At 30.2% G+C, this 144179-nt stretch overlaps 1 protein-coding gene across 2 annotated transcripts; it reads right to left on the bottom strand.

The window, feature by feature from the left end:
• Nucleotides 1-20937: 20937 nt before the first annotated feature.
• LOC129912173 (rab GTPase-binding effector protein 1) lies at nucleotides 20938-92847 on the bottom strand. 2 transcript variants are annotated; one of them, XM_055990315.1, is made up of 9 exons: nucleotides 92247-92847; nucleotides 23519-23596; nucleotides 23192-23458; nucleotides 22997-23112; nucleotides 22839-22943; nucleotides 21836-22689; nucleotides 21640-21775; nucleotides 21460-21576; nucleotides 20938-21402 (listed from the first exon to the last, which is right to left on the bottom strand). In XM_055990315.1, exons 2-9 carry the CDS (start codon nucleotides 23568-23570, stop codon nucleotides 21127-21129), a joined length of 1923 nt encoding a protein of 640 aa, XP_055846290.1. In that variant the 5' UTR covers nucleotides 23571-23596; nucleotides 92247-92847; the 3' UTR covers nucleotides 20938-21126. The 2 variants fall into 2 exon arrangements, with proteins under 2 accessions (XP_055846290.1, XP_055846288.1); XM_055990313.1 differs by having other exon boundaries at nucleotides 22827-22943; nucleotides 92247-92846.
• Nucleotides 92848-144179: the final 51332 nt, after the last annotated feature.

Consider the following 144179-nt stretch of genomic DNA (forward strand, 5'->3'; position numbering starts at 1 on the left):
ATCCAATTATTGTAGAAAATTATAAAAAAAAGAAATAAATAAAATTCATTCATTCGTGGTTGTAGTGAACGAAAACATAAGATGATAAAATTTAAAATACACTGAACGAAAAAAAGTCCATATTTTATGAACTGGTTGCGATAGAACTGTTTTCTATTTGTTTTTAGAACAATCATAAGTGTAGCTATAAGCCGTTTTAGGGTTGTCCATTCTCTATTGCACACCCTGTATATTTTCAGACATATTCTAATCAAAAATTCCCAGGGAAATGGTTTCGGGAGAAGGGCCTCAATCGGAAAAATGGCGAAAATTTCCATTTTTTTTTGGTTTCCCCATATTCTTAACAGTTGAGGAACGAAATTCAAGCTAAAAAAATAATGAAATTTCAGGAACTTTTCAGTTAGGAGTTTTTTTTCAGGAATAGGATTATGACGATTACAACTAAACTTCAACTTTTTGAATCGTTATACCTAAGAAACGGTGGGTCTTAGGAAAAAAAGTGTCATGACACTTTTTATATATAATAATCTGGTCTACAATTCTTGCATTGAAAATTTTTTGATAAGACTTACCGTTTTGCTGAAAGTCGTGAAAAAATAGTTTTTGTGACCTTTTGACCCCTATAACTCTTAACGCGGACACGATATCAATGTCGATTTTTCACATCTTCATAACAAAGCCGTCATTAAGCTGTATACCAAAATTCAGCCCAGTAGGAATTTTTCCGCAGATTGGGCTTAAAAATGACTAAAATGACTGGGCTATAAGGCCTTTTTTGTAGAGCGTTCAATTTCCTACAAGAATATGCAAAGAAATTTGCTAAAAAGTCAATTAATAAAAAAATGATTTTTTTTTAGTAGAAGCTTGATGTAAAAATGGAAAATTGCGAAGCGGAGGACCTTCCCATTAATATAAAGAGTTCATATTTGGTGTGTATATTCTAGAGGTGTCTAGCAATCGATTTTTTGGAGTACCAAATCAAAAAAATGAATTTCGATTTTTTTGACCCACCCTAAGCTTGATGTTAGGGTGGTTTACAATCTGTGAAAAGTTTTGAAGTTTCCTCTGTCCGCTAGTCCCATTATGAGAGGTCAAAGGTCATACCATTTTTTATTTTTAAAACGGTAGATTTTAGAGAAAACTATGTTCTGCAAAATTGTAGCTGAGGTTATTTTACAAAAAATTGTCATTAGTACAGGTAAAATAGGCATTTATGAAAAAAAAAATGTTCCACTCATAAAACTTGGCAAAAAGTTTGCTTTTCGGATAAGAACCAAGTACAAAAAAAAGTCTATAAAAAAAAGTTTTGTGGAAGGGTGTTTTTTCGCGGACAAGAGGGAGGGGGTGAAGGTCAAAAATATATATATATATGACACATGTTTTCAAGGTATTTTTTAATGCTGAATCTAATGACATTAAAATAAAGTCAATACGATTGCTCTAAGAAAAGTTATTTACGATTAAAAACCAGGGTGCTTGTTTTTTGACCTCAACAGGTAAAATATAACCGAAACCCATGTGAAAAACATGCTACACTGACAAAATTTGGGATGAAGGTTTAAGATAAAACAGGGACAAAGGATTCATAAAGTTTTTAAAAATATTTTGGGTTAAAGGGTGTTTTTTGGATAGGTTAAGTTGTGTGTGAGAAAGGTATCATAACAGCTGACTTAAATTTTATTAATTTTTAAAACTTGGTGAAAAAGTTTTGGTTGGTATAAGAATTAAGAATCTATAAAATTTACGAAAATTTTTTGATGTGAAAGGGTGTTTTTTTTTTAAGAAATGATGAAATTCGGAATTAGTACCACAAAAACTGGTAAAAAATTGTTACACTAATGAAAATTGGCAAAAATGTTTCATTTACAACAGAAACCAAGAACCCAAAAAGTCTATACAAATATTTTAGGTAAAAGGGTTTTTTTTTTTGGAAAAAGGTAAAATCCGCGATAAGTCCGATAAAATCAATGATATAAAAGGTACCCTTACGAAATTCATTAAATATGTTCTCTTTCCCATAGGAATTACGAATAAAACAAACCTAGAAAATTTTTTTCATGTGAAATGGTGTTTTTTTTTTTTAGGTTCAGAGAAAATATGGGTATATTTGAAAAAGTGTATATAACTAGAGTAATATAAGTGATAGCCTATTGAAATACAGCAATTATGTTACTTTTAAGATAAGAAACAAGAATCTTAAGGGTCTATAAAAATATCATGGTTAAAAGGGTGTTTTTTTTTATTGGAAACAAAAATGATGGGTCACCCTAATGAAATTTGATGAAAACATTGAATTTGGGATAGAAAGCAAGAATAAAGAGTTTTCATAAAAAAAATTTAGGTGAAAGGGTGTTTTTTTTCGAAGAGACATTAAAATCTGTAACTGGTCCCAAAAAGCAAAGTAAAAAGTAAAAAACCTGTACTATTTGCAAAACGAATGAATTTAACTGGCAAAACGGTTAATGAAATTTCTATAAGAGTGTGAATTTAAAGTAAAAATTCTATAAAGAAGATCTAGGTAAGGCACTACAGAGGTAGGTATTTTGATCTTTCCCTTCAAATGCACTTTATAGAGTTTTATTTTTAGTCAAAAACAAAAACTCCCTTTTTTTAAACATTTAAATAAACAGGAAGCAGGTACACATTTTCAAATCTATTAATCAAATACCGGAACCTTAAATCATTATAATAGACATAAGATAACAAATCTTTCTAGCTAGTATCACCATTTTTCTTTCTAGATAAGTTTTGACGTTTTATTTTCCTTCAAAAAAAACCCCATTTCATTATGCTTTACTATATCACTACTTGACTTGAAAATAAATGTTGACATTAAATGCAAACGATGTGATCAGAGTCTTAATTAAATACAAATGCAAATTAAAGAGCCCAACTGTTGCTGAAGTTGTACAATACAGCACCTATATTTTTTTATAAATTCCATTAAAAGAAACTCCTTAATACTTACAGTTCATTAGTGGGGCTAATATCATAATTACACTGAAAAGTCATTAAACATAAAATTATTATTATTATTCTTGAAGCTACTTACATTTTTATTCCCACAGGCCAACTAAATAAAGGAGCCCACCACCTTCCTTCTTCGCTGGTGAAACGATCAACCTTTTGAGTATCTTCACCAGACTAATAGAAAGAAGGTATTGAAATAGCAAGGGAGACATCCACTTAAAAATTCGTCTTCCAGAAAAAAAAAAACAAAAAAAAAATTATTCCATGCTTACACTTTTATTTCACCCGTAAAACTTTCAAAACATTCTATAATATCCCACAAAAAGTGAGTGCGCGCCTCCCATACACTTAGAAGACTTTTGAATTTAAAGACTCAATGGTTTTTATTGAATGGAATTTCCATTCAAAGTTAATGACGCACGGAACGCATTTTACGAGCCAACTCAAATTGAAGATACAAAACAGCAAACGACAAAAAAAAAAACCTCATAAAAATAGTGTGTGTCTGCGCCTACTTGCCTGTTGCCTGCGACTTGCCTTTATAGTACGATACGACACAACCTCAAGCGCATAGTTTGGTGTACAAATGACGATGATGATTGGATATGAAACTTGAAAGACAATTAAAAAAAAAAAAAAACTTGGAATGTTCCACCCAACAAAAAGGGGTTTGAGGTGAGGGTTGAGAGGGTCGATATAGCTTTAGAGCTAGAAATCAATTATTTTATCTTTTATCTATCAACAAAAACAACGTGAATCATTTCATTTATCTTTTGTTGTAAGCTATAAATACGAGTACAAGTAGATACCTACAAACAATAAAGTCTTTTCGGAATTTATAACTTCAAAGGAGCTGGATCATCTTTATAGAGAGATATGTGTGACCGATTTGTACCCGGAAGCAATTGAAAAATTATAGAATTTAATTGCTAAAGTGAATTTTCTTTAACACAAAAGAGAATAATCTTAGGAATTCTTGGGGTTATTATTAACATTTTGTGGCAATATTCTAAAATTGTCTTTGATAGTGATAAAGACTTAAACCGTGTTCCTTTTAAACTTAAAAATTGACTGATTAAATAAGAAAACAAATTCAATGCAATTGACGTAAAAAGAGATTTCGCAATTTTTAGTCAATTTTAGTCAATAGCAAACATTTCAATACCTTCGTTTTGGCATTCTATAACAAACCACAAAAATCAAGAAATCTCTCTCGTTTTTGTGGTACTTTTGGCGTTGAATTTCATCAACGTTAAATTTTTTTTTCGCAAAACTACATATGCAATATTCAAAAGCCATTTTTGATCGTTTTAAATACGTTTATTTTTATTTTCGAAATTATTTTATTCTAAAAGATATTTGGTATAGAAAAATATGATATCTCAAAATCTTGGTGGTTAAGGTAACTTATGGTTTTTGAAGCAGATTTGAAGTAAATTTCAGTTTTCGACTCCTGATTTGGTTGAAAAAATAGAAAAATATTACGGAAAAATAATATATTTAGGTCAAATGTCAAAAAACATTTCATTTAAAATAAGTTTTTGGGACTTTATAGCTAAAATTGTGATGAGTAGAGCTCAACAACTAGACGTGATGGAAAAAATCTGTAAACTGTTTTGAATTCAGCACATTCAAGATTATTTAAATCACCTTACAGAGTTCTTGCTCACGACTTTTTTTATTTTTTTGCCGACCACTGTAATATGGGTTGACAGATGAAAAACAGGTAGAACTTTTTTCAGAGACGTCAGATTGCCTTGAAATCATGTATCATATGTGTATATATTACCATCGTCTATTTTTTTCTAATTTTGAAAATCTCCATTTCGCGCTTTGATATTCAAAATCGCAACATGCGGACATGAGATTTTTCTAGACTTTTGAGGTATGTTATAGTATACCAAAACGAAGGTATGAGCAAAATAAATTTCTATTAGCATTCATTCCGAGGTTAAACCCTTATTTGACTGGATTATGTCAATATGGAATGAGAATAATGCTAAATAAAAGTTTATATCACTGATTTAACTACCTATACAAGAACTTATAAAAGACATGTTTAAGTATATGAAATCTATCAAAGGATTTTCTCTCCAACAAAAAACGCTTACGGGGGAGTTAACAATTTGCCATTGCAGAAAATTGAAGAATTGAAATCTGTATCCACCCACAAAATACCTGCAACTCAGCAAGTCGGTTGATAGAGCAAAAATGTACCTACTTCAAGAATTCAGTATGACAACGATATTATACAACCCTCAATAAAAGAATCTTTCTATTTATGTCTTTCGTCAGCATACCACGATAACAGATTAGAATTTAAAAAAAAAGCAACCCAAATAAGAAGGAAAATAAATATTCAAACCAGGACCACGTGCCAGCTACCTGCATTGAAATTCTACGAAGCAAATAGACAAAAGGACTTTCCGGAACGAGAAGGGTTGATACTCTAAGAAAGGTGACCAATTTTTATTACTCTGTGGTATAATTAAAAAAAAATAAATACTTTTTAAAAATTATTTGAACAGAAAGGATCAGTAGGTTAGGTATACACATTATTTTTTTTTTTTTAAAGAAATAGTGCTTATACCTACCACATAACTAATTATCTGCTATAATCACGAAAATCCATGAAATTTTCGGATTTTTTCTTTCAGATTTTAACTTTCAAAATGTACATGGTGCATATTATGGGAAATATTTATAGGCACTTAGTTAAAGATGGTAAAATTTGGTATAATTAAGCGTAATCTCTGTAGGTCCAAAACTTCTTGAAATAAATTACTTCAAAAGTTGAATATCTTCCCAAAAAGTAGATAAGGCCAAAATATATGGGATAGGGACGCGTGCTCGTCCTCCTGTTATCGTATTTGTGTGTGAATGATTTACCTTTAATAAGTTTTTTGTCAAACTGCTAAAACATCAACTTTATCAAGATCATTTAAGACCCACCAAGTTTTAAGAAAAAAAGACTGATTTTTAAACTGGATAGCAAGCATCAAAATGTCCTTAAAGTTAAAATGAAATGGCCGAGAAGCTTTTTCTTAAAGAAGAAAATAGGTAGAAATGGCGGAATCTAAAACACCTGCTCAGAAAAACGCAATAGGCGCTGAATATACTGATAAAAAGTTATGTTTGCTACTTTAGACGTGTGACAAGTGTCTGATATCCACCAATGATTAAGAAAACATTTCCTTCCATCCAACAAAATGAGTATATCTACAACATTTTTTGTATATAAAAAACCAAAGCAGCAATATTTGTCTATAACTTGCAATTTCTTTCATAAAAATTTACAGAAAATTTACAATTTTTCACCACAATCCACACTTTCCCTGTCCTTTATAAATAAAACACCCTTTTACATTTTTTTTCTTAATTGAAATTTCATCAAAGGATTTTTTCGGTAATAGCTTACTTTTTGTAAAAAAAATCATAAATCCATAACAAAGGGAAATTCGGTTGCATTTCAACTCAGCAGGACATGCAAAATGCACCCTAATCTTTTTAATGAATTTTGTGCACATGTGAAATTTACTTCCATTCGATTTAAGGTCCTTTGTGTTTAGGTACTATAATTAATAAAAATGCTTAAAAAAAAATTATTTTTTCTTTCTTTTTTTTAATAAATTATATAATTTGGCATCATTTAACTTAAAAGTTATGATAATTTTTTTTTTTTTAATTAATTTTTTAACCACAATTTATACAGGTATACTTAGGTACCTAATTTTATAAACTTACACATTTCTTTAAAACATAATTAAATCTCAAATCTACACACACAAAATGTACTTAAACAAAAATAAATACAAAAAACAATATTAAAATACAAAAAAATACAGTACAACCGCGAAAATTTGAAAAAAAAAATATATAAAAATCGGAATAAAAGTTATGAAAAAGTATGAGGTAATCCAAATTGTTAGTGTCAGGATAGAGAAAATGCAGTTTATCTTCGAAAATTCGGTCAGTAGGATGATTCCTTTTGATTTCTCCACAACTCGTCTGTAAGCTGCTGTGTCTTCATCAGTAAATAGACGATCTTCCTTGAGAATAAACATACACTTGGGATCCTAGTCTGCTTCAATACCTTTGAGATCCTTAATCTTTCAGTATACGTCCTTCTATTTGTGGAAGAAATCACAATATTTTCAACTGTTGCTTGAAGAATCATTATGACCCACAGTTTCTCATACTCAACTGACACCTCTGTCAAATGAATCTTTCTTGGTGATTTAGTATGCGTCACTACATCACAATTAGTTACTATGGCACACGGTGTTTCCTATCATCGGCTAAAGTTGCCAACTCTCCTTGATACGTATCAACTCATTTTAACTCGAACTAGAAGACGAAGAATATCCTTCTTCGCATTTATCCAACACGGCAATATCACCCGGTCTCCCCGGCTCCCTCTGATGTTGCAGGAAAATCTTATCCTCTTCATTTTTGATCAACTGCATTGCATCAGCATGTGCAATATCAAATAAATTATCCATACTTTTAGAAAAGTCCTGTTCCCGTTTCTTAAAATGTTCTTGAGTCCTTTTTGAATTCTTTTGCAAATTCCTCCAAACTTGATATAAAGCTGTTAACTTTTTAACACAATTCGATGTGGATTTAGTTGGTATTCGGGCCTTTTTCCAAAATACTAAACACTCGCCCACAACTAAATTTGCACTTTGACTGATGTTGAAATTCTTTTTGCGAAGATAATAGAAAAAAACCGAAAGGACTTCACCGTTTGAAGGCAATTTGGATCCTGTTAATTTGTGTTTTATCTCTCCTATCAAAAATATAATGTTTTTTGATGATTGCGACGATTCCATTGCCATGTTGGTTGGTGATCTAAATTAAACTAATGCTTACTGGAATTTCAGATTATGTTGCATGCATACATATTCAGCATCCTTTTTTTTTCATTTGTGTAGTAATATTGTGTGTGTGAGGTTGTTAGTCTGCTTTGCTTATTGTTCTCTTTTTTTTTTACATGATTTCTTGCTGCCATGGTCATGTCACTGGTTTAGGATTTTTTAATAATGAATAAAAAAAAAAGGGTTAGCTCCTTCGCTTTCGATATTTACTTGAAAGCGCAGCTGGTTGTTGACAGAGATGCCACTTGGCTGCAATTGCAGTAGGATTACTGCACTTTAGTAAAAATCCATGTAAAAACTTTAGTTTTGACTCCAAATTAGTGGTATTAATTGATTGGAAGTGAAATTCTCGTCAGTTTCTATACAATCAACAAAAATTTTATTAAAAAAAAGTGGGGGAAATATTCTGTTTATCTGAAGAATCTAGTTTTTCTTTGGTTATGCTGGTTTTCTTGGAGAGTAACAATATATCTACAGGGTGTTACTGAATTGTGTCATTTGATTTCGAAAACGATTCTTGAACATAATTTTGGAAAAAAGATTTTTTTTTTTACAATAAGAGTAAATTTGGAAGGCTTACATTTTTTCGGGGGCTTAAGAAAAGCTTTACTTTGAGGTGCCCAAAACACTTAGACCCTTTAGTTGAAAAAAACGGCCCTGTCTCACAGTTATTGGTAAAAACACAAAATCCCAAATTATTAAAATTTGTACTAAGCCTTGAGGAAAACTTGAAAATTAACTTATTTAAAGCAAAATTTTATTTTTTGCTGTTTAAGCCTTTTCTCCCAAAAAAAAGTTATGGAATCAAATATTTCTTGATATCACGTGGAAAGAATTAATGTTCATCTAAAAATGCAGTTGAATTGATAGAAAAATAAAATGCACGACTGGGTCGCACGTACTTGCTCTTGTAGTTTACAGTATCTTTATCTTAAATATTTATTGGAAATTTAAGATTTTGTTGAAAAAAAAATCAAAAGTTTAAAAATTAAATTAAAAATTTTTTTTTTCAAAAATGTTTTTTAAAATATTTTTTTTTTAACATTTTATACTTAATGATCTCTGTAAATTTTAAATAAAATAACTAATGCTTTGATGAAATATATGAACTTAAAAAATATGTCAATTTTTGAAAAACGGCAACGCCATAATTCCGTTCTCCACATTTTTTGAGAAAAACTAAAAACGCAGTTTTGTTAGAATCAATAAGTCTATTACGTATACCAAATTTAATCAAAATCGTTAGAGCCGTTTTCGAGAAAATTGCAATACCTCGAAAACGTTATATGGGAGATATGCCTTAAAAAAGTGATATTAAAAAAATAAAAAAAACGGGTCTAGGGAATTACGTAAAAATCATCTGTACCAAGTTTCAAGCAAATCCATTCATCCGTTTAGGCCCTAGCTCGATGTACAGATGGACGCACAGACCGACGGACGGGATGACGAAAACCACTTTTTTGATCTTCTCCATGATCGTAATGTTGGTTTTGATTAAAACCTCAAATTTTTTTTTCTACACGAAACCAATACTTACCCTATAGAGCAAGTAAAAACACCTAAAATTTCACTTGTTGTCAGTGATTTAAAAAAATTTACTCCCATTGTATTTTTATTATAATATTATGTTCACGAAGTGACATATTCTTTAAAAAAAAAACTTTCTTTTCTTCAATTTTTTTTTTACTAATATTTTTTTTTTTTTAGGTATTGGTATCACAATATTCACAATATAAGTAAACGTTTTTCATATATTTTTTGACTTTTGTGAATAATTCAGTAATTTTTATTTTAGAAGTGTTCCCGGAATAATTTTTCGAGTAAGTTCATTCAAGTCATTATTTAATTCCGACAAAAACTGAATTATGTTAGATACAGTTTTATTTTTTTCGCGATAGTTACATTTTTTGCCTCTTTTTAAAAAAAAACATTTCCAAAGTACTGACACACAAGTCGGAATCACCCTGTAGGGTGGCTGTTTTCTCAGAGAAGAGTACAAATATTAGAAAGATTCAAAATTAAATTTTTTTTTCAGAAGATTAGTACTTTCAAGTGTAGGTATCTCGTTATGTAGAAAAAAAAAAACACCACAAAATACCCAAAAAATAAACGAGTTTTTGACCATTTAACTTTTTCCAATCTACTGCACTTTTTTTTAAATCTATTGTGATATCTAATTTTATTTGAGGGTGACAGTACTGGTTTTGGTTTTGTACCAATCACATCATGAATACTAAAGATTTATATGTACCTTCACCAATGAAATGGGTGGATCTAATTTGCTACCAGTTTTTATCATGTGTTATTTTTTTTACATTTATCTTCAAAAAAAAGAAAGAGGCGCAATTTTTTTGATTTTTTTTTTTTTTGCTACTTAATGAAACTTTTTTTTTACTAAAATCCAGTCCTTTAGAAACCAAAAAAAAAAAATTCAAAGGATTTTATGGTCTCTCTTTTTTTTTATTTTTTGAACTTATTTAAAAAAATGATTTAAATTATTTTGAAAACATTTGTTATACCATGCCATTTCTTATTTATATTTGATTTAAAAAAAAGTCAAAAAAATATTGTATGCAATTTAAAGCATGACACTATTGACAAATCTGGAAGTAAAAAATATCGCTAAATCCTAAATAGGAAATAAAGTTTCTAACAACTTAACTCCCTTAACTGGATAACACGCCCTTTTGACTTTAAATGAACCCATAAAGCGTGCCTGGGACAAATTTGTCCCATAGGTGGCAGCTCGAAATGGTCAAAAGTGCAAAGATCAAATATCCCATTAGAAGATCGAAAGGGCTTCTCAAAGTATCTCAAAATGGGTTACTTACAAATTTATGGCAACGGTATAGAACTCCAAGTACAAAACTAAAAACCAGTTAAAGAACATCATTATTCAACGTAAAATTTAACTCCTTTTTAGGGGTATGTGAATATTTTCTTCAGAAAACCTGTTTCCAGAGTTTGGTCTTTTTGACAAAGATTTGAATAAATTATATAACATCCCTTATTAAAAAAAAGAAAAAGACTACAAATTATCATATTTCTTTGCGAAATCCTCTAATTTTGTCCCAGAATATGTTAAGTCTTGAAAATCTGGTTTGTTCACAAATTTATTTTAAGGGTGTTATCGGGACATACCATTAGATGAATGTCCAAGAAATGTATATCTCTTTTGTTTACGTGGTTCTGTAAGGGTCATAGTCTTCGGCTCGTGAGAATTTGGAGATTTGGACTTACGATATGAAAGTTAAAGATAACTTAGAGAACGTAGAAAATAAAATGCAGGACTGTGCCTCCACGAACTAGCTGTTAAAGTTCAAGTTGCTTAAATTAAATTATAAATATATACAAATTTGGTAAATGTACTATATGAAAAAAAGTAATTAAGAAAAAAAAATAATTTATTCTTGGAAGAAAAAAAAAAACAAAAGCACAAAATAGTTTATTTCTTGGAAAAATAAAAATGTAGAATAAAGATTTAAAAAAATTAAAAAAAAATTTAATGGTCTGTTTTCGAAAATTTGATTTTTAATTAATTTATAAAAACTATATACACGTTTTCGTTGAAAATGAGTTATTAGTTTGGGAGAAAAACAGGTTTAAAAAAATGGATGTATGGCAGGTACCGTTAAAAATGCTGTTCAAAAAAAAAGTTTAAAACACAAAACTAAAAAAAAAAAACGTTTTCTTTAAAAAATTTACCTTGTCTTTAAACTAAGGATTGAAATTTAAAAAAAAAATCACATTCACCAAATTTGTATGTGAAAATTCTTAAAATTTTTAGCAACTTGAATTTTGAGAGCAAGACGTACCGTAGCCAAAATAGAAGCACTGAGAAGCTTAAAGTCTTTATTCTCACATCAATGTGCAGTACATCGTACATTTCAATTAATATTTGAAAAAATCAAAACTCTGTTGGTCCTATTTGATCTATTGACCTTATTTTTTTGGTCGAAAACCACAATCTTTAAAAAACAACAACTGTTTTTTTAAATTCGGTCAGATTTTGATAGCGGACATCCTTTCATTTCATTTTATTTTAATTTCAAGTTTATGTTTTTAAAAACTTAAACGCTTATATTTAACCCTTTCGAACCCAAACTATAAATAAGTATCAATAAAAAAAAAATCAGTATTATCGTGTCATAAACATCACAACTAAAAAATATGAATAGCAAAAAGTTATTTTCCAAAACTAAAAATAATACATTATGTTACTCTCATGTTACTTGCAAGTAACATACACTTTCTGATCACCAAAAAATACCGACAACTAAGAAAAATTTTTTTTTTATAATAATAATAAATTTTTAGCTAAAAAACATTTTCTTCAAAAACTTATCCGAGTTCTTCAAAAAAGTGGTCACATAAAAATCTTCAAAAAAATAAATTGAAGCTGAATAAATATGATATGTTATCCTTTCATTACTTATTAACTCAGAGGTGTAGATCCTTAGAGATCCATAAAAATTTCGATGTTTTTTGTATATAAAAATTGAATTCAGTCAACATTAAAAATGAGCTTAAAAATGATGAGTTTAAGGCAAAAAAATAAGGCAAAATCTTATAAAAATTATTTATGAGACCACCAAAACGACACGTTGGGAAAAATTCTACAAAGTTTGGTAACCATTTGATTAATTTTATGATCTATGGCACCAACCTATATTTTATTTTTCAAAAACTATTCTTTGAGAGGTGACATTACCAAAAATTGTCTCAAACAATTAATATGATTAAATATTTATTTTTGGAACAAGATCAATGACAGCATAATGTTGTTGGATTTAAGAGTTAAAAATCTTAAGCTTATGTTTCTGGAACACGGTCAACTTTGGACCCTTTAAATAATTAAATTGGCTAAAATACTAACTTTTCCTTGAACCTGGTCAACACCTAAAAAAAAAAAAATTAATTAATTAAACTCACCTCTATGTGCATTCCACTCATTTCGGCTGTTAGGTATTTTATAGATGTGTAGTTGCAGTCGTCAAAAAAAACTGGTCACGCTTACCTTTAAACTGAAATTACTCATAAAATTCCAAACACGATGTCAAAACTGCAATAAAAACCAAACAAAAAAAAACATCATGATTTCTAACTTTAATGATTTTCTTGTTTAATTCACTGCTCCAACTCCCCTTTTGATTTCCCGACCTCTTCAATTTAAAAAAAAAAAAAACAAAAATGTGTGAAGAACGCTAATAAAAAATACTTAACAAGACCCAAGTGAAACGCGGTTAAGTTACAAAAACCGCTCCAAAAACCATTGTTCCCTAATCACATTCTTAGCTCAGTGAGTTTGCTCACACAGGTGAAGATTTCATCAGAAAAAAACAAAAACAAAAAACATTAAAACAACAAAAAAAAAAAACAATAAAACTCTGTCTAAATCAAAACAACAACAACACCAAAGTGGTATGCATTTTTATGTTATGGCAATTAAACCCGTATAGAGGCACTTTTTCCTTAATCGTTGCAACCTTTTTTTCTTTTATTTTCATTTTTTTCGTCTACAGTCAGCGTCACTTTATTTAGATGCAACTATGCACATTCATGCAGGGAAGTGAATCCCCTAACACGTCTCCCTTATGAATACTAAATCCGCACTTAATTCTCCAAAACCGTCGACCGAAAGACGACAACGTCGACAACGACGTAGTACGTCGCAGACGTTAATACATTCAGCAAGTTAAGTCTTTTGGTGTCGCTCTTGACCCCAAGCTTGCATAAAAATTCCTTCGAATCAACCTTGCTTCCATATTTTAAAGTTCAAGTTGCATTTTGTTTTCGGCAATGGTGGCGCAGCAAATGGGACAGTCTTGTCGGTCCGATGGTGTGAAGGGGGCTTTATATTTTTTTTCCACACAAGAGCCCCCTTTCGCATGGTGAACCCTTAATATGTTAAACGATAAATGAACGCTTGGGTTGGTCTTGGTTCTTCGTTAGGTATTCCAGCATTATATTCCCTTGTAAGAACCATAAAATAGGCTTCCCCCGTTGAATGCTTAAACTCTGTTCGTGTACCACTTACGTTACGTGTTTGTTGTTGTTTTTAGTTTGGTCTTTGGTTTGAAAGATGATGGTGGCGAGCGTGTCATCAGCTAATAAATAAACTAGCTGCACAAGGCGCTGTATTATTAGTTGGGGCGCAAAATTAAATAAATAAAAAAAAACTGAAGAAAAACATAAAAGAGGGTCTTGAAAGTCGTGTGAGGCTTTTACGCTGAGAGCTCTTGAATTTTTATTCAAGAAGACTTTGCCTCCATCATCATCTCGTGTTGTTTTTAGGTACGAGTACATCGTATAAAATGCAGTCGAATTATTATATTGAAGAAGAGGTGTTCAACATCGATTCTAGCTTACATAAATTAATGAACGCTCTGCTGATTAGGATATGGATTTATGTTCAAAGTTTTTCTATATTAGGTACATAGATTCAAACACTCTGGATCACTTATTAAGAAATTATACAGCTTAAAGAAAATTAAAGGATCATCAAATAGATTGAAGGTTTTACTCTTTATGTTTTTCAAATTACATTTTTGTATTTATCTTTAAGCGTTTAATTTTAGTGAAATCAGGAGTGAAATTTATAATTTTACATTCCACATTTTATTCTCTTTATGAAATGAAAAATAAACGCATTTCACATCAGGATTATTTTTCAAGAAGGCTTATAGATTGTATAATGACAACTTTTTATTTGCTAACGCTTCGAATTGGAAGGTGTGGAATGTAAAGCTGAAAATTCTACATCAAATGAAAAATTGTTGTGGAACTTATTTAATTTTTCATAGAAACGTAGAGTAGTTCTTGTGTTTTTTTTTTTTGACAAAAGTTGGAAACTTTTATGTTAGTTAAGTATTTTCAGAAAATGTGGAACGTAAGGTGGAAGGTCAAAAACTTTATTTCAGTAAAAGTTTATACAAACGCATGTTAAAAATAATAAAATTATTGTGGGACTTAATAAACATTGTACTGTAATTTTAGAGATTTCTTGTTATTTTTGTTGAATAAAAGACAAAAAATTTTCATGTTAGTGAACTGTTGTCGGAAGATGTGGAACGTAAGTTCGTTAGTGAAAAAGTCTAATTCATTCAAAATGTATACAGACTCAAGTAAAATAAAATCATTAACTTAGTATTGAAAAGCATAACACTATGAATGTTTGGAGCCACAGAAAATGGGTTGTTTTAAATTTCACCTAAAATACATTCCACAATCGTTTCTTAAGAGTATTTTATTTTATTAAATGAAAATGGAGTTACAATCTTCATATTCAATCGAAGGCAGTTTCTGCTCGATAAAGAAAAAAAAAATTTTTAATGAAAATTGTGGAATGTAAAAATGAAAAGTTCAAGTCAGTGAAATTATCAAAACTTAATTTTTAACTTAAAATTATTTGCTAGGCTTCAATTATGTAAGAAACGAGTAGGTATACCAATATGCAAATTTTTTGTATAAAGTGAAAAATTTTGTGGAACTTATTCACTATTCATTCCACGAGTACCATAGCCTCATTTCAATTGTTTTCCTTTTTTTTATGAAACCTTATAATATTTTGCTGATGTTGATCGTAAGTTTCAGACCAAATAAATTTCAGTTTCAACCAAAGCTTTTGTGGAACGTATTCCAATTGCTTATCGGGATACCTGCTTTGAAATAAACTAAATGATGTGGAACGAAAAGCGCAAGTAATAATTCGTATTTTGAATTTTCGAGTGGAAACAAAATATTTATACAAAATCATTGTCTTGAAAATTTTTTCATTACATTCCACACCTTTAAATTTAAGTTTCAGGACTTTGTTGTAACCTTTTATATATGCCAAAGAAGCGGAAATTTTTGATTTTATTCAGTTGAAACTCACAATAGTATTAAAAATTTATTTATTTTATTTAACACTCATCTCCAAATATTTATAACACAAAATCGTTTGTTTTCTAATTTATTTTCATTTATGTCCCTAACTGATTTACACGGAGTGTATATGAACTACTCTTGTGTATGTTTTTAATTTTCCTTATAAGAAGCGTAGGGGTAATAAAATTTATTTCTCGACATCACCTCATATCCCCTCTTAAAATAAAACATCAAGACTCGCGTTGTTTTTAATTGTTCTTGATTTTCATTGACACAACAACGCAGCAGCACTATAGCAGAGAAAGAAAAATGCAATATAGCATCGTTTGCTTGCAGCCTAAACAAGTCGCGTTTACGTTACGCTAGGATTCTTTAGAAATTTATATCTTGATTATTTGACAAGTTGCGGATTTATAGAACCAAAAGTGCATATATATACGAGTATAAAGTGGTATAAAGGTAGGCTTATATTCTGCTGCATTTATATAAAATAAAAGAAAGTCGTTGAAGGCGGCGCAGCGGCATTGACTCTGACGGACGGCGATTTTTAGGGGAAGGAAATTAATTAGCCATTTGCACGAGGTACGCGAGTGTAATGGATGCGTTTTTAATTAGGTGCTATTGCATTGGAAAACGTCTGACTGACCCTTTTATATAAATCAAGCTTAGCGGTAGGTTTTTTTTTTTATTTTCATTCTGATGAATAAAACTCTGAGTCTTAAATACGAGCACTAACTTATAAAGTAGACGCATTTATTATGAAGAAAAGACCATATGGGTTCAGACTTTACGAGTAGTTGGCATTCTATTGTTTTCGTTAAATGAAGAATTTAATTAATTAAAAATTAAATGTAGAGGAGCATGTGTTTACCTATGGAAGAATGGAGGCTTAAGAACTGTTAAATGAGTTTAAATATTGTTTATGATAGAGGTCATTAGAGCATAGTGAAGTTACTACTTGAACTGAAATATTATTAAAAAATTATAACACCCTTTCATGAGGTCTCAATGATTTCTCTATTTTCAAAATTATAATACATCTATGACATTAGTTCAACTTAAAAGTTCAAAAATGAAAATAATTAGTTTCTTGAGACCTCAACATAAGGTCGATAAAAAGAAACAAGCCATCTTCAAACGCTTAAAAACACAACCGTGAGTGTTTTGATTTTTCTTGCCTATTTAAATAACCATTTTGAGACCTCAGCGATTTGTCGTTTTCCATCTCGAAGGAAAAATGATGAAAAAAGAAATCAGAACACAGAACAATGTTGGGTATCTAATTTTAATTTTAAAAAATTACTCTTTTGTCTAAAAAGCATTAAATTCGGTCTAAGACCTCTATACAACATTTTTTTTTTTTGAAATTTTTGGTAAAATATTTAAAGTTTATTTTGAAAAAAAGGATTAAGATTATCTAAGAAATTAATTGATCGACTATGAAATACTGATATTTAGTTTTCAAGCTTTAAGACCTCTAAAACAAATCAGAATTTCTCTTTTAAAATCAAAATTTATATTTGCGGTCCAACAAATATGAAAAGATAATCTGGAAAATATTTTTTTCAATATCAAAATATAAATCATACACCCTAAAAATATTAAAAAATTGTTTGAGATCTAGTTAGGGTCCAAAATTCGAGAGCCTCGTAGGACCTCGTAGCTGGATTAATGGCAGTGGATTACATTTATTAAAATATGTTTGTAAGAAATGTTGTAAACAAAAATTCAAAGAAGTCAAAGAAACAAAAAAACTTTTAAAAATTTTTAAGACCTTAGTAAAATTTATAGTGCCCAAATTTGTAGACCTCAAAAGTGGATAAAGGACAGTGGATTATATTTAATAAACCAAGTATGGAAAAAGTTTTGTAAACAAAAATCAGAAAGTCAAGGAGACAAAAATAACTAAGTTCTAAGGGTCCTAGCAATGTTTATATTTTTTTTTACATTTCTTAAAAAATTAATACTTAATTAAAATTAAAATTAATAATAAATAAAAATATAACAGTTAATTCAAATTGTGTATAGAAAATGACACATAAACATGGTTATCTACATTTGGCACGTGCCACAAATTCATATCTGCCACAGCTGCTACATTTCGTGTTTTTTTTTTTTGGCTCAATGCCAATTTTTCGTGAAATCGCCAAATTTTGTCTCGCGTAAGCTTTGCCACACGCATACCAAAGGGCATTAAAAATTACTGTCCACCTCTTTTTTAGTGACGTCAATGAGTTCTACAATTGACCATTACCCACCAAATTCTCAGAACCCTAACGAAATTGTCAAAAAAAATATTTAACTTTTCTTTAAGAGCTTGTAAATAAAACCTCAATTTTTAACAATAAAACCAAACAAGCATGACTGATAATAATCGTTTACATTCCGTTTCCAAAAATGTATGACACACGTCACGTAATGGACGTTAAAAAAAAAAATAACAACTGAGACCCACCGCACTGTTTGTTTGTAGGTACTTCCTGTGCGAATATCTGGCAGAAAAAAAAAAAAAAAACAAAAACAAACATAAACACAGACCATTTCAGATATTTTTATTTGTCCTCTATATGAATTTATGGGGTGGGAAAACCCCTTTTTTATTATTACGATACTAGAATTAAAAATAAGTTTTCAATTTTTGCATGTACACTATCTGGTAAATCTCAAGACCTATTGGGTGATTAATTACACTGGCTTGAAGTTTCGTTCTTTCGAGTACCTTCTGTAAGATACAAATTGAAATTGTCAGCTTGTTATTCTTTGGTTACACTTGTACAGGACTTAAATTGCAAACACGTGGAACTGTTGTAAGTATATCCGCGTTTGTGGTATAATTTATAGAGTGTTACCGGGGAATTGTCTTTTTTTAACTGAAAAAGTTACACCCACTCAAAAAAAATCCGAAAATAACTCTCTGTAGACAAGGCAAAGTTTGACACACATCATTCCGTCCGGGGTTTATATTTATACATTTTTTTGACGTAAAAAAGGGTTGCCATGTAACACGAGACATATGACTTAAGTCACCCCCATCGTTAATGTGTTCCTCAAACTTACAATTTTATTTCCATATCAAAAAGTGAATCTACTTTATTTTTTTGATTATTTCAACAAGGCAATTAATTGGGTTGTATAAGAGTGCTTCTAAGTTGTCCCTTATGCTTGTGCTTCTCTCATGTGCCTCATAATGTATAGTCAGGGCGAAAAATGGCTCAATATGTCCTAATGATTCACACACGGCGGAGCCAATGCGTCGCGATGTTAATTAGGTTTTGTGTCGCTTCTATTTAATTAAATCAACCGAAAATGAGGACTCTATGAGTATGAATTTCCAAGGGAAAAGTTTTATATGTGCCCCCAAAAAATAATACAAAAGAATACACAAAATAAAAACACATCAATGCCGCTCATATGTCTACTTTATATTTTTTTTGTATAAGTTCCTCTTGGTCGGATAGGTTAGGTTAGGGTTAATGACTTTGACATTCTCAAATGGCATACATTTTGACGTTTGATGTCGACAAAATAGCGTTTGATTTATAGTGTTTTTTTTTTTTTTTTAAAGAGGGCTTATAAAAAAGTTACAGAAGTTACGAAAAAGGGTTTTTTTGGTTGCCAAACAACAACACTTCTAAAGATGTACTTAAAAGGGTATTGAACTTGGAAATAAAGGTTAAACGATTCAAGGGAATCGGTTTTATTTTTATATAAATTAACCAATTCAGTTTGTTTCAATAGCATTTTCTGTGCTCAGACCAGATTAAATTAGTAGAGACATATCATAAATGTTTGCTTTTAAAGTCCAACTAAATTCTTAAATATTTGTTATTTTTTTCTAAAGATTCTCATCAACTTGGTAATATTAGCTCAAAATGTGTGATTTTTAATGCCGTTTTATATTAGCCGAAGTAGTTGCTCAAATTCCCAAAATTATTTTGACTGAATTGGTTCACTTGAATGCAAAATATTATCTAACATCTTGGATTAGTTGCTCAAAACTGCTCAATAATATTTTAGAATGTATTTTTTTGTATTTGATATATTAAGACAGTTGCGCAAAATTGCTCAAATACATAAATACATAAAAACGTTTGGATAATATTCAAACGTTAACTTATTACTGAGAACTTTATTAAGAAACAATTTCTTTTATTAATGTCTTTCAATCAAATAATGATGATCAAGATTTTCAGTCAAGTTGACTCAGTTGCTCAAATTGTTCGAGTGCATGCTCTGGGTATTTTTTGAATCAAAGTGAATATTTCAAAAGTAGATTGTCAAAAGCTATTTAAAGTATGTGAAAGTTGCTCAAAATTGCTCGAAAATATTTTAAGTATTTTTTGCTAAACAATTTTGGATAATAAGACTGCAAAATTGTGATCCAAATTGTAGAAATGAAATGTTTAAATTTTGATTTAGTTTGTTGAAATTAAAGCCGATTTATCAGTTGCGCAAATATTTAACTCAAATTCATGATTTATAACAATATTATTTTATTGAATGGAACTGTTAAAAATTAAAATCAACCATAAAATACTTGGTGGCCTTTTTAATCCTTTGTATGTTATGAGCTATTTTAAACAGATGGATATACATATTTATATGTATCTGTTGCTCAAAATAGCTCATATAAAAAAAAAACAAAATTCCCAACAAAACGATCTCACCTTGACTTTAATTGAAAAGACAAATGAATTAGCTCAAAGTTGCTCAAATTAAAAATAGCATGGGAGGTGCTCAAACTCCAACTGAATGTTTCTAAGGCTGATTTTCAGAATTCACTAACATCTAAAAGTAGTAGCTCAAAATTGCTCATTTATATTTTGAATATACTTTGCGCTAAAAAGTATTATAATGCTTCAAAATTGTTCAAATTGAAAAAATTTCACAATCTTTAACAAATATTTCAGTCAAGATTGAGCAGTTGCTCAAATTGCTCTGTTGCCAAAATTTGTAATGTAATATTTAACATAAGGGTGGATGAATTTACAGCACGCCATTCATTTCTTTCATTATCTTATCTTCGTGAGAACTAACTTACAAACAGTAGCTCAAAATTGCTCATTTAACAAATCTCTTTATAACAAGAATGTTGTCAGCACACATTTAATGCTTCAAATCAAACTCAATATTTGCAGAGCAGTAACTTAAAAAATTCAATAATATCCCATGTAGTTGGTCAAAATTCCTTATAAATAAAATACACAAAATTTTTTAACATGCATCAATCGAATATGGTTTTAAACCGTTTTATTAAATATTATATACTCGTAATATGATTTGAAACAAAAACATTATTATTATTATTAATTTTTTAAATCTTAAAAACACTAATATGGACACAGTCCGGGAAATTTTTAATTCTTCATTTATCTCAAAATCTCATAGTTCTATTACTTCTTCACACTTTTTAAGGTGATTGTGGTGGTTCCTGACTGAAATAAGGAGCAGCATTTGGTGCTAACAAAGTATGACAAAGCTCACAAACTCTAGCCAGTTTCTGCCTTGGACCGGATGGTACTGATTTATTCAAACATTTGTCACAATAAATAACACCACAATGACGGCAATGCTGTTTGCGTACAGTCACAGTGAAAAATGTATTGCAATTTGGACAATTGTCGATATCTTCATCGTCTTGCCAGCGTACTTCGGCATTGGGTTGTCGGAATTTTTCGATTGTTATCTGAAAAAAATTCAAATTAAGTTTTTCTGAAAAGAAAAGAAAGTTTCGTTAAGTTACCTGCAAGTTTTGTGACAACTTAACGAAATCCCTTTGCACATGTTCACTTGTAGCCAAATCGTCTTGAAGATTTTTGATCTTCGATTTATATTCAACATTAATTCTGCTAAGTTTCTCCTGAAAAATTACAAAAAAGATTTAAAAACTGTTAACAAACCAAGTCTTCAAAGTTTAAGTTACATTCATCTCCTGAAGTTCGATAACCTGAACTCGGAACTCCGAAATCTGTTTATTTAATTCTGATTCTTTTCGTTCAAATGTGTTCTTCATGGTTTCATATTTCTGCTGAGTTAGCAAATACTCTGTTAATCGATCTCTATTAAAGGAAAAACCTTTTAACGAAGAATTCCTAATAAATCTTCTCTAAAAAACTTACTGCAATGACTTCATCTCGGTCTGAACTTTCTTCTTGTAAGCCCTCTTCTCATTTATATTAGCATCCAATTGATCTCGCAAAATTTGCACCTCATCAGCATAACTAACGCATTTCTGTTTTTCAAATTCACACCCAACACGAGCTTGAATAAAGTCACTCTGCTGACGTAACAAGAGTTCATGTAGCTCTTCAACATTATTCGGCAAGTTTATGTACTGATTTTCGATTTCTTCAGCAGTAGCCAAGTATCTTCCAGACAAATAATCATTATCAGCTTGAAGTGTCTCCAGTTGTTTATTAACTCGCTCACGATCATCGGAAAGTCTCAAAAGCTGTGTTGTAATTTCATTCTTAGCTTCAAGGAATTGCTGCTGAAGATCCAATAGTTCTGTTTCACTTTTCTTCACATGATCTTTAAGGTATTGAACTTCATTTTTATGAGCTTCACGCTTTTCCTGCCATTGATCTTCAAGATCTTTACGAAGTGCAGCTTCTTTTTTGATATCTTCAGCAGATTCTTCAATAGTCTTTTTCAATGCTTCGATCTTCACTTGACTTTGGGTAAGCTGTTCCTTGGTTTTTTGAAGTTCTTCGTCAAAATTACGACAGGAGTCACATTGGAATTCCATAGAAGTTGACTTACTGACTGAGTTATTAACTGCGACGATCACATCAATCGGTTTTGGAACTCCTGCTTCAGGAATTGCTGAAACCATCGGGGCTTGAGGTGATACCTTCTGATTACGAAGACCTTGAAGTTCTTCGTCAGTTGAACGAAGTTTTTCCTTCAAAGCTTTGATTTCTTCTTCCAGTGGGACAACTAAAGACCTAAGGACTTCAGCATCTTCTTGAGCCTAAAAATAGTTAAAAATGGGAATGAAGATTTGAAGCTTTGATTTTTAGTTTTTTTTTGGTGAAAATATTTTATGATTAATAAATTTTGAAACTTAAAAAAAGACATTCACATCGAATTCCATTTTTGGTTACGTACATATTTGTTTACCTTCCGCATAGAATCATCTAGCGTATCATGACTTGCTGAATCTCCACCCAACTTACGTGCTAGAGTCTTCTTAACATGACTCAAGACTGCCATGCTTGTAGGTTCCTGAAAAATTAGATTTTCGTAAAAGAAGATATTTGGCGAATTAGGTTTGAGACCTGTTGTAATTGGATTATGCCCTCTTTGAGTTCTCGATTTTCCTGTCTCAAACGTTTGTTATCTTCCTGAAGACTCTCTAGATCGGCCTTGCAAATTGCAGATTCTTCAATTGTTTCTAAGAAGACGAAAGAAGAATCAGAATGGAAGATCAGACAAAGGTTCATGGAGGAAAAAATCGATAGCTGGTGACCTACCCTGAACTAAAAGCTGTAAGGAAGATATCTCTTCTTTAGTTCTTAGGTCACTCAATTCCCTTTCATTATCCGAACGGCACTCAGCTACCATTACCAAGCTCTTCAGTTCATCCAGTTCCCGTTGGATAGCGTTCTTTTCTGCCACAACGTTGGTGTACTCCGCTTCTTTTTGGATGAAGAGGTCCTTAAGCTTGGCCCGTTGAGTATTGAATTCGGTATGCATTTTCTTATTCTCAGCTTCAAGGCTTTGAATTTTCTTTTGAAGATCTGAGAGCACGCAAAATCGTTCAAAACCTTTCATTCTAAAAAAAAACTGGAAAAACTTACCTTCTTCTTGGGGAAGTGGCCCACTAAGTTCCTGCTTCACTTCGCCTTCCATAGTGCTTCAATTTTTTTTGCCTAAATCTGAAAAGTATAAAGGTTTGTTGAAACTTTACGAACCAGAACTGAAGGGAAGATTCTAAAAAACACGGTTAAGCAGCCGTAAAATTGTAAGGGACACTCTTCAATCTTCATACACAATCCTGCGCTTCTTCTTCATTCTTTCAATTTCAACACTAAAATATCAAAAAACATGAAAAACCATAAAAGTGCCGTAAAAATTTTATGGGGATCAAACATGTTTGACCTCAAATAGATTATTAGAAAAGGGAGGGCACCATTCCAAAAAAAAAAAAATGGAATGGGTGTCAAGACAAGCTAAAGATGATGATCGTAAATCTATTTGCTTTCCCTGGAAAGAAGGGTGTTGGTTATGGGGTCCTATAAAGTCCATAAATATATACGATCGTATTTTTATATATTATTTTGGTGTGTGGTGGACGACAAAAAAATACATTATACACCCGAGCGCCATCAATTAAAATTAAAGTGTAAACGTAACTTTTTTTATTTCCGTTCCGTTTTGTCCCGTTTTTCTTTTTTTGGTTTGTTTTTGTCTCACAGAGTATAATAATAATAATACGCTTTGTGTGCATTTTGAATTTCGAATTAATCGAGTCATAAAAAATTTTGGACTCTGTCTCGTTGGCCTAAAGAATGTATTGTGTTGTATTGTTGTTGTTGATAAAGGGGATTTAAGATATGTTTACACTGGGTTAATGGGTAATTGATAGCTTTGGATAAAGCAGATATTGGTTGATGATGTTGTATTTAGCAATAAAATTATCATAAAAATAACACAGAATGGGAAAAAATCTCAGGCATACGTGTGGGGTTTTTGTGTTGTTTTTGAGAGCTGTATTTAATGGAGAATTAAAATATAATTTTAAAAGGAACATTTGTTCCATTCCATAACAACAAAAATTAGGGTAACTATAGATTTGTGGAAGTGATGTTAAAGTAAAATGGCAAAGATTGAAGTGTAACAGCTGGCGGATTTTAAATCAATTAAATGTTAAAAATAAGTAGTAAGTTTAAAAGAGATGTAATTGTTAAATACTTTGTTTATTTTAATGTCACCTATAAAATTTTAAACAATTTGGGTTAAGCTATGAAAAAAAAAACGGTATAAGTTTATAATAGAAGATAGAACATGGGGTCTTTATAATTACGGCGAATAATAATGTTTTTTCGTTATTTTTGGTGCAGTCAAAAAGTCGAACTTTCACGGGACTCGAAAATCGGTTCGAGTTAGAGGGAAATCCGAGTTAGAGGGAGATTTATTTAATATTTTTTCTTCAAAATTGTTCATTAAAAATGGTGAAAAAGTTCGACTTAGAGGGAAATTCGACTTAGAGGGAGTCGACTGTATATTACTTTAATCAAAGTGGGTATAGAAGCAAATTAAGAAAATATTCACAGAAAATATTTTGAATGAAGAGTTTTTTTTTGAACAAAAGGAATTTCAGTAAAATGAATGAGCTTCCTTTTAAGGACATTGAAAATTTCAAAATCAATATCTTAAAAGCTCGAGAATATATTAGTTATTTTGACGTTTTAGAATTTTAGTTTTTATTTTTTTTCATTTGTCAGACACGGGGAGTAGTGATCAATAACTCCCAAAGTTTTTGATAGTGAAGTGAACGGTTTTGACAATAAAAATTAGGGTTGTTTTTACAAGTTTAGGTAAGCTTAGAAACATAGGTTTAAAAACATAGAGGAAAATTGAAATTATGTTCCCATAAAAATGATTGATTCCAGCCTGAATGATCAGGTTTACCTCTAATCTATCTACTAATAAATTTGCGCTTTAAAAGTTTGAAAAGGAAACGTTTTCTAAGGTAAAATATTTCTCTATGTAAATAATGTTTTTATTCTATAAAACAAAGGATTTTTGTAAATTCAATCAGAAAACATTTTGTATTAAAGTGCCTTACACTTCTTTTAACCCTTTCGGACCCAGCGTTACTCTCATGTAACATATTTTTAAAAATTCGTAAAAAATATTCCATTAAATATTTTTTTAGGTTCTAATGGCTTAATTGAAAGATAATAATGCCTAGTTACTGGATTATTACAAAAAGTTAGTCGAATATCATACCTTTAATTTTTGTTTATCGAAAAAGGGACTGAAATTCACATTTTTTTCTGTTTTTTTTTTTTTTTTTTGGCTTAGAAGAAGTAGCATACATTATTGTTCTATAAAAAATTATTTTCCCAGTTGTCCGACTTTTTTTGGTGGTGCTAGGCACTGCATGTTGCTAACATGCAACAAGAGAGTAACACATTAATTTTGTTATTTATTATTTTAGAAAATAGCTTTTTGCTATTCATATTTCTTAGTTGTGATGTTTTTGACACGATGATACTGAAAAAAACATTTTTAATATTCATACCTTGGGTTCGAAAGGGTTAAGATATTTGTTCACATAAAAATAAAAAGATTTTCTTATTAAATTAAATGATTTTTTTTTTTAATTAAAACATTTAAGAAAATAAGAAGATTTGTCTGCTTGAATTAAGATTAAAGTATTCTTGACAATTGGAATATACAGGGTGTCCCACAGTCACCGCCCCAAATGAAAACCATGGATTCCTGAAGTAATTTTAAGTCGAAAAACTTAAGTGGCAACTTTCTCGTTTTGGTCCCGTTTTCGAGTTATGGCGGTTTTTATGATTTTTGCTCTCTTGTCATTTAACTGGCCTTATCTTTGCCAAACTACATCTTATTCGAAAGAATTTTTTTACAACCAATCAAGAATTCATTAGAGCTTTAGTTTGTGTCAAAACTTTTTTTTCTGCGGACAACCGTTTCTCCGCAATTTTGCATCAAACACAATTTTCTTGGTTTGTAGGTTGTTTTTTACACTTTCATATCATTTAAGTCAAAAAAAAAAAATACGTAAATGGGTATTAATTTTTTGTGATTATTATTAAAGCCCAGTTTATTTTCTTAATTCTGCCTACCTGTAGAAATATTTTCTTGATAACTGACCTTTTCGTAAGCGAAGTAACCGATTTTTACGAAAATTTTTGAATAAAAAACTTTCAAAAATTTATTTTTATATTTTTTTTAATTGTAAATTAACATAGAAAAAAAAATTCAAAACTAATTTTTCAAAAAAAAAAAAAAATTATTTTTTTTGTAAAAATTAAATAAAAAAAATAATATTTCTGTTTATTTTTTTTTTAATATGAATATCCAGAGAGTAAAATCCTGCATTGAAAAATATTGTAAGATCTTCTATTTGATTTTTTTGATTCTTTTCAAATATTTTTCGAAGACAACTTCTGTAGTTTCTTAAATAAAATAACGTGTGATCTTATATCATCCAACTAAATAACAATCACCGTCTTTAAAAGGGCTTCAACAACAAGCTTATTAAGATATGGCGCTTTCGAAACATCGCTATTCGGTGCTCCCATAACTTTTTTTCTTCCAGCGTGGATCAATTCTTATTCAAAGAATGTAAGAATTGTGTTTTGTCTATGTTCAAATCGTATGAAATTTTCTAATTTAATTTTGAAATTCTTCTCAAGTTTGGATACCTACATGTATCTTTGTGCTTCTGGCAGGCGTGATGGAATGTCTTCCGTCAGGTTGAAGCTACATAGAATTCTTCCCATTTTTCATGAATATTTTTCTTCCTCGTTGTCTACAGAAACTTTTTTTTTTTTTTTTTTTGATACCAGTTGATCTTGGGGTCTAGCCACATTGGCCTTGAGAAAGTTTGCCACTGTTATTTGAATATAGTATAAGAAGACAAAAGCATACCTTTAAGTGAATGTACATAAACTTTCATTCGAATTGAGTTTCCCCTCAAAAAAACAAAAACAAAAGACTAATTAAATTTTAACTAGATCTTCAACTTACCAATTGACTTGTATCTCTCCCTGCTTTTCAGTTAGGAAATATAAATTCCAGACAACAAAAACAATAAACAAAAGGTATTTTTTTTTTGTCATGATTATGAAAATGGAAAATAAAAAATTGTTTTGATTGCTGACTTGTTGCATTGCGACGCCTTCATCATTAATTTTTTTTGCTACCAACATGCCACGGCACAAATCAGTTCGTGAGTTAACGATTCGCGCCAATTCTTGGAATTCACTGCTAATTCACAAATTATATGATCTAATAAAGTAATTAACAATGTAAACCACGCACACAACATCGTTACGATGATTAGAGGGTTTTAATATAACCTCAAGCAACCACTGCCGCCGCCGTTGTTATCGTCCCCTTTATAATATAAATAGATATAAATTAATTAAATGTACAACTTGGTTGTAAGAACTTGCCTTTATGATACTTTATACAAATAAAAACATAATACCTAACAAATTAAAACAAAATCCCTACTTCGAACAAATTGACAAACTTTAAACAGCTGTATCTTTTAAAGTCTTGAGACTAAAGACACGGTTTTCATTTCAAACCGTACGATATTTAATTCCTTTTCAAAGAAAGTGCAAATCATTTCTCCAAATAGTCCTTAAAAGTTAAAATTTCCAAAGAAATTAAAAAAGGTCTCGAATTTAATTTTTGTTTTTTAACTGTTGCATTCGACAATGGAAATACGTATGTGCTTAAGCTTCGAGTTTTTTTTTACGAATCCATAAATTGCACTGCACAAAGCACCTTTATCACAAGAACAATAAACAAGTTTAACCATAATTTGTTATTATTGTTTATAATTTTTTTTTTGTTTTAATTCAGCATTTCGATGTATTTGCAATTTAATAAGAAGAAAATAACAACATTGCACCGGACTCTGCAATTACTTTTGTTACTTGCCCCTTATTATCTTTGGCAATTTTTGTTGTTGTTATTATTGCACAGACTGGGTACACCTACCTTCCGTCTTGAGTTCCTTAAGAGAGACCCGTCCCGTTTATATTTATAGTAGAAGCTCATCTCGATGTAGACACAAAGATGGCGTGAACACGCCAAGGAATATAAGTCGGAAGCCTCTAACCAATTTAATGGCCAGTCAACCTACAGCTAGCGGGTTCGGTGGTTAGTGGCGTTCGGTTGTTGGGTTCATGTCTGTTGTATGTTCTAATGCCTACTCTTTGATTATAACTTAAGTTGATGATATATGCGGGGCAGAAAAACAGACAGGGGTAAGATAGAAGGTTAAGAAGACCAACGTGATGAGTGCTGCGGTGGTGGAGGTTCGATATATAAATTAATTAATTAAATATGATGTCGTGTCTGATTTATATCGTGGCCAAGAACATCAAACTCTACGAGAGGATGAGGAAACAACCAGCTGAGCTGAGTTGAACCTCACTGTCTGTCTGTCTATTTTGGATTTGTTTATGTGGTGAGGCTTTGTGCAGTTCAGTGCTCCTTTCTAAATGAACAAAGTCCATAATTTTTGTTTGGTTGGTAGTATTTTTCCTTCCTTTTTGATTAGGTAAATAAATTTGACGGAAGATAACATTATTTCACAGCAAATTTAATTGATACGTCAATTTACGTGTAGTCTCTCATATTTTTTTTTTTTTTAAAGAAAAATAGATTATTTCTATAAGATCTTGCCTCTTGCGTCTTAGTACGGGTAGGTACGAACAGCTTCTAATGTTCATCGATAAATTCTTTGCCGCCGGGTACAAAAGGGGTTAAGTCACAAAATTGCACTTTTCGGGTTTCGATAAAATGAGATTAACCTCTTTTTTCTCTTTTATTTGGTATCAAAAACATAAATTTAGAACAACTCTTTTCTATAAAAATAAGAGGATCAATGCTCAAAAATTCACCGATTAGCTTAACTTCGCATTTCCTGGCAAACTATCATTTATGACTTAACCCCTTTGTACCCGGCGGCAAAGAATTAAGACTTTCCTCAAATTATTAAACAAAAATAAAAGAGGTTGTCTGTAAAGCCGGTTTACGGACGATGATTTTACGTGATAACATCGTAAGAAAACAGGTTGTGTGCTTTTAAAATGAGTTAATGGAAGCGTTGATTTATTTCAAACAATCATAATTTACAAGAAAAAGCTAAAAAAAAATTACCTTTTTTCTTTTTTCATTATATTAATTTTTTTATTTTAAAAGCTTACAAAAAAAATAATACACTTTAAAAGCCAAATAATTCTTCTAAATAATAAAACCATTTTTAAATTTTTACAATGCGCAAAAAGTATTAAAATAATTTATTATAAACAACCATTTCTTATGAAAAAAGTGAATTCATTTCCATCACCCAAAAATTCATTTTTTTTATGTAACAATCTATAATAAATTTTATACCACCTTAAAGCTTATTGCTTCAGCTCAAAATATATATATCGATCATGTATATTAGGCATCTACAAAAAGAGCTAGAATTTTTTGAACTCGATCAGTTTTCATCAAAAAAAGCAAAAAAAAAATTATATAATTTTATGTTCTCACGCTATTGAATCAATTTGTTGTATATCATGTAAAAGCTTATAATTTCACCTTTCCTATGAAGTTTCAATCTTATTTCTGCGATGCCTAGAAAAAAAGTTAGAATTTTTTAAAGCCAACCATGTCGAAATTCCAAACTGAGATTACGGTACTTCCCACACTGGTGGCTGCTCATAATCAACAGATCTCCACAGGTGTTTTGAGGTAATTCGCAAGTTTTTTTTAATTTAACATTGTGTAGCTTGTAGTCAATGTACAGTTATGTGTAATATACCAAATGAAAGGTAACATCATCAGGATGCTCAATAGAGTTAAATCAAATTTGTATTTGCTTTGGATCAAAAGATATAACCTGTTGAATAATAAAACTTTATTTTACCGTTATCTCAAAATTGTGACTACAAAATTGATTGAAATTTTGCACAGATTTAGTCCTGTCTATTATCTATAAATTTCATTTTATTTATCTGTTGAAGAAAAAAAGATAAAAAAAAACGGTTAAAAAAGGTCAAAAAACTTGGGACAAAAAAACTTGTTTTTCCCGTTATTCGGTCAAAAACCATTTTGAAATACCAATTTTTTGCACATGTATGCGTACAATCATAGTCTACATGTTATATAAGCTTGAGATTTTTTGAATGCTACAAAAAATTAAAAAAAATAAAAACTCACCCAAAAATACCCCAAAATAAGTAGGTGTTTTTCAAAAATTCATATTTCGAAATTCAGAGACTTAAAAAAATCCGTATCAGACCCCTGACTTTTTTTTATTATCTTTCAAATGACGTTTTTCAAATTGTCAAATCATTACTTTGTCAAACGTCTACCTCATGTTTTAGTTTTAGAAAACCATTAATAGTTTTATTTTGAATTTTTTTAGAATTTTTTCAATAAATTTATCTATTGATTAAAAAAAATTCAACTCTTAACATTGTCGCGTTTAGAAAATAGCCAATTTTTTTTGAAATTTTGTTTTATCCCTATTTACCCTATTAAAAGATGGAATTTTTTTTAAAATCCTTCAAATGAATTTAACTTTAGGTTATTATCTTTCAAATAAGCTATAGAAGATTTTTGTATCTCTAATAGTTTATTTTTAATTTTTAATTGAAATTTTTTGCCGCAATGCGAAAAATTTCAAGTGGAACGCTAGAAAATGGCGTCACTTTTTTGTGGTGGCTGCCATGGTACATCGATTTATAAGACGTTATAACGTCAAAAACTATTAGCAAAATCAGTTATTTCAATTTTAAATTGGCATGCTATTAAAATGTTTGCATATTTTGAAATTTTGTAATCAAGTTTTATAATTTATTCACTTTTAAAATTGTTTGTAATTTGAATAAAATTATTAGGCAAATTTTGAGTGTTCAAATTTTTCAAAAATTGGATCTCAGATTTATCGTGTGAAAAAAGCTCTAAAATTTTGATTTTATGACTGCCTGTTTCACATGATTCATAAATCAAAAGGGTAGGTTTACTATTTCTTGTTTCTTATACTTCTTCAGAATTAAGGCCTATCTTTAAAATGTATCAATTACTATTCGTATAGCTAAAACAAATAAATATCAATTTTGTTTGTACTTTTTAAGTGGCTAGTGACGTTTTGATCTTATTCTAAATTCATACCCTCTACATTTACACGGATATCAAATTACTCAACTAATGATAGAAATATGTAAATCCGGGGAAATTTGATTCTAAGTAAATAATAATAATATTTATAATGAGTTAAACCTAAATTGAATTTCTATAAAAATCGACACAACACCTATAGTTTCTTCGAATTTCAATTAAAACAAAAAAAATCCCACACAATATTTGCTTGTTTTCGCAAAAATCTGTCGACACTTAAAATAAAAATACAACAAATTGATTTTCTGTTGGGGGTAATTCCCAACCTCAATCAAGGTTTAAAAAAAAAATATAAACATACAACAAATTAAAAAAATCTGCTGTCATTTATTTTAGTAAACAAAATCCGGAAATTTATACTTTTCTTGGAATTTGCACTCACAACGCAGTGTTGTGAGACTGTTAAGTTATAAAATTGTTATATTAATCAATGAAATAAAATAAAATAAACAGCAGCAAAAATGAGGGACATCGCTGGCGACGAGACGCGATGCGACGCGACAACGAACGGCGACACGAATTGGAATTTCCGCCGCTGGCTGTTATTGGCATAGTCATAAACTAGAGCTGTAGCAAATCGTATGTATTCGTTACTAAAATGCGGGTATTTGCTTCAGTAACGAGTAACGAAACGTTACTTTCTAAACAGTATCGTTACTCGCATGTTTCGTTACTGGGTACTGAAGTAACGAAACATACGAGATAGGAAACATACGAGTAACGACCCCATTCCAATTTCAATACTAAATCATCCGATATATGAGATACGAAACGAAGTGATACGCTCAATTTGTCGCATTTAGCATCTCGTACCGATATCGTTACCGTAGTCGGAATGCTAACTCCTGATAATTAGCTGGAGTTTACTTTTGTCTCGATAAAAACAGTAGTGCCAAGGTATAGTTGAGTTATCGATCAATATCAAATATCAAAAGAGACGTTTTAGTATTTTCTCTATGTGGCCGAAATATACCCATGGCGCAACCAATGTGTTTATGACCTTTTTGTTAATGGTCTTGAATTATAGCTTAAGAATGTACAGAAGTGTTTTGGTTTTTGAAAAAATTTGTTTATTTTCAGTGCAAAATTTTGAACTAAAAAAAAAGCCGAGAAAACGAGGTTTGAAAATTACTGTCAATAGAAAAAAAAAATGAAAAATTGTCCGACATGGTTGCATTGAAGTGTTAATATTCCGAGATCTGCGCGATGTACTTTTGAAATAAAGGTCTCTAAAGAATTGTGATAAGATTACTGAACGGATATAAACAAAAAATTACCAAAGTTTTGTCGAAAAAATAGAAAAAAATAAAAAAAAGTTTCCATGTTTGATAAAAAAAAATAGAAAAAAAAATCAGTATAGCTACCTTCAAACTCTTATAACATGAGAACGAAGCAACTTAAATTAATGTTTATGGCATTAAAATGAAGCTTAGATTATACAAATCGTTTTTGTTTTTTTTCAAAAAAAAAAATTTTTCACCCATACCAACGTACGAAACATACTTAAAATACATAACATACGAAACGTATCAAATACATGAAATATACGAAAAGTACGAAACGTACTAAGCATGCGAAAGTAACGAAAGTAACGAAACATACGAAACATGCGAAACATACGAAACACACGAAACATACGAAATATACGAAAAATAGGAAGCATACGAAAGTAACGAGTAACGATATTATTGATGCGGGTACTAGTATCAAAAGTAACGTATACATGCGGGTACTGATTTTGTCGTTACTTTTACAGCCCTATCATAAACTAAATCAACAAAAAATTAAAACTTAATTTAATTTATTAAAAAAAAAAAAAAGAAACAAAATCAAAACAACAATATTAATTGTGATTGCTGTTTTATTGGAATGCCAATAAAACAGCAAGTGCACTAAAAATACAAAAAATAAAGATAAAAAATACTTAATCAACTTCACGCACGGGTAAAGCACACAGGCACATAAAAAAGTGCAGCACTCCCCTGGTGGTGAGCAATGGCAATCAAACCACAAGATCGATCAGCAGAAAAGAAGAGGGAAACACATTTTTGGCGGGAAACAATCAAGAGAAGACATCACAGACATTAAGCCGATTTGAGAAGCGCTTGTCTGGGGATTTTTCTGTTGTGTCTGTTTTTTGTTTTTGTTTTTTGTTTCCTTACCTCCTCGAGTGCGTCTACTCCACTTGAAATTATTATTATTGTTGTTGTTTTTTTTTGTTTTTGGTTTTGTACGACGAAGTGAAGGAACCTTCTCTCAGAGCTCTCGCAGGTATACAAAGGAAAACAAATTCCGAATCAGCGCGGAGTTCGTTCGTTTATTGCGTTAACTGAATGCTAATGGTGCCATAACCTCGGCGCGCATCAAAACAATCAACAATCGGAACGTGGAAACGCCAGCCGAGTCAAGCCTGAAGGCAACAAAGAATCGAGGTGAAGGCAGAGGAGATATATACGGACTTGGACGTGAAGTGGATGCAATGGCAGTAAACAAAAAAAAAAAAAAAAAAAAAAAACACCAAAACAGTCGTAAATCTGAGCGCCGCCGGTGATTCTCCGGACAAGAGTCATAAAAGTGTTGTCGAGATGAAGATGCAGTTTGTTGATGATGCAGCTGAAGATGAAGATGGAGCTGAAGCCACCCATCAAGGTGCTCATCATCTCTCTATAGGATTACATCTCTGCGTGATGGCGGTCTTCTTCCACTTTTACAACAGCGGCGCGCAAAGCAGCTATAAGCAAAGGCAAATAACCAAGCTAGCCACCTTTTCATTCAACATTTTGTTTTGTTTTTGTTTTTTTCGTGTTTTTTGTTTTGATTATTTTTTTGTTTTGTGTAACTTTTTTTTTTTACTCTGCCTCTTTGTCTGCCTTTAATTTTGATTGTTATGTTGTTATTTTTTAGGATCTTGCAACCATAAATGCTAAACAAAAATGAATTACTGATAAATGCACCCAATTGGTTGCATACAGTTGCTGCAGGTTTTCACAGATGATTTAAGGTGTTTTAAAATTGCGTAATTGTAAGCCAAATTGTCATACCAAAAGTTATTTCAGAAATTTTTCGAAACTACCTTTTTTTTTAGTAGTTGAAGCCATACTAAGTATGTATATAGTAATACCTATTATATAACATTTTTTAATTATAAAGCCATTACAACTTGATCGATTTTTAAGCTCCCACTTTATTTCGATTTTGATACAAGTTTTTGTCTTTTTAATTGTGAATCTTATAGCTTACCCTTATAAAACAACATAAAGTCGCATAGAAATAAAGAAGACGAAACATAAAATTTTTGTTATTTCCGATGTTTAATAGAGTTGATGTTTTGATGAGCATCACTTTGCCCATCAAGTGAATTCTTGTGTCGATTGCCGATATTGTTTGGCCTGATTTTACGAGATCTCTGTGTAAGATGTAATTTAGGGGAGAATGGGTGAAAATGAGGCATAATATTGTAATAAAGTGTAAAAAAATCAACGACCACATTGACATGTGTAGTATCTTGGGGAAAATCCAGTCAACTAAAAACCAATTTCGAGAAAATAATTTGATTCTATATATAACTTACTTATAAGGGTAGATCAATCTTTTACGTTCTTAGAAAGAATTGAATTGATTTTATAAAATAAGGAAGTAATACTGATTAAATCTAGTACGAAAAGACCACATCCCTTCATTAATTTTTTAACAAAAGGTAGACTAACGCTGTGTTTCCCGTGATCTTCTATAGGGAAAATTGAAATTTTTTTAGGACCAAAACTAACGGTACGGTTTTGTTCAAAAACGACTCTTATGATTTTGATTAAAATTTTTTTGTGTAATGTTACAAATAGGACCCAACTTTTCAAATAAAAAAAATATATTTTTTGAACTGTTATTAACTGTACCTGCCATTGAACGCAGGAACTCTTTTGGTTTATGAATATCTCGTACACGAATAACTCAACGAAAATTTTTATAAAAAAGCGTTTAAGAAACTTTAAATTTTATAACATTTTCAAACAACAGAACAACAACATTTTTTATTTGAAAAGTCAATTTTTTGGTCGTTTTTAAGTCTTAGTAAATTATTTTTTCAAAATGGCACGCCAACACTTTTTTGAAAAATGTTAGAAAACTTTTATATAGGTATAAAAAAATTATTAAAAAAAAAAAACGGCTATAACGATTTAAAAAATATTTTTTTCCAAAAATTCCTTTTCATACAAAAAATCAGATGATGTGATTAAAAATATTTAAAACGGTGTTTCATTAATTTAAAAAGCAGATTTTGTAAAATTTACATTAAAATTCTTTTATTAAATTAAATTATAATCTTAACTAATTTTTTTTTCATAGAAAGCTTTAAGATAAGAGCTACTTTTACCATAAGTCGTGCATTTTACCGTTTACCAGAAAATCGCACACAGAAAAAATGGTTCTATCGAAAGTACCGTTAATTACGGTCCTAAAAAAAATGTCAATGACGTTTTACATGAAAATTTCAATCCGGGAGAGGAAGGGAGTCAAATAAAAATCTAAAAAAAAAATAGGGAACATTTTTCTCAGCATTTCCAACCGGAATGGCGGCTATCCAACTGCACATATGTTTTAGTACAGTCAAAGTAGGAGAAAAAATATTAAAATGTATTTCGATGGCAAATATTTCAGCAACCAGGAATCGAAGATTCAGTTATGAATAGACCTTAAAGTGACCTTTCTTTTGATGTCTCACTTGATGGATTTAGAAGAAATTTTTGTAGATAATGTATTTTTTCGTGAAAATCTGGAAAAAAAAATATTTTTAATTTTTTACATAAGAAGATAGGCCTGTTCATTGTGAACTCTTATCTGTAAACTAAACCTTGAGACTTTGATCCGAAAATATCAGTTTTAGAAGAAAAATTATGTAACAGAAATGTTACCAAAAGTAGTCATATTTCGGTCAAAATTAGCATTTTTGTGTTTTCGAGCATCTGACACTTTTTTAGCTAAATGGAAATCACCAGGAAACCTTTTTTATTATTTAATATACATATTTATAAGATTTGAATTAATTATTGAAAAAAAAAAATACTTTTTCTACCGAAAATCTGGATTTTAATTTTAAAAAACAATACGTAAACAGCTGTAATTTAACCCTTTTAGAAGTTCAAAGTATCTTAAATGATCGACACACGTTTCAAAAAAAAAAAGGATCCTCAAAATCAAAGCTTTTTTTACTCGACTCCAAAATATTTCCAATTTTTGAGCTTTAGTTCCAGTGCATTTATGATGTTCATATACCAATTTTAAATTAAATTCTTTAAAATATTTTTTAAAAAGAAATAAATTTATTAGTTTGAATCTCAAATGTTTTCTTAAGATACGAAGTATCTTGTTCGATATCGACTTAAGATTGGATGTGTCTTGTCCAATGGTTAATTTAAGATTTGATGTATCTCGTCTGAAAGCCAACTTAAGATTAAATTATAATTTTTATATTTGGAATGATCCAACTGGGGATCGTTACAATGTTCTTTGTTTAAAAATGATGACACAGCATCTTACAGTTGCTCTAGCGGATGCTTGGGTGTCGAAGTTCATTAATACTTAAAATGATGACACAGCATCTAACAGTGGATGCTTGGATGTCGCAGTTTATTATTACAAGATAAATATTAGAATACACCAGAAGGGTATATGCTATGATTCAACATTGTAGATAAATACAATGTTGTATTGTTTATTTGTTTAGGTCTCGCTATTTTGTTTTAATTTATTGTGGATGCGCACAAGTGATATCGGATAAAACTTACCTATGGGCGACCCAGCAGTTTGTACCACCCCCAATTTTTTTTGGCTCATTTTATCGAGCCATATCGAGAGATATTCAGCCAATGAATATCATTACGATTGCGAAATTCACCTTTCGGCCGCCATCTTGGATTTTAGTTTTTGTTAAATATCTCGATTTCTACTTTATAATACATAAAAGTTTCCATATTCTGAATATATTAAAAAAGTTACAAGCCATAAAAGTAAAAAAAAAAAAAAACGAAAAAAATGAAAATTTTAAAGTTTTGAGCACTTTTTATCAAAATTATGAAAAAAACCTTCCGAAAAAATATTATTCACCTTAAAATTCTCAACAACTCTGCTATACAACTTTGTTTTGTATAACAATTTGTATAACTTTTGTTATAACAAAATGATTAGTGAGTATTTTATTGCTTTATGTTGCAGGAGAAAATTCAGGACCTGCATTTTTTTTGTATTGAAGTCTCTTCATTTCGTAAAAAAGGGGTATTTTTTAACAAAAAAGTATTAATAACTTTATTAATTATAGCGATACAAAAAAAAGTTGTATATTTTGAGGTGATCTTTTCTCGGAACGTTTTTTCATAATTTCGATAAAAAGTGCTCAAAACTTTAAAATTGTCATTTTTTTTTTTTGTTTTTTTTACTTTTATGGCTTGTAACTTTTTTAATATTCAGAATATCGAAAAAATGTTCTTTGCATAAAAGACGCGAAATTTAATTTCCTACGTTTTTTGTACATACAACTTTTATGTAGGATAAATAGAAATCGAGATATTTAACAAAAACTAAAATCCAAGATGGCGGCCGAAAGGTGAATTTCGCAAGTGCGAAAAATCAGGGTAATGATATTCAGCCAATGCTCTATCGAATGAGCAAAAAAAAATTTGGGGGTGGTACAAACTGCTGGGTCAAATTATAAATGCACTGGACTATTTACTTACTTTACGAAGATTTTTTTGAATCATTTTGATAGTTTTCATTAGACAACATGCAGAAACTGTACCCCGATTCGATTTTATCGGAAGAAACATATAAAAATGTACTCATCATTGCAAAACTTTCTCATTTATATATTTTCTCTATTTTTGGTTTTGTTATTGTTATTATTCAAGCTGGCTATTAAGGTTATTTATTATCACTGTTTTTATCTATTCTCCTAATATTTTAATGATGTTTTTGTTTTTTATTTTTTGCGCTACATTTGGTTTTGTTTTTTTGTTTTTATATTTATTTTTGTGTTTTTCTTCCTTTCATTTAGACAGTTAGATTGAAGGTATTTGAAATTCAAAACCATTTCACTACGTGATTTAATTTAAGTGACCTCGATTTGCCCACCTTCCCCTATTTTGATTCAATAATAAAAAATAAAAATATCTTGTTTACAATCACGGAACTCACTCTACTATGTGTAAGTTGAGTATATTGGTTGCTGGTTGTTGTTGTGATTATTTTTGTTGTTGTTGTTATTTAATGTGAATAGTGGTGGCCCCGATGCAAACAGAACCTACCTTGTGTATATTGAGTTGAGATTTGTTTTGATTCATTCACCTTTGGATTTGTGCATTGCACAGTTCGTCATTACGAGTATTTTTATTTTTATTTATTTTTTTATTTTACAAAAACAGGTATAACTCTCGTACAATTAAGTGTTTGCATTTGTCATGAGTTCCACGACCAGCAAATCAGGTATTCACAATAAATACAAAAAAAAAAAAACAACAACAAAATATTTAAGAAAGCTTTTGTTTCAATAATAAAAAAATGAATAAAAACTACAATGTTGCAAGCATCGTTTTGATTGAAACAATGCCGCTCTGAGCCATCATTGGGCTCCCCGATGGACATTTATTAACAAAAAGTTAATAACCATTGGTTAACACAACAAAAAAAGTTTGAGAATACACACATTCTCAATAATAAATTGATAGGGGGATGGATTTTTTTTTATTTTTGTTTTTTTTTTTTTTTTTTGGGCGGGAAACACTTAAAAAATCACGAAAGTATTTGTGTTTCGAGGTTTTGTTTGTTTATTTGTTTTTTTGATCATTCCGGTTAGAACTGAATTTCATTCAATAATTTATACGGAAATATAAATCAATGAAATATTTTTTTTGTTTCTCTACAAAAAACGAAAACCAAAAACAAAAGAAGAAAATAATAGTTTTGATGGTCATAATATTTTTGTGTAGAAATAAATAAACTTAATGTCAAAGAAAAAAAAAGAAACAAGAGAAACTTTTATTTAAATTAGAAAAAACTTGTTTAGTTATTTTTGCACAAAATTTATTTATAGATTTGCCAAGCGAAATTCAATGCCATTTTTTGTGGGGAGAACTCTAATAAAGATAAAAAGTTAATTTTAATTTTTTGTTTATTTTTGTTTAATTCAAATATAAAAAACAGCATACATTGTAAGGAAAGTATAATTGTTTAAAAAAACCTTTTTATTGTTTTTTTTTGTCTAAACTTGACAAACAGCAGATTTTATTATTATTTTTAGAAGTTTTTTTGTTGAGGGATTAAAAAAAGACATATTAAAGTAAATACGATAAAAGTGTTTTAAAAATTTATTGTAGGTAGGTGTTAAGAAAAAATATTTGATACTTAAATCATTTTAATGATAATTCTTATTTGACGTCAAAGTTTAAGGTAATTGTTTAAACCTAATGAATTTTTTAACCTTGAAAACAAGTGAACTTACTGGTAAAGCACGATTAAATTCTGTTTAATAGTTATTTGTTTTTAGTTAAATCAAAATAAATTATATGCGGGAGAGAAGTCGTTATTTGAGATTTTATTACAGACTCTTTAATTAGAACAATAAACAGTACTAATGGGGAATCACAGTAATATAGCGTTGGACGATGAAACGATTTTCACTTAGCGCCATCAAGTAATTCTTGTTTACTTTATGAGAAATGCCCTCAAAATCACACTAATTATTTCAGCATCTATAAATAAATATGTAAATAATAAGAATACATATGTTGCCAATTTTGATCGAACTCTAAGGTTTTTATTTTGAAATCATTTTATTGATGTTGTAAAAACCTCGACTGAGAAACAAGCGAAGAAAATAAACCTTTAGGTTTCAAGATTTTAAGTGTTTTTCCGATACTGTTTTAATCGTGTTTCTTTCAAAGTTATATTTGTTATTTCTCATTTTAGATTTTTGAACAAGAACATTTTCGATTCTTTAGAAAAAGACATCGGTAATTGCGATTTTTTACAAGTTGTTTACGACGACCAAATGAATATCCAATTTCAAATCAGAAACACATTTTAAAGTTTTTCAAAGGGTTCTTAAAATTACAAAAAAAAAACATATTTTTGAAAATTTTGGGCTCTTTTTATAAGTATAATATTTAATTTCTTGTAGGTAATACAAAAACTTTTTAGAAAAAAATTCAAATTTTTGGAGCAGTTTGAAAAAAAAAAGAAAAGTTGAAAAAGGTCACTTGAAAACAAGCTTTCAAACTCGCGTCTGTTTTTTATTTTCACATCTCAAAATTGATTTGGAACTTATTAGGGTAGGATGGTATAAGAGTGCGCGGTTGATAAGAGTGCGCAAGGCCATTTTCTACGGTTTGAAAGGGAATATAAGACTGAATGCACTTATTTTGGAAAGATCTAAATGAGTTTGGTCTGTTGTCAAAATTTCATGCAAATGTGTTTGTAAACAGAGGTGCTAGTTAAGTTTAAGTTTTTTAGCACTTTTTTTTGCAATATTTCTTGCCAAACAAATTAAATTTTCCACTTAACAACAAAAAATAACAATAAACAAAGTATGGGACATTAAAAAGTCGACAAAAAGAAACATTTGAGGAACACGTAAGACTGGTCATAACTCATAAAGTGCATTGTGAAATATATATATATTTTTCGATTACATGTCTGAGCGTGTAAGAGTGCGCACCATGATGATGTATAAAAGTGCGCGGGTTATAAGAGCAGTAAATGCTATCCAAGGCTTCAAAATAACTGGCATTTGTCCATATACCAGCAAACAGCAGCTAGAAAAAGCAATTCCAACCAAAAAGAAACCAAATAAAATTTTTACAAAAAACAAGCGAATGAGAGTAACTAGGAAATATTGAAATTTTCTCGGAACCATTAATCGAAGACTAAATTGATTGTTCCTCATGCAAGGAGTGATGGGTTGAAAAATACTCTGTTTATTTAAAGATAGGCAATTTTATTTGCGACTTTTGTGCGAACTTACACCTGTGCGCAGCTGCGCACTCTTACAAACTAAGCCGCGCACTCTTACACAATAGGATGTATAAGAGTGCGCAAATTTCCTAATGTGGTATTTTGTTTATAACTTTTGAATTAATATGTACATTTTTGTTACCAGTTTTAAGTTTTTTTCGTTGCTTTGATTATAAACTAAAAACTATATATAAAAAAAGTAGTTAAATTCTTTTTGTTATTGTTTTATTTGGTATTTTGTCTAAAATGCGCACTCTTATACCACCTTACCCTACTCAGATTTGGGACTTATGTCCCTGCACCTTTTTTTTTAATAAAATGTACGCTTAAGAAAAATTGCACGGCCGCTTTTGTGGTTCGTTATTAATTTTTTTTGACAATTAGTTCCCTTTTCATTTTTTTGAGTGTAATTAAAAAAAAAAAAATGGCAGCGACTGGGGATCGAACCTATAACTGGTGGTTCACTAGACGAATGCCTTGCTTACAGTACAGCCTATCTCAATGTTGGAAATAAGTTTGATAAACTGCAACTAAAGCCAAAGCGTTTTTAAAATTTTTGCTGTCGGGTTTTTAAGATTAGAATTCACCTTAAATTTAACAGAATTTAAGCGGAGTCCACTTATTTTAAGTGGACATCGTATTGTTTAAAGAAGGCGGGAGATTTAAGGTGATCATCTAATTTTAAGGTGTCCTTTTTTTTTCTCCGTGTAAACCGTTTTTTAATGCAATCAGCTTTTTAAGGCAAAACGACACATGTTGCTTGCAACGGAAACTGCTAAAACAAATTATTTATTTTTTTAAATTACCGGACATATTTGATACAGATTTTTGCGATTTCTAAATAATTTGTTTAGTTGGGAATAATGGCTTTTGTTTATTCAGTCCTAAATTTATTATTATAGATTTTTTCGAAAATTTTTTCAGAAATAAAAAGACATCGAATTTTTGTATGGATGTTAGATCTGACAATTTGGTATAATTTCAAAGTTGTATAGGAATCATAGAATGTTATATGTATGTAGTTTTCTCAACTTTCAAAGCTTACTTGTCAGACCTCAATATCAAATCTTATTTTTTCAACAGCTATTAGAGCATTTTCTTTAATTAGACAACTTTTAATCGACATCTGTCGAATTCAATTTAATTTTGGTTTTCTGAAAATTCCAAAAACTTCACCAAGGTTTGAGTGACACACATCTCTTTTTCGATTATAAAAATCAAATTATTGTCTATCAAGTGTGACATAAACTCATTGATTTCGATACGCTCTTCAAATGTAACATCTTAAATGTCTTCAAAATCTAATATTACTTGACATCCAATATCACCAAATTCGAAAAGAAAACGTTCATTAAAACCTCCACAGATGGTAACTTAATAACAAAAATTTCCAATATTTATCCTTAAAATAACATAAAATCGCAAACAAAATGTTAAATTAAGAAACATACAATTTCATGTAACTCATTTGACAATCAAATAACAACCGATCATGATTGTGTGTCTTTGATTTCATAAACCATAACAACAAAATGACAGCTGACACTCCATCAGATGCCCGAACCGAACCAGAATCGATCCAAAAAACAAAACAAAACTGATCGATGTCAGAGATCTCTGTCAGAGCAAAAGCAAACAACTAATTTGTTACAGTTTATAAATTTTATAATTCCTCAACAACAAAACGGCAACAAAACAACAACATCAACATGCGACTATCGATTTCAACCTCAATCTAAATTGCGTGCATTCACCAAAAACCATATAAACTTACATCTTTGTTGCAGCAGCAGCAGCAGCAGCAACCATCTCAAAATGATGACAAGACGGTATAAGACGTTTGACGGCATTGTTGCGTTGTTAATGCAGAATCACCATCTCTTACCAAAACAGCCGCTCGTTTTGTATATATAATTGCCAGCTAGCAGGAAAAGCTAATTTCAATCACACACACACAATCCGAGACAAACAACATGACATTGTAAAAATTGCTGGCAAATACATTGTATTTATATGCGATGTACTACAATGTAACACCCAAAGACCACACCGTCATTATATAGTTCCCCCGCCCGCCACCGACCGCAACGCCATAGAAATGAAACGAAACCATATCTTCAGTGTCATCTCCCCCAGCAGCTCAAACACAACAAATCCACTTTGGGAAATGCAATCAACAAGTCGAGATAGAGTCGGAGTCGATGGAGGGCGGACGGACTCTACCTATAAGACTCTCCGTTTCCACCTCCATCTTCGGCTTCATCGTCTTGGCCTCGCTCGCCGCCGCCGCCCGGTCGCACTGAAATAGGAAAACATGGTTTACAATTGTAAACAAGACGGCAGCACCTGGTTATACAGATGCAACGGCGCACAGCAAAGTCCAACAACATTCATTCCATCGCATCTGCAACAACTGTCAATAATCTGTCAGCTTCGGCCACTTCATCAGTCAACGGTGTTTACCGTCAAAACTGAGAATGCACCGCACCGCCACCACCTCCCACTTCCCGTAATATTCTTTCAATTGTAGACGTTCCATAGAACTGACCACGCCAAGCCAAAGAGTAGAAAACAACTTAAGTGGTGTTTTCAGCGTAATGACATCCTCTTTGTAGTCTGCCTCTGCTGGTGGAGACTGGCTGAGATGCCTGCTTGCGTGTCTCAGCTCAGAGCTTCAAGAGAAGACCCGATAGCGTTCCGACAACAACACATTGCATGCAACAATGATTTGCAGTCGTCACTGCCGCCGCCGCCGCTGGCAACTTGGCCGTTTTGGTTCATAACACTCCTCTTTAAAACTGACGATCTTGGCATACAATGTGTTTTTAGCACAACAAAGGGCCCCCCTTTTTCATAGCTTGTTTGAGCCTTCGACTTTGCCTTCCTATGTGTGTTGTAGATCGATCCTTGACTATGATGATCGTTGATGAGTTAAAATGAATGACTGGCAGAATGGTCAGAGTGATCCAAATCCAAGAAAATCGCATGTTGGGAGGTTGAGAATGTGAGGATTCGCCAGTCATAATCGCACTGTGTAAACGACTTCCTTGAGAAAGCTAAAAGAAAATTCGAGGTGGGCTTCGCCTCCAGTTGTGTTGTAAGGTGCTGTGGGTCGTTTTCGGCACGAAGGAGAGATAATTCACTTGATGCAACATTGTTGCAGCACCAAATCGTGTGCTTTTAAAAATTAGCCGGAACGTTATCGCCACAAACAAATGATTACCGACGCCGTCGTAGCGTCGTTGTCCCGAACGACTTTTTATGATCTTCCAAGTTGACGAAGTCGTAGCGCACACAACAATTGAGTGCAGTTATGTGGCGTAGACAATTACTGGGCGGGGACAGAAATATTGCAACAGCAGCAACATAGACGATGATGATGGTGACGGTTGTGGTGCGGCGCTTTGGCGGTCTGCCTTGTGCGATTTTTTATCGCGGAAAACAATATTTGGATGAGCGATTTCACCTCGAGCTTGGAAAATCTTTTTTATTATCTTTGTCTTGAATCTCATAAGGTATAGCGATACAGCCAGTATAGATATAGCTTGTAGGTAAGGAAGGTAGGTATATTCACTTTTGTGGTTAGACTAAACGATTTCTTCAATGAAAATTGTTTTTGTCGTGTCGTCGCGTTTGTTGTTTCTATAAAACGATGAGATTTTGTTTTTGTTGAGAGTTTACTTCGCGCTTGGCCGGCGAGAAATCATCAACAAGCAAAAGTCCCGTCCCTGGCCAAAGGAGAAGAAGAGGAAAAAGCAGAAAATATACATTTCCATGAATTACGGTTATACTTTTAAATTGTATAGTGGCGGGACTTTGGGAAAAATTATTATAAAGTATAAGCTTGAGGGCTTGAGGTAGGTTTACGAGTCGAGTATAGTGCATAAAAGTTATGAAGGCCTGGTAATAAAATGTAATGATCATGTTTATGATCCATGAAGAAAGTCTTTTTCTTTGTTTTTCAATTTTTAACGCAAAAATAAAGGTTTGGTCGCACATCAAATTTGTGATTGTTGCAAGATAAAAGTTTGATTATATTTTTGTTTGGTTGATAGGGTTCAAATGCAATTTTATTGATATTGGTTTTTTTTTTTTGGAAATATTAATTGAGTTTTTTTCTATTTTTGATTTATATTCGTCATGCTGATTTGTAATGCAAAAACTTTTACTTTAGGTAATTGACGTCACGGAGAGGTTTATTTACAAGAAAAGACGGAGAGCCATATTGCACCAATATTCATTTTTAACATTTCGTGCAAACTTATCGAGATAAAAACGAACTGCTAAGAGATTTTTGGTGCAATAGGTATCCTAACGACACGTCAACATGAGAAAGATGCCCTTCAATAACAACTTTTTGTGAATAACACATAACACACATGGCGGCAGTATTGTGAACGAAATAAACAGTTTTCTAGAATATACATATTTAAGTATCCAAATCGTGTTTTAAGAAAAGTTCTCGAGATCACAGTCGAAGAAATAAATGTGGCGGTAAAAACACACAGAAAATATTCGGTGTTTAAGCTTCACCTTTTGGATTGGTAATTTGGTTAAAGTCCTAATATGTTCCTGTTCTACGACTTCGCCAACGACGAAATATATAAAGTCATCGTAAAAGCAATTAATTTCCGCAAGACTTTTATGCTCAAAACTTTAAATGGGTTTTAATTTAAACTTTTCTCTTTTTTATTGGGCGACCATCTCACTTCTAAATTTTTTTAAACTATTTTATGGCCTTTTTTGTCACCGAATTTTTGTTTTGTTTTGAAAAGTGAAGATTTTCAAACTAATGCCAGTTCTTTAAACATTAATAAAAAAAAATCCTACTACTTCACTGAGTTTGAGTGTCTATTTAATGTAGAATTTTGTTTTTTGTTCCAGATACAAAATTTCTACCTGCAGCTGGTCGCAAGTGGAGAAAAAAATGTGTACGTACTTTTAAAATTTAAATTTAAATGGTCACTGTGGCGTATGCGTAACATTTTTTACATATTTTTTACATATTAGGGGAAGGTGGCCTAAAATGGCCCCCCTAAGGAAAATGTCCTATAGGGTAAATTAGGGCATTATGGCATACCTAAGCACAAACTCAAATAACTTTACTACGGACTACAATTTTTACTTCAATCATTTTTTTTAATTAAATTTCATAAAAACGTAACATAAATAAATTATTTAAGAATAAAAATTCAAGGTTTTTAACAAAAAATAAATTAAATTAAAAATAGTCCAAAAAAAACCATATTGCCCTATGTACGGGCAATATGGCGAACCCCATTTACTTCGGAACCCTTTACTTTTTTTACGTATATTCAGCATTTCTGAAATATAATTGTAAATAAGTTTCATAAAATTAACGTTAAATTGAGGTTATTTTCAAATTTAAAAAAATGCAGAGTTACTTTTGAAATTAGTTTTACATAAGGGCATTATGGCGCAGTCGGGTATAATATAGCGCCATAATGCCCTTATTACATCTGCGCCATATTGCAAAATATACACATATTCACAAAACTATAAAAACTAAACACAATTCTTACTTCAGTTAAAATATAACAAGTGATATAACCAAACCAAAACTGTACTCTGCGTTTCACTCTTTACAACAAACACGTGCACTGTATACTTACCGAAATACACACAAACAAAAACAAAGCGATATTATATTGGAACCCAGAACCGGTATATTTTTTTTGTTTTCTTTTTTGTTTGGCACAAAAATAAAAGCACTGACCTGCGATCGTCACAAGGCTAGTGTTCGACGAAGGTCAAAGTTTCTGCATTGGTTTTATTTAAATGCGAGTATTGGAAGTATGGTAGTTGAGAGGTGCGCCATAATGCCCGGTGCGCCATAATGCCCGAAGTTACCCTATCTCGAAAAACAGTAGCATTCAAACTTAAATGCTATATACTTTTCAAAGTTTAATATATTACTCTCACATTTTTTTCATTTGCGAGTTGAAAAAGTTCCAAAAAGTATTTAATTTTTTTAATTTTCAAGACGTCTACAAATTTCACTGATCAAATTTACCCGGGTAAAATGGCAAACTGTCCAAACATACGTGATTTTAAATGCAAAATTGAATCAAAGGGCTTCTTTTCCATTTTCTTGGAACAAGTGGTGCTTAATCCCCCAGATCTTTCATCGAGTCATTCAGAACCCAGTTCATGTTGGTTGCTCGTCTCTTTTTTGTAGTTTTTGCAACTTTGAGTGTTTTGGAAGCCTTTTTCTAGGTTTTTGACGGAATCAAGGGCTTTCCTCAGTCCAGGACTTCCTCTCTGTACATCGTTCATAAATAGCAACTATTTTCACTTTAAGAAAATGAAAATGTGAAAAAAAATTTAAAATGACATGTGAAATAGGTATGCCATTTTACCCGAGCACTAAGTAGGCCATTTCGCCCATTTTGAGTTTTTTCAATTTAATTTTTACACCAAAAAATTTAAAATCGTTTTAAACCAACTTAATTCAGTTAATTAATAAGAAATACTTCATGCGTACACACATTAACTTCTTTTTCCAAAATACAATGTTTTTTATACTTTTTTTTTTGCAAAAAAAATTTCACAAAATTTTAACGAGTGTATTTTTTGATGTGGATAGAGACAGTTTGACCTGTCAAATTTCAAATAATGGCTTGAAGTTCCTGAAATTTCGTATATGTTGGTTTTGCCAGATAAACTAAAGAATCGCGTTCATAAAACTTTCTAATTTTTAACTTTCTAAGGGGGCCATTTTAGGCCACTTTCCCCTATTGGTTTGTTAAGCAAAAATTTACTTAACATTTGACAAGCTTATAAAACTTGAAATAACTAGATTCTTAAATCATTCTTAAAAAGTCTGATGGTAGGTTTACAAGATATTTTCAAGACAGTTTCTTAATACTATTAGGAATTTTGGATTAAGAAAACTGACATATTTGCACAGTTCAATTTCATCAAATAACTCGATAACAATTTATTTTCCATTATATGGCAGATCTTAAAGAGCATCAAATTCATCATTTGAGATGAAAAAACCAAATTGGCATTAATAGAAAGAGTTATACAAATTAGTTGGTATTCTTTTGTTCTACTAGAAAAAAAAAAACTATATTTCCACAAAAAAAAACACTCTTTCTGACAAATAAATAAATACTTTAAAGTCGTTAACTATATTTAAAATGGCACTTTCTATATAAAAATACTCAATTCTTTCGTTTTATTCATTTCGACGAAGTCAAATATGAAAAATAGACCCCTCAAGCCATCACGTAAATATAGTCCATTTATACGACACGAGTGTTTCACGTCTATATACGACTTACGACGACAAAAAAAAAAGTGTAGGCTTGAGTAATTTCCGCCATAATTTTTCTAGCTTAAGGTTAATTTAGCGTCTGATCCGGCGAGCAGAGAGTAGGATTTCACCGCATCAAAAAAGTAATGTAAGTATGTGTTTGTATTCGTATTGCTGTATGCTCTTTAATTTTAGAATCCTACCGACTTTGACTATACTATACCCCATGTTTATCAGTGGCTAATACTTTAACAAATAGTGTAGGATATTCCTAATTCTCTTTATATTCCTGGACTTTTATTCCCCTCTGGCACCACCACAACGACTTCTTGTTTCGAATTAGATATTCCATAGACGCAACACTCGCGACAATAAGGTTGTTGCGATGTGCCATCATCATCATCACCAGCAGCAGAATCAGAGGCAAACAGTGGAATATGCTTTATCACAGCACGCAGCAGCTGGTGGGGTGTGATTCGAACGATATTATCAACGTCATCATTGAGCACCCACACTATACCATGACTACGCCACACAGACAAAGTCCCTCACCCCTCACTCTTCGACACCATAATCATCACCGTAACTTTTCCTAGCTTTTGCTTGTGACATATTGTTAAATGGGATCGGGATATTTTAATCATGGATACACCGGTAGGGCAGCCAGCTTAAGGATACGGTAACATAGGGATGATTTCCAAACATGTGACAAGTAGTTTGGTGAATGCAAAAGCTTAAACTTGACATTTACTGCAGTGCGAGACGTCATTGCACCGCCGCCATGTGAATGGACTTTATCTTTGTTTGGTTTAAAGTTGCAATTTGGGGGGGGGGGGGGGGGGATTGTTCGAATTCCCTCTCGATGTCTTTCAGTCTATCTAATTTTTCATTTGAGATGACTTAATCTTGTAACGGTATCTTCTATATGATGACATATTATGCAGATTTTTCACGCAATGTCATTGACTTTTCCAAACTAAATAATCTATTCCTCTTGCTTTGAGAGTGTGATGAAAAGGTATAAGAATGTGAAAAGTATGAGGGATGACATATTATTCCAGATTGTATGAATGAATGGTAAAATAATGAAGAATTATTTATGTAGCAGCGGCTTGCCGGCGTGATGGTGGAAATTGTTAACAGAACGTGACTGGAAAAATGTATTTTCTTTTGAAAATTCCGTAACGGCACGTGATGCCTTCTGTTGTTCCAAATAACAAAAAAAAAAAAATAATAAGTAAAAATACATATTCAAGAGAACAAAGGTTATAGGTAAACTCCTACACACTTTACTTAACCATACAAAATAATTTCCTTTCTTTTGGAAGTTTGGATAAATCCGATAAAAAATGACCAATGTGCATGATGAACGAAGTATGGGTAAACTTTTGACAGAATTTGGTGAGACAAGTGTCATAGAAATATACAAAATATAAGGTAAAACAGAGGGAATAGGTAATTTTTAAATGATTTTTTTTTTTTTGGGAAAGCATTCGTTTGAATTGCCAAACTAATTTATTTATTTGATTAAAAGGTTGACATTTAAGGAAAAAGATTTTGGTGGACTACTTATTGAGTCAGAGGCTTACAAGATTTCGGCTGTACCAAATTTCAACTTATTTCTGCATGTTTTAGCTCAGGTTTACCTTAATTCGGTTGAAATTTACCGGATTCAATTGAGATTCAACACATTTCGGCTTAAATCTAAAGAATGTCTAATTTCGGCAGAGATTTAGCAGAATTTCAACTGAAATCTAACAATTTCATCTGATATTTGCCAGACTTCTGCTTAAATGTATAAGTTTCAGTTAAGATTTACTCAATTTTGCCCGAGATTTACCAGATTTCAAACAAATAATCATTTTTATCAAAAAAACAAAACCGACTTCTATGCATCAAAACTGGGTTTTATGGTTTTTCCGAAAGTTTCTATAGCCATAACTGGACGATATTGAAATGGGACCATACTGCAGGCACCAGCTTTCTAATACAACAAAAATTATCAAATTTGGTACACTCAGTCCAAAGCTATGAGGTAACAAACATAAAAAAAATACAGATAAATTGAATACCTCCTCCTTTTTGGAAGTCGGTAAAAATATATGTAAGTTGAAGCTGAAATTTACCAGGATTAGCAGAAATTTGGCAGTTTTAATTGCTATTTTCTAAATTTAGGCAAAAATCTACCATTTTCAGAACAGATATGCCAGATTTTGGCAGAAATCTAACAATTTCAAAAGAAATTTATAAGGTTTCATCTGAGATTTACCAGATTTCAGAAGAGATTTACCAAGATTTGTCAGAGATTTACAAGAATTCGACTTAAATTAACAAGTTTCAAATGAAATTTAACTGATTTCGGTTAAAATTTATCAGATTCAATTGAGATTTACTAGATTTTGAGCTCTTTATCGATGATAATTATAAGTGAATAATTCAGAATCGCATAATATGTTTTTTTTTCAAGTCTGCCCAAAACAAAGTTAAAAAAATCATGACCAAAAGTTATTATTATTGTGACATTTGTTTGCTTTGTTTTAAATAAAAACAAATTTTTTTGTTGAATTCATTACTCATTATTTTTGTTACCCAAACAAACAAAATAATGACAAATATTTATGTTTGTTATTTTGACCTCTCTCTTAAATAAAATTCAACTTGGCCAAAATTTCCTGCCCCGCAAAAAAATTATGAGGTTAACAACCATATTGTTTATGTTGTTTTGAATCAAAAAGTCAAAATACACCCATACTCTCCATATACCTCTACCAAACATTCATACCTACACAATTTACATAAATCCTTTTAATTGCGATTTGTGGTTTTAAATTTTCAATGAATTTCATATTTTTCAATATTCCAAATTCGAAACGATTTTAAAATTAATTTGTTGGCCCGGTTAAGTTGTCAAAATATTATTAAACACCAATTATATTTTCTTGTGAATTTTTCAATGATTAATTTCACAGACATTCATACAAAATAAAACTTCAAAAGAAAATTGCGGGTGGAAAAATTCAATATTTATCTACGCAAGACTTTTCCTTGAACCATAAACAAAACATTATATTTTTGAATGTGTGTGTGTTTGTGTGTATTAACAACACAATTAATAAGGTAACGTACACACAACGCATTAACATCGCAATATTCAATATTCATCTCAAAACAAAACAAAAAATGATTATTTATAATTTGCAACTTAAAAATATTTACGAGCAAATAATAAACAAGATTTATACACAAAAACGAGGTTCGTAGAGATACAAATTTATTAATTTCGTTCGAATAAACTTGGTTATATTGTTTTTTTTTTTTTGCAATTTCGTATTAACTGTGGCTGGTTTTAGTCTCGCATCTCTCGGGGGCAACATTCTACACAAATTTAAAAAGCTAATTCATCTTTTCAGTGCTGTCATTGCAATGTTATGATGACTTAATTTTTAAAGAATTTGTATTGGATTTGAAAAAAGATTCTAAAATTTCTATCAAAATTTGTTTTTTCTTTTGTGTCATGATATGTTGTATGTTATGATAAATATGTCACGATAAAAATGAAAAAATTGAATTAGAATTAGGAGAAGCAAAGAAAAACAAGACTGAAGAAATAATCCCACTTAAAAAATGTTTTCCTTAAATGTTAAGAATTCTTAACATATCTACGTCACATGTTAACTTCATTTCAATGACGTCAGAAATGCGTCCCAATTGCTACAAGTTAAATACTTGGGATTATTTTGACTGTTACTCTTAGTGGAAAATGTACATTAGGTTGAATACATGTGAATTCGAATGAAAACATGTGTAATTTTCGCATGTCAGCTATTAGCTTGGTGTATGTCAATTATGACAACATGCTACTTTATTCCATTGTTACCTGAACAAGCATCCAGTCCTATCTAAGTGGAACTACGAGTTTCTAGAAGCTTTGCGAAGATGCTCCTTTCGTATCATTATAAGGTTTCTAGCATGTCGTGCAGTCGTAAACCGCATGTTTATGTGACATATTGTTTGTTAACATTTAACGGTTGAATAATTTGTTGAACGGATTCCACTAGTCAAGCTTTTGGTTGGCATATGCTATGTATTCGACAACAGTTCATGATAATCAAGGTTACCGCATGCATGCATGTTGTATTAATGCATGCAAACATGCGAGTTCAACGACAGATTTCGCATTTCTTATAGCTAGCATGTTCATGTTCACATGTTTCGAAAATTCAGCAGAGGAAAGTGGCAGTTTTGGGTGACTTCAGTAACTCACATGTTAACATGCAACATGTTACATGTTGTGTTCATTTGCCTTAATTGGCCGCTTCCGTAACCCAAATTTCTTGAGTTTTTTAATATTGAAGCAAGCATTGATTAGAATCGATTACTTCAAGCAAGATTCTGCGACATCCTTGTTATTCCTTTCTCATTTTGCGTTGTTTACATCGATTTGAAAGAAAAAAACGTAGATAGTAAGTTGTTTTGATGGTGGGGGAGAGACTTAATTTAATGACGAGCAACAGATTGCAGCCTCGCACACACACACGACACACGTTCGATTTATCATTTTCATTTCAGGAAACAGAATCAATATAGACCCTGTCGAGATTCTTCTTCTTTTCATTTTTTTTTTTTTTTTTTTGCAAAAAAATTAAATATCAAAAGGAAATTACGCAGAAAATGCATTAGCAGCAAGGGCAGTGTGCACAAGGAATTTAATTACGTCGTGTCGTTCAATGTGGAAAAATAAAAGACGGAGAAAAAATCAGAAAACAAAATAAAAACAGGAACAAAAATGAGGACAATCGACCAACAACCGCCAAGCCAAAGAGCCAGAGAATCGACCCCGTCGAAATGGGTGATGTTGGTGCTGCTGCTCTTGTGGCTTCTTTGTTCGCACAAATTACGCCCGTCGAACACTGAAGATGCTCAAAAGAACAACAAAAAATAATAAAGAATAAAATAAAATAAACATATCCTTTGAGAGGGACTCCCACATGTCTTTTGCCGGGACACGAATATGCTTTTTTTCTTGGTTGTTTTTTTTTCCCTTTCTCTCTCACTCTTCCTATCTATTTATCTATTAAAAGAAGAAAATTCAATTTCCCAACGTTCGTTCACCAAACCACGTCGTTGTTGTCGTTATGTATTAAAAAAAATAAAGGACTCCAAAGACGAACCGAACGAAAAACGAAACGAACAAAAGACAACTGTCGGAGGCATGTGCTTTAGGATTACGTTTTACATTAGACAATCGACTGCAGGGATAAATCATGTTAGGCGCTCCAAAGTATATCCTTGGCCAACCATTTATCTATATCTCTCCTACTTCTTATATCGTATATTAGGAAGAGGATTTTCATGATTTTCTGTTCGAACAGGCTCTCCTGCCCCACCTGCCTCTCCAGCAACAACAACAGCAATATATTCCTTGATACTCTCTTTATCTTATTACGGAATTCCATTACATTATTCTTGGTTTTTTGCGTAAGAAATTACATTTCTTCTTATTTTTTTTTTTTGTTCCGGGAGATGTGTTTAGAGCTGAGAGTGGATCAAGGAAGAAGAGAATACACACACACACATACGGATATAGAATTAAGGGCGAACACGTTGCATGTTAATTGACAAGTGACATTGTTGTCAGACAGTAGATTAAATAATGTTCAGAGGCAGTCGCAGTTCTCGTTTTGTGATGCAAGCCGTGGTGATGGTATTTTCTTTTTTTGTCTTTGTTCTTCTTGATAAAAATTGAAGGATGTAGACTCCTTTTATTTCTGTTTTGTTTGTAGTTAAAATTCACTTACGTAAATGTCAAGTCTATTTATGGCGAAAAAAATAAATTGAAACTTGTCGCTCTTTGAATTACAACAAAGGAGAAAATGTGAAATGTATTGAAAGGCATACAATAACACTTCATTAGGAAAATGGGATGCCACAAGGTTCTGTTCTTAGACCAAATCTATTTATATTTATTTTTAATATTATTATTATTATATAACGCTTTCAACGAGGGTCTGGCTGGCGGAAATAGGAAGAAGCAAATATTTACTACGTCGCATAGTGATTCCTTTGGTGCTTTTTGGTGTCAAAGTTCATTTGCACGTCCAAAAAACTGACACCTTTTTTTATTCAAAATGGTGGCTCCAAATTGGACGAAAGAATGAGCGTTAAAATAGAATTTTCATTTTCAAAACAGTATATAAGCTAGAAATTGGGCTAAATTCATGTCAAAAAGGTGTCAGATCTTAGATTTAGGATTCATAGATTCATATTCTTTAAAAAAAAAATCAAAAATTTCAAAAACAAATAGCACAATTTTGTGATCTCTTTATTTATGTTTCCAAAGAAATTTGAAAATATTAGGGTTATATGGTTGCCAACTATCTTTTTAAGTAAATATTAGAAAACATGGTATAGTGAAAAAATTCAATCTAATATATAAAAATCTCATGTCGCAGTGTTTGTTACCAAACTACTCTGAAACGGCTGGACTGATTTTTATGAAATTTTGTACACATATCGAGTAGGTATGAAAATCGGCCAACATCAATTTTTCATACCTCTAAACTGTTAGGGTGGTCCAGCCAAATTTTTTTATAACTTCTTGGAACGATCTTTTCGAATTTTTTTTTGTGTATGTCGGGAAGTCTGAGAATCGGCCATTCGACCAAGATGAATTTTCATATCATAAAAGGGTTAGGGTGGTGCAACCAAAAAAATTTCTATATTTCATTGAAATAATTTTTATGAAATTTTGTAGGCATATCGGGTAAGTCTAAAATCAGCCAACGTCTATTTTTATACCACTAAATAGTTAGGGTGGTCCAACCAAAAAATTTTTTTGTGGGTATATCGGGTAAGTCTAAGAATCGGACAACATCTATTTTCATACCATAAATTGTTAGCGTGGTCGACTTCAAATTTTTTTTTTAACGACTTTATATTGTTCTCAAGGGGTTCAAAAAAGTTAGTTTTCCAAATCATATAAATATTTCATATTTCATAAACTACAGACATCAATCAGGATAATGCGATCAATAGAACTAAAAAAACACATTCTTTTTATTTATAAAGACTGTATTTGATGTTGTGACATGATTTTTTTTTTTGGAAAAGATTGACACACTAGAAAATTAGAAGTAAATAGCAGAAGAGGCGTAACGAAGTCCGCCGGGTGAGCTAGTGTTCAATAAAACTGAGAATTTATTTTTTCGGTAAACCAAAATATAATTTTCTAATAGATTTTAATGTTCTAAATTCAAATCCGAAAAAAATCTATGACGTCAGTTTTTTCGTATTCTCCATACTATTATCATTCAGTGAACCAAATTTCATGATTTTTCGTCTAGAAATAGCCGTGCAAATGAATTTTAACGCCAAAAACGACCAATGGCACCACTGTGCGTCGTCGACGTCGGTAGCAGTTCTTAAGTGTCCAGGTATCGATGTTTGAGGACCAAGAAGACTTTGGAAGCTTCTTATCCTTCTTTTCAGTAAATTTTAGTAGTTTTCTGAATTTTGGGAAAAAAGATGTGAAATATATTCAGTCGGCCAGAAAATAACCCTTTATTGAACAGACAATAATTGTAACATCACAAAAAATGGCATGCCTCAAAGTTCTGTTCTTAGTCCGTATTTATTTATTCTTTTTTTAAGCGTTGTTTTTATTATATAAGGCTCCCACCGGAAGTCATCCTGATCGATATGGGAGGAAGCAAATTTTCAATTCGTCGGTGGTCGACCTCTATTATCCAGTGATTGATGATTTTAGGGTTGAGAAAACTTTGGCGGCTTACTAACCTCTTTTTAAGTAAATTTTAATAAGGTTTTTTTTTCTAAATCAAATTAAAAATAAAACGCAATTTTTATAGTTTTTCAATTACAAAACTTACATCGCAATTCAATCATATCTGACTTCTCCCGCTATGGCTTTATAGTCAATCACATTTTGTCATTAGTCGCTAATAGACATGTTATTGTACAAAAGTCCATGAATATAACACACAAAGAATTCTAAGCCCTCAGTTTAATAACATTCCGATTAGTCAATTACATCCCATTAGATTTATTATCTTTTCGATAAAAAAAAAATAAAGAATGAAAAAGAGAGAAAAATAAATAAATGAATGAAAAAAAAAATGAGCATAAATATTTATCTACATCGTGCATTTGTAGTTAGATATAACCCTAATGACTGACTGAAATACCTTCAATATAAACTCTGCATTCCATGCAAGGTTTTTTCATTTTTTTTTTTCTATTTTTATGTTTTGACTATTTTTTTTTCTCTTCAACTCTCAAGCAAGTATAGTAGCAGCAGCAACACCATACATCACCTGAAACGCCATTGACACAAATAACTTTCCAATTGTATGTTACTGATGGCTATAAACATAGGTATAAAGGCACACGAGTATTTATTTATATACAAAAGTAACTTATAAATGTTAACGAATTGAATGGGTCTTAGAAATAAACACTTTAATCAGAGATGGAAATACAGAAAAAATTGCATGACACTCATTTAGTATGCTGCATTTTGTTCACAGTTTGGATGACTTGATTAGATACAGCTATAGCAATACTTAAATTTAAACGGTCACTGTGGCGTATGAGTAATATTTTTTTTAACAAATTTTTATTTAAAGTAAAAATCACTTCATAGAGTAAAAACACTCTAATGAGACTTTATTGAGAATTTAGCAATGCAACTTCATGAAGGAGAAAAGTCTCCATAATAATGCGACTTCATGCTGAAAAAAAGTCTTCATAGAAATGAGACTTCATGAAAAAAAAGTCTTCATAAAGTAGAAAGGCTTCAAAAAACAATGAGACTTCATGAAGAAAAAAAGTCTTCATAAAGTAGAAAGACTTCAAAAAGCAATGAGACTTCATAAAGAAAAAAGTTCTTCATAAAGTAGAAAGGCTTCAAAAAACAATAAGACTTCATGAAGAAAAAAAGTCTTCATAAAGAGACTTCATGAAGAAAAAAAGTCTTCATAAAGTAGAAAGGCTTCAAAAAAGCAATGAGACTTCATGAAGAAAAAAAAGTCTTCATAAGAAATGAGACTTCATGCTGAAAAAAGTCTTCATAAGAAATGAGACTTCATTTAGAAAAAATTTCTTCATAAAGCAATGCGACTTCATGAAGGAAAAAAGTTCTTCATAAAGTAGAAAGGCTTCAAAAAACAATGAGACTTCATGAAGAAAAAAGTCTTCATAAAGTAGAAAGGCTTCAAAAAAGCAATGAGACTTCATGAAGAAAAAAGGTCTTCACAAAATGAAAAAGGTTTCAAAGAGCGATGCGACTTAACGAAAGAAAGAAGTCTTCATAAAATGAAAAATGCTTCAAAGAGCAATGAAACTTCATGAAGAAAAAGTCTTCTTTAAGTAGAAAGGCTTCAAGGATCAATTTGATATCATACAAAAATATGAACCGCACTGTATGGTGGACTTGAATTGGTGAGTTGTACAATCGTCGTATATCCGCTGAATGCAATAACTTCAGAAAAGACAAACACTTACACACAATTCATCTATATGATCACTTTTTTTACAAAAAAAAAAAACAACACCTGTCTCTTTTTTTTCTCGAAGCAAAGCAAATGCCGACGATAGACATTGCTCGAGGTGGATTGCGATTGCAAGACATCAAGAAGCTAGTAATAGCTGGTATTCGTAAATAACTCCTCTTCCACTACACTTCTCGTACAATCATCATAATTTTTTTTACTGTGGCGGTAGTGGTTTAAGGTTATAAATGACGACGATTCGTAAACTTTGGACCCCCTTCTGTGTGTCGACAATGGAAATACATCAAAACATTAAAAGCAACAGTCTTCTAAAAAAGCAAAAATAAAAAAAGAAATCAAAACAAAAATAAAAAAACGACGAAGAAGAACTACAACACATAACAAAAAACATAACAACAAAAAATAAACAACAAAAGAGAATCGTCGACTAGAAATTACACTGACCTACATTCGGATGTAAACAAACATGACCTGGAAATTATTGTTTGCAAACAACAAAAAATGCGAATTTTTTTTTCTTCTTCTTTTTTTTCGATGTTGTTGCTTAAATTTTGCAAAAAACAACTTCAAATTTAAAAACAAAAATGAAGCAACGTTGAAGAAGACTCCATCATCACCATTATCTAGCTTCTAGTAGCTTACAGGTGAGCTAGTTGAAGAGATGGTGGATACATAATCAATTTCGCATTCCAGCGAACCAAGCGAAACAGCAGCTTGAGGGTTTTTACGTTGTTTTTTTTTTTGTTTTTTTTTTAAGTCTTGATAGGCGCCCGTAACTTTGTAAAGCTTCAGATATTTTGATTTTGTTGTTGTAAATTTTCAAACCGAAATAGAGCGTGCAGTTAAATTGTTTAGAGATAATGATGGGCTACATGGTTTTAGAGTTGACGCGCGAGCGCGCAGGCGGAAACACCAGAAGCAGCTTATAGAGTGATTTTGTGTTTACACAAACGATTGCACCGAGGTAAATTGTTGTTGATGGAGTTAGGTACACTCTGTGTTATAAGGCAGATGGCACGTTTCCGATTATGGAGCCAAAAAAGACTCTCTCAGATAAAAAATTATTACCTTGTTTGTTATTTTTTTCTCTGTTTTTTTTTTTTGTGTTTTGTTTTAAAGTAAACAAAGTAATCATTTTTGATTTGTATGATAATGCTGACGAAATTTTGATTGAGTTTTAGGTAAGATTTTTGTTGTATAAGAATTATTGTCGTTTGGATTAAGATTTTAGTTGTTTTTTTTTTAATTCAGAAAATAAATAAATATTAATCAGTGCATGTTTTATTTTTGTACCTGTTTCACCGCATGTTGACCATGAATGCAACAGAAAAACTTTGCGGTAGCAAAATTTGCTTAAAAAAATTCCATGAAGGTTATTGACTGATGAAATTGAAGTTAAAATACCAAAGAAACGAACTTCTATCTTCTATTTTCAACAAGGTTTCGAGAAAATTTTATAATTTAACAAAAAAGTTGATACTTATAACTACACAAATAACGAAAGAAATGCGATATATGCCATATTCGAGAAAAAAAAACACAACCAAGGCGTAAATAAGTTGTCCCTGTGGAAAAGGTGTAAAATGACAGTAAAACAAAATTCAGGACCTGGAACAACACATAAAATTTTTCTCTCACTACAGCATATAAACTTAGGATGAAGCGTGCCGATTTAGCGGTTTATGTTTTCCTGTTTAATTTATTATAATTGTTTTAATTTTCATACAAATGTGTCGTAGCAACTCTTACGTTCGTTAACGTATGGTAACTCTATGTCCCTATCTTTTTTTTACTGATCAAATAGAGACAGCAATAGCCAAAACGTTAATGTATAATCGTAATCGTGCGTGTGCCGTGTTTCGACCCCTTGCTAAATAAGAGTTTAACCGTCTGTTTTATTTTTTAATTTTCACTGTAATAATTTGGGTTGGGGTCAAAATTCTTTTGTCAAAATTCTGTTTTACAAAATTTTACTTTCAAAATTCTGCTTTTCAAAATTTTGGGGAGAAATCGGCTAATGCGATAGTTGATAATTCATAAATGATTTTTGCAGCAAAATTATCGATTTTTGACTATCAACTTTCGCGTTAGCCGATTCTACCCCGATTCTACAAAATTCTGCAAAAATTAAAAAATGGTTTATAAAATGTTAAAAAGCGCACGTTTTTCAATATTTCCAAACTCTTTTTTAATTTTTTGCAGAACTCTGCAAAATCATCTACACACAAAATTTGGGACTTTTGATTTTTATTTGATAGATCAATAAATTTAAAAAATCAAAAAAAAAAAGGTTGTTAATGTTAAATATTTTCGAAAAATAATTAAAAATTTATTAATTTATCAAATAAAAATGACTGTTTAAAAAATTGAAAAAGACATTAAATATTTTGTATCCAACATCGTTTCGTGAGTTTTAAGAAAATCAGTCGATGCATTTAAAAAAATACTTGCAACGGTTAAACAACAAACAGTTTTGAAAATAATTAAGTTGAATTCCATTTGTGAAGTATATTTTTATAAAATATACTGCCAGCATATATTTTTTTTTTAAATATGCTGGCGGAATTTTGAAAAGCTGAATTTTTAGAGAAAGAATAGAATTTAGAATTTTCGCGCTCCTTAATAATTTTCACCAAATTTTTCTTAAATTTGTATATTTTTAAAGTTTGACAACCTTTGTCTCCAATTTGACTTTAAGAAACAGAAGTTTTTCACCTTTTTTTCTATTTTGTTTTTTTCGTGGGTAAGTTTTCAGATCTTAAGAAAGTCCTATGAAAATCGTTACATAGGTTTTAAAAAGTGCGTGTTTCGTATTTGACCAAAACCACTTTATTTTCTCAATTGCAAGAAATTCCGCTCTTCGATTTTTTTTTTCGAGACAACAATCGTTTTCACTGCATTACAAGTCATATTTGTTGGAAGAAAAAAGGTGAAGTAATTTTTTAAGTAAATTTTTGTTGTTGGACTTTGTATTACATTTTTACTGACTGCACGGAAATACGGCTATTGATTGAAAACTGTTTTTTTTTTTTCAAAATGCCAGCCGATGTTTTGTAATAAAATAATACCTTTGCAATATAAGTTCAAGTGACCTCAACTCCAAAAATTTATAAAGCGTTTCGTTATTATAATACCTTTGCTGTCTGGCCTGGCTTTCATTCCAGTTCGACATTTTAATCGGAATTATTTTTTTTTTTTAATTAATTTCCCATTCGAAAATTATTATCTTCTGCCAAAACCAATTCAACCGCAAAATCCAAAAATCCACCCAAACGGATCCATTCATCTGTCAAATTCTTCCACCAAATGGTCCCAAAATTGCATTACGTTACGATTATACCAAGTGCATCGTCGACGTACTCGTGTGTGCAAACAATCAAGTCTGATATAGAGGAAAATTCTGCTCCACACTCGCATCGTACAATAACACATTGATTGCTTTGGTAGTACAACGTAAAAAAGTGAGACAAAGAGAGAAAGAGGAAGAGGGATGTGTATTCATTCCTTCGGAATGTAGGTCGCCGCCAAATGTGCATATATGCAAAAATAAAAAAAAACAAAAACAAAGTAACAACACAGACAAAACAAACGGCGAATGCAAAAACAAAAACAAAAAAAAAAAAAATACTTCAACTGCCAAGCCAAGCCAAGCCACCCAGCCAGACAAGCACAAGACTTTTGCACTTCTCCTTTCGATTAAAACATCATTTTGTTGTTTTTGTTTTCTTTTGTTTTTATTTTTGCTTCCCTGATGCACCTTTTGTTCGTCAAATGCAATTTATTCTTTATTTTTCGTAATAAAAATTCTCCTCGCTCGTTGCCGATTAATATCGTTACTTTTGGACTTTACATTTATGGTTGTAGCATCAAACAAAAAAAAAAAACAAACTAGCACGAACAAATATGGTGGATTAAAATGCCAAAAAAAAACAAAGGAAAACAAAAATACTACGACTACCTTACCGACCGGACCCCGCCGCCATTGCATTGCATCTGTCCCTGAGGCTAAAAATACATTTTTTTGAAAAACATTCAAAATAGAAAATCTAAATTTTAACATCTTGTATCTGTGTTTTTGTTTTTAGAGCGTTCCGCGATGGCAAAGATACAATTTCACGCTCCGGCCAGATTTACCTACAATATACTGCAGCGCTAACATACAAACAAACGAATAAATGCAGCGCATTGCACTCGTTATATAGCTTCTTCGGTGAAGAGAAGGTTGTCGAACTATTTTAAGTCAAAACATTACAAAAATTCCACAACTTGGTTGAAAGTATTTGATCTTATAAAATGACAATTGAACGAGAAATTGCTAAAATTTGAACGATGAATTGCATCTTGGAAAATTCGATGAAATAAAAGCTTTAAAGGACTTTTAAATGACTATTTTTGAACCTTGTATTTAACTTTTTGATTTTAAAGAAAGTTTTGGTGAGTTCTAAACGTTTTTGTTTCATAAAACCAATACGTGTCCCTTTATTTTTCGTTGCAACTAAAAATATATGAACAATTTAAAAAAGTTTTATACCATCTACAAGATTATCCGCTCGTCGAGACAGATGGGTGCGCGCAGAGCAGTGCAACCAAAAATTGCATGCCAGAAGAGCGGCAGTCCGCGCGATGAAATGCAGTTGGAATTATTGCATTTTTATGCGTCTAGATTGCAGACGCCACCGTTAGATTGGCAGTGTTATTTTTGTTCAGGATTTATTTTGTAATTAATTAGTCTGGCGCGTGTTGGGTGTGACGAAAGTTTTTTTTTTTTTGTTGGCCATTATAATGTGTCACAAACGGCTGCTGTGGTATGGTTCTATATATATAACAAAACAAAAAGTGGGGTTGTCTCTCCCTATGCATATATTAAGTCCAAAAATAAACAACAATTTTAAGCCCTTAAAATGGATTGAAAATGTGTTTTATTGGGAATTTAAAAGTGATTTTTGAAGACATCCATCTTAAAAGTCAGATTTTTTGACAAGAAAACTCTTATTCTGGAAAGTATTGCATCAAACATGTACAATAAAATATGTTTGAGGGAACACGTATGATCTTAAATATTTTTCGCAACGGAGTTACTGCCAGAATATAATTTTTATTAACTGTTCAATGTCAGCTGAAACTTGTAAATCTCAGCCAAAAACTATATTTCAGCTGCAATTGTTGAATTAAAGGCGAAATTGGTAGTCGAAATCGGGTAAAGCTCATTTTAAAATTGTAAAATTTACCCTTAATCAGGTAGCTCCCAAAAAAAACGGATACATTTTAGTCCAAATCTAGTAATTCAATCTCAGTTTATATTGATACATTTTAATCAAAATCATATAAATTTCAGCAAAAACTGGTAGATTTTAACCGAAATCTAGTAAATTTCAGCAGAAATATGATCAATCTCAATTCAGACTGATAGATTTGAACTGAAATCTAGTAAATTTTATCCGAAATCTGGTAAATCTCAGTTAATAATTATAGATTTAAGTCAAAATCTAGTGAATCTCCGGCGAAATCTCAGTTAAATCTGGTAGACTTTAACCGAAATCTAGTAAATTTCAGCCAAAATATGGTAAATCTTAGTTGAAGTTCATACTTTTCAGCCAAAATCTAGTAAATCTCACCTGAAATCTAAAAACTCAGTTGAATCTGGTAGATTTTAACCGAAATCTAGTAAATTTAGCCGAAATCTGGTAGATCTCAACTCAAACAATTAGATTTTAGTTGAAATGTGGTAAAACTCATTTGAAACTGATGGTTGTAAGACGAAATCGGGTAAATTTCAGTTAAAACTGGCAAACCTTAGCGGAAATTGATTAAAATCCTTAAAAAATGTAGTAATTTTTTTCTTGAAAATAACGTCAGAATACAATAAGCTATATCGTGTAAATTTGTTCATGCAAAAAAACATGTTTTTCTATCAAATATTTAAAAATAAAAAAAATCCACCACTATCGTATAACCTAAACGCGTGTAACTACAATTTGAAACACAAATTATTATATTCATTATGAATTTTAAAATATATTAATTTCCAGAAAGTACAAACTCGTGCGGCAGTGAACATTTTCAAGTTCGTTAACACGAAGCGCCACCGTCCGGTCATACCCCTTCTTGTTGCTGCCTTGCCTGTCATTCAATTTGATGAAGTTCACAACTTGTAATTATATTGTTATCAGCAAACGTTTAGTGAAATTACTACTAATTTATCAGCACACAATACAGTAGTTGTTGCGTTGTAAACAAATAAATTTATTAGAAAAAGCGCACAAAATCGATTCTAGATTATTTTTTGTTTTATTAATAATTCGTGCTTACGTTGAAAAATGTTTTCCCTTTTGCAAATAAATTAAATCAAACAACGTGATTTTGATTATACAATAGGAGTTTGAACCTTGTTGGAAGTATACGAATATAGTTTTAGTTGAGAAAATATTAAAAATTGAACTCGAATGAACTCATTTATGTAGAAATATGATGGATGTGACAGGCACTAACCCTTGGGTTGATAAAAAAAGAAAATTTGCGTTGTCATCGTTATGTTTTAAAGTCAAGAAAGAGTTCTTTTTCCTAAGCAAGATCTGAGCTTGATTCTCTTGAACTTTTTTTTCTGTAATAAATTGTCATCTGTTTTGATCTCATAAAACTTTGTAAGATTACAATGTAAGCATTTATTTCTTTGCAATGCAGATGTGTTAAGACTTGAGCTTAGATGAACTGTTTGTTTCGAAATAGTAAACTTTAGAGTTCAAGTGAAAAACAAAAAATTAACATTACCCAATGTTTCGTTGTATAAAATAAAGCTAGGCAAATCAGGGAGCAGGTGAATTTCTGCAAAAATTGTTAGACTTCAGCTAAATTTAAGCAGGATGAATTGGTTTTTGAAATCTGTGAACTGTGCAGCTGAAATGTGCAGAATTCAGCTGAAATAAAGTAAATGTCAGCCGAAATCTGATAAATCTCTGTTGAAACTGGTGGATATTAGTTGAAATCGGGTAAGTCTCATTCGAAATTTGATGAATCTTAGCAGATGCAGGGGGGTGAATTTTAGCCAAAATCGGGTAAATCTTAGCTAAATCTGGTGAAAATCAGATTAATCTCAACCAAAACTGCACAATTTTACACAAAATTATGGAAATATCAGCTGAAACAGGTACATTTCAATAACTGGTGGATATTAGTTAAAATCGGGTAAGTCTCATTCGAAATTTGATGAATCTGAGCAGATGCAGGGGGGTGAATTTTAGCCAAAATCTGGTAAATCTTAGCTAAATCTGGTAAAAATCTGGTGAAAATCAGATAAATCTCAACTAAAACTGCACAATTTTACACAAAATTATGGAAATATCAGCTGAAACAGGTACATTTCAGTCGAAATATGGAAAATCTTGGTTGAAAATGGTTAATTTTATCCAAAATCAGGTAAATACCAGCTGCTAGTTGTACATTTTAACCGAAATCTAGTCAATCTAAACAGAAATCTGGTATATATTCACTGAAATTGTAAGATTTTAGGCGAATTCTGGTAAATCTCAGTTGAAACTTGTGGATTTCTGCCAAATTCTTTTAATATATGCAGCATTCAAGTCGAAATTCGATAAATCTCAACCAAAATCTGGCAAATTTTCACTGGATCTTTTAGATTTAACCCGAAATCTGGCAAACCTCAACTGAAAATGGTAGATTTCAGCCGCAATATAGTAAATGTCAGTATATTTTGTTTAATTCAGCCGAAATCAGGAAAATCTTAATTTAAACTAGTGAATTTCAATTAAAACCTGGTACAACTCAACTAAAAAAGTGAAAATTAGAATCGAAACCTAATAAATTTTAGTTTAAACTAAAAAATTTTTAGCAGACATTTTGGAAATTCAAACCAAAACCTGTTTATTTTAGTTAAAATAGCTAAATATTATCCAAAATCTAATAAATCTCGAAAAAAAAATTGATGTTTTAAGGGTGGAAATGATGTATTTCAACCAAATTTATCAAATCTCAGGTGAAACTAGTTTGATTTCAGCCAAAATCTAGTATATCTCGAGTGAATTTGATGAATTTTAGCCGATATCAGTTAAATTTTTAGCTAATATTTGGTGAAACTTAGCCGAAACTTTGTAAATCTTAGCTGAAACTGTTAGATTCCTAAAAATGTTGAATTTCATCTTAAAGCTACTACATTTCAGCTAAAATTAATAACACTGTTCTGTAATTTTTTTTTTTGAAAAAAGTTTACATTTCGTCAAAATATTGCTTCGAAAATAGCAAAAAAATAGGTTTTCGAGGGAGAGAGGTTTTCTAGCGGTCCTAAAAACGTGACGTGCTAAGCTAATTTTGACTTCGGATTCAGAATCAGCACACAAACAGTATAGTTTCATTAAAAGTAGGATTTTCTTGCAGACGAGTATAATTCTTTGTTTAATTTTTTTTTGTAAATCTTAGCTGAATCTGATAAATCTTAGGCGTAATGAATTGGAGTAGAGGTCACATGAACTAAATGTTTTTGAAAAATGGCAATTTCTTCCTTCTTTCATCTTTTCTACAATTTTTTTACTTTTGTTGTTACTTTGCTGGCAAAAACCAAATTTACCCTCTTAACATGATAACTATAGTAAAAATGAAAAAAAAAAAAAAACACAACACAAGTTGCATTTAAAAAGGTAAACCCCAGAACACATACTTCAAAAAGTAATCTCTTAATTAACAAGACAGCCTTACTGGAAACTTACTGTGAAACTACGCCACACATCAACGTGATGTGTGACAGAAGAGATTATGTGCGATCCTGTCCTCCGTCAGCTCATAATAATGCACCCCCTTTCTTACACTGTTTTTTTTTTTTTGGAAAAGAAAATACAAAAATTTAAACAAACGACAGCGACACATGCCCAACACTCGCATGTCGCATATATCGCGTCGCGCACCAAGGAAGGCGAACATTTTCATTTGAATGAAGTGCCAAATGAGATGAATTGTCAAATCAATCTTAATCAACTGTTTTTCAACAAACGACAATGTTCAAGTTGAATCAATTTGATTGTGTTTTGGCTGAAGCTGTAATGTCACAAGAAGAGGCGTTGTATAGTTTAAAAATAAATTTCAAAAAAAAAAATAGAAAAAAAAAACAAACAAAAGACAAATTACAAGAGTGCAAGAAATGAATTACGCTCGCTATTCAAGTGATTTGATTGAATTTTCTTACATCGCACCGACGCGACCGAGATGATAATAATGCTAATAAAAATGATTGGAATGTCATCAAAGGGAACCCTTAATTTTGTTTTTATTTTTTAAATTCATCGGAAATATTGTGAAAGTGAACAAAAATGATTGAAAATCTTATTCTAAAAATTTTTGATTCGCATTTTTTAAACTAATTAGTTCCCAAAATTACTATAAGTAAAAACCCTGGAAAATATTGATCAAATCATTTCTCGAAAATTAATATGTGGAAAACTTCATTCTTATTTCAGTAGAAAAAGTGATGAGTATAGAAAACCTTTTCAAAAACTTAAAAACAAAAAAAAAAGGAAAAAAAAAATTACAAGATACAAAAATCTTAGAAAGATACCATCTCAGCAAATGGATAATGTTATAATGCAAATAAGAAAATCTATAGATATTTTATGCAAACAAAAAAAAAGACAAAAGAAAAAAAACAAAAATAATAATAAAATTCTCTCAGAAACCAAACAAAAAAAAAAAAAAAAACACAAAAATAATGCAAGAATTATATAAGATCGAAAGAGAACGAAAAAGTACCTGAATGTACTTTAAAAGGTAAAAGTATGCAGATATCTTTACAATGACGACGATGACTACGACAACGACGACGATGAAGTCGGTCGTCTTCAACGATGCGATGCTTACCACTTGAGATAAACTTGAATGGATACGATGATGAGGATGATGATGATGATGATGATGATGCCGAGGACAACGAGAACGAGTACTATATATAGCATCAGGACGAGTAGGTACACCGTCGAGGACGAAAATCGCATTGAAATCGCAAAAAGCTATTGAAATGGCAAGGTATCGAGAATGAATTTCCGCTTGAGAATGCTCAATCAGTTTTTTCGGATTATTCGAATATATCTTTCTTTTTTTTTGTTCGTCTTTAATATTATTTGGAGTTTAATTCCTTATATTGGTTATTGGGAGAGAGGATTATGCTCTTGAGCTTTTATATTTTCCTTCTTTTTTTGGCAATGAAACACTGCACACGATGGAAAATAAAAAAAAAAAAGGATATGCGGTTGAGATAATCGAGATTTCAGTAAATTTCCATTTCAAAGAATTATGAGATGAGTGATTTTTGTTGATGGTAAATTTGCATTCTCAGGATGTAAACAAAAAAGCAAAAAAATCCTAGACAAAGATTTTTTTGAGAGTTTGTTTGTGATGATTTTGCTTTTTTTTTGTTTTTCTTTTAATTTTAAGCTGAAGAGTAAAACATGAAGAATTTGAAAGCTTACTTGTACTCATCTTATCCTTTAATGGGAAAATATGAAGTCAATAAACTATAAGCTCGAAAGAAGAAAAAAAAAATAAGTAAAACGAAATTTAAAAACAATTAACAAAGGGAAACATAATGAAAATTATTTTTATTGATTGAATATACACTAGCCCAAAAAATTAAACGAACAAAAAAAATTCGTGATTTTTTTTTAGGTGATTTTCGAAAGCCTGTATTTCAGTAAAAACAAAATGATCGTATCATGACAAAACGAAAAGCATGTAAAAGCTACATTCTTCTAGTTTTACGATTTTGGTAAAATCATAAGAAATACTCAATCGGATGAAATGATTATTATTTTTAGAAAGGCTATTTATTTAGCATCAAGATTCTTTTTATTTCAAACTTCTACGATTTTTTGTAGTTTGCATTGCATTGTCATTTGATGTGTTGTAATTATATGATTTGAAGCTGTTTTGATACATTAACTTTGAGGGAGCGGGTCATAATTCTGCTTGTCAAAATTCTGTACGACAAAATTCTGTGGGGTCAAAATACTGTAATACCATAATTCTGTACTTCATTATACTGTAAATACAAAATTCTGTACGTCAAAATACTGTATCAACAAAATACTGACATGCAAAATTCTGTTTTGTAAAATTCTGTACGGCAAAATACTGTATATCAAAATTCTGTAAAAATGCTGTAAAAAAATATAGTTTTGATAATGTTAAAAAGTGCGCGCGCACTTTTTTACATTATCAAAACGATATTTTTTTACAGCATTTTTACAGAATTTTGATTTACAGAATTTTGATGTACAGAATTTTGAAATACAGTATTTTGACCAACCAGAGTTTTGCTATACAGAATTTTGACTTTCAGAATTTTGTTCCTACAGCATTTTGCACATACAGAATTTTGACATACAGTATTTTGGCATACAGTATTTTGAATACAGAACTTTGCAACATACAGAATTTCGACCCCAACCCTAACTTTGAAGATAATGCAAATGAAACATTATACAAGCAAAAGGTTCACTGTGGCGTATACGTACTATTTTTGTTTGTGAAACTCAGTCGTTGACAGAAATTTCATCCCAGTTAATATATGTTTATTAGTTATTTCATATTCATTCGGAGTATATGTCATCATTTTACAACTCATCATGAGCAGTCTATCATGAAAAAAGTCTCCATAAGATTCGATTGGAATAAATTAATTCTGAGTTCAAAACGTTCTTTTATTGAGAAGGGACACTTTTAAGTGGTTTTTGTTTTTATTTTTTTTTTTATTTTAATTGTTCTTTGATGAAGTGTTCTATGAAATACCAAAAATATCAAATGGAATGTCTTCCAATGAAAAAGTAATGATAAAAATATATAAGAAGAAATTTCACCAACAAATATTACGTATACGCCACAGTGAACTTTTTGACTGTTTGACTTGCATTCTTCTTAAAGTTTAGGTAACGAAATAGCATTCACAGAAATAATTTTAAAAAAAAGTCCACTGTGTCGTATACGTAATATTTTTCTTGTTGAAATTTCCTCTTTTATTCTCATCATTACTTCTTCATTGGAAGACATTCCATTTGATATTTTTGGCTCTAATATGAATTTTCAGTTAATATATTCTAAAATATATCATATTCATTCATGTTATTTTAGGGAGAAGTGGTTCACTCAGTAACTAAATTAAGCAATTTTACCATACAAAAGTGAACCTACTTGACATTCTATATATATTTTTAGAGTACCAACCTATCTATGCAAAAGCACCCTTTTGAATATTTTGAATTTCTGATATATTTTTGTTGGCCCAACATTACAAAGCATCATCATTGAAGCCAATCCTAATATAATCATCATCATCATCAAAAGGTCAACCTTAACTTTTTGTATGCCTTTCATTTTTCGACCTTGACCGTTTCTAGGATTCCATGAATATATGCGTCATCACTTTGCCTTGCTGCAATCCCAAATTGAAATTTAAAAAAAAACCCACTTCATCATATTCAATTTCACAATTTCTCATACAAGTTTCACCATAATAATTTCCAATTTCACTTTACTTGAATAAAGACACTCCGACTCCGTGGGAATAAAAGACCTAGCAGCCGGCTCAAATTGTACAACAAACCATTGTAAATGGTTTCGAAAAATAAAGGCACATGACTCCGGGCACGTCATCAACTTGTACATATATATAAATATTATACAGCTCCTATTTGCTGCTGCCATAGCTGGCCGTTGCTTCACCTTCGCTCGAACTTTTAACCCCAATTTAACAATCCCAAACACACTCACACTCACTCACAAAAAACGTACCAAAATAAAATCTACAAAAAAAAAAAGAAAAGTCAATGCCAAACACAATTTTTGGTGTGTGAATTGTGAAAAAAAAGAGTCATTGGCTTGGTCGGTCTGGGGCTTTGCTCCTGGTTCTAGATACATTTTGGGTTTGATGATGGGATTATGGCGGGAAACCATAACCAAAGCCACAAGAAGAGGCCATTTACCCAAACCGATTGTCGTTTACCCTCAATTAAAGAGAAATAAAAACAAACAAAACATAGACAAAAAAAACTTATTGCGCAGTGTGTATTCTCTATGTCGCATTTTTGGGCCTCAATGGTTTCTATCTTAGCGCGGAATATCTAATTTGAAGCTTTTTTTTTTAGTTGTTAACCCAGGAAAAAAATTACTCTACTACCAAAAAAGAAACGCGTGGAAAGAAAAAGAATAAAAAACAAACGTAATCATAGAGTTCTCGTAGAACAAACGTAGATTTTTTTTTTGTTAGAAAAACTCGTGAGCTCTTAAAGGGGTTGGTGGATGCGAATTTGGGGAGGGGGTTCACACACAAAACAAAAACATGACTTCACGTGGGTTCAATGTCGGTTATTGACTGTTCTTTTGCGAATATTCTACACAAACTCATTTATTATTCCAAATACCCGGGTTCTAGTTGAAGTTGTATTTTAGAAAAAAAAAAACTATACAAGGAAGCTGAATTAAGAAGACAACTCGACCACGTGCCTGTCCAAGGAGATATAGGTTTATTGAACTTCTTTTATACCATCCAAAAGGTGGTTGTCCGGTTTATGTTTCATTTTGGCTTTTGTGTGATAGTTGAAACTGCCGCCACTTGGTACATAAACTACGCACCAAAACCACCACGAGAACCAAACAATGTGGTGGTGTGTAGTCAAAGATCTTTATCCCGCAACACCTGCTGACTTCGCGAGTTTACTTTTTTAAGATTTATTGAAAAAAAGACACACCAATGGAATTTGGGATGTACCTTACCTAGAGTTTTGGTTTGTATTTAACTTTGCATGCAGACAATGTGTCTGAGAGACGCTAGGGGTTGATTGATTAATAATTCAATAATAGAATAATGAGGATGGATATTATCGACGTAGTATTTTGTGAGTTTGTTGAACTCCTTTTCGAGAAAAAAACAAGTGATTGTGAAGTCGAAAAAAAAACATAGAGCAAAAAAAAAGATTTGTTTGAAGTTTTTATGGAGGAGCAGATGCCTTTTGTAAGAGTTAAAGAATATTGGGCCTAGAAGCAAAATCAACTTCATCAATGACTTTTAACATCAATAGAATTCACAAAGTACCTTTTAGAACTTCTGCATTTTTTAGACTCAAAGGTTCAGAGATGATGTACATCTGCCTTCTATAGGTTTGTGAGATAAAAGGCTTATAGAAAAATCAAAGACGTCTTTGATTACAAGAATTTGAGTTTAAGAAAAGGGTAGTTCAAATAAGGATCAGTCAATCAATACCCGTACAAACTTTAAATTCAAGTGAATTTTAATTAATTAGGGGGTTAGTAGGTATATCTTGAGACAAATTTTACAACGCAACAACAAGATTGATATTTTTTTAAGATCACGATGGTTATTGGTTGGTCACAGTTAATGTAAATAATATGAGGAACTAGGTCGCAACTTCTTACTCTTATGCTTAAAGTCACTTTATTGTTAATGGTTTTTTGACAAAATAAGGAGTAGTTATAATTTGATTTTTTAAGGCATCATAAACAAATTAAAAAAAAATTAAAAATTTGTTCTTATTATATAGGTACCTATATAAACGAATTTTTAGAAAAAAAAGTTGAAAAAAATATTTTTTAGGAAAAATTTTCTATTAATAAAAAAAAAAACAATTGTATGCGATTTTTAAGAAAATATCAGTGAACATTTAAAACGAATTTTCAAAAAAAAAGCATCAATCGTTTTCGAAAAATTAATTTTTTTCCAAAAATATTTAAATTTTATTAAAAAAATCTAAAAATGTGTTTTTTTTTAAAGATTTTTATATTCTAATTTGTACTACTACTATTAAGAAAATATTAATCAACTTAAAAAAAAAAACCAACAAAGTAGGCTTTTTTACGTTTTAGATAGAACTTTTAAGATAAAATAAAACACTTCATTTTTGCAGTTGTAAATGACTTACTTCTAATCACTATTTCATGAGTTTATTGGATTTCATTTATGAATATTTTTTAAATTTTAGAAATGTTTAGATAAAGTTTTCAAAAAAAAGTTAAATTTTGATAAAAAAAAAAATACTTCGTACTCTTAAACCATTTATATTCAAAACGCACACATAATTTCAAATCTGCACAAACAATTAATTTTGGCCATAGTTTTTATTCAGTTTTTCACAACGTTGAACTTCTGTGACTCATAATTCTTTAAGTGCCCAAAATTTGGTTTCCAAAACTTTGTATTTTAAAATTACTAAAATTAAATGCAGAATTTTTAAGGCCAAACTTGTGGATTTACAGACTTTTGCAATAAAGAATTTAAGATTTACAGAATTTTGAAATGCAGAATTCTGAATTTACAGAATTTTGAAATACATATCGTCGCCGTAAAGCAAAATTGTTCTAAGTCACAAAAAGCAAATTTTACAGGAGACGATTTTTAAGTTTCAAATTGGTTTAAAGCGGCAATTTTCTGCCCGTTTGCCATTCGAGTTGTGTTTTTTTTATAAAGTTTGTTCTTTTCTCTTGAATAAAATATACAAGTTTTTCTTATTAGTAGGTGTATACTATTTTTAAATATTTTTTTAAATTAAAAACCCAAAATTGGACATAGAACAATTTCTACACAAGTACGTTTTTTCCTTAAATAATAAAATGCACGACTGGGTCGCACGAACTTGCTCTTAGAGTTAAAGTTGCTTAAATTTTTAGGACTTTTTATATAGAAATTTGGAAAAAAAAAATTAAATTCGTTTTTTAAAAAAATAAAATAAAGTCTGAAATTAAATTGCCCTCCAAAACAAGAATGCAGTTTTGATTGATTTATTAAAATGCATTTTTAGAAAAAAAAATTTTCAAAATCGAGCCGTTTTTTAAAAAACTAATTTTTTATAAATAATTTTTTGGAAAAAAAGTTTTAAAATAAAATTGGTATGCCATTTCGTAGAAATCACTAATCAACATCTCAAAACAAAATTTCAAAAAATTCAAAGTCCCGTTTTCGAAAATTTGATTTTTCAAAAAAAAATTTCAAATTTTTTTTTAAAATCCAAACATTTTTTGGTTTATATTTAAATTATATTTAAACTTTATTCACAAAAAGTTTCGTTGGAATCGAAAAAGCAGTTTCGGAGATAATCGGATTTAAAAAAAACGGTTCTATGGCAGGTACCATTAATAATGATTTTCAAAAAAAAATTTTTTCATTTAAAGATAGACCTTAGCTTAAAACTAATATTTGAATTTTTTAAACAAAATCGTTGGAGCCGTTTTTGAGATATTTCAATTTTACTAAAATCGGTATATGACAAATACCGTTATTTTTGGTCCAAGAATATTAATTCCAAAAACCCCTCTGGAGAGTCGCCAAATAAGGCTACATACCAAGTTTGACATTAATCAGTCCATCCGTTTAGGCTGTAGCTCCTTATACAGACAGACAGACAGACAGACAGACAGACAGACGGACTTCCGGGACCCACTTTTTTGGCATTGTCTACCATCGTATTGTCATGGAAAAATGTTATCTCAACCTTTTTTTTTTGTACGAATGCATAACTTTATACATATACATATAGTACCTATATCGCAAGTAAAAAGTAGAAAATATGATGGGACTTGGAACAATCAAGAATAATCGGGCTCATTTTCAAAAGGCTACTTCCCTGTTTTTATTGTTCTATGTCCCATTAAATTATATTATCTGAGGAATGAAATTTTTTTGACAAAAAAAGGTTTTCAAATTCGGAAAGAGCACCGTCAAATTCTAAAAACTGCATCATTAACTCATTTTCGGTAAAAAGTGGATTAAGAACAATTTTGCTTTATAAGCCGACGATATGTAGATTCTGAAACAAACCAAGAAACGTGAAAATTTAGCTAGCCTTATGTATTGAATATGGCCCAGGGCCATAAATAAACACACTGACAGTCCTATTTAAATAATAGTGTTTTTTGTTTTCGTTCATAAACAAAGTTTCTTGAAGCTTATTCAAATGTGGCTGATAGCATGAGTGGCTCTACTCGTTCTATCAGTTGCTATCAAAATCAGAAATAAGGATAAGGCAGACTATTATTACAAGCAAATAAAACGGTCTTTAATTTCATAAATAAGATGATTCAAAATAGTATTTTTTCTTTTAAATCCTATCGCTGACGATCGATGAAATTTTGAACTTAACTTCCTACTCTTTTCAATTTTGTATTAGATTTTTTTTTTTAATCACAGGTTGCTTCAATACTCGCTTTGTGAAAACTCATTAAATGCACAACACAATACATATTGATTACAAAAGAAGTGATCAAATTGGATCAAAACGGAAGTATTTTGGGATTTTATCAACTTATACAACAACAACAAATGTTTCCCCCTTTTTCCTTGTAACCTTGATCTGCTGAACAATTTTTGTTTTCTTCATAATAACTGTCTTTTAATATCCAATTGCACCAAACTCCTTTTGCTGAAAATTTCTTTTCATTACAAAAAAACACCTTTTCAACAACAAATGCAACAAGAACGACGAAAAAAAAAAATCAACAGATGTCCCATCGAAAAGTGTTTTATTTTTTTGCTCATCTTCTTCCTTCTGGTATCACCACAAACAAAAAAAAAAAAAAAAAAGGGAAACCGACCATCTGCACCAAGGAAAATCGAGAACAACAAAATAATTATATATCCACATCGAAAGGTTAATGAAATGCATCTGTATCTGGAATCTAGATTCATTTTTGTGTGCATCCAGTCAGCTAACCAAACAACCCCCATGTTTCAGTTCATAATCCACATCCCTTTTACATGAAGGAAAAACAAAATTTTACACGAAAACAAAGAAAACAGAAGTAAACAGTGAAAAGAAATGAAAAAAAAAAAGAAAAAAGTAAAGATGAAGAAAAACACTCGTTGTGTGTTTTTTTTTTGGTCCTTTTGAAATTGGTCTCACCTGTTGGACATTGAAACCAAAGAACAACACAAAAAAAAAGGACAAACACATGCTCCATTACAAAAGTGTGCCTAACAAAAGGTCAGCTTTACATAATTACAAGCAACATGTGGCACGCGGCAGGAAACTTGTGTAACTACAGTTTTTTTTCTTCTTCTTATTTTCTTTATTTTATTACAAAACTCCTTCCTCACGTTACTTTGAATATCCCTAGCATTAAGGATGCAAATAACACACAGCAGGTGGGAAGCTCAGTTGAAGGTTATATGCATTTAAGACAGAAAAACAAAAATATAAAAAAAAACATGTCGAAATATTTCTCCAGATTATCTCTGCAAGATTATTATTGCACTGACAATCATTTTGTTAATTTTATTTTCCAGGAATTGTTTACAAGTTGGTTTGTTTTTCAAAAATATTTTTGGGGCTCATCAAAAGATGATTCATTTGTTTTTGATTCGCAAAAATTCACAATGACGACTTTCACGCTAAAGTGCAATTGAATTGTTTACCACCAGAGTCTTTTCAAGCTAATATGTGGGGATTGTTTTTTTTTTTGTTTTTTTAATAGCAAACTGTACCGCTTGAAAATATATAAGTGATATCACCCAGATATTAAAGGAAGCATTTACCGCCACTTAGTGATGATGTGCGAAATATTTTGGCATTGTTATTTTGTTGTGGAAATTTTGTTTGTGTTTTTTTTTATTTTTTTTTTTTTGTCAGACCTGATGCACGAAGTGGGTGTTACTTTTTTATAGCTCATAACCTTAATTTTGTAAACAAAATAAAAGTTCCAGTTAGTACGTTTTTTATACCACGATTGGATAAACATTAGGGTGGGTCAAAATATGGAAACTCGTTTTTTGAATTATCTAACCGTTTAGTAGATATTTGAGGTCCAAAAATCGAGAAAATCTTTAAAAATTCGTTTTTTGTAGGTACTTAATTTTGTAACAAATTTAAAAACTGTAATAATCAAACGCGCATGACATATTCTTGTAGGAAACTGATTGCTCCACAAAAAAGGTCTTATTAACTTTTTTATATTAAGGGGAGAAATCCCTCTGGAAGACAGCTTTTTCAATATTTTTTTTTTTTGGAAAACCGAAAGCATTTGTTGAAATTTGGAAAAGTATATTATTGACATTATGAAGTATTGATACAATTTTTTTGAAGTAAGAAAAAACAAAATGGCGGCTCTAGAGCTCTTTGAAGTTGACGCCTTCCAGTAAAATATATCTATACGCATTGCATGAACCTAAATTTAGTAAAAACAAATCTAAAATATAAATAATCGTACGGATATGGTTGAGGTATATTTTAAATATTTTTAATGGAATGATAAGCTTTCTTATGATATAAAATTTATTATAAGTTGTCAAATAAAAAAATGCCCCAAATCGAATGGAATGGTTTTTTTAAATTATTTTTTTGATGAAAATTGGTTTAAAAAAAATCTGCTTTTTTTCTCGATGTCGTACAAACATGATTGAGGTAGATATTTAAAGCTAAAATAATAAGCTTTCAGATGATATAAAATTTATTACAGGTTGACATGCAAAAATAGTGACAATATAATGTGTAAAGAAAATAAAGTTAATTTTTTTCATTTTTTTTTCGTGAAAAATATGTGATTACGACACAATGTGGGTTGAATTGGAATAGCACTAACTAAGACAATATTAAAAGAGAAAAGAGGTTGCGCCTGTTTGAAAAAAAAAACTCGTTGAAAATATTTTTGAAAAAGGGTTTTGGCGCCCTTTGAATCCCATTTCATCCCACAATGCGTCATTGATAAATTATTTGAAAATTTCTACTAAAACATTCATGAAACAACAAAATTAAAAATTTTTTTTTTTTATTGCGTCATGTATAAATTGTATTCAAATTGTTTTCAGTTTTTTTAAGCCACCTGTTCTCAAAAAAAAACAAATTAATAACTTTTTCTAACTTTTCTGTGTTATGTGATTAAGTGATTGAGACTGTTTACGTTTTAATCTTATGCAAGAAATATTTTTTTTTTTTTTCACTTAACAAACAAAAATCCCTTAGCTCTTTTTTTCGTGTGACAAAAAGCAACAGCTGAGATTTTTTATTTTGTTTTGTTTTAAACACCTACACTTACATAACTCTTTGAAAAAAAAAACCTAAACAAAGTTTATAATCTTTTTTTATTAATCTTACATATAGTCACATTCCGCAAAAGTACTGCGCACCAATATAAATCTATATCAGAAAAAAAAAACTTCAAGGACTTTGTTTCACAGAAAAAAAAATAAATAAATAAGAACAATTTATAATTTTTAACAAATGTTGTTTTTTTCGTAATTTTTCAACAAATTAAAAAAAGCAACAGCTATAGAGGCGGCGCCTCTTCTGTGCAATCTGCAACCAATCAGTTTGTCATTACTCTTCTAGTCTTGACATAAAAATATAATTTACAAAGCAATATCTTGCCCACTCACCTAAAATTTTTTTGACATTTGTCATTTTTCTATTTTTTTTTATTTTAGTTTTTTTTTCATCTATTATCACTGACGACCCTTAAAGTTAATTTTAAAATAAATTTTTTCGATATATAGTTTTTTTTTTTTTATTTTTTTAACGAAAAATAAGAAGAAAACAAAAAATTCGCTTGCAACATTGTATACCAACACATACCTAATCGATGAAAACAAAAAAAAAAAAATAAATAAATCCTATTTCTAGATCCCATTCATTGTTTACAATAAAAATTGGGGACAGTGTTTTATTTTTTAACAACAAACAAAAAACAAAACACTTCAAGGAAACAAAACGAAAAAAAAAATCCAATTAAACATTTTAAAAATAAAAATAAATCATTTCTCTATTTTTGTATGTCTGCGATGTTCATAAAGGAATCCCTTTCTTTTTTTTTTTTTTGTTTAAGAGAAGTCGGAAAATCGATCGAAAAATGTAAACAAAATTAATTCACCCCAAAGTATCAACGAGATTTAAACTATTTTCATCTAGATTTTTAAATTTCCCGCCTTGTTTTTGTTTATATTGGCCCTTCCATATTGTTTTTATGAGAAAATTAGAAGAATTTCCTAGACTCAAACCATTTCAAGAATCTCTTTTGGAGGAAAAGAAGGGTAAAAGGGGGGTGGGTATCATTCAACGCGTCTCATGTCATTCACATAAATTCTTGGACTTAATTTTGTCGACACCATTTAAACGAACCCCCTCATGTAAACAACAACATCACTTTATACAGCTGATGTAATAAACCCCAAAAAAAAAAAAAACAATTTAGTTTTGAGCCACTTTATCCAACACTAGCCCCATCTCGCGGATGAATTTCAAGCAAATAGGAGAAAAACAAAAATAAAAATAAAATAAAATCATTGACGAAAGATGAGCAGCTGTTTTATGCTGGCATATAGTTCACCCCTCATGATTTCGAGAAAAACACAGAAAAACTCATAGCGTCATCAAAAATCTCAGATATTTTTAGTTCACAATTTATATTTTTAAACCAAAAGAAAAATATTTCTATCACACACCACATCCCGCTGCTGTCGGTCGTCCCTGTCGTCATTAGCTGTGTGTTTTGTTTATGAAAAATGTTCAACCCTGGTCACAGGGTGGGCTAAATTAATTTCTCATGATCTTATAATAAAGCTGATTAGGTCAACATGCTGCTACTGTTGCTGTTCTGCCGTTTTGATCAATCATGTGACCAGAAACAATGTTTCGCGTCATAAATTTTGGCTTTCACTTGCAATTTTAAAAAAATTTTGAAATTACTCTCGCTGATTGCTGACGATGACACTGCACAACACGCTGCTCTGCTAGCTGGCGCAATATTATCTTATTTTGTTTACCAAAATTTTTATAAATTTGTTTGTTATTTTGTTTTTTTTTTTTTTTGTATTTCGTAATGAAATTATTTATAAATTTTGACTTGGTCGTAAAATTATTTCATGTGAAGAATGTAGGTTGGAAAAATAGATATGATGATGACGCTTTGGGATGTGGTCAGAAATGTTTGTATAAATTTTCCATGACCTAGTATTACTTGCATACTTCTCTCACTTTTGAGACAGTCCAGTAACATAAATTTAAGAGAAGTCAATATTAGTCTTGTTTTTCTTAATTGAATAGAAAAACAAATTGCGGTATGCGCCACATGAAACGACCTCTAAGTTTTTTGACTCGTAATTAAATAGAGAAAAACAATTGAGTTATGTGATGGCGATGTGACCAAATAAGGAAATGTTGATGGCATCTGTGAAAGTTTATGAAAATTAAATTGTGTGATCAAAACAATGGCTCATATGCAAAAAGTATGAGCCTAAGCTCTATCTCACTATTCGGTACATTTTCTAGAGATCTATCTCAAGAAAATGTACTGAAAAGTGAGATAAGAGCTTAAGCTAATTTTTATTACATACGAGTCAATGGCTCATGGCATAGCGTTCAGAGAAAATTAGAGTTTACAGAACAGGTATAAACTTCCAACAAAATTGATTCCAAGTTTTAAAATGCTAACATTCTTCACGCAAGTAAATTCTTGAATTTATTTGGGTTTTTTTTTTTAAGTGAAACCTTCTTTAGTATCGTAGTGATTTGAAACAAGATGAAACGAAAACGCGACACGAACATTCAACTTGTTATAACTTTTTTGAATGAAATTTGTACTGTAGATAGGTAATTAAATAAATTATAATTGTACAAAATTAATTAATTAATTTCATATTCAAAATTCGGAGATAACGGTAAAAAGATGTTCTTTTTCTACAAACGTAATATCCTTTGATCTAGTGCACATACATGCTGATAACATAACCTTTCACTTTATATATCACAATTAACTGTACGAGCTCTACAAGTTACACAATCTTAAATTGAAAAACTTGAAAAATACCTCAAAACACCTGTGGAGATCTGTTGACGATGGCCAGTGTAGGCAGTACCGTAATCTCAGCTTGAAATTTCGACATAGTTGGCACATTAAAGATGAAATAACCTTTCAGATGATATAAAATTTACTATAGGTTGTCATTTAAAAAAAATATATTTAATGGTGTTAAAAGAGAAAAAAGATTGATTTTTTTTTTGCTTTTTTTGATGAAAAGTGATTTATTTGGTTTGAAAAAAATAAGCTCTTTTTGTAGATGTTGTATAGACATGGACGATATAAATATTTTGAGCTGAAACAATAAGCTTTCAGATGATATAAAATTAATATAAGTTGTCATATAAAAAACATGTATTTAAAGGAGATAGAATAAAAAATAGGTAGATTTTTTTAAGGTTTCACTTCTACCACGTGTGAATTGCACTCATGACTTTTTTTTTAGATTTTAAACTGTTATATTTTTGGAGATACAACTTGGTAAAGAAAACCATTTTTCCGTTGATGCCATTTAGACTAGGTGATTTTAAGGGGCTCATTTTTAACCGACTTCCAAAAAGGAGGAGGTATTCAATTCACTTGTATTTTTTTTTTTTTTGTGTTTGTTACTTCATAACTTTGGACTAATTAAAACAATTTTGGTAATTCTTTTTGTGTTGGAAAGCTGGTGGCTGCAATGTGGTCCCATATCAATTTTGTTCAGTTTTGGAAATAGGAACTACCTACCTATTAGAAAAACCATAAAACCTAGTTTTGATCCATGGAAGTCGGTTTTGTTTTTTTGATAAAAATGATTATTAATTTAACTGTTGGAACCGGTGTGATTTAAGCTACGAAACTAGTTGAATATAACGAAAAAAAATTGTGATCTTACCACGAAAAAAACGTTCATTTTACATAAGCAATCCTTTATTTTGCCGAAAAAAAAAATTGTTCTAACTATGTGGTTCTAGTACTTTTATCATAGAATACCCGTTAACTTTACTCGAGCAATTCGTGATTTTATTGTGGTAACATGTTGATTTCACTGAGGTAGCTAGTTATTTTAAAAGGGAAACACGTTGATTTTACCGGAGTGATTGGAGATTTTGTCGGGGCATCCCTTTGATTTCACCGAGGCGTCTAATGATTTTACTAATGATTTTATCGACTTGATTTTCTATTTTATAATACAGATTTCAATCGATTGTATGTGGTTGATACACGCAGAAAAATAATGGACCTACCGAGAGGCGGGTTAAAAAAAAATGTATTAAAATAACGTAGTCTTGGTTAAAAACTACGTAGTTCCTGTTGCTAAAATCAACGTAGTCGCCTCGGTTAAGTTAAATTGTTTAAAAATTACCATTTTAGAAGGTTTGTTTTTTAACCGATTAACTGGTTTATATTGATAAAGAAACTCGGTTAAAATTTGAGATTTTAGTAAAATTTTATCGAGAAAGTGGATAAGATTAAACAATTTTTAAATAATCGAGTCGACTCGTGTAATTTTAACCGAGGTAAGTTTGCAGGTGCTATATAAACAATCTTCTCTGTTAATTTTACACGAGTTTTACATTGTTTTTAACTGATCATTTTTCTGCGTGTACCTTCTAAACGTAAAATAGTTTGTCAGAAGTCCACTACTCAACATTTGCTTTGTAAACATTTTCTGTGGCAACCAATTATTCTGTGGTTGCCTTTTTATTTAAGTGGTATATAGGACGAAATGCGAATGTCTACTTACCGAGATGGTTCTAAAACCCCAAATAAAAATTAATTGAAAGTAGGTAATTATAAATAGGAGAAATCTTGCTGAAATTCAAATAAGTCGAATCTTCTTTCGATCTAAACAATATACTAATAAGTCTAAAAACTAATATTTGAAAACAAATAATGATGAAAAATGAAGAAACCCATAACTAAAAAACGGAATTATACGAAGTGACAATTTACAAGTAATACGCAATAAATACCCCGTTTTGAGCTTTAGATGAAGTACCTACACGCAGACACCAACTAATCAGGCATTAAATTTCAGAAGTAATCGGTATTAGTGGAGCAAAGGAAAAGAATACTAATCATATCATCAACATTTTATAAAACAAATATTTCAGTGTGGTAGTTGTAGGTGTTTTTGACCTTGAAAAAACTTTCTTTTTAAAAAATTAAAAAATACTTAAAAAAATAGTATTTTCCTCGCAACTAGAAAATTGAGATTTTATATTCAAAATCCAAGATGGTCGATATTTCCAAAATAAATGGGTTTCACAGCCTTCAACTGAGCTATAATTTTAAAAACTTTTTCTGGAAAAATAAAAGTTATGAAAGTTTCTTCCTTTATCAAGTCTTTACAAAGCCTTTGGTCACACTGAGTCGTTTCGAGTTTCCAATTCTTTAGTTCTAAATGAATATACACATTCAATATAGTTTGTGCCTACTGCGTGATGAATATTGTGAACGTCGTCGTTCGTTGTAGTCGTCGTTGTCGCTCTTATGAGGTTTTAGTCGGCTTTCTAGATTGTTTATATTTTATGAGTGGCATGGCCTTGAAATCGTCTATTAACCCGACAGAGTGCTAACTATATTAATGTGTGTTAGTTTGACGTAGTATTTTTTTTTTTTTTTTTTATTCGAGGAGCTTTCTGAATGAGATTATTCCGCCTTTTGCCTGATAATAGTTACAAGTAGAAAACCAAAATGTATATCAACTTAATCCAATAAAAATAAAATAAAACGTAGACGGACGTATCTTTTTCATTAAATAAAAAAAAAAAAAACCAAACCAAATGTAACTTGTTACACAATTATTATTAAGGGCGCGAAAGGAAGAGGGTTGAAAGTTATACACAGAACGATAATACTTTAAGTATTAGATTGAAATAAAAAAAAAATAAGGCCTTACACACTATCAGTCATCATAATACAATACTCGTACAAGAGTAAACTGGGAAATCATAAAAAAAAAAAAAAAACAAACTGTTTGTCGTATAGATACTTGTTCCTATTGATGATAGAGACAAACCGCGCCGCGCATCGCAAAAGCATTGTGTTCATACTTCAAGTACTCGCTGTATGAAAGCTAACAAATCTTTCTGCGCCTTTAATTAACTACTATTATACTTTCTAGGGCATAGTTTTGCGTTTTAATAAAAAAATAAAATTTTATTGTAGAATATTTTTGTTGTCTTCTCGTTGAACTGATTTTGATTCGAACGAAATGAATCTTGTGTATATTTAGATGTTTTATTTAATTTTTTTTTTCTATTTACTTTTGCTGATTTTAATAGATTGAGTTATTGCGGTAGGGAAACAGGTTGAATAAACGAAGTATAAGAAATTAAATCAGGGATGGAAGAAGAGTATGATGATACTTTTTATTTTGCAGAAATGAAAATTTATTAAGAGAGAGAGACAAAAAGTAGTTACATTGATTTGTTATATGTATGTTATATATGGATTTCATAAGATGATGAAATCGAAGAATTTCATTACAAATGCAATTTTTGTTTAAAGAAAATTTTAAATGGAAAACTTGGATATTTTTGTCCTAAGGCTAAATTAATGTATTTTTAATTAAAGAACATTGACTTTATTATGTCGTTGGTATGTTTTATGTTGAACCTAACATACTACAGAAAAAAAGAAGAGAAATAAGCCTCAATTAATTAGATAATATAAAAATGCAAAAGAAATGTAGACTAAAAATGTCATTACTTTGTTGTGTTGTTAAAGATCAAATTTTCTCAGTGGGTGAAAATTTGAGGTTCAAATTATAATAAAATTAACTTTGCTTTATGATAGCTTTAAGGTTAAATCAATGGGTTTCTTAAGTTAAATCACAAGTCTTTTCTCTGGAAATAAATTATACATCACTCCGGTAGAATGCAAATTACGAGCAATTTTAGTGAAATCAATATTTTCACGGAAATTCAAATATCGCATCTGCTCGATTGGTCCATCATTGGATTTTTTCAGTAAAAAGTCGATCTGAAACTAAGCCAATCGGTTAATCAAGTCGTTCGGAAATGGTATTTACTGTGTGGGAAAAAGGGGGTTTGAAGTTGGCATAGATACGTCATAAAATTTTAATTTATTACTTAGTTAATTGGTCAAATTTAACTAACGGTCTCTATATTTCTAATCAAGTGAAATGATCGACAAAACTAAAATTTGAGTGGCAAGGTGATGATGGTGATAGTAAATTTTTCATTTGTATTTTGCTTAGGGACTCAAAACGATTGAAAAACTTCTATCAGTCAATTACAAAAATTTGATTTCCTTTAAATTATTTTTGCAAATATTCTTTCAATTTTGATAAAAAAAGAGGTTGTCTGTAATGCCGGTTTACGGACAATGATTCTACGTGATAACGTCGTCAGAAAACAGGTTGTGTGCTTTTGTTTAAAATGAGTCAATTGAAGCGTTTACTTTTTTCGATAAATTCTTTGCCGCCGGGTACAAAGGGGTTAAGTCACAAAATTGCACTTTTCGGGTTTCGATAAAATAAGAATAACCTCTTTTTTCTCTTTTATTTGGTATCAAAAACATAAATTTAGAACAACTCTTCATCGATTAGCTCAACTTCGAATTTCCTGGCAAACTATCATTTATGACTTAACCCCTTTGTACCCGGCGACAAAGAATTAAGACTTTCCTCAAATCATTATCATCATCAATAAAAGAGGTTGACTGTAAAGCCGGTTTACGGACGATGATTTTACGTGATAACATCGTTAGAAAACAGGTTGTGTGCTTTTTTTTTTAAATAAGTCAATTGAAGTGTTTATTTATTTCAAACAATCATAATTTACAAGAAAAAGCTAAAAAAGAAATACCTTTTTTATTTTCTCATTATATTAATTTTTTTTTATTTTAAAAGCTTACAAAAAAAAATTATGCAATTTAAAAGCCAAGTATTTCTTCTTAAGAATAAAAATAATTTATTGAAAACAATCATTTTCATCAAAAAAAGCAAAAAAAAACATGAATTTTTATCTTCTCACGTCATTAATTCCATTTTGTTCCCTAACAACCTATACAAAATTTTATACCATCTGAAAGCTTATTGTCTTAGCTCAAAATATATATATCGATCAGGTCTATGAGACATCTACAAAAAGGGCTAGAATTTTTTGAACTCGATCAAATTTCATTAAAAAAACCAAAAAAAAAAACATTTATTTTTATGTTCTCACGCTATGGAATCAATTTTTTTATTTGACAACCTATAATACGTATCAATTTCATTTCAAAGATGAATACAAGACAAGTTAGAATTTTTTAAAGTCAACCATGTCGAATTTCCAGACTGAGATTACGGTACTTCCCACACTGGTGGCAGTTAGGGGGCCAACAGATCTCCACTGGTGTTTTCAGATTTTTCGCAAGATTCTTTATTTAACATTGTGTAGCTTGTAGTTAGTCTACCGTTATGTGTGATATACCAAATGAAAGGTAATTGTATCAGGATGCTCATTAAAGTTTAATAAAATTTCTATCTGCTCTTGGTCAAAAGTTATAACCTGTTGAATTCTAAAATTTTATTTAACCGTTATCTCAAAATTGTGTTTACGAAAATGATTGAAACTTCGCACACATTTAGTCGTGCTACGAAAAGCTAAAAATTAAAAACTATCCAAAAAAATACCCCTAAAAAACAAGGTATTTTTCAAAAATTCATATTTCGAAACGCAGAGTGTTGGAAAAAAATTCGTATCAGACGTCTACTTTTTTTTCCCCTCATCTTTCACCTGGCACCTTTAGAATTGTCAAAAAAAATTTCCCCTACCCAAAATCATCATTTTGTCATAGCCCCAACACGTGTACAACGTCCAAACAAAACGTTATAACTTAGTTTCAAATTTTTTTTAGATTTTCTCTTAAATGCAGTTATTCTTAAGTTAGTCTCATCTATCTATAGCAAAGAAAAATCAACTCTCTGCGATTTTGCGTTTAGATTTTAGCCCAAACTTCATCTTTCCGTTTTACCCCTGTTTACCCTATTAAATGACGGAATTTTTAAAAATCCTTCATTTGGATTAAGCTTTAGGTTATTATCTTTCAAATAAGCTATAGAAGATTTTTGTATCTCTAATAGTTTTTTTTTTTTTTAATTTTGAATTTAAATTTTTGCCGCACTGCGAAAGTGCGAGAATGGAACGGGAGAAAATGGCTGCCATGATTCATCGATTTATAAGACGTTATCACTTCAAAAAAAAGATTTTAGAATGACGGTATTACTTTTAAGTGTTTTTCACAAAAAATACCAAAACATTATGAAAATGTAAGCAAACGACAGTTTTTCAAATTTTTTCTGACGCTCTTACAATTGCCTTTGATGACCTTTACATCATTTTTTCCTCTGCATGTTCTTAAATCTCTATTTCAATTTTCGATACATTAACATTAAAGACGCATAAGTAATTAATTTTGATTACTTCTGGTTTCAATCAATTTCACATAAAAGCTATACGCTCATGGTCGACAAACAAATTTTGCAATTAAAAACATCTTATTCATTTAACAAATAATTAACTTTTGTTTAGATTTATCAACAATAACAAAAAAAAAAACAAAAAAAAAAACAGAAACAAAATAACAATTCACAAAAATAAATAAAACAAAATTATTCAACAAACAAACCAAAAACTCACACACAACAAAAACCTTGTCCTCTTAAACAACACAAAATTAAAAACAACAAATGAATCATCACCAGCAAGTAGACAGCGGAAAATTGTTTAAATTGTTGTGTATTCGCACATTGGCACACACATTCTGCATATTTATTTATTATTTTCCGTATCTACCCCAGAGATTTCTCTTCGCCAATTTCCATTCACTAAAAAATCCAATACACGAAGATGGTCCAAAGTCCAAAAAAAAAAACTTTCAGCCATGTGACACATGTCATAAAATTTAAATTAAAAACAACTAAAAACAAACAAAAAATAATCATCATCTTCCATTTACTCAAAGTCACGATGCGATGTTGTAAGTGCGAGTAACATTCGTATGATTCGTGTGATATGTGTGAACAAGCTTCACACTTTGATCATCTTCATCATCACTTTTTTCTGAAGTCTCTGCGAAGAGTGAAATGAACTACTTTTGCAATTAACAAGCAAACATATTCACAGTCTTCTCTCGGTTCTTGGATCATCTTCTGTACGACATCAGTCGTCGACTCGGTGAATAGTTGTTGTCCATTCGTCTGACAATCTTTTTGGGCAATAAAGCTTAACATTCTGACACGCTATACAGACATGCAATGTTATATGATGTCTCTGTCGCTCTGTCTGTCTGAATTAAAAGTGAAAATTATGTCGGAGAATTTTCTTTGATGACTAAAAGGACAAGACCGCTTCGAGATACAACATGCCTCTGCCTCCACACAGCTGACAAAAAACAATTTGGCATTTGAATCTGATGCTCGGTGTGAAGTGTGAGTACAAGTAATCTGTTAATGCATTTTCAAGGGGTGGAATAGGAAATACGCCTACAAAGTAACACCACCTCTAATAACTAACAGCTAACACGCCGCCATGATTAGGTGCCAAAAGAAGTACACTGTGAACGCATTTCATGGAAACGCATCAGCTCAGTACACACATGATATCTCTGTCGCATATGTGAGTGCGATGACAGTTTCCGCTTTTGTCGTCGCTGTAGCTTGTCATCATTTTCAATCAAAACTAACAAAAAAAAACCCTAAATTATAATGTACATGGTATCAATTTCAAAGATACAAAAACTAACTGCGCATTTTACACGCAAAACACTGATAACACTTAGCTGGAAAGCAAAGGAACAACAAAAAAAATGATCAAACAAAAATATTATACAAAATACTACGCCCGAGGGTTGAAGAGGCGGAAATACCAACATCCATTATGACAATCGCTATTTTTTTTTTCGTTCGCTTTTTTTGCCGCTTTCAGCCTCTTTCTGTTGCTTGCTTATCAATGGAAGTCATGGAGGTTTTGTCTGTTTTTATGAATGAAAATTTGAATTTCTATAGATTTTTACACTTGTGGCAGTTTATTTCAGTTCGAATTGGTTTTTTTTTTTTTGGTTTCGGTTTCATGTTCGGTTATAATATGTGTGTTCCAATGTATTCCAGGCCTAAAGGTTATGTGATGTTCAACATCCGTCGTATTGTATTGTGATGGAGATAAAATATTTTTTAAGAATCTCAAAGATGAATGGAAGATGAATGTGGCAGATAAGTGCTAAATGCTTATTATGATCTTCTTTTTTTTTTTTTTTTAGCTAATTTGGTGACTAAAGTTAAGGGGGTAGAGGGAAGAAAGATTGAGAAAGAGATCTTTATAGAATCATATAAAGCTATACGCACACTTCCGGTTCAAAAAAAGGAGGTTTATGAACTGACAAATCGGGTGGCAGGTATAGACCTTGAGATAATTATTTTGCGTATAAACATAATTTGTGTTTCTTATTTGGATTTCGAATAAATTTTTGATTGATATGCGATCATCGTATGTTTTGATTAGGATTTTTGTTAGCTTTAGTTTTGTTTTGGAGGTTTGAAATATTTTGGAACTTCTTTTTGTTTGCGGCTTTTGTTAGGAAAAACTTAATGAATAATGATTTATTTGTATATGTATATTGTTAGTAGAAATATATTCTGAAGACAAAACAAAAAAAAAATATTTTCTGCAAATTTCAGAGTTAAAAACATCCAAACTTATTCAATTTGTGCTAATACTCTAGAATTAAAAATATTCTCAATAATTTACATCATTACTCTCTCATTTTTTAGGTATAGTATAATGTAGTTTAATGTCAAACCTTATAAAAGCAAAGAACAATATATATCATTTTTTGACAATGAATTTAATATTTGATTTTAAAATAAGATCTAAAACAACGGCTTTATCAATATATTCTTTATGGTAACGTAGTGGAGGAGTAACGCAGTTGTAAATATCTAATTATATCAAAAGTATTAGCTAAATTTCAAAAACAAACTGCAAAATTGTTATCACTGTCAAAACTGTTAGCATAAAAACTCTATATATGAATAACATTCAATAACATATACTTATCTCACAAAAGCGGTTATTCAGTGGTCACGCAACAAACACTCGCACCTCTTTCAGTGACTTTGAAACTATTATTTGCTCTAGCTCATTCCGACGCCCCGCCCCGCCCTGACCAATATGTATAATTTATTAAAAGAGTTACAACAAATCGAAACTACAGTAACTTAGTGTCACATGGTAACGCAGGGTAGCTAAGATTTTATTTATTGCTGGGGAACACAACTTTGGTAATTAATTACTTCACCAACAATGTTCAAGCAAAACGCAGCATACGAGAAATTCTTCTTTATATCATGAGACGGATGATCTGCGGCATCAATATTTGTATAAAAAAACAACTGCGTTACCCGCAGATAGATCAAAATTTGAGTTACCTATACTTATTTGCATTTTTTCCTCTTAAAAAGTTAAAATTCGACCAAAGGGACAAATTTTTAGGCATCAAATAGTTTTTTGGCCCAAGTAAAACAATTTGTTTATCCTGAGCATTAGATAGATAGATTTCATAAAATCTTTTCAAATTCACTGATAAAACCCAAATTTTTCAACTTTAAAAAAAGCAATCATAAGAAGATACATATTGTCATCGTCACAGTCACTTTGAAATCAATCTTGTTTATTGTGGGTTTGTTTTTTCCTCTTTTAGGAATTCTTCTGAAGTTCACAAGTTTATACAACTAAATTGATTGTGGATCATTTATTAGGTTATAACCAAATTTTTAGCACCTATAACAAGAGGGTTCTTTTCTTATCGTTTGCATACTTCCATAATTTGTTCACAATTTGTCTCCACTTTTTCATATGAAAATGCCCATATTTTAAATTAAAAATTTAATAAATTTTCGAAAACAGTCTTTAAGATACGAAACCATCAAAAATTAACCTTTCTTCCATGTTGATTTTTAAATTTTCATCTTCAACGCAAAATCATTCCGAATAATAGTTAAAAAAAATGTGGTTTTCATTGATTTCACATTGTTTTATGGTAGCTTTTCCCTCAGTGTTTCTATTATAACTTATAGGTATTATTTTGTACCTCATATTCGGTCTCTGATGATTTTGGATGGGGTGTTGATTAATTACATTGATTAATCGAATGCAACATTATTTACAACTCAAAAAAACTCATATTTTAATTTTTTATAAAATTAAAAATTTTAATCGTAGATATCCAACAAATTTAAGCTTCAGATCGTCTCCCAATAGATTCCCAAATATTGTTGCAGCTAAAATTAGAAATTTTGTTTGACCAAAAACATTTTAATACCAATAAAATAAGCTACCTTTAACTCATTTATAAAAAAAAATTTAGTGCCGAATTTCCCAACATGAACATTTCGGAAGTTTTTCTTTACGTTTTTCATTTGAAAATGTGCGGGGTTCGAAATTAATCATTCTAAAAGAAAGTAACTTTACTTAATTTTAAGGAGTTCATGATAATATTAATACATATCACATTTTTATATAAATTTCGTCGATTTTATTTAAACTTTTTATTTAGTAATAAAGTAACAAAAACACTTTTTCACAAAAAACATCAACATTGTAGAAGCTTTTTTTTTGAAAAAGGCTTTGACATAATTTTATCACAACTTGTAATGATTTATGTGTTGATATACACAACTTGTAACTTTTACTCGTATCATAATATTGACTTCACGTTCACAACCACAATAAACCAAACGCCTGCGAAGTAATATTCAAAACAATCCTTGACCTCGTTCAACACACCTCCCAAGAAGTTAATTGTTAACATATTTTCGATTGTTGTTGTCCAATACCGACAACAACAATAACAAATTAATAAAAAATAATAAATAATAGCGCAATTTTCAAAAAGAATTAATAAAAAATGTGCGTTTAATTTGTCATTAAAAAAAAAATGTAGGTAATAAAAGCTTTGATGTTCGTCGAAGCACAAAGGTGGAGCAGTGAATCATTTATCCATGAAAATGTTTAATAAAAGGCTAAACATAAACAAATTTTTAACAAGACTTACCTTGATGGCTCTTTTGGTTTTTATGCCATTTTTTTTTTGAGTATGTTTTTAATGTCAAAATTGTTTTGCAAATTAAGTGTTTATTTATGTTTTTAATTCTATACGAAAGGATACACTAAAGACTATAAGCTTTTACATGACACAAATACACACAGAAATGAACACAATATTGAGCTTTTATTATGAATTTTACACAACGGCACTGATGATAAAATATAGAACACAAAATGGCCAAATACACACACACTGACAAAGAGAAAGCGAAAAAACACCGGTTGGTACGTACACAAGGACACTTGAAATCAATGTTTTTAGATGAGTGTTAGTGAATAGTCCTTTTAAAAAAGGAGCATTCAAAGGAAAAAGCGAATAACAATCTATAATATGCACTAGAATTCGAAGAGAAAAAACTCATTAACACAAACGATTTTCTTTTATTTTAGATTTGCCGTATTTATTGTCTATACGTGGCAGTTTGATTTGTTTTATGGCAGCACGAATAATTACATAATAAATTGACGAAATGAACACTAAATTCGAGTTGTCACTGACATCTTGAAGGATTTTCGCGTTAACTGAAGAAGAAAGTGTGTATTTTGTTGGGACAACGACGACATCAACAAACTTTTTTTTGTATAGAAATGCAACAAAGTACAATTTAAGCTTGGAAAAGCTTGAACCTATTCAAATTTCTGAGTATTTTCAATACTAGAGGGCGTTTTATTTAACTTTGAAGGAATTTGTATACATATCCTTTTATTTTAGCGATGCTGGAATTTTGATACCAAGAATTTGAAACAATCACTTTTTTATTTACAACTCCACAAGCAATATTCAATAAAAAAAATTTCTTTGAAACTGGCAGTGAAATAGAAAGGATTTCAAATATTTGAAGCTCAATTAAGACCGTGTGTAAATTGCGTTAACACCGTGTAAAATTTTTGACCCGGTTGAGGTGAACAAAAAAATTTCAGCTGTATGGCTTATTGTTTAATATTTTTCTCTGCCTCTTTTCTGCCTTTTTAATACAAAAAAAAAACTAAACAAAACCAACTGCAAAAAAAATTTAACTCGAATTTAACAAGGTCCCAGAGCCCAATAAATTTTTAACAGCTAAAAATTTTTTATTCACCTCAATAGTGGCAAAAATTTTACACGGTGTTAACTATTTAACGCAATTCACACACGGCCTAACATGCAAAAAAAAGCTTTGAAAACTATTATTTAGAAATTTTTTTTTAAATATAGGTACATACCTACCTACATTTGTAGGTACAATTATTGTACATTGCCTGAAATTATTACTGAATTTAGCTATGTATTTATTTTCATAATGGAATTTAATGACAAAAAATAGTTTAGAATTCACTCGTCACTCGTTTTAGGTAATAGGCAGACAATTTTCGGCTCTCAGATCTGATGGTCCTTATATTTAACTGTTATGTTTATGATGTTGTTCGAAAGTCCACTTTATGTTTTCGAATTTAAAAATAAATATATGTCAAAAACATACATATACCTAAAACAATTAAAAAAAAAAAAAAACAGAATTTGCATTTTTTTTTTTTTTAGCGACTTTGTTCAGACCATTTATGAGATATTTTTGAGTAAAAAATGTCAAAAACTAATTTTTTGGTTAATTCTATCTCTAACTAATTTTGAATTTTGATAAATTTTTGTGGAAATGTAGATTTTTACGAGTATGTTTTGAGTACCTAGACTTGAATCTCGATTTTTGAAAAAAAAAAAAATCCTAATCAAAAAAGTGGGTGAAAGACAGCCCATGACGAATAGCTTAACATAAAATGACAAAAAATTGATACTAATTCAACATTTGAAGGGCAAATTTTATAAAAAAAAATCTTTGCTTTAGATGAAATTGACCATTTTTGATAAGCAATTAGAATGTTGGAAACCACATAGGGAAACATCAAATTTCTTAAGTGATTTTTAAAAGGCTTTATTTAATAGCCTTAGTAAAGATTTAAGAAAATAATTTGAAAGCTCCAAAAATCTAGTTTTCAGGTCTTCTATTCAAAATCATTAGTTCCTGTTTTCTTTAATTTCCTTATCAAAATTATGGTCCTTCGGACTCAAAGTTCGTAGGAATCTAATTAAAAAAATTATATAAGGTTGTAATCGCGTTGTATTAAAATCAACAATTCTTCCAATTGATTTTACATTGGTTTTAATCTGTTCCTCGCAAGTAAAAATTAAATCTGATAAACTTATTTAGTTTGTAACTTAAGCTAAGTTCACATCTCGCAATAAATTTTAGTGCATATGGAAGAAAATTTGGCGTCTGATGCTAAAAATTGTACACAAACAAAATCTTAAAAACGGTAAAAATTGAAATCAACTGGAAAAATTGATGTTTTTTAAAATATGATTTTCAAAATTTTGTCTTTATTTTTTTTAGTTCGATTTGTAGGTACCTACTGGTTTTGTTTTAAAATGACATGAAATATGTATACTTTTTTATCTGAACAATGTAAGAACAAGGTACATTAAACACTAAATTTAGATTTAAAATAAAATGATTTCCCTTTTGAGTTGAAAGTAATTTTTTCTCCGATTAAAATAAATTTTGAGAATAAAAGCAACCTTCATCACCTTTAATTACACTGCCCAACACACAAAAATTTTCCAGACCGTTTTTTATCATTTCTTACTAAGTTTAGGGTGCTGATTCCAAAAATTACATTTGTTTTTTTCTAGCAGCTTTAGTTTTTAAATTATTCATACATGAAAATTCATAGAAATTCATACAATTTTTTTTTTTGTATTTTTATTTTACTTACTGAACCGAAATACATTACATTCGAAACAAGTTTTTCCAACAAAACTTTTTTAAAACACTTGTAATAATGAAATCTAAAAAAATAGTATGAAATTACCCCAAAAATGTGAAAAATTAAAATGTCTAAAAAAATAGAGCTCGTAGAAAGCAACCAGTGTGATTTAGGCTTAGTGAACCCAAATGCATTAGGTTCGATAAGAAAATTTCTGGAAAATGTTTACAAACAGTTAAAATAAGTACGAAATTACCCAAAAAAATGTGGAAAACTAAAATAATTAAAAACAAGTAAAAATAGAGCTCCTAGAAAAAAAAAATGTGATTTTTAGGATTACTGACCCCAAATAGGTACATTGAGTTTAATATAATTTTTTCTGAAAAACTTTAACAAACCCTTAAAATAAGAAAAACTTAGAATGTAGTATGAATATTTCCCCAAATGTGAAAAATTAAATATTTCAAAAACTAGAGCTGATAGAAAGAAACTAATATTATTTTTGAGCTAACCGAACCCAAATCTATAAAATTTGATATAAATCTCTCTGGAAAATTTTAAAAAGTTGAAAATTGTTGGCCAGTAGTGCTATCTAGTAAAAATTAGTTGGGATAAATGCTTGGAACAATTTGAAACTATGAAAACATGACTTTGGAAGGTTTTTGTGAAAAAAAAAGTTACTTTGCATTATTCTCTCGAAATCACAAACTTTTTTTTATTTTACTTTGTGTCGTAATTTAGAGTCTCTATCTATCGGAACCAATTGCGTCGAACGGTCACTAAGTTTTCTAATCTGAAAAATTATCACTTCGCTGATGCAGTAGATAGGTGAGTAGGTATTATGTAGTAGGTACTACATACAGTAAAACCCGGATAAGTGCTTCTCGCTTAAGTGCCTAACCCGCATAAGTGCCTTTGTTTTTTAGAACCAAAATTTTAAGGATTTTTTCATATAAAACTCATCTTTTAAGTACCTTTCGCTTAACTGCCTTTCCCGCTTAACTACCTTCTATTTTAAATACTTATAATTGAATTTACTTGCAGGAAATTCTTTTAAGTACACATTTGAAACAAGTTTCAGCAGTAAGAAAAACTTCATTTGCTAAAGCGCTTTAAGATTCAAAAATTCTACTAAAAGTAGAAACTAAGTAGTTAGTTATTTTAAACTTTCAAAGTTATTTTGTTTGTGAAGATTCTGTTTTTAATAAATCAAACATGTTTTTCTTTATTTTTAAGTAAATATAGAGATAAGTGCCTATGAGCACTTAAGCGGGTTCTTGTAAGCAACTTACCCGCTTTAGTGCCTAACAAAACGGGGCATTTAAGGTGAGGTACTTATCCGGGTTTTACTATTTAGATTCCTAAATGATATCTGTGTGATTCAACTTGCCTTGAATTCCCGAGAAAAGTCTGTAGTTTACTTCAAATTCCACCTTAAATAGGCATAAGTATAACTTACAACAAATTAACTTAACAAAAATTTACAATTTCTTTACCCAAGGCGAAATCTTGGAAATCGAATTGAATGTGAGTGATATTTCACCGCAGGTGTATCAAATTCGTCCCCAAAATCTTTTTTTTTTTCAAAAAAAACCCACTTTCCCCTTATTAAATTCTGCACAAACAAACAAAATAATAATTTGCTGAATCATCATCTTCAATAATAATTTTCAATTATTAAATTCCATGACATAAACTCATTGATAGCTTTTACTATAGACATCTACAAGTTACGAGTATAGATACCTACATCCGCCAAAATGTAAACAAACTTTCTTCGTCATTTTTATCTATACAACTTACATATGAAGAATACCTATGAATCATGATGCCCCGTTTAATATTATTACGTAGTTTTAAACAAAACAACTGTGCATTTTCTCTCTAAAACGGCTAACGTAAGTTGTTTATTTCAAACCCAAAATAGGACACACAAAAGACAAAATGAAAATAAAAAAAAAAAAAACATAAACAAATTATATTTTTTCGCGAATTTTCGAAATTATCATTCATTACAACAAAAACAGAAAAAGAAAACAAACAAAACAAATCTAACACAACGCAAATTTGGTATCTATACCAACAACAACAACAATAACATACCCTACTTCTTCTAGCTTCCAATTTCCAACACAAATTGGCACAAGGCTGCAAAAACAAAAAACAACAAACATGAAGCAAAGAAGCAACAAAAACCAAAACAATACTATTTTTTAACAGAGTAAAAACAAAAATGGAAAAACACAAACAAACATTACTCAGTAGTTAGTAGGTAGATATCTAAAGCTTCACTCTTCCCCCTCTTCCCCTAACCAACTCATCAACCAAAATTTCTGGGTTTGTTTTGGGCTTTGGCTCTAATTTACTGGGTGCAATTATTGCCGCTTGCTGACCTATTTTCTTCTTTCGATAGAAAAACAAAAAACCAAAAAAACGGAGCCCCAAATCTACAATCATGTTGTTGTTGTTGTTGGTAAAAATGCACAGGTGGGGAGCAGGGATGGGACTTTGCTGCAATTGCAGTAGATCTACTGCATTTTCTTCAAGAAACAAATCTACTGCCTTTAAATAAAATCTACTGCACTTTTTGTTTTACAAAAAAAAAAAAAAATTATCAGCCTATTGTGCGTTTCATGTGAACAAAATTTCACCCGAAAAAATTGAATTTTACTTTTATTTCTATTATGAGTTCCGTGAGGAAAGTTGTTGACGTTCAGAAAACTCCTCGTATTTTGTTCAGGTAATTTGCGGGGCAGTGTTGCCAGAGCCGGCTATTTATCGCCAAACAAGCTCCTTGAACATTTCACCCGCTACTTAAAATTTTGATTTGCGATTAATCGGAATTTAGCCCTTTTAATTTTGAACTTGGCGACTTAAGGCTTCTTTGAAATCAAAGCATTTTACAACAAAAATCCATTAAATATGTGAACAGAGATAACCAATTTGCATACACTATTCATTATTAACTACTACTAATTTAATTTCATGCCCGTCAATGATCATAAAACCCAGAATATACAAATAGGTATCAAATAGGTATGAAAAAAAATTGTACTTGAGGTCTGATATCCAAAATTTTTCTGAAAATTAAAAAAAATAAATAGCAAAACAAAACTATATGCGTTTTTTATGCCATATTTTAAAAAGGCTATTTTTGGCTCCAAGATTTTTCAAAATCGGCTCCTTGCTTCTTAAATATTCTGGCAACACTCTGCGAGGTAGTCGACAGATCTCTTTGCACTTAAAATTTAGTGGCGAACAAAAATCTAGTTTTGCCGTTATTAAAATTCCATGCGAACAAAAATGTTTCGTATGGAAAATTTCCACGTGAATCTCGTGTAAAAATATTATCTGCATATTATTTATATTATTTGTTTGATCGTTATTCTGAATGCAGTCAATTTCATTCTAATACGTAACGTGTGTTTTTACGTATAATTAATACAAAAATGCATACATTTTTGTTTTGGTCCGTTTTTGTTATATTTTCTAAAAAGAAATGAATGTTTAGCTTTTGTTATTTTTTATGAAATTCTAAAAATATAAAAATCTACTGCGATAAAAATGAATCTACTGCGTTTTTTGTTCAAATCTACTTCGACATTTTTTTCAAAAAGTCCCATCCCTGGTGGGGAGTTTAATCTACCCCAATAATGTTGTTTTTGTGAAAATGTAATGAGAACAAGAAGGTAGAAACACCTAACACACACAAACAAACCTACAAGAATATTCAAAAAAGGTCAGTGTAAACAGAGAGAGGGAGGAAAAAAATGATAAGCTTGATGGAAGATTTAGGAAACTTCAGGGCTTTCTGTTTCTGGAGCTGGAGTGGGACCCCAAGCCCCAACTCTGTGTGTTAATTTTTCTGGATTATCATCATCTACTACCTTCCTTTCCTATTCCAGTCATATCAACTTAAACTTTGACTTTCTCTCCATCTCTTTCAAGTACCTACACTTGTTGGGAATGATATTTTTGCTCCCTTTTTTTTCTAACGACATCACATTGAAGACGATGACGACGCACGCACGGAATTTCCATGGTTTTAGAAAAAAAAAGAAGAGTGATAAGAAAAGCAACAACAACAAAAAAATACAACGCGTTCCTTTCCTACGCACGCAACCAACAACCAACTTTTGATAGTATTATTGACTTTTTTCTCCTCTTTCTCACTCTGTCAGCTCTCTCTTTCTCTGTAGGCCCCCTTCATGAAAACCCTTTCTAATTTGTTTTTGTTTTTACTTGATTTTCTCATTATACCCACATCCGTTCAAAAACATAGAAATAGTGGAATTCCATTCGAGTTGAGAAGTAAAAAAGTATTGATAGTTTTTTTTTCGCGCGCGCGGGAGAGAGCATATAACAAAAACTAGAGGAAATGGAAACGACTAGAAAATAAGACCAACATTCCATTCCAATTCATTTCTATATTGCCCCTTTTTGAAAAATGAATAAAATGAATTCTAGATTGAGCGAAAAACTTCAAGTATTCATTTGTTTTCTCCTCATTTAAAGTCCACAAATTCATCGCGATGAATTTCTCCTCTCTCTAATTCATTTTACTCTTTTTTTCGTTCCGTTTTGATGAGCTATTCTACAAACGGAACGATATGGAAAATAGAGGAATTGACGGTTATGCGCACAACAGACACGAACCAAAACAAAGAAGAAGAAAAACAAACCTGCCACTCTGCCATCGTCATCGACATTCCTCTTTCACATCCCCTTCACAATATAACAACACAGTGAGGAACACAACGAAAGCAAAAGAAAAAACAAAAACACCATTCCCCTACTATTACACCAGACAAGCCAGCATCATCACAAGGCATTTATCAACTTGGTTGAGCGAGGTTGAATGAAATCTAAAGCCCGTTAACTAAATGTCAGAAAGAGATGCAAGAACAACAAACAATTTGCCCTCACTCCACTTGCATTATACACATTTTTTTTTGGGTTCAATTTTAGTTGCTTGTGTTTTTATTTTTGTTTGATTCTTCTTTCTCTTTGTATTCGCATCTTTTATATCGTCGTTGGTTGTGCCGTTTGCTGCTGCTGGTAGTGCCGTCAACGACTTTTCATGTCGTATTTTTCTGTATATATAGGGTGTATGAGAGTGAAGGGATGAAAAGAGGGATGTTGTTTTTGCAGAGAAGAGAGAGAGAAAGAGATAGAGAGAGAGAAAAAACCACATCCAGTGACGTAACATTTTTGAGGAAAATTGCTTTGGATAGGAAAACGGGCAGCTGGCATTTTGTGTTATTAATGATTTTTTTTTCCTTCTCTCTTATTGTTTTTGTTGTTGATGGAAATTCGAATGGAAGTAAAAAGGGTGGAGGGGGGAGAAGAGGGAAAGACAAATTAGAGAATGGGAGATGGGGGAGATGTGTGTATGTTTGTGCGTCTGTGCCGCACTGATAGTAAACTCATGCATGCGTTTGTAAATAAGATTGTTGGAGAGGGGGTGTCGGTGAGGAGGAAAAGGGGGGGGGGGAAATCATGGCGTATAGCTTGTTGGCGGGAATATTTCGTATATTTTGAATTTGGTTGGATTGTTGGGGTGGATATTTTCATATTTGTTGTTGTTGCTTGGTTTTGTTTTTGTATTTTTTTAGGGTGCCAGTTGTTGTTACAAATTAAAGGCAGGGGGCGCTTGTGTGTGAGGGATGATGATAATAATTTTGGTTGGGGATTGTTGAGGAAATGATTTTTCTTTTCTTTTTTTTTTGTTGCTTTTGCTTTTCGTTTTTGTTTTGGGATGCTTTTGCTTCCTCCTCTGTACGCGTGGTTTTTTTCGGAAAATGTTTGATATGACGGGGGTAGTGGTGGCGGTTGTTGGTGGCTTCGGCATGGGCTTGTTGATGGTGGTGTAGGTATACAAAAAAAAAGGGGGTGTTATGTTGCTTTTTCGGATTTTCATTAGACACATCGATTAGATTTTTTGGGAGAAGGTTTGTTGTGACCTAGTTTTTTGCCAGGAAATTAATACCAAAAAAAAAAAAAAAATAGAGGATAGGTAGGAATGAAAGTTAAAACCAGGACATTGCGAGAGAATGAACGAGGAAAAGGAAAGGATATGCCTGGGTGAGGTCTGAAGTCTGATCTCAAATGGCGGTAGGAATGCAATTAGGGTGGTCGATTTGTCAAAAAAAAAAAAATAGAATATGTAAATAGGTAAGTGTGTTGGGATGTCATTTCTTAAAGCCTTAAGGAAAAAGAGTGCCGTATCAAACGTTAAATTTCAATTTCAATTTGGATGAGTCCGAAATGACTTCGCTTTCCGAATTGGAAAACATTCAAACTGGTGTACAAACTGGTGTTATACAAACTGATGTGTACGATTATAACTGCACTGCACTAAAGATTTAAACTTTTTTTATATGAATACAATCAAGTTACATATATCCAAAATCTAAAACTTCAAAAATGTCTCCAAACAACATTTTATTTCACCTTTAAAGGTTTCAAGCCTCTATTAAAGCTATTAATAAACTCATAATTTCCAATCTATTTAATTAAATTAAATTTTTTCCACGTTGGTTCTATAAAGACCATCTTAAAAGATGAATTCCGTTGTTTTATGGTGGGCGGGGTTTCTGATTTGGTTAATTTTCAGAAATTTCAGTGCATCAATTGCCTATTGAAAAACTGATTAAAAAGAGGGAATTTTGATACATTTATAAAATAAAAGAGTTCGTTCAACACATGTGTATACGAATAATATCGAAAATTCGGGATCAAAACTAATTTTTTAGTTCTTTGTTTTTCAAGAAATACCTACACATATTTTTAAAACAAGCCACTTTCGATCGGTCCTAAAATTATTCATTATAAATTATTATTTAAAATTGTTATAAAAAATAATTTTTCACGTTATGGCGACTTAAAATTTAGTGTAAATGGGTCTAAATGTTTTTCTTAAACGTCTTTGAAAAATTCTTATCGCATATGAGTAATTCCATGTGAAAAGAATATACCTACGAAAAATACCTATGTCATAAAATATTTTTGTGTCATTTTTTACCGGTTCCGGTTATATATGTATAAACTTCTGTATATCAATAGTCGCCCAAAAAAATTAGCAAGTGAGTAGTATGAATTAAGTCCTTAAGTATCTCAATTTTTGAGAGTAAAAAAAACCATGATCTTAAATTACTTTTTTGCATATTTCTTGCAACTTTATACATAATTGAATGAATGTTTTTTTGCATTTGTAGGGTGATAAAAAAACTATTTTTTTTTAAATTTCATGATCTTTTTAAAAAAATTATCCCGTTATGATTTTTAACCTTTTAAGCTATTTCTTCAAAGTTTTTTGTTGTTGTTTTTCTAGGCATACTTAGTATTTGGGTTATATCTTGAGTAATAAATGACTAACCTGAACAAAAGAACCAGCACCTGAAAGCTGAATAAAAAAGTAAGAAACACTTGAATCACTTTTCTGGGTAACTCCAGATGTTAAATGGCTATCAAAACATTAAAAAAAATCGATTTTTTAAAGGAAATTTTTGACAGAAAAAAGTTCTTACTGAGAGAAAAAATCAAAATCTTTCGAATCCTCATTGTTTTAAACTTTGCATGTCTAGTACACTCTCTTGCAAAGATAACAAGATACTTTTCTTCAAAATCTATGCATAAGTTACAAAGCTATGACCATTTTTGTAACGATCAAAATTTTCGACTCTTTTTACTACTTTTTGAGTCTTTGTTTATAACTTGAAAAGCAAGCCGAATTTGAACATTTTTATTAAGTAATTTTTTGTAGATAATTAAATTTCCTATCGATATGTACTTTTTAAAATATTTTAAAATGCGCAAATGTAGCAAAAAAACTTAGGAAAAACTATTTAAAAAAGACAAAAAAAAAAACGATATTTTTAATATTTCTACTAAATAGTCCATTTTTATCCTTTGAGTAATTATGGATATTGGACACGTAACGGAGAAAAAAAGAAATTGTCACAAAAATTTAATACGGATAAAATATGAACTTTCAAAATCTACTGTTTTTGAACCATTTTTGTTAAACATATTTTACAAGTCGTAATTATAATATAATATTGAAAAAAAAAACATTTTTTAATATTACAAATTCAATCCTAAGTGGGCTTTAGGTCTGGTTTATAAGTTTTTTTCTATCTTTTCTCCGACTTAATTAAAAAAAAAAGGTCACGAAGATATGAATTATTTTTACTTGCTCAATAGGGCAAGTATTGGTTTCGTGTAAAAAAAAAAATTCGAGGTTTTAATCAAAACTAACATTACGATGATGGAGAAGTCCGAAAAAGTGGTTTTCGTCATGACGTCCGTCGGTCTGTGCGTCGGTGCGTCGGTGCGTCGGTGCGTCGGTGCGTCGGTGCGTCGTCAAAAAAAGCTGTACATGAAGCTGCAGCCTAAACGGGTTGAGGGATTTTCTTGAAATTTGGTACAGATGATTTTTTTGTAATTTCCAAGGTTGGTTTTTTTTTGTTTTTTAATATCTCGCTTTAAACGTATACCTCCCATACAAAGTTTGGGAGTTATTGCAACTTTCTCGAAAACGGCTCTAACGATTTTGATTAAATTTAACATACGTAATGCTGTTTGCAGTTCTAACATAACTGCGTTTTTAGTTTTTCTCAAAAAATGCGGATAGTGAAAATATGACATTAACTCTTTTTTAAATCGCGGATGTCGGCTCTTCCCGTACATCTTAATGGAGTTATTGCAATTTTCTCGTAAATGACTCTAACGATTTCGATTAAATTTTACACAAGTAATGTTATACGTAAATCTAACGTAACTGCATTTTTAGTTTTTCTCAAAAAATACGGATAATGGAAATATGACTTTACATTTTTTTTAATCTTTGATGTCGGCTCTTCCCGTACACCGTTAATGAGTTATTACAATTTTCTAGACTAAATTTGACATACATAATGCTTTAAGTGATTTTAATATATGTAGCTAATTGCGTTTTTTGTTTTTGTCAAAAAAACACGAGTAACAAAAATATGGCGTAAGAAAAACTAAAAAAAAAAACAATTTCGTATTTTTGCATTTCTTATGAAATTCCTTAAACAAATCAAATTTTAACTAATTCAAAATATTTTTTTTAAATCTTTGACATAAAAGCTACTTTTATCATAAGAGCAAGTACGTGCGGCCCCAGTCGTGCATTTTATTTAATATTGATTTTCATAGCTTGGGTTCGAAAGGGTTGAAAATATACGACGATGCATTTTTCTTAGCTTATTATTCCAAGGTTAACCCATCTTGCGAACATAAGAAATTTCATAAATCTAAATAAGTTTTCAATTTAAATTATTAAAGTTGCTAAAGAGCACTTTATTTCATTCAATGTATGCCATTGTAGTAAAATATAGGTATCAATACCATACATCAGTATCATGAAACCAACTCCGATATGAAAATGAATTACTTAAGTGTTGTTGTTGTTTTTGTACACGCAGCAGCACGCACTTCTTTCTGAATGATGAATTTCTTTTTTCTGATTATAAGGTATCCAAAACGATGCGTGCACTCTTTGATGTCGTCATTGGTGTTGAATGTATTGATGGAATTCCTAAAGTGGAGAAACGTGATAAATTTAACGTATCTACAAACTACGTACATATATCTTCTCTGAATTTTCCCTTTCCTCTATGATAACGTTCAAGTAGTCACGTGCCTTAATACAATTTTGTGTACATAAATATCTTTAAGATATACTTTTTTTTCTTCTCTATTTGATGGAATATATTTTTGGTAATAATTCAGTAGTTATTAACGCAATTTATTTCAATTTTTATTTTATGAAAAAAAAGACGTATAGGTATAGAGAGAAAAAAAAAACTAATTTGTCAAGTTGCATGTTTAAAAATAATTTATTCAACTTTCTGACTGTGATGACACTTATCTCTCATCAATCTTTGTTTTTTTTTTTTCTTTTTTTTTCTTATTTATTTGTTGTTTATTTTCATATTTTTCGTAATTTGTTAATCTAGGACACGTATGACGTTTTTTTATGTGGTATAAGTCAAAATACCGATTTGTTAATGCTAATAAACAACATAATAACAATAATTAATGGAAAATTGTTTGGTTATTGAACAATCTTATCAGCAAGTAGAGATCTTTTGTTCTCATATTGTTTTCTTTTTTTTTTGTTGTTGTTGATGTTATTGTTATGATGCATTCATTAACCCCATTATGAAAACAAATTTGTTGCAACAAAGTACATAATACACTAATTTATGATTTAATTACACAAAAAGATAAGATAACTCAGGAAGGTACCATATTTCGTTCATTATAATTATTTTATATAATATTTTTAAAATAATTACATGCAACATTGTATGGAGGAAAAAAATAAAAGGCAAAAAGGAGGACGTTGATGGCTATTGTTTGATAGATTAAAAAAAAAAAAAAACAATGGCATAAATAATAATATTATAAAGTATCATAAAAAATATTAATGTAAAATAAATATTATTTATTATAGGTACATTACTATTTTTTTTTTTTGAATACGTAGAGATTTATGTGGAGCTTCTTATTTATGTATAACGATTTTTCAACTTAAACAAGATTGTATTTCTCTAGAAAACTTTAAAACAAAACTAACCTTTCAAAATGCAGATTGAGAAAAGAGACATTTACTATGTATGTATGTATACACTTGCGGTCATGAAAACCACACAATTCCGAGGTTACATATAAAGTAAAAAAGTTAAAGTTAGTATTGGATCCGAAAATTCAATGTAAAATTGGTAAATCGCTCTTCCTATTCTAATAAAAAAATTTATTTATATTTGGCTTGCTATTTTTACAATTATTTTAAAGCACAACATGAGAAAAATATGGCACTGTAAAAATTTAATCTGCTTAAAACAATAAGATTTCTTATTAAAATAAATGGAATTCGTTTAAACTCAAAATAAACTTTACTTTATTTTAATAAGAATTTTCTTCTTAAAAAAACTTGAGTAAAAATCAAAAGATTTCTTATTATTTTTTTTTTTTGCATACTAATTGATATTAAAAGGTTTTCATTTTAAATTAAAACTGCTAGAAAGAATAATGTTTGCTGGTTATTTTTTTTTTTTTTTTTTTTTTTTTTAGATTGCTTAGTTGAGTGGAACAGCAATCGGTTTCCAATGAGTCGCTGGGGCCCGGGGTAAGACTAAATTTTGGGCCCCTTTGATATTTGGGGGCCATTTAGTTACAAAAAAAATTACGTATACGCCATACGTTTTTTTTTTGTATGGCTTACTTATTTTTAGGTTTATTTTAATGTGTTAATATGTTCGTAATGCACTTTGCTATACTTACTTAAAATGTCTCTCATAAAAGTAGTAAACACTTGTACTAGGGGCCCCCAAAATTAAATATTTATTTTTTTCGGGGCCCTAAGATAAAATTATAATTTTATATAAAAAAAAAAAACAGTTTATTTTTCTTTTGCGCCCCTGGGGTAATTTTTCTTAAAATCAATATACCTACATATATTGTGTGGCTACCAATGCATTATACATTACACTGAATGACATAATTTGTCTCCCTGGTTACTTCGTAAACTCTATTTATGCTAACAGTTTCCTTCTCTGCATTGTCTCCAGTGAGGGCCCTGGGGTCGGTCGGGGGCCCCGGGGCACCACCCCGCTTGCCCCAAGGGAGTGTACGCCCCTGAGTAATAGTTAGATCAATGCAAAATTGTATCTTGAAAATTGTATGGTTTTCTTGAAATGTGCTATTTATTCTATATTCAAAGATTAAGCTTATATAAAAAAGTAAAATCTTTCAACAGATAAAATAATAAAAATAAAACTTAGTTTTTTAAAGTTAAAAGCCTCATTTTTTATAAACTTCTTAAAAAAAATTATTTTCTTATTAAATTAAATGGATTTGAACTTTGCATTTATGTCTCAATGAGGAAGAACATAATATTTACTGTGGAGTTAGTCTGGTCCTTTTTTTTATTTTAATTAACTGTTCAGTAATGGGCTCAAAAAAAATGTATGCTCCATTTTCGGTATCAGTCCAACTCAACTATTTTTTTTTAAATTTTTTTCAAACAGTTTTATTAGATATTCAGCAAAATCTTGAGTTCCAAAATTTGACTTTCTATAGCTTTGATTCTCTATTTGCTTCAGTTATTCACTATTAGGAAACTCTACTAGATTTTAAAAGTACATATTTTGTTAAAATATTCCTTAATAAATTCTCTTAAAATCGTATAGTAATTTTTAACATTAACTTTAAAATCCACAATAAAACCAACCATATCCTTCTTTAAGTGTTTTAAAATTGCAAGGAAATAGACAAAAAATTATTCCTGAATTCAGTTAGTTTTTCATAGAACATCCCTTTTTTTTCAAGGCTCAATTTTACAGTTCATTAAACCAAAAGAATATTGACAAAAAACGAACATAGGTATACCCGGCCCCACAAGCTCATGAATGAAAACCTAAACATAAGAGTACTTATGTGTGTGTTGCGGAAGTACACAATTGCCTCTTTAACGCCTTAAATTCTAACTGTTATTTTGCTATATCAATGCGGTGCAATTTATCATTGTGGCTTAAACTTCCCATTCATTAAACATCAGCCAAAAAGGATAAATGATAAATGATTTTTCAAGAGGTCAAACGTCAACAATTTGTGGCGGCAAATTACAAAAAGCAACAAAACTGTCTGTCGGAAGTTTATCTTTTTATTTTTTTATTTTGTTATCGCCATCGTCGTCGAACGACGACAAATTGAATCACTCCACGCAATGATTTACACGTATCGTTGCGTGATTATAGTTTTATTTTAGTTCTCACTGGGTTTTTTTGTTGTGAGTGATAACGATAATGACCAAACTGACAGTTGATACAAAAACGTCACTGATGAGGATGTTGACATAACTAAACACTGCTGACCACCACACAAAAAAGTTCGGTATATTTAGAAGGAAATATTTCTGTTTACTTTTGTCAGCCAGCTGCATGACCATGGCCGCCCGGATGTCCTCTATAGAAAAAAAAAATATACTGCATTTTCGAGCAAAACAACTTCTCTGACTTTTCCTAATTTATTTTGTAAATACTAATTTTGTTTTGTATTATTTTTTCTATTTAGATCAATGGCGTTGCAAGATGATGATGCAATGTTTGATCACGTTTTAATGTGTCTGTTTGATGATGCAATATCCGTTTAGGTTACATAAATAAGCATAAAAGCCCCAAAAAAGAAACCCCAGACAAGCACAATTCACTTGAAAATCCTTGACTTAATCTTTTGCCAAAAAAAAAAGAAACTAATTGTGACAACAAAATTGAATTTATCTTTTACACGAAATTATTATATTATTATCGATATCGATATTGATATCGATACACACAATATTATTGGGTGATTTACAATACAAGTGTTGCTGATGAGATTTAATACAAATGTGCGATACGGTCATATAGACCGAATAAGCGTATAATATTTTAGCCGGAAGCGCGGAATAAGTGACAGCAAATAAATGTGTGTGTATTTATGTGACAGTCATTTATCTAAATTAGTTGTCAATTGTGACAAAAGAAATGGAACTTGGTTGGTATATATTTAGAGCTGTCACACTGTGTTGTCTACGGAATGTGTCTAATTTTTTGTTATGTCGAAATAATGTTATGTGTGCCAGTCTACTTGTTGAGTAAATAAGACTAATGGTATTTTTTTCTGATTTTTTTTTTTTTTTTTGGTCTTTTCAAATATTGCATTGATTACCTATATAAAATATGGCGGTGGCCTTAAAAAAGAAATCTGTATGTTTTCATTGTGTCAAATTTTTAATGGTTCTTTTCAAATAAAAATATCAAACAACTATACGAAAACAAAAATGACAAAATTATGGCGCCAAATCTGTTTGAATAAATGTTTCAAGTCTAGACTAGCTTTCTTTTCTTTCTTTGATATTAATAGCTTTTAATTTACTTCAAAAAAAAACTTTGCAATTGTTTTTTAAATGCTTTTTTTTTTTTGAAAGAAAAGAATCAATTAATGGAATAGCAAAACAAGCAAAGAATTGTTTCTATTTTTGCAAAAATTGACCACCTTTTTAAACAATTGATGGCATCTATTGAAACTTTTTACTTTTTAAAAAAAGTTCGAAGAAAAAAAAAATCAGTTAAATTCATATTTACGATATTATGAGATATTTAAAACTGCGTTACTGCTCCCCTGCGTTATACGTTACCATATAGAATAAATTGGAAAAAAAGTTGTTTTAGATTTTTTTTTAAGTTATTAAATTCAACGAATTTAGCATAGATTAATAAATTGCATTTATTGTGCTATGTAACTATACCTAAATTTCATTAATTTCTTATAATTTTCACAGTTGCGTTACATGTTTGATGTTTATGCCCTAGTATCAACTTAATAAAATTACAAATTGTGTACATAGATACTTTTGTGGTAATAATACTTTGTTTACCAGTCTCACACTTGGCCACTGGCATGATGACCTTGCCTGAAATTGTTAAAGGCGTACTTTAGAGGCAAAAGTTATTGGTACTGGTAAAAACGGCAGTGATTCGTTTATGGTATGGGGGTTTTTGCTTATAGCTTTTGGTGTGGGTTATTTGGTCTCCTTGAGGAAACAATGGATGGGTATTGTTTTTTAGATATTTTATAGACAAACCTGCACCAGAGTGTCGAATAATTAGGCTAAGATGGATTGATTATCTTCAATAAAGGTAATGGCCCTAAGCAAAACTCGGTATTTTTGAGTGAATTTTTGATCAAAAACTTTCAAAACTAGATCCAAACGTCCCCCAGTCACTCGATTTGGATACTATTTAGCATCTGTTGGAACATTTGGTGAGAAAAGTAAGGAAGCATTCAAAGGATTAGCTGAAACGAGTCTTTTAGGAAGAGTGGAAAAGATTCGGCCCAAAATTTGCAAAAAATCTAGTAAAATCAATGCCTTCAAGTGAGTTTGACCTCGTCAAGTCTAGGGGGTAGCCTAAAATATATTAATTCCCAAAAAAATTTAGATATTTATACTTTTAACATCGATTTTCATAGTTTTTTCTTCTCTGTATACTTACTTTTGTAATGCGAAATTTTGTACTGTGCTTAATTTGTTGTCACTTTTTCATTTAGTATTGATTATTTGAAAAATTTTTTTTTGTAAATATGTAGGCAATGATTAATGAAATAAAACCACATTTAAATTTTTTTCGAAAATGTGTTAGATTCTTTTTTTTGAGGTCTTGGTTAAACAAAGTTAGGGGTGTATACTTACTTTTGTGACTGAGTGTAGTTACTGGTAAATAACTGGCATTCAGGAAACTGGAGATCTTCCATAATAAAATGAAGACTAAACTATATGTATATAGTATATATACTAAAGCAGTTATCTTGTTATGAGATATTTAAGCGTGGTAACTTACAATTGGAATAACATCTGCCTGCTGATTTTCCATTTCAAGTTAAATAAAATGCACGACTGGGTCGCACGAACTTGCTCTTGGAGTTAAAGTTGCTTACATTTTTAAGACTTTTTATATAGAAATTTGAAAAAAAAAAAAAAAATAAAATTCGTTTAAAAAAAAAATAAAATAAAATCTTAAATTAAATTGCCCTGCAAAACAAGTATGCAGTTTTGATTGATATATTAACGTGCATTTTTAGAAAAAAAATTTTCAAAATCGTTAGAGCCGTTTTTTAAAAAAAACAATTTTTTATTAATAATTTTTTTGAAAAAAAGTTTTAAAATAAAATTGGTATGCCATTCTTTAGAAATCACTAATCAACATCTAAAAACAAAATTTCAAAAAAATTCAATGTCCCGTTTTCGAAAATTTGATTTTTCAAAAAAAAATTTTCAAAATTTCAAAATATATAGTACCTATATCGCAAGTAAAAATGGCAAGACAAAAATAAAAGGTGGTCACAAGAAAGTGTCTTTATAAGGGTGAAAAAACATTTTTTTCAAATTGTGACACTGAAAAAAGTTCTAGTGACTTGAAAAAGTATAAACCAAATTCGCAAAAAAATAGGTGTGTTTACAGAGGGCTAATATACTGCAAAAATACAACAAACAAAAAACCATTGTTTCAAGTGTTTTGTTTTTAGTTCTTGTTTGTTTCCAAAAATTTTTATTTTTATTAAATAACATCTTTATTGCATACTGTTGACAATATCTGTCAACATACCTATATCACTTTTGTTGAAGTAGGTAATTCGCAAAATTTTGCAAAAAGAGAATTTCTATAAAATTTTGAAATTATGTATTTTAAAATTGCAGACTTCATCATTCATCAAATAAAATTAAATACATTAAACCAGGAAATATGAATATGAAAGATAAAAATATTTTGCACCATTTTGCAATATAATAATTATATTAACAGAAAATAAATTGTTTATTCTTTTCTCCCTTATTTTCTTGTTATATTTTGTTTTGTGCGAAAACAGACAATATGGTGTTGTTGAAACCGTTGAATGTCAAATGCGGCACGTGTATATCTATCATTGTTTTCAGATGATTTGTTTCGCTTGTTGCAAATTTTTATATATGTTTTTTTTTTTAAGCGCCATATTATGCGAACGGAAACTGGGAAAACAAAATAATATTTTTGTTTAATGTAAATATCTACATTAAGACACTGCGAGAAAAAATCGTATCAATTTAACACAAAAGTCAATTCTGTTTTTCGTTAAAATAGTTAAGTTAATTAAAAAAAAAATGCCACGGTACTGACATTTTGAGGACTTTAAAAAATATTATTTAGCATTTTACTTATTTTTAAAATAAAAAAAGGTGAATTTTTATATTCTAAAAATTAAAATGTCATTGCCATCTGGTCTTTTACGTCATTCCCGTATTGTGATTAAACTGGTTTTTATCCATTTAATAGGAATATTAGCACGGAACTTACTCTTTTAGTTTCATTCATGATTTTTCTAACATTGATCAATTTCAAAGTTGAATAAATGCAAGCATTTTGTTTTAATTTTATATTTCATCCTTTTTTCTAAGTGTATTCAATTGCTTGTATTATATAACAAATAAAAAAATTAGGTAAATAAAATAATCAGCCAGGCAAAAGAGAGTTAACAAAACAACAATTTCTGTTTTTCTTACTTTATTAATTTTTATTTGAACAAAAAAAAAACAAATACAAATTGGAACATTTCCTGAACATAAACAAATAATATTTATTTATTTATTTTTTTATTGATAGAAATCATTAAATAAGCATCGGAAATCATTAATACAAACATATTTGGTGTTGTGATAGTGTTAATATTTTTTATTTTTGTTAAATCGATTTTTAATTTAGATAACGTCGTCGTCGTTGGCATGGCATTACAAATGGAAAAAAAAAAAAAAAAACAATCGAATATGTATATTATTTTAGCCAAAGGGGTTGTTTTTTTTGTTTATGTGTTTTTTGTTTGTTTGTAAACATCAGTTGGTCATTCGCACTTCATTATTTTCATTTTACCGGTTGTTTTCAGGAGTAAGTAAGTAATGGAAAGGGCAATGACATTGGTTTGTTTACAACAGAATGACCTCGACATGTTGAGGCTTCGTTTGTTGCGTCGTTTTGCATAAAAATACAGCATTTTTTGTTTTTTGTTTTTGTTTTAAATTAACTTACATTTTTTTTTTGTAGATTTACGTGACATGTGGGGTAGATTAACAAAAAAAATATTAACACGAAAGTATTGCTCAATGTTTTTGCTCACGAAAAAATAAGGGTGGCCATAAGCTAATATAATCTTTTATAAAAAAAAAATCATATGTTTATTTTTCAATGAGGGAGTACATTTTGTAATAAGTCCAAAAAACCAATAACACTGGTCGGCAACGGATATAGAGCAAGAACCAAAACCTTCTTTTCGAGAGGAATTTTGTGTGCTGAGACCGAATCTGAAGTCAAAATTTCACTGGCACGTCACGTTTTTGAAATAATTGAATATTAATAGGTCAAAAACGCGTTTTTTTGGTACATTTGACATCGAATTATATCACCGTTAATTTTTTGTTTGTAAAACTACTTCTGCAATCTCAAAACACCATATTAACACGTCCTAAAGGTATTTATATTTTTTTAAAATTATTTTTTTTCTCAAAGATATTGAAAAAAGAAATTTTTGATAGATATCTCAAAATCTTGATTATTTTTTTCAAAGTAATGAATGGTTTTTTGAATCAAATTCCATCTTGCGTCTTCTCATTTGGACTTATAAAGAGCAACATATTACGGCAAATATATATTTTTTAATAAACTTAAAAAAAAAAATTAAATTAAAAATTAGTTTTTGAAGCTTTATAGCGAAAATAGTGATGAGTATAGCTCAAAAACTAGACGTGATAGAAAAAATCTGTAAACAGTTTTGAATTCAACACACTAAAGTCAATCAAAATCACCTTATAAAGTTCTTGCTCCCGACTTTTTTTTAGTTTTTTGCCGACCAGTGTAATTTGTGCTGTAAGTCTTAACTTTAGAAAAGGTTTTTTTTTCGAGAAAAGGAAACAAAAATACAGTTCTTGAAGTATTACATTAATGCGTTTTTCTGTTAATTTGTTTCTCTACGAACATTTTATTTCAATCAGTAATTCAGAAACACCCTGTAAAACAATTTTTTGAAATTCCCTAGAAATTTTCTGAAAAAAATTAATGTTATATTCAAACCTTCAAAATATGTATATGAATTTTGCAACGAAAAAAGGGGTTTAGGATAAAAGTGGTCTGAATGAAGACCTCTAATATTTAAAAAAATATAATTTATTAATTTCTATAAATAAGAAAATACTAGAATTTTTCAATCAACTTACCTAAACAAAAATTTAAAACTTTTAAAATTCAGTTCTTGAAGTGCCCTTCGTGAGTCCTTATCTTTTATTTTTTTTTCTACATCTTCTTTTTTTAGTGCAAATTCTTTCTCCAAATCAAACTATAACCACATCATTAAAATATGCCAAGCACACTCGCATTAGTCGAGTCGTCATCGTCGTCGTCGGTCGGTGTGCTCCATCGACTTCTCTAATGGCAATTATTATTTCTATTTACAATTCACTGTCGTCTCGGATTACTCCTTCTACTTACTCTCTCTCACTCTATTCAAGAACTAGTTCTCTATTCTTAGCACCCGATTCGCATTACAGATTGGTATCATATTTTTAGTTTTTTTTCTTTTTTCTCTACTTTTTCATTTTTTTTTTTTTCAATTTTCTTTCTTTGCGAATTTTCAACATTTCTTGTTGTTCAACTATCTTTACGTATACCACCCACCTTCGTACTGGGACTTCATTGATATTAGCCCGACTTAATGATATTTCAAATGCATGTCTCTTTCATTTCTAACACCCTTCTCTCTGTCTTAACCAACCAACCAACCAACAGGTAATCCTAATGACAAGGTTTTATGGTCTTCTGAGCTTGCTTACTCTGGCGTACTCTGGTGTATCCTCTTCTTCGAAGCTATGGTAACTCTGCAAAAGAGTTTTGATGCAAAAACGACGACGCGACATTGAGTGAAGTCGTCAAAGTCCAAGTCCAAGACGATTCTTCCAGAGATATTATTTCGTCGAACCTTTAAGGCGCCACTTAATACCCAACCAACTTCGTGGAATGAAGAAAAACTTGGATAATATTTTCAACAACCAAACGGATGAACGGACGTAGGTTGTGCGGTGCGGTTATGTGTCAGTTGTTTCGCAGGGTTGTGCGCAGATATTCTTCCTCCATCCGTTTTACCACCAACACCACCGCCACCACCCCCACCATCTTTTGCATCGTCGTCGTCGTCGTCGGTCGTCCCCTTGATGGCATTTTTTCTTTTGAATGATAAATGATGATAGAGTGGGCGCGTGGGAAATAGATGCAAAGCTATATCCATGGCCAACCCACATCCAAACTAATGGGGGCGACTGAAGATTGATGCGTTGGAGTTCTTCTTCTCCATCTTGATATCTTTTCTGCGTGCGTCTATAATTTGATTTGAATGTCTTCTTTTTCTTGTTTTGTTCTCGAAATAGGAACAGAAGATGCAAAGTATGACGTTTGAGGTCAAAGGATTATGAGAGTAATCCTGGTACGTTTCGTACGCTGTCTTTAATTGGACTTAACGGACATGATTAATGAAAATGGAAGAAGCGGGGTTAATGTGGGTTGAGGCGGTTGTTGTGGGAGTTGGAGGAATAATAATTGTACTTTATTTCAATTAGAATTCAGATCAAGTTATATAACTTAGGGCTTGAGTTTCTAGGTATTTAGGGTCAAAGGGACTGGAATAGACAATTTACTCTAAAAAGATTTCTTCAAGAATTTTCAAAAAGTGTCAAACTGACGAGAATAGACAATGTACTCCAACAAGACTTCTTTAAAAAATTTTTAGAAGTGTCAAACTGGCTAAAATAGACAATTTACTTCAAAAAGAATTTAAGAATTTTCAAAAAGTGTCAAACTGACTATAATAGACAAATCACTAGAGTAAGACTTCTTTAAGAAATTTAGACAATTTACTCCAGTAAGACTTCTTTAAGAATTTTCAAAAAGTGTCAAACTGACTATATAAGACAAATTACTCGAGTAAGACTTCTTTAAGAAATTTAGACAATTTACTCCAGTAAGACTTCTTTAAGAATTTTCAAAAGGTGTCAAACTGACTATAATAGACAAATCACTAGAGTAAGACTTCTTTAAGAATTTTCAAAAAGTGTCAAAGAAGTAAGACTTTTTTAAGAACTTTTAAAAAGTGTCAAACTGACTATAATAGACAATTTACTCCAGTAAGACTTCTTTACAAATTTTCAAAAAGTGACAAACTGACTATAATAGACAATTTACTCCAGTAAGACTTCTTTAAGAATTTTCAAAAGGTGTCAAACTGACTATAATAGACAAATTACTCGAGTAAGACTTCTTTAAGAAATTCCAAAAAGTGGCAAATTGACTAGAACAGAACTTCTTTGCAAATTTTCAAAAAGTGTGAAACTGACTATAATAGACAATTTACTCCAGTAGGACTTCTTTAAGAATTTTCAAAAGGTGTCAAACTGACTATAATAGACAAATCACTAGAGTAAGACTTCTTTAAGATTTTTCAAAAAGTGTCAAAGAAGTAAGACTTTTTTAAGAACTTTTAAAAAGTGTCAAACTGACTATAATAGACAATTTACTCCAGTAAGACTTCTTTACAAATTTTCAAAAATTGACAAACTGACTATAATAGACAATTTACTCCAGTAAGACTTCGTTAAGAATTTTCAAAAGGTGTCAAACTGACTATAATAGACAAATCACTAGTTCAATATAAGTTCAAGTGACCTCAATCACTCCACTTAAAATAAAAATAATTTTAATAATTTTTTATTATTTTAGTTATTTTTTTCTTCGTTATGACAAATCACTAGAGTAAGACTTCTTTAAAAATTTTCAAAAAGTGTCAAACTGACTATAATAGACAATTTACTCCAGTAAGACTTCTTCAAGAATTTTTAAAAAGTGTCAAACTGACTATAATCTATAATAGACATTTTACTCCAATAAGACTTCTTTACAAATTTTCAAAAAGTGTCGCAGAAGTAAGACTTCTTTAAGAATTTTTAAAAAGTGTCAAACTGACTAGAATATAGAATAGACAAATTACTCCAATAAGACTTCTTTAAGAATGTTTAACAAGAATTTGAACTAAAAATGAAACCCATATTTGTATGCTTATTCAAAGGTGTGACTGTGAAACAATAAATTTTGCCAATAGAGCTCTTCCCCCAATAAACACTACTTAAATGTGTGCGTGTAATTATATTACTTCCTTTTAATTCAGACTTCTTTATGGGTGGGTTACATTTTATCATGATATGACTGGCATTGGCTGTGTCTGGTCGGTAACGAAGTCACCTTTTGCATTTAAAATTGTGCAAAAATGCATATATACAGACACTTTAAGAGGCGCCAAGTGCGTGAGAAATTAATGCGTGAAGAATAAGAGATTATATATGCAGGGAAGAAGGAAGACTCCCCCAGTTTTGTAATTCAATACCTGACGCAACTTTTCAACCGTTTCGTTGCATTGTTGTTGTTGGTATTCAATCCATTCAGCCTGCGTTCCATCCTATCTTTTCAGGATAATGCAATTGCAAGCTTGGTGCGCATTCCAGCCCATATTATTTTCCAATTCGCACACAATTCGCATGATACACTCGGCCAAGTGAATGCTTTTGGGTCGATGTGTGTCTGACTTTTATTCGACGACGATGGGCGGTTGAGTGTATTTCTGCAGTAGTCTGCATTCAACCATTCGGGGATTATTTTTCATCCTCATTTAACTGGCATACGGGAGTATACCTCGGTTCAGTGCAAGCAGCAGCAATCCAATAGGTAGTATTGCCTGCCGGAAGCTCATCATTGATAATTCCATAGGCGTGCTGACTCGTTAGCAGCTCCTGTTTTACGTAGTTAAGTTTATACCTAGGTACGATTATATAGGCGATCATGATGATGAGGAGGTATTTGGTGGCGGATTAATTTTTTTTTTTCATTTGTTTTATTATTTATTTTGCAATTTTTCCACTATTGCTTTGCGGTGAAAACATGTGAATATAAATCTTATTTCAAGAAAAATAAAATGGTAAAAATGGAGTTGAGGGTTGAAATAGAAGCAAAAATTGCAATTTTATGGAAATATTTGATTGAAGTCTACTTATATAATTGATATGAAAGAAGATAATGTGCAAAAGTTTACACTTGGAAAAATTCCAATCAACTTTTCTTTTTTATTAAAAATCTGGGGAATCGTATAGTTTTGAAATATTAAACCTTTAGGAACGTGAACAAAAAAGAACAAATTGAAATCAGTTAAGCTACAACTGGAAAAAAAGGAAAATCAAAATCTATTTTTATTTTTAGGACAAATTCTAACCTATAGCCTTTAATGCAATATCCAATATGTACAACTTCGCATGTTGATTAAAATTAACCAAAAGGTCAGAGAATGGTCAACAAAGGTCAGCTTGTTTGATTAATTCCTCAAGAATAAAACAATCTGTATAAATCCCAAAAAGTTTTTTAATAAAAAAAAAAAAGGTTGCGCATACACCATAGTGACCGATAACTTAAACCGCATAAATAAAATAAATTAATTATCCATGACTTAATAATGAAACCAGTTGATTTTTGAACATTTCTCTATGTCAAAAATATACAGTAGTTCGTTTAAAAGCGGCTAAGATTTTGGAGTTCGGAAGAAAATAATCTTTGTGGGTTCTACCCACTTTTTACGTTTAAAATCTTAGTAAATCATAAAATTAAATTGAATTAAATTGATAATTGAGTGTGTCGAACTTTTCGTTTACTTAGCTGATTGTCAAAAATAGAAGATTTTGTATGTAGTTCTAAATTTTTAGATGCTCAGGGATGCTGTTTTAGATAATTTTGTGTGTTAAGTTAAGGAAGGTTTTCAAAAGATTTTTGTTTTATTTTGCACCTTTGATCGGCTTTTTAAATAAAGCAGCTCTTTAAACTAAGAAGAAGCGCAGTGTGTATGATTTTGAACGTTTCTTATAGGTTTCTGTCGATAGTTAATTTAAATTTATTGAATTTAATTTCAACATAAAACTTACCGATTTCTTATCGTGTTTCACGGCCTGAAAATATAACAACAAAAAAATTACTATTAAATAAATTTTGTATAGGTATAAAATATTTGTTTTTGTAATTGGTTTAAGACTATTTTAAACGATTTTGAACACAAAACAAATTATGCAATTTGATTTTTAAAAATCGTTAGCCTTTTTTAAAAAATTGTTTTTTTTTTTTTTAATATACAAAAATGTTTTTGTAAATAATGTCAGGTGGTATGCAATTCTTAAGAAAATATTAATCAACACTAAATAAAATTTCAAAAACATTTATCAACCTGTTTTCAAAAAATTGTTTTTTTTCTAATTTTTTTAAAACCGTTTTGAGAAAATTTTTTAAGGTTTAAAAATTTAGGGTTTAGTTTTTCGAAATATGATTTTTTTAGGTGCACTTGGTATTCGGACTGAATTTCTGAATTTTGATTAACCTGAACAGAAAAGTTGGTCCTTTTATACTGAACAAATAAGCAATAAAACAAGAAACTTAAAATGAAAAGTTAAAAGATATACTTAATTTTGAAAAGATAGACATTTTTGTGAGGACACATTTTGTTACTTTTCGAGTTTTTGTCCATAATTTGAAAAAAAAAAAAAAAAATTTGAAAATTTAACATAAGTAGCTTTTTGTAGGGAATTTAATTTTCTATCGAAGAGCATTACTTTAAAACTTTAATTCTAAGAAATATTAAGAAAAACTATAAACATTAAAACTATAAACATTACAGTACCTATTAAACCTATAATAGTCAACCAATTTTCATAAAAACAGTCGATCTGCTCTTGCAGTTTTTATGGACATATTTCTCGTCGCATATACATAAATTTTTGAATGTTTTTATTAAATATATACACTTATTTTATATTAAAATAAATTTGAAAAGAAAATTATACTATACCAAAATCAAATAGTCTAAAAAACTTATCTCCTTCCTCCCAGTAACAAAATTATATGCAAAAACCCTTAAACCTTTCCCAAATTTTTTTCATATCTATTTCTTCGTCTACAACTAGTTTCAAATTTAATTTGTCAAAACATTTTATATACAAATTTTTCATCAAATTTGACAGAATTATGTCATATTTGTTTGTGACTTGTTTGCATTTATTATTTTAAAGAAATCCCCCTGAGATATGTTTCAAAAACTTTTTCTATATTAATATTTTAACCTACACGCTTCTCATTTCTTCTGGGCGCAAAGTTTATAATTAATTACAAAGTAATTTTTCAAAAACTTTAAATAATAACAGGCCATAAATTTTGTTTCAACTAAGAATCTTCCTTAAAAGGAATAAGATGTTTCTTGTCGAAATTCAATATGTTAAGTACAGAACAACCTAGCTACCCTCTTCTTTTTACTTTATCTTTTGTATTTATACAAAAAGTCAAACACAAATACCTTGTCCTTTTTTTGTCTCTCTTGCAATGCCTTGAGGATATAATTTCATTTTGTTTGACCCATTTCAACCCTATTTTTCAAAAATATAATATTTTTTTAAGGGGTGCAGGAAGACCATCAATCTATTTTGAAATATATATTTCTGAGCAAAAAATGATAAATTCGAATATGTACCTAATAAGATACTTAAAATTTTGTTTTATTTTTTTTGTCTGGAATTTTGTTTGACACTGCCGACAAATAAATTCTCCCTTAAAAAAGACCCAAACTTCACAAATCCTCACTAAATATCTTGTTCCAACAAAATTAGAACAAACAAAAAAAAAAAGAATTCTATGTCTGTCTGTCTGGGGGCCAATCGAGGGCAGTGTCTTCTTTTCACATTCAATTCCCATAAATTCAATGCGACGCGACCGGCCTCCTCTCAAACTCAAACGGATGTGTGAAATACCCGAACTGAAAGTCCAAAAAATACCAACAACAATAAAAAAAACATTAGCAACCAAAAAATAAATCCAAACTTACTTTAATTATAGCATTCTAAATGGAAGAAGAAGTCGCTTCGGGTATACCTAGGTACCTCTTCTATATCTCTTCAAGATTCACGAAGCTTTCCTGTCTGTCTTGACTTGACTAGAGCTCTCTAGCTTGCTAGGTATTTGCAGACATCCCGCCAAAGCATCTCAAAGCCAATGAACGCCGAAGAATATCTTTTTTAAACGGGGGACAGACGAGACGATCTCATCATCAGGGAGGCGAGTGTGTAGTTGTCGTGTCGTCGTCTGTGAAATTTTAGAATGAACCGGGAACAACAATTTGTGTGTGTTTATTCGTCGTAGACACAACAACAAAAAATCAAATCAAATAACGGCACGTTTTGTGCAATAGTATCTTTTGCTTGTGTTGATCGCGAATTTACTTCACAGGCCAGACAAGATGCAAAAAAAAAAAAATAAACAAACAAGTATCTTATCTTCTGAAAAAGCAAAAAAAAAAAAGAGAAAAGACGATATAGGTATTCAAATAGAGAAAAGAAAGAAATCTAATGAGGCAAAAGAAAAAGACTCGAAAAAAGAGGTGAACAACATAAATCTTTTGGAACCGTTTTTTCTTTTTTTTTTGTATTGAAGATAGTTTTAATGTGATCGTTGATCGTGTGTGTCAAAATGTATAAAAGACTAAGAAGCAAACGATCCTGTTTTTAGGCGAATAAAAAAAAAAAATAAACAATCGAAATAAAACCAAAAAAGCTACAACAAAAGAAAAGGAAGCCGCTATGAAAAAAAAAAAAACTAAGTTCAATAAATTCTCAGACAGTTTAAATACGCAATTAAAAGGAGTGAATCTGTCGCCTTTGATATAAGCGCCGGGTTTGATGATCGGTTTGGAATTGGTAGATACCATCTGAATTTATTTTTACTTCTCAGTTTTTATGAGATCAGAAAGGAGGCAAATTTACATTAGTTTATGGAAAGTTAAGATGCTAAGAATTTCCAAGAAGCTTTTACGGACTACTCTACTGAAGAGCATTTTCAAACAAAGCCACAAGGATTTTTGGAGGATTCAGCTAATCATATCAGTTGACAAAACAGAGTTTATATCTGCTGAGGAAATCCATGACATTATTTAGAAGAACCTACCGAAAAGGACAGATCAAATTAGATTCCCAATTTCGGGAAAAAAAAAAACTATACCCAACCCAAGTTAAGTTGGTGACGATTATTCTGGCAAAATTTTTCAACAACTGTATCCACAAATGCAATTTTCCTACTGAATACAAACTTGCAAAATTTGCTGCTTTTCCGTAGAATATATTTGAATACAGACCGATTTCTCAACTCAGTATAAATTAACGAGAAAAATTTGACAGAGAAAACATTTTTCAGAAAAATGCAGTTTGTATTCAAAGAACAGCACTCCACTTCTGATATCGCGAATTCATCCGACATGGCTAGGATATGAGGACTGATCTGCAAGCTTTGCCGTATTAACCCTCTGTAGGCAAGGCACACCTCTTTTTTGTGGCGTGATAGGCACACGGGTGCGAGTTTGGTTCTTGCATTTTCATGTGGCGCCCTATAACTTTTTTGGTCTCAATATTTTATAGAGAATACGTAGGTATATGGAATTGATGTAGAATCTTTCGAGGAACTCAAATATTGTATTAACAATTTCAAAAAATTATTTGTCACTAGTATAAAGAGAAATTTCGGCGAAGACTTTTTTCAAAAATCAATATTTTTTTTTATTTTTTTTATTTTTTTTATACCAAATTCGCACCCGTGTGCCGACAGAGGTTTAATTTTTCGATGACCTTATCAAGTAGTGCAATACCACGTGACGAATTGGTTAGTGCGATGGACGTCAGAGGTCTGAGTTCAAATCCCAGCCTCCACCACGTAACTATATTTTTTTTTTTTTTTTGTCAGGGGAACTGCCTTTTCCAAGGAATTGACAAAGCCTCCGAGAGTATCATTGTCATGAAGAAGTACATCTATGCTTAACCTTAAGGAATAGGCGGTAAATTATAGGCCCCATCCATTCTTGCAAATACATGGTTGAGAGTTTTTATTCACTAGGCCTTGCTTTTTTATTGTGCTCTGAACGTGTCCCGAATTTGACCCGAACGTATTAGTAAGATTGAACTATTCATATCTTCTTGTTGCGAAACAGGCTTTAAAATCACAATTTATTTTCATTTTCGTCAGTAACATATTCTCTTAGTAAGAATAACGTTCATTATTAAAACAAAGTTAAAAAAAAAAAACACGTATACACCACAGTGTACCAACAACTAAAATTGGTTAGCTGGTAGATTCTGTTTACAAAAAAGTCACGCCTCGTGCCTGGAACGTATGTAGGTATACTTTTTCTCACAAGACGATAAAAAGAAACAACTCAAGTGAAAAAACTAGGTGCAAATGGCCAGGACTAAAAGAAAAAAAATGACTCATAATTGCATGTATACATTGACTGATGTAAGATTAAAAAAAAAAAAAACAGAAGAAGATTGGTATTATCATACAAATTCTATATTATACTGAAATTAGTAAATTAATTGGACTTGTTAAATGATTGGTTCAATATAGCTTTTTACGGCTGGATATAAACAAAATTTGCGTGTTGATAAGGTGTCTCACGATAAGTTAACTGATGAGTCCAAGTGAGCTCCACCGGCACGAATCGCCAAATTTTTGTATGGAACAAAGGCCGTAAAAAAGCTTCACTAGCCTAAAAAGTTAAAGGAACAAAATATGAAAAATGATAGGCTTTATCTCAGTACAAAATGATCGTATCATGACAAAACAAAAAGCAAGTGAAAGGAACATCCTTCTAATTTTAGAATTTTAGTACCAAATATTTTATTTCGAATGCTATTTTAGCTAAATCATTGGAACTGTTCAAAAATTAAAATTTTGGTTTTAATTTTCTCTTAAAAAAGTGGGAACAATTTTTCTGATAAAATGATTACAAAGGCTATTTATTTGGCTTCAAAATTCTTTTTGTTTCAAACATCTACGATTTTTTTAGACTGCAAAATCAGTCATTATACCAAAAACAATACTCTTGACTTTGATTATATTATCAATCCTCAGCAACGGATCACTTTACAAAAAATTTAAGGATACATTTAAAAACTTCATTGTCTATAAAGAAATTAAATTAACTTTGTTAAAAAAAATGTTTTCTTACATTAGAGATCAAATTAGAAAAGCTATCAAAATAGGCCTTTTTACGGTTTTTTTTAGAAAATATGCCGCTATTTTATAACTATGGGTGATAAGATTAAAAAGAGGGTTAATTTTATTGAAGTCTAATATATTTGAAACTATTCTGCAAAGTTTCAGGCTTATTCATTAAAGAGAATTTCTGTTGTGAGGGTTTGAACATTTGAGATGAAATAAAACACCACATTTTTGCAGCTGTAAATGACTTACTTCTAATCAATTTTTAATGAGCGAAATTAAATTCTTATGAGTTTATTTGAACATTTTATTAATAAAAACTGTTTAAATTTTAGATAAACTAAAGAAAAATTAAAAGTTTTCAAAAAAAAAAGGAAAAATATCCAAAAACGGTATCAATTTTATTTTTTGTTTTTAATTTAACTTTTTTTGAAAACTTTAAAATTTTCTTCTATCGAAAATCACGAATTTTTTTAGTTCCTTTAATTGTGTATATCTAATTTGAAGTTACTCAAGCTAGTTTCCTGCCTTCAACATTATTTGTTAGGATGAACAGGCAAAATAAAAATCAGCTTCGTGTATTAGGATTACAGCTTGAAATTTGAACCAAACAGAAATTTTTTTCAGGATTCCAAACTTTTTGAAAATGCAAACAAATTTGCCAAACTTTACTAAAATTTTTGAAACTACTGGCTCTATATTGATTCAAACCAGAAATCTGAGTTTTGCATGTTCCAAAACCAAAAACAATAAAGTTCCCTTAAGCCTTAAATATCCTAATTTAGTTCGAATTTATTTCTGCGTGCTCAAATTTATTTTTTTTTTGCTTATTCTTCATCATATTCATCTAATTTTGTTTTGTTTAGTTGGTTTCCCGTTTTGTCTTCCTTATAGACAGACAAAAAAGTTTTTTGTTTATTTATTTTGTTTTGCCATCTTTCTTCGTGTTCCCCTAACACAAAAATATTGTGTATTATGTTTTAATGTTGCTTCCTTTTGTCTTGGACTAAATATAAGTAAAAAAAAAAAAACTTAAACACACACACAAACAAATTCGAATATAAAAAACATATAAATTAAGTGCGCATAGAGTTTTGTCCTTGAAGATTTTGCCTACAATTTTCAAAATTCATTGAACCCAACCCAAAGTTTGTTTTTTGTTGTTGTTGTTTTTTTTTTGTTGTCGTCTCCTTTATTAGTTAAGCTGCGATGATGGTAAGATATGGTTAGTTTGGTTCTGATAAATGAGAGGGTTTTATTTTTTTGGGTCTCTTTTTGGATTGGCTTCTTTTTTGTATTCTTTTGCAAAAAAAAAAATTATTATATCTATTATAAAATAATCTGGGTCTAGAAAAAATACGACCATCGCACAAAGAAAAAGAAAAATCCAACTTAATATTCCATTCGATATCCGCAATTATTTTTATATTCAATCAAATCTATTTAGAATTCTTCGACCAAAGTTTATCCACCAAAGGGGTTGGTATTTTTAGTTTTTTTTGTGTGTAAGTTGGTTCCCTAATTAGCTTGCTTTGAAATCAATATTCATTAGCGAGAATTATTTTATTTTTTATTTTTTGGTTTCATTCTGATGGAAGCTTTTAGTTTAGATTCTACTCAAAGTTCTTTTTGAGAATAAGAAAAGAATTAAGTCGGAAATCTTTTAACATGAGTACCTACCTAAACAAAATCGAGTGATTCAAACAACCAAAATTTAAAAAATTCATTTGAATCTCTGAATGGAGATGCGGGAGAGTCATCAAATTTAACAAGGATCAACTTTTTCAATCACTTTGTGAAATTATCTTGTGTAATCATACTTTTTTTCAAAAAAAAAATAAGTTTTCTTTAATAATTTCAACTGCGTTTTAATTTTAATCTTTTTTTTCTCAGTTCAACAAAATGCTATAAAGCAAATCATTGGTTTAAAGTCTACAGTCTAGACAAAAAACATCGTAGTAGATGATATCAATACTAAATGGCTTCAATCATATCATTTGATATCAGTGTGGTCTTGCTATACTCTCAACTCATCACAATTTATACCACAGATGATGCTTGGTCATTCATAGTCTGCATTCTGTGTGCAATCGGATATCAAGCGTGTGCAAATGCAAATTAAATGTAAGACCCGGTCGCATGTAGCAGCTTTTTGTGTGTTCAATTCTATTTATTTAAGACTTTCTTGAATGCAAAATCTTATCAAAATCGGTTAAGGTATTTGTAAGATAGTCCAAAAATTATAAACAAAATAGGTACTTTCGATATGAATAGTTTTTTGAAAGTGTCAAACAAAATTGTATTTAATTCGTTTTAAGCTTTTTAATCAGTTTTCGTTCAAACATTTGTTTTTCTTTTTTTTATGAAAACAATACACGACTCTTTGAGCCAGTAAATATAAAATTATCTTCTTTAGTGCAATTCGAGAAACAAATCGTCTACACGTGCCGTAAGAATTGCAAGTGATTTTATCGCTAGACACGAAATAAAAAAAAATAAACAGAATGAAAATCTCATCTATTAGAATTTGAGAATGAATAATGAGAGAAGTGAATAGAAAATAAAACCCATAAGAATAGTTTTGCTATCAGTTTCATTAACAAAATTGTATTTCTGTAATCATTTAAATATCTTATTTTATTGAGGCTTCTAGACTTCAAACATTTATGTTTCGAAATATCGAAATATTTTCGGCTAATTTTGTGCTAAACTCAGCCATTGTTTATAACAAGGATTTGTATCCTGAGGTTTTGAAGATTTATGAATTTAAATTTTTTGTATTAAAAAAAAACAAAAAAAAAAAACAATACAAAAGAATCGTTCGAACCCTTAGGTTCAAAGTACAGTAAAGAATATTTTCGTGTTACTGTTTTCAATCTTTTTCTCGATTTCTATGTAATGGGCCTTGGGAAAAATGTACAAACCATGAAAACACACTAGAAGGGTTTCCGGTTCTTTCTAAGGATTCTTCGTCTGAAATAGACAAAGCAGCTAAAAAATTTAATGAAACTGTTGAGTTTTACCAAAAACTAGACCACATAAAATAGAACAAAAACAATAAGATTTCCTTATAGTTTTCATCCAAGAAGGAAATATTATTTAAACAATCGGGATTTCCTAATTGTGCCCATGATTATGAAAGTGGACTAAGTCACTTTTTGCATTGTTTGAAGAAAAACTTATATTATAATTTTCTTATAACGATTTAATTATATTTCTTTTATGAAATCACTAGAGGAGCAATAAAGAAGTTTATTTACTGGGATTTCGCTTTAAAATAAACTTTACCCCTTAAATAATAATTATTTTTAGGCTAGATTTGATGCCATTTTTGGGAGTGACTTAGTCCACTTTCATAATTAAGGGCACAATTGTTTTACCGACTTCCAAAAAGGAGGAGTTATTCAATTCGTCTGTACTTTTTTTTTGTGTTTGTCACCTCATAACTTTGGACCGAGTGAACCAATTTTGATAATTCTTTTTGTAGGTATTGAAAAGCTGGTGCCTGTTCAGTACAAGTAGAAAAACCATAAAACCCAGTTTTGATCCATGGAAGTCGGTTTTGTTTTTTTAATAAAAAAAATACGATCATGTACGGGATCACCTATTCCAACTTACTATAGAAATATTGGTCACAATTTTTGTTCTAGTGCCAAGTTGGAAAAAATATGAAAATTTTACAAACAATTTTGAAAGATTTGAAAATAATAAGAAATCTCTATGGAAAAACTTATTAATTGTTGATATTTATAAGGTTTCTTCATAAAACAGTTCAATAAGGAAATCTGTTGGTATTTAGGTGGTCCTGGTCATATTTTTTTCTGTGTGAAGAATTAAAAACTCAGAAAAGATATTTGATCAGAAGGAAAAATACTTCCTCTATGAACTCATTGAAAGCGCTCGAAAGCTGCACCGAAAAAAGTTGTCCTGATATTTATATTTTATTAAAGATATTAGCTACACTGCTGGTTTCTACGTCAACTACCGAAAGCACTTTCTCCAATATAAAGAGAATAAAAACAGTACAAAGAAGCATTATTAAAACTTAAAAAAAAATTTGCGAACTAGATCTATCCCCCCCCTTAGCAAAACGCTATCTACGCCACTGGTTGGTATTATGCTTCTAGGCTGCATTTTTTGTATAAAAAGTAATAATTTTTGAGGGAAAAAAGTATTTTGACAAACGTTCTTTTTCAACGTTGGTAAGGTAAGGTAATGCATTTTACATGTTTCAAGCACGTACACAACTGACAGACTTGTAAAGGGCCCGATTTGTAAAAAATTGGGCAAAACGGCGGAGCTTAACATTGAAATTAGTGCATCTTCTGTTGCAAGTCATAATTTCTGTGTGTCTGTTAAAAAATCTGTGGAGAACTGAATTTATCGCGGGAAACTAAAAATTACCAAATATACAAACACAAAAATAGAATTATACTATTCAAAATTTACCACAAACGGACAAAAAATGAAAAAAATGCACTTACAAAAATTGAAGCAATTTGAAGAATTCACTTTATCGCGGATTGACTCCAAAAAGTCTGAATTTGGAAATGCCATTCTTTCATCAAAAACTTTGTTAGCAAAAGTACCCTTTGCATTGAGCTCAAAGAAGACAATTTTACCATGTTTATGGGAAGATAATACAGTATTTATCTCATAAAACAAAAATCGAAAAAAGATTGAATTCTCAAATGGATATGTTGTTGTGCTTTTCGCTTCTGGAACAAACCTGACCAAAATTTTACAGAGCTTCAACAGTTCCTTTACGTTTCCCGGATCATTGAGATAGAAATTTGTGAAAATGTGGTCAATAAAACTTTGTTTTTGAATGAAACGTAATTTAATAATCATGCTACCATTTTGAAAAACATGGGTGGATTAAAATCGCTAAATTTTGGCGAAAACACATTAAGAAAAAAAAAAACACACAATGAAGCATCCACCAGTACTGGTATGATTAAAAAAAATTACGAATTGTGAATACTGCAGATACAAACATTCTGGGGTTAAAAAAAATGAATGTTGGTAAAAAAAATGCAAAAAAAACACTCTAAGACGAGTAAATTTTTACATGTGCTACCAGTTTTGGTGGATTATCGACAAGAATAAAAGTGAAAAACTGTTGTTATTTGTAATTTTAGTACAATAAATAGAATTGTCATTAGTCCCAATCTTCTAAAATGGCTGAATTTTGAAAAGACACCATTACTACACCAAAAACAAAATTGTATGCGTTTAAGGTTTTTGAAATCCCTTACCACATGAAAAGTTGGGTGATATTTCTTGGTATTTTTGGATCAACGAACATTTAATTTTGATGTCCTTGGTGAGTTAAACTATCAGTTTAACATTCTGCGAAAAGAGAAACCATTTTGAGACCAACTTCATTGTTAAAAAAGAAGTGTTAAGGCATGGAAGAAAGTAATCTTCTACGATAATACAAATAATGAATTTTAAACGTGAAGAATGGTCACAATTATTTGTAAATGCATATTCAAGAAACTTTTCCTTAATTCTCTAGTATTTGTGAACCAGTATACTGAATTTCTCAACAGGACCACGCCTCCTACCACAAAAAATGCTGTGTTAAATATTGGGAGGAAGTGCAAATTTAGAAAGTACTTGAGTATCTACCATAGAAAACAACCCTGAACCTTGTTGAAAATGTTTGAAAATGGCTAGCCAGTACTGATAAAATTTGTTATATTCGATTTTAACCTTCCGTCCTCCCTCTGGGGTGTGAGATACCCCAGAAAAATTTGCAAAACGAAATTTTTTCTCTAAGTATAATTTTTAAATAATTTTTTTGTGTAGAAAGTATTTATTTTTTAATTGTTTGAGTGAAAAATATTATTTGAAATCGGTGTACTAAAAATATAAATGATGAATAAAAAATTAATTTTATGAAAACAATATGGTTTTTAAATATTTATGATTGGGGTATGTCATACCCCAGTTGGAGCAACGTGTAAGAAAAAATAAGAGAGGAGGGAAGGTTAAGACAAAAATATTTCCTAACCCACTATTTAACAATTTAGGGAAGAGATTCAGATAGATTGCATAATGAGATTTAACAATGCAGTTCCTGGACAGTTTTGTTATTTTTTTATGAATAAAAACGCCACCATACAAAAAATAAAATAAGTAAAATACATTTTTAAGAAGAACTTGGTTTAAATTCATTTCATGGACCACTTTCACATAATTCTCTATGTGTACCTATTCTGATGAAACAAAAAAATTACTCAATTTTTCGATGTGAAATGCTTTGCCATAGAGAAAAAAGAAAAATAACCACACGTTTTGAATTATTTTTTTTTGCTGATTCTGCTAACATCTTAAACAATGACTTAACATCAAAAAATTATTATTTTTCCTACACTGTGAGGAAAAAACGAATACTGAACATTTGAAAAGTTGTGTACCTATTCTGATGAAAAGGAGTGTATGTTGGAATTGAACACTTAGTAAAGAGCTGCGAAATATGCGAAGGAAAAAAAAAACATTTTTCATATAAAATCGTTTTTTTTCCTAACAACTTCAACCGATTTGAGCGAGACGAACGATATTATGATTTTTTTTTACATATTATTAAACCTTAGACCCTAATAAAACTTTTGACCACTATTGCATTGCAAAATTGGAGTACTTTTTTTCGGCCATATAAAAGTGACACACCCTATTACATATGGACCAAAATGCAGACAGTTACGTTACATTCATAGGTACTCATATTTTATCACAAACTTCTCTCAACATCCATTAAATTGAATACTTTTGATATATGTATTTTATACTTTGAACTGAAAGCCAGTAGTAAAATTTTTTATTAAAATAAAAAGATGGTGGCACTTGTAGCTTGATAGATAAAACAGTTTTTATAAGGACTTTTACGTTACATACTTTTTTTAGATGTTGAGGTTGCCTTACAATATGGAAAAAAGCTACTCTTCGGACTGTAATGTTACGTTAAGTTACGAAAAAAGGCTAAATTAAGCATTAAAAATGTCTTAAATAACACCAATAGGTATGGCCTTCTTGTGATTGGAGCTTAAAAGAAATTTCAACGAAATAGCATAGAAATTGAAAGGACAAACGAAATTATTTTTTGTCGCTTTTTTATTTTTGCATGTTAAAAAAAAATAGTAAATAAATAGCCTGTAAATGAAATATCAAAAACCGAGTTTTTTGGAAAAATCTGATGATTTTTAAAGTCAGTAATATAAAGTCAGTAAGATAAACATCTCGTTCTGTTTATTTTTTTTCGCACTTTGATAAAAAAAAAATTTCGAACATCCTCACATGCTTCCTCTCGCTTGAAAACTGGTTCATGAAATTTTTTAAAAAGTTGTTTCCAATGTTCTCAAATATTTTTATTCAAGTTAGAAATTTTTAAAGGTAAAAAATTATTTTTAAAAATACGGCTATTACGATTAAAAATTTCTTACATGAGAAATCAGATAATCTTCGCGGTTGGAGACCAAAACTTTTTAAAAGGGCGTATTCGCAAGATAAAAAGCAAAATTTATGTTTTTTAATATTAAATAAGAATAAAGTTTTTTGAAGTGAAAACTTCTTTAGTATCGTAGTGATTTGAAACAAGATGAAACGAAAAAGCGACAGGAAAAAATCAATTGATTATAACTTTTTTGTTTCAATAGATACACATAGTCCAAAAAGTCTCCGTACAGCTACAATTTTTTAAATTTTTTCCTTAAATATTGAATTTAAGATATCGAAATTTTTTGTAAAGTACCAGAAAATTCGTTCTGCAACTAGTTTATACTTACTGACGAAAGTAAATACAACATCCTCGGTTCAGATGGACGCCGTATGGTGTGTTGAAAGTCCAAAACTGCTCTGATGTCTGAATCCTTAAAATTTGATACTTGTGTGAGGGTGTATGGCCTTTTTCGGCTTTGGAAACCTTGTTTTCATAGAAAATACCAAGGATAAATTTGGAAACTTGAAAATTCTTTAGGAAAGTGTCCAAAAACTGGGTCTCGAAAGCAATTTTACGTTCGAAGAGGACAATATTCCCACAGATACGGGCAAAGTAGTAAAGAAATGGTTGCTGTGCAATGTTAGTACGAACGTTAAACATTCCGCTTCGTCTCCAGACCTGAATCTTATTGAGCACCTATGGGTTAACGTAGAAAAAAAAGGTTCGTCAGCATACAATAGACAACAAAAAAGACCGCAAAACGATCCTACTTGACGAATGGAACAAAATTTCTCCAGATAAGACCGCCAAGCTTGTCCATTCGATTAGAAACAGATTGCGAAAGTGGTCAAGATCAGAGGAAGTCCTACTAGTCATAAATTTATTTTTTCCTTAAGTAAAGTGACTTTTATTTAGTTTTTTTTTCAACTAAATAAACTGTACGGAGACTTTTTTGTTCCTTTTTTTTCCTTTTTGTACTATGAATTTTTGTTATTTTAATTTTTTTAAACAAAAATGGTATAATTTTGTTTAACATTTATTTTTTGATATACTCTCTATCATTCCGGGTACTTTACAAAAAATTTCGATATCTTAAATCCAGCATTTTAAGGAAAAAATTAAAAAAATTGTAGCTGTACGGAGACTTTTTGGACTATGTGTAGATAAATAAAATTTATACCTTAGATAGGTAATTAAATAAAATATAAATTTGCTTAACTCCAATTAATTTCATATTCAAAATCCTGAGATAACGGTCAAAAGATGTTCTTATTTCTAAACTCGTTATATCTTTTGATCTATAGCACATAAAAATTTTATTAAACTTTAATACGCACGCTGATAGTATTACCTTTCATTTGATATATAACACATAACGGTACGTGCTCTACAAGTTACACAATCTTTAATTGGAAAACTTGAAAAAAAACCTCAAAACACCTGTTAAAATATGTTGCCGTTGGCAAGCCGCCAGTTTAGGAAATACCGTAATATCAGTTTGAAATTTCGACATGGTTAGCTTTCAAAAGTTCAAAAGTTTGTAGGCATGGTAGAAATATGATTGAAGCGTCATATACAAGGTGAAATAATAAGCTTTCAGATGATATAAAATTTATTATAGGTTGTCATATAAAAAAATTTGGATTTAAAGGTGATTGAATAAAAAAAAAAAGGTATATAGATTTTTTCGATTTTTTTTTTTTTTTTTGTTACAAAAATTATTTTTTAAGGTTTCACTTCTACCACGTGTCAATTGCACACATGATTTTGATTTTTTTTTAATCATTAAAAGATGATAAAACTTTACGAAGTCCTTTTAAAAACCTTACTATTTCCGTACTATTTCGATGGCAAAAGTACTTCCCAAGATTCAGCTATTGATTTTGAAGTCATAGATTTATTTAATAAGAATACCCTTGATATAGACGAGGCTACCTACTTTTTGTCGAATGAACTGAATATCAATTTGTTACATTTGGCTATCTAAACTGATTTTGTTCCTTCACTCAAGGAGGGTTACTTAATTTTTTTTTGTTCTACTTATTTCAATCTCTTGCTTCTTAGAAGAGAATCATTTCCAACCACAAAAGTAAGAGATTTTTTGAAGGAGCATCTTCATTTTATTTTTGCAGCTTTAAAAATAAGATACATTTCTCGAGATAGGACAATATGCGCCGAAAAGACAATCTGCCTTTTAACAGGCTTGATGTCTTTTGCGTTTCTCGACAAATCTTTTAAGTCAATAGAAAAACAATAAAGTGCCCCCCTGATGCAGATAAATCACTCAGTGCCATCAACAAGACGTCTTAAGCACCCTCTTAAAGGATCTTTCTTACATGTATATTCTCTTCTTCGTTATTCCTTCATTCTTTTTCTTTCATATCTTGATTTAGCTTTAAAAATAAAATAAAAGTATTTTCAAGTTGTTTTTTTTTTTTCTTTTTTCCCCAAAAAGGAAAATATTCAATTTTCCATTTTTCAAAAAAAAAAAAAAAAACTGAATTGTATGTCAAAGTTAAGTACCATCGCACAAGCGTTAAGTTGATGCCGCAACATGACGGATTCTTATCGCTTTACAGAATGTGTGCGATAATAATCATGTTGCTTTGCTGCTGCTACTTGTTGTGGTTAGGTTTTTGGTTGGTCTTGGTCGTCGTCAGTCATCGCTTTGGATTGGATATAGGAACTTATGGAACCGACCGAAAAGAGTGTGAAACTTTACAAATTGATTTCACGGAATGATACGGTCTGTCAAACATTTATGACAATGCTGTTACATTTTCGGTTCTCAGAGAATTGTATTTTCTTTGTTTTTGTTTGATTCTGATTTTGACATAGAAACTTGTCACAGGCAGGTTCAAAAACCACTTAAGATTGATAAGTGAATGCGGTTGAAGCCAGCAGGGGTAGGTACCTTATACAAAAATGTAAAGGTTCCTTTTTTTTTTTTTGAAGTGGCTTTTCGGATTGGACGACAACGACAATGAGTGGTTATGGTTTAATTTTTTTTTTTGTTTTGCCCTATAAATGATTTATTTTATGAATTGATAAGGGTTTTTCGTTTTATGGGAGGGGAATTGTATATTCTTCTTTATTTTATTGAATTTATGATGGTTTCAGTGGAATACTTTTTTCACATTTTTTTTGTTTGCTTTTTTTTTTTGTATCAATCAATGGGATTGTGTTTGCTTGCTTTTATGCTTGTATGAATGAAAAATACTTTATCAAGATTTTGATTGTGACTCGTTAAAATCAATTAATTTGAATTATTTACTTGGACAGTTTCCGTTTTTTTTTTTTAGGATTTATCGCTGTGATCGACAAAAAAAAGGGGCGATAAAGGTTTTAGACAGGTTGCATTGGATTTTTTTTAATTTAGGTTATGACATAGTTTTTTTTTTATTGTTTTGATTGTTTATTTTGTTGTGAATTCAAACTATCGACACCGACAGATTAAAGATATTGTGCCATTGTGGATATCTCTGGAATTCAAATCTTGCACTTATGGAAAATTTTCATTAACTTGAGCAACAATAAAATTTACACAATTTAACGAAATTGAAGTTCCCTTTAAAAAAAAATTGTAGGTAAAGAAAATTTTTGTCCGTGCTTTGATTTCGGTGTTTTTTGCAAAAAAAAGTTTTTATAGTGCACAATAGAAAAGTGCAGTAGAGCACTTCGTTGTTGTGATCATTATCAGAAAAGATACAGCTATTTGAAAAGATGCATGAAAATTCGGAATTTTTTTGATCCTTTAGGTAGGTATAATTATTTCGACTTTTATATATTTTTCAATTTCTTTTTATATAGGTACTAGCCGACCTGCCCGTTGCATAGCGCTTCGCTGCTATGGTTATGAGTGCAATCAAATAGTGTTTTATGTATATAGTGTTTTATGTATATAGTTGAATGTTGGTTAGATTGTTTGTATGTTTGTTTATTTGTTTGATTGTTTGATTGTTTGTTTGATTATTTGTTTGATTGTGTTTGATTGTATGTTTGATTGTTTAGTTTGTTTGATTGATTGTTTGTTTGATTGTTTGTTTGATTGTTTGTTTGATTGTTTGTTTGATTGTTTGTTTGATTGTTTGTTTGATTGTTTGTTTGATTGTTTGTTTGATTGTTTGTTTGATTGTTTGTTTGATTGTTTGTTTGATTGTTTGTTTGATTGTTTGTTTGATTGTTTGTTTGATTGTTTGTTTGATTGTTTGTTTGATTGTTCGTTTGTTGTAAGTGTTTTGTTGTTTAGTTGTATAATGATTTAATTGTTTGGCTGCCTCTTGTTTTTTGTCTGTCGATTGTTAATTGTTGTTTATTCTCTGATGTTCATTGTTTTATGTTTATTGTTAGGTGTTTGTTTTTTTGTTATTAAGTTGTTTGGTTGTTTGTTGGTCCTTGTTTGCTGTTTGGTGCTTGTTGCTTCTTTTTGTTTTTGTTGTACACATGAATACATTTATAATCATTTAAAAAACTACTTCTTGGACACGTTATAGGAATAAGGGTGGGGTTAAAGTTTTAGTGGGGTTAACAGTAAAGTGGGTTTGAGTTTGTTTATATGCAAAGTTTATTATAACTTAAACAATATTATGTATTTTGATGATCAAGTATCAACTTTTGAATCTACAAAATTTTATTATAGGTAAATCTCCTGTTTCAATTATCTCTCATGCTTTCTATTGACGGAACATAATATTGATTTCTGATTGTATGATAATTATCTCAGGATATTGTATATGAAATTAATAGAAAATTAATAGAAATTGAATGAAAATGAAATTGCACAGCCATAGTTTATTTAATTACCTATCTACAGTATAAATTTAATTTATCTATCTATTAAAACAAAGAAGTTATAATCAAATTATTTTTCGTGTCGCTTTTTCGTTTCATCTTGTTTCAAATCACTACAATACTAAAGAAGTTTTCACTTCAAAAACAAAACTGTCATAAGTACTCAAAAGTATTAAAAAACAATATAATTTTTAAAAATCTGCGTATTTTACAAAAAAAAAAAAAAATATATATACGCTTGAAAATATTCATATTTTCATATAAGCCTACAAAAACAATTGCAATTTCTAATATTCTTTTTTATTAAAAATTCATCTAGAGTTAAGTGCGTTGCACTTTGTTGCATGAAAAAAAGTAATATTGGCAACACTTGTAACATAAAATAAGTGCCTTCTGGTATGGTCGACCATTGTATATATATTTCCATAGTACTATCATGGAGACAAACGATCTTAGAAACTCTAGTGGGAGCTTAAAAAAGCAGAATTTGTATGAAATAAATGCACTGATCGCTACCTCAAAATAATTGTGACATAAAGTAATACTAAATTCGACTTCATGATAGTAGTAAAGAAATATATATACAATGTGGTCGACTACGTTTGTAAGTTTGAGCAAGTTCAATTGAGACAGTAAATTTTGTGATTTTTCATCAAATGTTATCGTTCATGTTAATCGGTACTATTTTTAGCATTTCTTTTTCTATATAGATAGTAAATATTCAAAAATATTTTCTGCGAAAGAAGTAAAGTCGTAAAGATAAAATTAAAAGACATATTAAAATCAGATAGGTAGCTCAAAAAAGTGAAAAAAGAAGGTACCCGTTAAAGTTACCAGAAAGATAAATTACTGGAAGAAGAACTAATGAAAATATTATCATATGTGTGTTATTATTGCAAATAGATTGCATTTAAAACAAAAGAAACAATTTGTCTACCAACAAAATTTGATCGGGCGGTCTTACCCTCATGTGGGGCCATGAGGGCCTTCTTTTCAGTGTTTTTTTTTTATTAATTTTGAGAGTTTCTAAAAAAAATAATAAACTTAATGAAAAAAGACTATGGGCCATATTCATTGACGCTGTCTAGGTTATTACTAAAAAAGACTGGAGTTTATCCTTTTTAAATAACATTTTATAAACCCCAGTCTAAGATAAACCGGGGTCTTAAGACGACTATTAATGCCCCTTTATTTTAATTAGAAGAAGTTTTTTATTGGTTTTAAGACAGTTAAACACTGAAAAGCCAGGCGGCCTTTCCCCCACTTTCCCTAATAAGCTTTGAATGTTATCTTTCATTTAAAATCGCATTTATAATGATCAAAAATTAATTTCCGAATTTATAATTAATTGTTTTTTAAGATTAATCCAGAGTTCAAAAATTAATTCATTTTATGACTAAAAGCCTTGAATTTTGCTTTAGAGATAAGGATCACAACAAAAACATTACTGTTAAAAAAAGAGCCAAGTTATTCTATGTTGAAATTATGCTGGCACAAAAAGTATTGAGATATAAAAGTGTACCAAGTTCTAAAGCTTGGGTTCAAATTCGTATCAATAAAATTTTGATTGCTTACTTGACAATTTTTGTTTTAAATACCGATTTTTAAAGTTATTTCAAAAATTTGCCAAGTAAACAATCAAAATTTTATTGATACGAATTTGAACCCAAGCTTTAGAAATTGGTACACTTTTATATCTCAATACTTTTTATGGCTGTAGAATTGAAAATCTCTATATTTGATGAAAATTCAGTGAAAATGGGCGGTTGCCACGCCCCCTGGCTGAAATTCTCAAACTTTATTTTTTTTCCTTTGTATAAACTACCATCTCTACCATTCTACCAAATTTCAAGATTCTACGATAATCAGAAGTGCTCTATAATATTTGATGAAAATTCAGCGGAAATGGGCGGATGCCACGCCCCCTGGCTAAAATTCTCAAATTTTAAATTTTTTCCTTTGTATAAACTACCAGCTCTACCGTTCTACAAAATTTCAACATTCTGCGATAATCAGAAGTGCTCTATAATATTTGATGAAAATTCAGCGGAAATGGGCGGTCGCCACGCCCCCTGGTCGAAATTCTCAGATTTAAATTGTTTTCCTTTGTATACACCACAAGTCCTATCACCATGTAAAATTCAAGTTTCTACGATAGCGGGAAGGTCTCCATAATTTTGATGATCTGTCAGTGAGTCAGTTACTGTTTTCGCTATTTTTGAAGTCCTTTATCTCAGAAACTACTCATCGTAAGAAGCTGAAATTTTGTGAGGAATTTGGGTTCGGCGAGCTCAACAAATGTAATGAAATTTCTGGCATCTTTGGTGTGGAAGTTAGAGGGGGGTCGAAAATGGCCTGAGTTGTTTCCTGTAAATAAAGGTGTAGTGCCAAAGTTGCTAGAGAACTTGGCTGGGCACTACCGTGCCGCTTGATAATTCAATTATTTTTCATGAAGCTTGTAATTGACGCACAATAATGTTTGATATGGATACATTTTTAATTTATCAAGTTTGCGAAAAAAAAAGTAATCATAACAGTTAAAAGTGTAATATTTAGTCAGTTTTTGGAATTGAAGACTTTCTTGCTTTAGTTTTTCAAAAAGTTTTCAAGGTTTTTATTTTTTTTTTTTAATTCTATACATCATATTGCATTTCTATTGATATACAAATCCAGCAATTATTAAGGAAACTGTGAGCAATAATGTGCTGGTGTTTTACAATAATTCAACTTTTTCATAGATTTACCTATAAAATTTTAAATTTTATAATATTTGAAAAATTAATTTGAAGCTCGTAGACATTATAAAGCAATAATTTTTATTAGTGTAGTAACTAAAGCAAATTATTAGAAAACCCGGCCGAACAGATCTGATTTTGATGATCTTTTTATTTTTAAACGTCGGCAATCAAATACTTTAAAGTCTATAGTTTAAAAATTGCCGAAGAAATTAAATTTTTTTTAACAAAACCATTTTTTTGCTTAAATTTCATAAGATAAATGATACTAAAGATTCTCTTCGTAATTTAAGGAAAACAAAATATGATAGTAAAAGACTATAAGCAATATAATTTTTAAAAGATTTATTAAAAAAAAATTGCGTTTTTTACAAAAAAAAAAAATTAAATTATTTAATAAAAGGAAAGAAAATATTTGCTAAATACGCTTGAAAATATTCATATTTTCATATAAAATTGCAATTTCTAATACATATTCTTTTTTGTTAAAAATTCATCTAGGGTTAAGTGCGTTGCACTTTGTTGCATGAAAAAAAGTAATATTGGCAACACTTGTAACATAAAATAAGTGCCTTCTGGTATGTATGTCAGTAGTATTTTTAGCATTTCCTTTTCTATAATAGATAGTAAATATTCAAAAGTATTTTCTGTGAAAGATGTATAGTCGTAAAGACAACATTAAAAAAAATATTAAAATCAGATAGGATACCTATGACTGGTGCATTGGGCGAAATTGAAAGCTTTGGTAGCTAAAAAAAGTGAAAAAATAAGGTATCCGTTAAAGTTGCCAAAAATATAAATGGCTGGTGGAAGAACTAATGAAAATATTATTCTACGTGTGTAATTATTATTACAAATAGATTGTCAACAAAAGAAACAATTTTGTTACCAACAAAATTTGATAGGGCAGTCTTACACTCATGTGGAAGCAAGAAAGTTTTTTGTTTGATGTTTTTCAAAACGTATTATCTTCTTTTCAGTGTTTTTTTATTAATTTTGAGAGTTTCTAAAAAAAAAAAAACTTATAGAATAAAGACTATGGGCCATATTCATTGACGCTGTCTTAGTTATTACTAAGAAAGACTGGAGTTTATCCTATTTAAATAACATTGGGTAAACCGTAGTCTAAGATAAACCGGGGTCTTAAAACGACTTTTAATATGCCCCTTTACTTTAATTAGAAGAAGTTTTTTATTGGTTTTAACACAGTCAAACACTGAAAGGGCAGGCGGCCTTGCCCCACTTCCCCTAATAAGCTTTCATTAATCGGATTTATAATGATCAAAAATTAATTTCCTAATTTATAGTTAATTGTTTTTTAAGATTCATCCAGAGCTTAAAAATTAATTCATTTTCTGACTAAAGGCCTTGAATTTTGCTTTGAATTACGCATAAGTATAATACAATTATTTTTCATGAAGCTTGTAATTGACGCACATTTGATTTATTAAGTTTGCGGAAAAAATGCAATCATAACAGTTAAAAGTGTAATATTTAGTCGGTTTTTGGAATTTAATACTTTCTTGCTTTAGTTTTTCAAAATTTTTGAAAGTTTTTATCTATTTTTTTAATTTTATAGGTACATCATATTGCATTTCTATTGATATAAAAATCCAGCAATTATTAAGGAAACTGTGAGCAATAATGTGCAGGTGGTTTACAATATTTCAACTTTTTCATAGATTTACCTATGAAATTTTAAATTTTATGATATTTGAAAAATTAATTTGAAGCTCGTAGACATTGCAATAATTTTTATAAGTGGAGTAACTAAAGCAAATTAATAGGGAACCCGGCCGAACAGATTTGATTTTTTTTAAAACGTCGGCAATCAAAAATACTTTTAAGTCTACAGTTTATAAATTGCCGATGTTGCCGTACTGTTTTTTTTTTTTAATTAATTTTTTTTAACAAAAACATTTTTTTTTGCTTAAATTTCAAAAAATAAATGATACCAAAAGATTCTCTAGGTAATTTAAGGGAAAAAAAAGTATGTGGTAGTAAAAGACAATCTTCAACTTTCTCACAAACTGACTTCAAACGCAAACAAAATATTTTGAACACAACGGCAGCACCTACAATATTTGCATACACGTTTTTAAAAAGCCAGAATTTAATTTCCATCTGTAAAAATTTAAATTCACTATAATCAAGAGTTTTTGAAAGATTGGTCCTCAATTGGAAAAAAAGTTACTACTAATTTTTAAATGGCTTTTTTCAAACTTTTTCGTAGTAAAATTCAAATTTATTTTGAAAAAGTGTTTGGCCATTATTATAATCAGATGAATTATGGAGAGGAAAAGGTAATTTTTATTACAGTTTGAAAACAAAAAAAAATTAAAAACTACTTCAATTTCATTGGATTTTTTGATAAAAACTGATTTTTTGCATTGAAATAATTGATTTTTTTCAAAGACTTTGGCAAATAAGAATTTTAAACTTTTGCTATTTAACTTTCAACAATAAGAGCTATTGAATGAAGTAAAAATAGCTTTATACATATTTAAATGTTGAACTTAAAAACTTTTTTAATCTTTATAAATGTGGCCAAAAAATTTGAAAAATAAATTTATATTACGAAAATGTTTTAAACCTAATACCTTAGATTTTTCTTAGAATTACGCATAAGTATTAGTAGAGTAACTAAAGCAAATTATTAGGGAACCCGCCCGAACAGCTCTGATTTTGACGATTTTTTTTTTCAAACGTAGGTAATTAAAAATACTTTAAAGTCTATAGATTAAAAATTGCCGGTGTTGCCGTATTATTTTTTAAAATTAAAATTAAATTTTTTTTTAACAAAACCATTTTTTTTGCTTAAATTTCATAAAACAAATGATAGCAAAAGATTCTCTAGGTAATTTAAGGAAAATATATAAAAGGCAATCACAAAAAAAATATTTTGAAAACAACGGCAACACCTACAATATTTTAAGATACATTTTTAAAAAGCCAGAAGCTCATTCTTATCTCTTGAATTTAAATCCACTAAATTTGATCAAGACTTTTTGAAAAAATGGTCCTCAAACTCAGAATTAAAAAAAAAATGTTATTAGAAAAATTTAAAATGACTTTTTTCCAAACTTTTTCTAATAAAATATGAATTTATTTAAAAAAAATTTTTGGCCATAAATATTATCAGTTGAATTTCGAAGAAAAAAAGGTAAAATATATCACACTTTAAAAAAAAAAATGAAAAATTACTTCAATTTCAATGGTTTTTTTTTTTTATTAAAACTGAATTTTTGCATTGAAATAATTAATTTTCTCAGAGACTGTGGTAAATAGGAACTTTAAATTTTTGCTATTTAACTTTTAACAGTAAGGGTTATTAAATGAATAAAAAATAATTTTATGTTTAGATGTTGAACTTAAAAAAAAAAAATAAGTTACATTTTTTTTCAAAACTTTTATTAAAAAAAGTTCTTCGAAAATAAAATACTTTTTAATTTTTTTCATAAACCGTTATACATATTGACATTTCCTTTTATAATTTAAAATCATAATAAATGCGTCCAAAAAAATTTGAAAATAAATGCATTTTATATTACGACCAAGTTTAAAAAACGACATGTTAAAATTTTTTCAATAATTTTTTTGTTTCAAAAATCTGAGTTCAATTACCATTCTTTCAAAAGCCGTTCATTCAATTAACTTAATTTTAATTTTACATATATTACTAAGCTTCTAGCTTTTAAAAAATCTATATTTGAATATTGTAGGTGTTGCCGTTGTGTTCAAATATTTTTTTTTGTGTTTGAAGTCAATTAATAAGAAAATTGCATCTATTGCTTGAACTATGGAAGATTGTCCCTCACTCCCATATATTTTTTTTCCTTGAATTTCGTAGACAATCTTTTGGCATCAGTTAATTTATGAAATTTAAGAAAAAATTTTGAAAAAAATTTGTTTTTGTTCACAAAAATCTTCAATTAAATTTAAAAAATCAAAACGGAAACACCGGCAATTTTTAATCTATAGACTTTAAAGTATTTCTAATTACCGACGTTTGAAAAAAAAGATCATCAAAATCTAAGCTGATCGGCCGGGTTCCCTAATATTGCCAATTTTTGAGCTTTAGTTACTCCACTATATAATTCAATTATTTTTCATGAAGCTTTTATTTGACGTAGAATAATGTTTGATATGTCAACTAAAGTGCTTATTGTTTTAAAAAATTAATTAAATTTATCAAGTTTGCGGAAAAAATATAATCATAACAGTTAAGTGCAATATTTAGTCTGTTTTTGGAATTTAAGACTTTCTCGCTTGAGTTTTTTTAAGAATATTCAAGGTTTATATTTTTTTTTTAAATTTTTATATATCATATTGCCGTTCTATTAAAAATCCAGAAATTATTAATGAAACTGTGAGGAATGTTGTGCTTTTCCATAGATTTACCTAATTTCTGATTTTGTGATATTTCAAAAATTATTTTTAAACTCGTAAACATTGTAAAGCAATAATTTTTATTATAATATATTAATGAATATTTTGAGTACTATTTTTAATGGGGTTGGGGTCAAAATTCTGCCGGGGTCAAAATTCTTTTGTCAAAATTCTGCTTTCAAAATTCTGCTTTACAAAATTCTGCTTTCAAAATTCTGTTTTTCAAAATTCTGTTTTTCAAAATTTTGTTTTTCAAAATTCTGCTTTTCATAATTCTGTTTTTCAAAATTCTGCAAAAAATTAAAAAAGGGTTTGGAAAATGTTCAAAAGCGCGCGCTTTTTAACATTTTCCAAACCCTTTTTTATTTTTTTGCAAAATTCTGTAAAATCATCTTCTTGAAAAATTATCTGTTTATTTGATTACTTACCTACATAATTTGCATTCTTTGAATGTATATTAATTTTTGTTTTATAAATGAATAAATTTGAAAATATTAAGAAAGGTTTTGAATACTAAACATTTCCGAAAATAATTCAAATTTTTTTAATTTATCAAATAAAAATGAATATTCAAAAATTTGAATAAGAAAAGGAATATCTTGTATCAAACAACATCGGTTCCAATAAGTTATAGATTTTATTTGAAAGAAAGTCAGTCTATGCATTTTAAAAAATATTTGCGACACTTAAACAAAAAAATTTAGGAAAGTGCCAATGTTGAATTACATTAATGAGGTTTTTTTTTCTTTAGTCAGCGCATATGCTATAAAAAAAAAACAGAATTGGCAGAATTTTTTTGTTCAAGTATAATGCTGGCAGAATTTTGAAAAGCAGAATTTTAAAAAGCAGAATTTTGAAAAGCAGAATAGAAAAACAGCAGAATTTTGAAAAATAGAATTTTCTTTAAAAAAACAGAATTTTGAAAAGCAGAATTTTGAAGCCAGAATTTTGACCCGATCCCTTTTTAATGATAATACAAATAATAATGTGCTTCTTAAAAATCAATTTTCGAAATTTTAATATGACACCCTTTCATTTTGTTCTTCCTGCCTTAAATATAAATTGGGTAAAATTTGGTCCAG

This window comes from Episyrphus balteatus, chromosome 2 (assembly GCF_945859705.1).
Source record: "Episyrphus balteatus chromosome 2, idEpiBalt1.1, whole genome shotgun sequence".
In the NCBI taxonomy this organism is placed as follows: Eukaryota; Metazoa; Arthropoda; class Insecta; order Diptera; family Syrphidae; genus Episyrphus; species Episyrphus balteatus.

What these genes read in the sequence shown, in the direction of transcription:
- LOC129912173 (XM_055990313.1), bottom strand. Translation starts at nt 23,570, where the DNA reads ATGGAAGGCGAAGTGAAGCAGGAACTTAGTGGGCCACTTCCCCAAGAA. An exon ending in GCCACTTCCCCAAGAAGAAG is followed by an intron (nt 23,459 to 23,518) that starts GTAAGTTTTTCC and finishes GCGTGCTCTCAG; the next exon opens with ATCTTCAAAAGAAAATTCAA. An exon ending in CTTACAGCTTTTAGTTCAGG is followed by an intron (nt 23,113 to 23,191) that starts GTAGGTCACCAG and finishes TCGTCTTCTTAG; the next exon opens with AAACAATTGAAGAATCTGCA.